Source organism: Salvelinus alpinus, chromosome 1 (genome assembly GCF_045679555.1).
Source record: "Salvelinus alpinus chromosome 1, SLU_Salpinus.1, whole genome shotgun sequence".
Classification (NCBI taxonomy): domain Eukaryota; kingdom Metazoa; phylum Chordata; class Actinopteri; order Salmoniformes; family Salmonidae; genus Salvelinus; species Salvelinus alpinus.
This window is the reverse complement of record NC_092086.1, coordinates 17,845,353-17,989,531: the sequence shown is the minus strand read 5'-3', so window position 1 is coordinate 17,989,531 and position 144,179 is coordinate 17,845,353. Positions and strand designations below refer to the sequence as shown.

The 144,179-nt window shown below is 42.7% G+C and overlaps 9 protein-coding genes across 9 annotated transcripts; 3 read left to right on the top strand and 6 right to left on the bottom strand.

Moving 5' to 3' along the window:
• The first annotated feature begins 2,916 nt into the window (after positions 1-2,916).
• Positions 2,917-7,599, top strand: LOC139570809 (toll-like receptor 13). The gene has a single exon (XM_071393009.1). It carries the CDS (start codon positions 3,278-3,280, stop codon positions 6,164-6,166), a length of 2,889 nt encoding a protein of 962 aa, XP_071249110.1. The 5' UTR covers positions 2,917-3,277; the 3' UTR covers positions 6,167-7,599.
• Positions 7,600-34,305: 26,706 nt separating this feature from the next.
• LOC139570802 (toll-like receptor 13) lies at positions 34,306-35,667 on the bottom strand. Its single transcript, XM_071392996.1, has one exon. It carries the CDS (start codon positions 35,665-35,667, stop codon positions 34,342-34,344), a length of 1,326 nt encoding a protein of 441 aa, XP_071249097.1. The 3' UTR covers positions 34,306-34,341.
• A 7-nt stretch (positions 35,668-35,674) lies between these two features.
• Positions 35,675-37,605, bottom strand: LOC139570794 (toll-like receptor 13). Its single transcript, XM_071392985.1, has one exon. It carries the CDS (start codon positions 37,226-37,228, stop codon positions 35,675-35,677), a length of 1,554 nt encoding a protein of 517 aa, XP_071249086.1. The 5' UTR covers positions 37,229-37,605.
• Positions 37,606-45,353: 7,748 nt separating this feature from the next.
• LOC139570766 (toll-like receptor 13) lies at positions 45,354-92,662 on the top strand. Its single transcript, XM_071392919.1, has 2 exons — positions 45,354-49,957; positions 92,435-92,662. The coding sequence occupies exon 1, from the start codon at positions 45,712-45,714 to the stop codon at positions 48,796-48,798; it is 3,087 nt and encodes a 1,028-aa protein (XP_071249020.1). The 5' UTR covers positions 45,354-45,711; the 3' UTR covers positions 48,799-49,957; positions 92,435-92,662.
• On the bottom strand, positions 65,267-70,227 carry LOC139570775 (toll-like receptor 13). The gene has a single exon (XM_071392930.1). It carries the CDS (start codon positions 69,852-69,854, stop codon positions 66,771-66,773), a length of 3,084 nt encoding a protein of 1,027 aa, XP_071249031.1. The 5' UTR covers positions 69,855-70,227; the 3' UTR covers positions 65,267-66,770.
• LOC139570787 (toll-like receptor 13) lies at positions 76,354-77,716 on the bottom strand. The gene has a single exon (XM_071392957.1). The coding sequence runs from the start codon at positions 77,714-77,716 to the stop codon at positions 76,391-76,393; it is 1,326 nt and encodes a 441-aa protein (XP_071249058.1). The 3' UTR covers positions 76,354-76,390.
• Positions 77,724-79,654, bottom strand: LOC139570781 (toll-like receptor 13). The gene has a single exon (XM_071392945.1). The coding sequence runs from the start codon at positions 79,275-79,277 to the stop codon at positions 77,724-77,726; it is 1,554 nt and encodes a 517-aa protein (XP_071249046.1). The 5' UTR covers positions 79,278-79,654.
• LOC139570789 (toll-like receptor 13) lies at positions 89,886-92,436 on the top strand (the record flags this gene model as incomplete). The annotated part of the gene is made up of 1 exon (XM_071392973.1): positions 89,886-92,436. A coding segment is annotated over one exon (1,059 nt), but the record flags the coding sequence as incomplete, so codon positions are not given.
• An 18,037-nt stretch (positions 92,663-110,699) lies between the features above and the next one.
• Positions 110,700-133,253, bottom strand: hs3st3b1a (heparan sulfate (glucosamine) 3-O-sulfotransferase 3B1a). The gene is made up of 2 exons (XM_071392911.1): positions 132,382-133,253; positions 110,700-114,599 (listed from the first exon to the last, which is right to left on the bottom strand). The coding sequence occupies exons 1-2, from the start codon at positions 132,966-132,968 to the stop codon at positions 113,972-113,974; spliced, it is 1,215 nt and encodes a 404-aa protein (XP_071249012.1). The 5' UTR covers positions 132,969-133,253; the 3' UTR covers positions 110,700-113,971.
• Between the last annotated feature and the right edge of the window lie 10,926 nt (positions 133,254-144,179).

The following is a 144,179-nucleotide window of genomic DNA, read 5'->3' as shown; positions in this document are numbered from 1 at the left end:
GACCACAAATGTGCAAATGTGCATGTGTCAGCATATGGTCTCACAAGGAGTCTGAGGATCTCATCTCGGTACCTAATGGCAGTCAGGCTACCTCTGGCGAGCACATGGAGGGCTGTGCGGCCCCACAAAGAAATGCCACCCCACACCATGACTGACCCATCGCCAAACCGGTCATGCTGGAGGATGTTGCAGGCAGCAGAACGTTCTCCACGGCGTCTCCAGACTCTGTCACGTCTGTCACATGTGCTCATGTGCTCAGTGTGAACCTGCTTTCATCTGTGAAGAGCACAGGGCGCCAATGGCGAATTTGCCAATCTTGGTGTTCTCTGGCAAATGCCAAACGTCCTGCACGGTGTTGGGCTGTAAGCACAACCCCCACCTGTGGACGTCGGGCCCTCATACCACCCTCATGGAGTCTGTTTCTGACCGTTTGAGCAGACACATGCACATTTGTGGCCTGCTGGAGGTCATTTTGCAGGGCTCTGGCAGTGCACCTCCTTGCACAAAGGCGGAGGTAGCGGTCCTGCTGCTGGGTTGTTGCCCTCCTACGGCCTCCTCCACGTCTCCTGATGTACTGGCCTGTCTCCTGGTAGCGCCTCAATGCTCTGGACACTACGCTGACAGACACAGCAAACCTTTTTGCCACAGCTCGCATTGATGTGCCATCCTGGATGAACTGCACTACCTGAGCCACTTGTGTGGGTTGTAGACTCCGTCTCATGCTACCACTAGAGTGAGAGCACCGCCAGCATTCAAAAGTGACCAAAACATCAGCCAGGAAGCATAGGAACTGAGAAGTGGTCTGTGGTCACCACCTGCAGAATCACTCCTTTTTTGGGGGTGTCTTGCTAATTGCCTATAATTTCCACCTTTTGTCTATTCCATTTGCACAACAGCATGTGAAATTTATTGTCAATCAGTGTTGCTTCCTAAGTGGACAGTTTGATTTCACAGAAGTGTGATTGACTTGGAGTTACATTGTGTTGTTTAAGTGTTCCCTTTATTTTTTTGAGCAGTGTACATTTGATTGATTGATTGAAGACAGCCTTCAACACTGCTAGCAGATACTATGAATACCTGGTGATGCCATTCGGTCTGACCAATGCTCCTGCTGTGTTCCAGACCTTGGTTAATGATGTTCTCCGTGACATGTTGAACCGGTTCATGTTCGTCTTTTCCCACTCGGCTCAAGAACACGTTCTCCACGTCCGACAGGTCCTCCAGCATCTCATGAAGAACCAGCTTTTTGTCAAAGCCAAAAAATGTGAATCCCATCGCTCCACCATCTCCTTCCTTGGATACGTTATCGCTGCTGGGACTGTGCAGATGGATCCCGGAAAGGTGAGAGCACCCACCTCTTCCAAGGTCCCGTTCACGTGGTACCCAGCTGCTGACCGGGCGTTCCTGGACATTAAGCACCTCTTCACCAAACCTCCCATATTGATCCAACCGGATCCGTCCCGTCAGCTCGTGGTGGGACGGATCTCGGATGCGAGAGGGGTGGCCGTCCTGTCCCAGCATTCTGCCCTGGGCCTTAAGCTACATCCATGCACATTCCTCTCCCATCGTCTTAACGCCACAGAGGGGAATGATGTGGGGAATCGATAACTGCAGTGAAGATGACATTGGAGGAGTGGAGACACTGGTTAGAGGGGGCGGAACTTCCGTTCATAGTGTGGACGGACCACAAGAACCTGGAATATTTTCGCATCGCCAAGCGTCTCAACTCCAGGCAAGCTCAATGGGCCGGTTCAAATTCACCATCTGCTGGACACACTTTCATGCCGCTATAGCCCCGCATCTACACCCTCGGTCCCAGAGACCATTCTTCCTACCTCAGATGCTGCCCGCTCCACGGTCCTGGAATGGGCTCATTCCTCCAGGCTTGCCTGTCACCCTGGTTCCCTTCGGACCCTGGCCTTTGTGCGACAACGCTTTTGGTGGCCCACCATGGTCCCTGACCTCTCTGCGTTCGTCGTTTCCTTCACTGCCAGTGCTCAGAACAAGACTGATCCCGAGCATGCCTGCAGTTCTGTACCTTTTGGACCCTGCCATGGATTACTGACCTCTGCCTGCCCTTGACCTGTCATTTGCCTGCCCCCTGTTTTTGCAATAAACGTTTGTTATTCTTAACTGTCTGCATCTGGGTCTTATCCTCAGGTCTGATAACTACAGTCCCAGAGTAATAATGTCATTATAGACCCATGGGCTCTGAAGAGGACTACAGCCTCAAAGTAATAATGTCATTATAGAGGCATGGGCTCTGAAGAGGACTACAGCCCCAGAGTAATAATGTCATTATAGAGGCATGGGCTCTGAAGAGGACTACAGCCCCAGAGTAATAATGTCATTATAGAGGCATGTCACAAGGCTCTGAAGAGGACTACAGCCCCAGAGTAATAATGTCATTATAGAGGCATGTCACAGGGCTCTGAAGAGGACTACAGCCCCAGAGTAATAATGTCATTATAGAGGCATGTCACAGGGCTCTGAAGAGGACTACAGCCCCAGAGTAATACAACTAATAATAAAAATAATAATAATAATAAAATAAAATAAGAATTATAATGTCAACAGCACAAATACATTAAAGAGTTTACCCACTTCCTCTTTTGATATTTATATTTACATGTACAAGATAATTTAATAAAGTACAACTAAAATGAAGTACAGTACTCTAATTCATATTTCATTACAATCTGCTGATGTTTTAGTGAGACTCAACGGTCTTCTGAAATCTATCACGTCCAAACAGGTCCTTAATGCGAATAGTATTTTTATTGACAGTAAGTTTATTTTCAGGAACTGAAAGAGAGACATGTAAAAACAGTTCAAAATAGACTTTCACAAGCTGTTTAACATACAGTGTGACTGTGCTGTACAAACAGGATGCTGCTCCTCGGAGGCATTCAGACATCAACTGTGGCGGTCAGAGAACACGTTGCAGCTCTGCATCCATTCCTTCATTGTCTGTGGGACATTTTATTGTTTCTTTACTTTTGGAACCAAACTAACAAAGAAATATTTACTCATGTAACCTTGAAATACAATTCAACTGCAGGGTTAAAGGGAAGAACATTGGAACAACCAAAAGGTATGAGCTGCTGTTAGTTACCAAGGAGGAACCCATCTGACAAACAACAAGAGGAAGAGAGACTCCATACTGTTTACAGCGTTCACAAGGATGTTACTGTATCAAACCAACGTTCTACAGATATCCACCAGAACCAAACTATTCTGACAATTATCTCAGTAGATTTGACTGACGTTGTGAGAGATGAGAGCTATGTTTTCCCACCCTGCCGTCCTGTTCCTGTGGATTCAGAGTGCAAGTGGATGGATGCATCCTAAATGCCAGATTTATGACAGTGGTGAAGACTTGGGAGACCTTACCACCTGGACCTGCAACTACCTACCACGTCATGTAGAAAATTACACTGCTGCCTGTGAAGGTGTCACAGCTATCGAGGAGGATCTACTTGGACTTCCCCCTAATATCAATACCCTCTGCATATCTATGAAACATGGTGAAAATAGATCCATGTCTCTGGGCTTTTTCTCTCAGTTTCAGGATCTGGAGTACCTCTACATTGACGGCTGTTTTACTCAAATCCTTCCATCTGGGAAAATCCACCTCCCAATTCTGCAACATATGTACTTGATAGGTAAATGGGGAACGGGCTCTGGGTGCTGTGATTGTCATATTGGGCCTCATACATTCAGAGATCTAGTCAAGCTGAGTAATTTGACCATATGGGGTTATAGACTATCAGCAATGGCCCCAGATGTTTTCCATGGCATGACTCAGTTACAAAGTCTCATCATTAGTGAACCCTGTTTAGAGGATTTGTCAGAGATACTATGCAGAATTATGAATATTAAGTCACTTGTTAGGTTATTAATAGACGCACCAAACATACGATCGTTAAACAATTCAAACGGCTCCATCTTAAACACCAACGAAAGCATGATACCTGTTTTTAAAAATCTAGCAAGCGTTGAGTTATCATTTGATGAAATTACACATATAGAGGAAGGTGCACTGGCTTGGCTCCAGAACCTCACAAAGTTAACTGGGGATTTCAGCCAGGAAGTCCTACTGCACCTTCCCCTGTCTGGGATTCAGCAAATCCAGGTCTTCAGTTGCTTTGGTATCGATGTCATTGATATTGAAAGTATCTGTAATGTAGTGTTTTTACTTTCAATCAAGACAATATTTGTAAACAATGCCAATGCAAGCAGCATCTCTATGTCCAGTGTTGAACTGTGCGTTGGGCTAGAATATATGTATTTAAGTGTACCTTTGACTTTCCATCCTACTACCCTTTTGGAATGGCATTTTATTTCCAGTCTCAAAAACCTTAAGCAATTAAAAATAGATGGCCTGAAAGATAACAGACTTGATATTTGCTCTTTCCAAAAACAACCAATCACATGGTTAACAGAACTGACTTTAGAGTTGAACAAGCTACAAATGCTTTTTGCAAAACAATTTAGCTGTTTTGTTAAACTGCAGTATTTGGAATTAGCACATAATATAATTTCAAACATTGAAGACTTTGCTTTCCTGGGATTGACAGATCTGGTGTCCTTAGACATTACAAGAAATAACATAACACAGATAAATGCAAACACATTTTTTGGTTTACATAGTTTGACATGGTTAGACCTCAGGAACAATCCACTTATTCACAACATTGAGGCAATGTCTTTCACACACCTCACGTCTCTTAGACAAGTGCTTCTCGGGCAAGTGAACAATCCACTAACAGAACCTGTGATCAAGCTGAATCTAACACTTATATTTGGTGCCATTCTGAGTCAGCTGACTCATCTGTACATTAGTTCAGCTATGAGGCCAATGCAGTTGACTATCGGCAGTAACATCACATCTAAACAGAACCTGAGTCTCCAGCTCAAAGGTCAGACAGTGTCATTTGAGGACTGTGACAGACCTTTCTTTCAGTCTGTAACCGATCTTCATGCTGATGCAGAAGAATTCCTTTGTGGATCTGAATTCATGGGAAAGTTCTTCACGTCTGTGGAGACATTTGACTACATATCTAAGCTTACAGCTAAAAGGGTTGATTTAACATCAATTAATCAGCTGATTCACCTGAGGAAACTGACTCTACGACAGGTGGATCTTTTAACACAGCGTTCTGCCGACATCATTTTTCACAACTTGACCAAACTGGAGGTTCTGGAAATGTACCACTGCAGGATTTATTCTTTGGAGGGGAGTTTAACTAAAGACTTTAAATCTTTGAAAAGATTGTATTTGCATATAGAGAACATTTATAATGTATTCTACAGCTTTACTGAACCTCTCTCTAGTCTTAAGTATTTGACATTTAATAATTTACAGATGTTTTGCAGTTGTGACAATGCTTGGCTCATTACATGGGCAAAGGGGTGCAGGCAGGTTGAAGTGATCATGCTTAGTCCGTATGCTAAAACCGGTATGTATGCTTTGGAGGACTTGATATGCTTGTCGGACAATGGACTAGACACACCTAATTTTGTCAAGTACACAGAAGCCAACTGCACAACAGAGGTGGGCTTTGTGCTCTTTGCTGCGACTGGCCTGGGAGTCCTGTTCTTCATGCTGGTGGTGTTGGTCCATAACCTGGCCGGTCCCTACCTCCTCCCCCTCTACCACATCACCCTTGGCTGGCTGTCGGAGGCCATGCGATCCAACACCAGGGGGCGCTACCACTACGATGCGTTTGTCTCCTATAGCGGGAAGGACGAGTGCTGGGTGGTGGAGGAGCTGCTACCCAACCTGGAGCAGAGGGGTCCTCCTTTCCTGCGCCTCTGTCTGCACAGCAGGGACTTCCAGCTGGGGAAGGACATTGTGGAGAACATCACAGACAGCCTCTACCGGAGCCGACACACCCTCTGCCTAGTCAGCCGCCACTACCTGCGCAGTAACTGGTGCTCCCTGGAGATGAAGCTGGCCACCTCCAGGCTGCAGGTGGAGCAAAGGGACATCCTCCTCCTGGTCTTCCTGGAGAAGATCCCCCCTCGCCAGCTGTCTGCCCACCACAGGCTGGCTCGCCTGGTGAAGACCAGGACCTATCTGGACTGGCCCCAGGACCCTCATCAGCACCAGGAATTCTGGGACAGACTGTGGGCTAAACTGAAACCTCTGTCTGAAGCGTGAGGTCAGAGGTTGATGTACTGTAGGACATTGTGGACTGAAGTGACATCAGAGGTTAATGTAGGACATTGTGCTAATGCAGATGTAATGTTGACACATATGTTGAGGTATGGCATTTGTCATTTAAAGTGCTCCGTGCAAATGTCAACCACTATTTGAGATTTGTTTCGACAATTCTGGTGAAGTTCTTTTAAATATTCTACCTGGAGTGTACTTTTTCTGATTCTTCTGGAATTATCTGAAATGATCCTTTTTCAACTACTTAGAAAAAAATCCAATGCATTTTTTTACTTCCTCAAGTTTGAATAGATTCTGTTTTTATTTTTCAACACCTAATCGCTAACCCATATCTTTGTTTGTAAATGTGTTGCTAAGAGGAACTGAAAAAGGGTGTGATTTAGCTCTGTTTCTGTTTAATTTCAGATAACAACTATTGTTTTGTTTGCAATGTATTGCTGCTGTGAATAACAATACATGAATGACCAATGACCATGAAGCAGTTATTAATGACAATACATGAATGACCACGAAGCAGTTATTCTTATTTCAAAATCTATCAAATAGTTTTGTACAGAAACGTGGTTGCAAGTTGTTTAACTAAATGTGTTGCTAGTTGTTGAACTAAATGTAGATGCTATTGTTTAACTAAATGTAGTTGTCACGACTTCCGACGATGTCGGCTCCTCTCCTTGTTCGGGCGGCGTTCGGTGGTCGACGTCACCGGCTTTCTAGCCATCGCCGCTCCATTCTTCAATTATCCATTGGTTTTGTCTTGTTCCATTCACACCTGGTTTTCATTCCCCAATCACACTACATGTATGTATTCCTCTGTTCCCCCTCATGTCTTTGTGTGAAATTATTTGTGTGTTACGTGTTGTACGCACTAGGCTAAGCGTTTGTTATTTTGCTATACATTTATGTTGTGTGACATTTGTGCGCGGTATACACTTTGCCTTGTTGGCTGGAGGAGGTTAACGACGCAGCTGCGTCCATCTGTATTTCTCTCCTGCCGTAATGACGTGTGCACCTGTTCACAATTCTCTGCTCTCCTGCACCTGACTTCACCACAAGTACGCACACGCCTGACAGTAGTTGCCAATTGATTAACTCAGTGTAGTTTCTAGTTGTTTAACTAAATATGTTGCTAGTTATTTAACTAAATGTGTTGCTAGTTATTTAACTAAATGTGTTGCTAGTTGTTTAACTAAATGTGTTGCTTGAGTGTCGCCTGTATATAGTTCACCACACATGTATTTGATACATTGTTTAACTCATGTGTGGGGGAGGTGTCCCCCTTTCTGGACAATGAAGTCATGTTTGTGAGTTGGAGGGAACCTAGTTTTATTGTGTTATTTCATTATTGTTTATGCTTTTGATAAAGGCATACAGCCGAAATGTTGGAAACTGTCTTGTGTTTCTGTTTTTAAATAAAAAGCGTCCCTGCATTAGAATGACTCATTGTATTGTTATATTCTAGAATGCCTCCATATTCTCTATTCCATATGTTCTTAGATCTGACACATGCAGAACAGATAACTGTCCCCTACTGAGGCCAGCTTTCAGCAGCTTGACCAGGCTAGAAATGCTCTGACTACAGTAGACCACAGAGTAAGCCTGCTATGTCTGGGTAACCTCCATTATCCTGGTGTATGATGGAGACAACAGCCTTCTCAGTACTAGCCAGAGAGAAGCATCATGCCTCCAGCTAATGGTCAGGTCTTCACCGGGGATAACCTTGCCTGAGACCTGAAGAATTTGGCTGCTTGAGGCCTACGCTTTTCAATTTATTGTACCTTTATTTTACCAGGTACGTTGACTGAGAACACATTCTCGTTTACAGCAACGACCTGGGGAATTGTTACCGGGGAGAGGAATGTGCCAATTGGAAGCTTGGTACGATTAGTTGGCCATGATGGGATGCAGGGTGGTATGGTGGTATGGGATGCAGGGTGGTATGGAATGCAGGGTGGTATGGGATGCAGGATGGTATGGGATGCAGGGTGGTATGGGATGCAGGGTGGTATGGTGGTATGGGATGCAGGGTGGTATGGGATGCAGGGTGGTATGGGATGCAGGGTGGTATGGTGGTATGGGATGCAGGGTGGTATGGGATGCAGGGTGGTATGGGATGCAGGGTGGCAGGGTGGTATGGGGGTGGTATGGGATGCAGGGTGGTATGGGATGCAGGATGGTATGGGATGCAGGGTGGTATGGGATGCAGGATGGTATGGGATGAAGAGTGGTTTGGGGTGCAGGATGGTATGGGATGCAAGGGGGGCATGGGTCACGTTGGGTCAAATGTGTCGGGTAGCCTTCCACAAGCTTCCCACAATAAGTTGGGTGAATTTTGGCCCATTCCTCCTGACAGAGCTGGTGTAACTGAGTTGGGTTTGTAGGCCTCCTTGCTCTCATACGCTTTTTCAGTTCTGCCCACAAATTTTCTATACGATTGAGGTCAGGGCTTTGTGATGGCCACTCCAATACCTTGACTTTGTTGTCCTTAAGCCATTTTGCCACAACTTTGGAAGTATGCTTGGGGTCATTGTCTGTTTGGAAGACCCATTTGCGACCAAGCTTTAAGTTCCTGACTGATGTCTTGAGATGTTGCTTCAATATATCCACATAATTTTCCTACCTCATGATGCCATCTATTTTGTGAAGTGCACCAGTCCCTCCTGCAGCAAAGCACTCGCACATCATGATGCTGCCACCCCGGTGCTTCACGGTTGGGATGGTGTTCTTTGGCTTGCAAGCCTCCCCATTTTTCCTCCAAACATAACGATGGTCATTATGGCCAAACAGTTCTATTTTTGTTCCATCAGACCAGAGGACATTTCTCCAAAGTGTACAATCTTTGTCCCCATGTGCAGTTGCAAACTGTAGTCTGGCTTTTTTATTGCAGTTTTGGAGCAGTGGCTTCTTCCTTGCTGAGCGACCTTTCAGGTTATGTCAAAATAGGACTCGTTTTACTGTGGATATAGATACTTTTGTACCTGTTTCCTGCAGCATCTTCACAAGGTCCTTTGCTGTTGTTCTGGGATTGATTTGCACTTTTCGCACCAAAGTATGTTCATCTCTAGGAGACAGAACGCGTCTCCTTCCTGAGCAGTATGACGGCTGCGTGGTCCCATGGTGTTTATACTTGCGTAATATTGTTTGTACAGATGAACGTGGTACCATCAGGCGTTTGGAAATTGCTCGCAAAAAGGAGCCAGATTTGTGGAGGTCTACCATTTTTTTTCTGAGGTCTTGGCTGATTTCTTTTGATTTTTCCATGATGTCAAGCAAAGAGGCACTGAGTTTGAAGGTAAGCCTTGAAATACATATACAGGTACACCTCCAATTGACTCAAATTATGTCAATTAGCCTATCAGAAGCTTCTAAAGCCATGACATAATTTTCGGGAGTTTCCCAAGAGAAATACACAGTCAACGTAGTGTATGTAAACTTCTGACCCACTGGAATTGTGATACAGTGAATTATAAGTGAAATAATCTGTCTGTAAAATTTTCTTTGAGAAATTACTTGTGTCATGCACAAAGTAGATGTCCTAACCGACTTACCAAAACTATAGTTTGCTAACAAGAAAATTGTGGAGTGGTTGAAAACGAGTTTTAATGACTCCGACCTAAGTGTATGTAAACTTCCGACTTCAACTGTAAATGAGGAAGAGGAACCAGACACATTTTTTTTAAATAGTCTACTTAGTTAAACAAAAAGCAACTAGATGTCATTAAACAACTAGCAACGACTTTAGTTAAAACCTGTTGGGGATGAGGGCGCTGTTGTGGCTATTTATGCTAATCGTGTAATTTTTTGAAACGGCTTCCCACAAAGTTCTTGATCGTACAATATGCATATTATTATTATTATTGGATAGAAAACAGTCTATAGTTTCTATAGGAGTTGAAATTTTGTCTCTAAGTGGAACAGAGCCCATTCTACAGCAATTTCCCTGACATGGAGTCAGATTCCAGAAATTTTGGCCACTGGTCTGGAGTCAGTTAAAAGGCCACTGTTATTGCTATGACTATACGGACACTGCTTACGTCTTCCCCTGGATGTCTTTACGTGATGACGATTTGAATCGTGTCGATTGCGCGTTCACAGGCACTATAAATTAAAAAACCCTGAGGCTAATCATTCTTTTGGAGCTGCGTCATGCGCATAGAGGGCACCGACCCGCACCTGTTCCAAGCATTAGTGGAGGGAGTAATATTACTCGGGTCATGTTTCTACTCGTTATGGGAGTTAAAAACATCATAAGGTAGTTAATTTAAAGCGTTTTATAGCAATTTATATCCGTTTAGTGCGATTTTGGGACATTTATTTCTGAAAAGCTGTGAATTGCTGGGCACGCTTCCAGTTCATCCCGAACGCAGTTGGCATTTCCACATGGCAAGAGGACAGCTTTCCACCAAAAGACGATTGGACCCAAGAAAGGATCCTTTGCCCAAGATACCGATGGAAGAACAGCTCAAAGTAGGACATTTTTATTATGATAAATCGTGTTTCTGTCGAAACATTTTAGTGGCTTAGGACGCCATGTTTTTTGACGTAGCTTCGCTTGGCGCAAACTGTATTGAAAAGTAAGGATAAATTAAAAAATGTAATAACGCAATTGTATTAAGAATTAAATTGTCTATCAATCCCTGTCCACCCTATATTTTTTAGTCACGTTTATGAGTATTTATGTATAAGAGTAGATCACTGTCTAAGTGGCGCAAGGACTTTTTCTTTACCAGCTTGTCTACATTTCACATTGTCTAACCATGATTTTGGTGGCTAAATATAAACATTTTCGATCAAACTCTATATGGATTGTGTAATATGATGTTACAGGAGTGTCATCTGAAGAATTCTGAGAAGGTTAGTGAAAAAATTAATATATTTTGGCGATGTTTACTTTTATCGCTCACTTTGGCTAGAATCAATGCTGGGCTGCTATGTGCTATGTGCTATGCTAATATAACGATTTATTGTGTTTTCGCTGTAAGACACTTAGAAAATCTGAAATATTGTCTGTATTCACAGGATCTGTGTCTTTCGATTCGTGTATGCTGTGTATTTTTACGAAATGTTTGATGATTAGTAAGTAGGTAAACACGTTGCTCTAAGTAGTTTTTCTATTCCATTTGTGACGGTGGGTGCAGTTGTAACCTATGCCATCTACCTGAAATATGCACTTTTTTCTAACAAAACCTATCCCATACCATAAATATGTTATCAGACTGTCATCTGATTAGTTTTTTTCTTGGTTAGGGGCTATAAATATCTTAGTTTAGCCGAATTGGTGATAGCTACTGGTGTTGGTGGACAAATAAAAGATGGTGGATTATGCTAATGTGTTTTTAGGTGCTAATGTGTACATCTTTACATATTGTGTCTTCCCTGTAAAACATTTAAAAAATCGGACATGTTGACTGGATTCACAAGATCTGTGTCTTTCATTAGCTGTATTGGACTTTAATGTGTGAAAGTTAAATATTTAAAAAAAATATTTTTTTTGAATTTCGCGGCACTGGTTTTTCAGTGGGGGTGGGGGGGGAGTGCCGCTAGCGCCACTCTCATCCTAGACAGGTTAAACAACTAGCAACTACATTTAGTCAAACAACTAGCAACTACATTTATTTAACTTCTAGTTGCACACAATCCCGGATCCGGGAGCATCCTCATCAGTAAAAAAGCTGACTAGCATAGCCTAGCATAGCGCCACAAGTAAATACTAGCATCTAAATATCATGAAATCACAAGTCCAAGACACCAGATGAAAGATACACATCTTGTGAATCCAGCCATCATTTCTGATTTTTAAAATGTTTTACAGGGAAGACACAATATGTATTTCTATTAGCTAACCACGATAGCAAAAGACACAACTTTTTTTTCCCACCATTTTTTTACTGCATAGGTAGCTATCACAAATTCGACCAAATAAAGATATAAATAGTCACTAACCAAGAAACAACTTCATCAGATGACAGTCTGATAACATATTTATTGTATAGCATATGTTTTGTTCGAAAAATGTGCATATTTCAGGTATAAATCATAGTTTTACATTGCAGCCACCATCACAACTCTCACCAAAGCAACTAGAATAACTACAGAGAGCAACGTGAATTAACTAAATACTCATCATAAAACATTTATGAAAAATACACAGTGTACAGCAAATGAAAGACAAAGATCTTGTGAATCCAGCCAATATTTCAGATTTTGTAAGTGTTTTACAGCGAAAACACAATATAGCATTATATTAGCTTACTACAATAGCCAACCACACAACAGCATTGATTCAAGCCAACAGTAGGGATAACGAATAAACCAGCAAAAGATATACATTTTTTCACTAACCTTCTCAAACTTCTTCAGATGACAGTCCTATAACATCAAATTACACAATACAAATATGGTTTGTTCGAAAATGTGCATATTTAGCGGCACAAATCGTGGTTATACAATATGAATAGTAGCCAAACAACAAACAAAATGTCGGGAGAAATCTTGGGAGAGGCACCTAATCTAATCAATAACTAATCATAAACTTGACAAAAAAATACAGGTTGGACAGCAAATGAAAGATACATTAGTTCTTAATGCAACCGCTGTGTTAGATTTTTAAAATTAACGTTACTACGACATACAGCGTGCGTTAAAGCGAGACCGCACCGAAATTAATGGCGGAATAATAGTTTCACATTTTTCAACAGAACAACGAATTAACATCATAAATAGTTCTTACTATTTGATGAGCTTCCATCAGAATCTTGTGCAAGTTGTCCTTTGTCCAGAATCATCGTTGCTCGGTTGTAGATTGTCGTCTTCAACTTAGGAATTAGCAGCAAACATTAGCTATGTGGCCCAGACGTGTCCAACTCTTCATAACGCAGCACAAAGAAAATTCAGAAAATCGCAATATACTGATATAAACTGATATAACTCGGTTTAAAATAACTACATTATGATGTTTTTAACACCTATATCGAATAAAATCAGAGCCGGATATATCTAAGGCCTATAACGAGAGCTTTTCAGAATGCCATCCTGAGGTCTGCTTTGCGCCATGACGAACGTTGAAAAGAGTGCACCCCCCGTTCCAAGAGCCTTTATACTGCCTCAGATCTACCTAGCAACCCCATTCCAATTCTCACTGCTTACTGACATCTAGAGGAAATCGTATGCAGTGCATGTCGACCCATAGATTACTTGCAAATTAATAAACTGACCCTGGAACAGAGTGCCCGATTTCAGATTTCTCACTTCCTGACAGGAAGTTTGCTGCAACTTGAGTTCTGTTTTACTCACAGATATAATTCAAACGGTTTTAGAAACTAGAGAGTGTTTTCTATCCAATAGTAATAATAATATGCATATTGTACGAGCGAGAATTGAGTACGAGGCAGTTTAATTTGGGAACGAATTTTTACAAAGTGAAAACAGCGCCCCCCTACTGAGAAAAGGTTTTAAACAAAAACAACACATTTAGTTATACAACTAGCAACTAGATTTAGATAAACAACTAGCAACTACATTTAGCTAAACAACTAGCAACTACATTTGTGTACAAAACACTTTGATCAATGTTGAAATAAAAATAACTGCTTCGTGGTCATTCATGTATTGTCATTAATAACTGCTTCATGGTCATTGGTCATTAATGTATTGTCATTAATAACTGCTTCATGGTCATTGGTCATTAATGGATTGTCATTAATAACTGCTTCATGGTCATTGGTCATTAATGTATTGTCATTAATAACTGCTTCATGGTCATTGGTCATTCATGTATTGTCATTAATAACTGCTTCATGGTCATTGGTCATTCATGTATGGTCATTAATAACTGCTTCATGGTCATTGGTCATTAATGTATTATCATTAATAACTGCTTCATGGTCATTGGTCATTAATGGATTGTCATTAATAACTGCTTCATGGTCATTGGTCATTAATGTATTGTCATTAATAACTGCTTCATGGTCATTGGTCATTAATGTATTGTCATTAATAACTGCTTCATGGTCATTGGTCATTCATGTATTGTCATTAATAACTGCTTCGTGTTCATTGGTCATTAATGTATTGTCATTAATAACTGCTTCATGGTCATTGGTTGTTTATGGATTGTCTTTCACAGCAGCATACAGTAGTTTTATTTGAAAAAAAAATGAAATTTGCAAAATCACATTCTATTTCAAATCCTCTTAGCAACACACATACAAGCAAAGATATGTGTTAGTGATTAGGTGTTGAAAAATACAAAAAGGATCTGATAACATTTTGGGAAGTAAAAAAATGTTTAGGCTCATTTTTAAGTCATTTAAATATAATTATTTCTAAGTATTTTAAATAAGATTATTTCTAAGTAATTTCAGATTAATCAGAAAAAATACAATCCAGATAGAGCATTTAAAAGGACTTCATCAGAATTGTCTAAACAAATCTCAAATACTGGTAGACATTTTGTACAACAAGTTCAACACCTCAACATATGTGACAGACCGGCTCGATTAGGTCAGATAAGGATCCTAAAACTGAGAAAAAGCCCAGAGACATGGATCTATTTTCACCATGTTTCATAGATATGCAGAGGGTATTGATATTAGGGGGAAGTCCAAGTAGATCCTCCTCGATGGCTGTGACATCTTCACAGGCAGCAGTGTAATGTTCTGCATGATGAGGTAGGTAGGTGCAGGTCCAGAGGAAAATGTCTCCCAAGTCTTCACCACTGTCATAAATCTGGCATTTAGGATGCATCCATCCACTAGCACTCTGAATCCACAGGAACAGGACGGCAGGGTGGGAAAACATAGCTCTCATCTCTCACAACGTCAGTCAAATCTACTGAGATAATAATCAGAATAGTTTGGTTCTGGTGGATATCTGTAGAACGTTGGTTTGATACAGTAACATCCTTGTGAACGCTGTAAACAGTATGGAGTCTCTCTTCTTCTTCTTGTTTGTCAGATGGGTTCCTCCTTGGTAACTAACAGCAGCTCATACCTTTTGGTTGTTCCAATGTTCTGCCCTTTCACCCTGCAGTTGAATTGTATCTCAAGGTAACAGAAGTAAATATTTCATTGTTAGAGTGGTTCCGAAAGTAAAGAAACAATATAATGTCCCACATTCAATGAAGGAATGATTGCAGAGTTGCAACGTGTTCTCTGACCGCCACAGTTGATGTCTGTGTAGATACGAGGAGCAGCATCCTGTTTGTACAGCACAGTAACACTGTATGTTATTAACCTCTAACGAGCCTCTACCCCGGGTCCGGGAGCACCCCCCACCCCCCCACACACTGATTAGCATAGCTAGCATAGCTTCACAAGTAGATAGTAGCATCTAAATATCATTAAATCACAAGTCCAAGACACCAGATGAAAGATACAGATCTTGTGAATAAAGCCACCATTTCAGATTTTTAAAATGTTTTACAGGGAAGACAAAATATGTAAATCTATTAGCTAAACACGTTAGCAAAATACACCACTATTCTAACTCCATCAGTTTCTTACTCCTTCAGGTGCTATCACCAATTCGGCTCAACTAAGATATTGATAGCCACTAACCAAGAAAAAACCTCTTCAGATGACAGTCTGATAACATATTCATGGTATAGGATAGTTTTTGTTAGAAAAAAGTGCATATTTCAGGTCGAAATCACAGTTTACAATTGCACCGACCATCACAAGACGACTAGAATTACTATAGAGAGCAACGTGTATGACCAATTTACTCTTAATAAAACATTTCATAAGAATAGACAAAGCATAGCAATGGAAAGACCCAGATCTTGTGATTCCAGACAATATTTCAGATTTTCTAAGCGTTTTACAGCGAAAACACAATAAATCGATAAGTTAGCATACCACATGTGAAAACGTTACCAGAGCATCGATTCCAGCCAAAGAGCGCTATAACGTAATCACCGCCAAAATATATTAATTTTTTCACTAACCTTCTCAGAATTCTTCCGATGACACTCCTGTAACATCATTTTACAACATACATATACAGTTTGTTCGAAAAGGTGCATATTTAGCCATACAAAACCGTGGTTATACAATGGAAATAGTCACAACTCAAGCCTCAAAATGAGGAACGTCAGCTTTCAGAGTGATCTAGTTTAATCGAAAGCTAATCATATACTTGACTAAAAAATACAGGGTTGACAGGAATCGAAAGACAAATTAGTTCTTAATGCAACCGCTGATTTACATTTTTAAAATTATCCTTACTTTTCAATACAGGGTTCGCCAAGTGAAGCTATACCAAACAAAATGGCGAAATATGCGTTTAAAATATTTCGACAGAACAACGATTTATCATATTAAATATTGCTTACTTTGAGCTGTTCTTCCATCAGATTCTTGGGCAATGTATCCTTTCTATGTTATAAACGTCTTTTGGTCGATAGATGTCCTCTGTCCTTCGAAATGTCCACCACCAACGACCGACACCCCGAAACGTTTCCAAAGCTAAAAAGTGCACGACAAATAAATTCCTCAGAATCGCACTAAACGGATATAAATTGCTATAAAACGGTTCAAATTAACTACATTATGATGTTTTTAACAACTATAACGACTGAAAACATGACCGGAGAAATATTGCTGGTTAGACAACGATTTGGAATGAGGCAAGTCCGATGTCCTTCACGCTTCAGGCGCGCGACGAGAAAGGGAGGTCCCTATACATTTTGTGGTTTTATAATGGCTGTGATTGTGCAATCGATTCCATTCAAAACGTGATGACGTACAGACACCCAGAGGAAGACGTAGGCAGTGTCGGTTTCTTCATAGCATTCACTGTCGCCTTAAAAACAGACTCCAGATCAGGGGTAAAAATTTCTGAAATCTGACCCCTGTCATGAAAAGTGCTGTAGATATTGTTCTGTACCACTCAGAGACAAAATTCCAACTTCTATAGAAACTAGAAAGTGTTTTCTATCCAATAATAACAATAATATGCATATTGTACGATCAAGAATTTAGCACGAGGCAGTTTAATTTGGAGACCCAAATATGCTAATGCGGAACAGCACCCCCTATAGTTGCAAGAGTTAAACATCTTGTGAAAGTCTATTTTGACCTGTTTTTACATGTCTCTCTTTCAGTTCCTGAAAATAAACTTACTGTCAATAAAAAATACAGTTTACATGAAGGACCTGTTTGGACGTGATAGATTACAGAAGACACATGAGTCTCATTAAAATGTCTGCAGATTGTAATGAAATATCAGTTGGAGTACAGTACTTCATTTCTGTTTTAATTTATTGAATTCTGTAGTACAAATAAATATCCAAAGAGGAAGTGGGTAACTTCTTTAATGAAGTTGTGCTGTTGACACTATTATTATTATTATTATTGTTATTGTTATTATTATGATCATTATTTTTCTGGGGCTGTAGTCCTCTTCATAGCCCTGTGACAAGCCTAAATAATGACATTATTACTCTGGGGCTGTAGTCCTCTTCAAAGCCCTGTGACATGCCTCTATAATGACATTATTACTCTGGGGCTGTAGTCCTCTTCAGAGCCCATGCCTCTATAATGACATTATTACTCTGGGGCTGTAGTCCTCTTCAGAGCACATGCCTCTATAATGACATTATCACTCTGGGGCTGTAGTCCTCTTCAGAGCCCATGCCTCTATAATGACATTATTACTCTGGGTCTGTAGTCCTCTTCATAGCCCTGTGACATGCCTAAATAATGACATTATTACTCTGGGGCTGTAGTCCTCTTCAGAGCCCTGTGACATGCCTCTATAATGACATTATTACTCTCGGGCTGTAGTCCTCTTCATAGCCCTGTGACATGCCTCTATAATGACATTATTACTCTGGGGCTGTAGTCCTCTTCATAGCCCTGTGACATGCCTAAATAATGACATTATTACTCTGGGGCTGTAGTCCTCTTCATAGCCCTGTGACATGCCTCTATAATGACATTATTACTCTGGGGCTGTAGTCCTCTTCATAGCCCTGTGACATGCCTCTATAATGACATTATTACTCTCGGGCTGTAGTCCTCTTCATAGCCCTGTGACATGCCTAAATAATGACATTATTACTCTGGGGCTGTAGTCCTCTTCATAGCCCTGTGACATGCCTCTATAATGACATTATTACTCTGGGGCTGTAGTCCTCTTCATAGCCCTGTGACATGCCTCTATAATGACATTATTACTCTGGGGCTGCATGCTTTGAGATCCCACTCTGGTTACATATCCTACTGTACTCACTAAAAGCAATCTGTTCCCCTCTTAGTTGAGTTAGTTATACATTTAGTTTACAATGAGCAACTAGATTTAGTTAAACAACTAGCAACTACATTTAGTTAAACACCTAGCAACACATGTAGATAAACAACTAGCAACACATTTAGTTAAACAACTAGCAACACATTTAGTTAAACAACTAGCAACACATTTAGTTAAACAACTAGCAACACATTTAGTTAAACACCTAGCAACACATTTAGTTAAACACCTAGCAACACATTTAGTTAAACACCTAGCAACACATTTAGTTAAACAACTAGCAACACATTTTGTTAAACACCTAGCAACACATTTAGATAAACAACTAGCAACACATGTAGATAAACAACTAGCAACTACATGTTGTTAAACAACTAGTAACACATTTAATTAAACAACTAGCAACACATTTTGTTAAACAACAAGCAACACATTTAGATAAACACCTAGCAACACATTGAGTTAAACACCTAGCAACACATGTTGTTAAACAACTAGCAACACATTTAGTTAAACACCTAGCAACACATTTAGTTAAACACCTAGCAACACATGTAGATAAACAACTAGCAACACATTTTGTTAAACAACTAGCAACACATTTAGATAAACACCTAGCAACACATTTAGTTAAACAACTAGCAACATATTTTGTTAAACAACTAGCAACACATGTAGATAAACAACTAGCAACATATTTAGATAAACACCTAGCAACACATTTAGTTAAACAACTAGCAACACATTTAGTTAAACAACTAGCAACACATTTAGATAAAGACCTAGCAACACATGTTGTTAAACAACTAGCAACACATTTAGTTAAACAGCTAGCAACACATTTAGTTAAACAACTAGCAACACATGTAGATAAACAACTAGCAACTACATTTAGTTAAACAACTAGCAACACATTTAGTTAAACACCTAGCAACACATGTTGTTAAACACCTAGCAACACATTTAGATAAAGACCTAGCAACACATGTTGTTAAACAACTACCAACACATTTAGTTAAACAACTAGCAACACATTTAGTTAAACACCTAGCAACACATGTAGATAAACAACTAGCAACTACATTTAGTTAAACAACTAGCAACACATTTAGTTAAACAACTAGCAACACATGTTGTTAAACACCTAGCAACACATTTAGATAAACAACTAGCAACACATTTAGTTAAACACCTAGCAACACATGTAGATAAACAACTAGCAACTACATGTTGTTAAACAACTAGTAACACATTTAGTTAAACAACTAGCAACACATTTAGTTAAACAACTAGCAACACATGTTGTTAAACACCTAGCAACACATTTAGTTAAACAACTAGCAACACATTTTGTTAAACACCTAGCAACACATTTAGATAAACAACTAGCAACACATGTAGATAAACAACTAGCAACTACATGTTGTTAAACAACTAGTAACACATTTAATTAAACAACTAGCAACACATTTTGTTAAACAACAAGCAACACATTTAGATAAACACCTAGCAACACATTGAGTTAAACACCTAGCAACACATGTTGTTAAACAACTAGCAACACATTTAGTTAAACACCTAGCAACACATTTAGTTAAACACCTAGCAACACATGTAGATAAACAACTAGCAACACATTTTGTTAAACAACTAGCAACACATTTAGATAAACACCTAGCAACACATTTAGTTAAACAACTAGCAACATATTTTGTTAAACAACTAGCAACACATGTAGATAAACAACTAGCAACATATTTAGATAAACAACTAGCAACATATTTAGATAAACACCTAGCAACACATTTAGTTAAACAACTAGCAACACATTTAGTTAAACAACTAGCAACACATTTAGTTAAACACCTAGCAACACATGTTGTTAAACAACTAGCAACACATTTAGTTAAACAACTAGCAACACATTTAGTTAAACAACTAGCAACACATGTAGATAAACAACTAGCAACTACATTTAGTTAAACAACTAGCAACACATTTAGTTAAACACCTAGCAACACATGTTGTTAAACACCTAGCAACACATTTAGATAAAGACCTAGCAACACATGTTGTTAAACAACTAGCAACACATTTAGTTAAACAACTAGCAACACATTTAGTTAAACACCTAGCAACACATGTAGATAAACAACTAGCAACTACATTTAGTTAAACAACTAGCAACACATTTAGTTAAACAACTAGCAACACATTTAGTTAAACAACTAGCAACACATGTTGTTAAACACCTAGCAACACATTTAGATAAACAACTAGCAACACATTTAGTTAAACACCTAGCAACACATGTAGATAAACAACTAGCAACTACATGTTGTTAAACAACTAGTAACACATTTAGTTAAACAACTACGTTTCTGAGTCAAAGGTGAACAAGGTGATTAGCTCACTAAAGAACTCTAAAGCCAAAGATGTGTTTGGGCTGGACTCTACCTTTCTTAAAAACTACAAAGAGTCACTCATTGGCCCCATGACTAAGGTCACTGTTGGTCTCGGGGTGTTTCCAAGAGTATGGACGTCGGCCATAATAACGTCCATCTTTAAATCAGGCGACCCTGCTGACGTGAGTAACTACAGGCCCATTAGTATACTACCTGTGGTGTCAAAGGTTGTTGAAAAGTGTGTAGCAGAACAACTGATTGCCCACCTCAACGACAGCCCCTTCACATTACACTCCATGCAGTTTGGCTTCAGAGCGAAACACTCCACAGAAACGGCCCACTGCTTTCTTCTGGAAAATGTGAAGTCCAAGATGGACAAAGGGGAAGTTGTTGGGGCTGTGTTTCTGGACCTAAGAAAGGCTTTTGATACTGTTAACTGTAACGCTCGTCTTTCTCCTCGTCTGAAGAGGAGCATGGATCCAACCAAAACGCAGCGGGGTTTGAATACATACTTGTTTATTTGACAAAGAAAGACGAACACAAAAAAACACTTGATAAACTACAAAACAAATAAACGACGTGAACAGACCTGTACTTGAGAACATAAAACAAGAACGCACGAACAGGAAAGAACACACGAACAAACAAACGAAAACAGTCCCGTGTGGCACAAACACTGACACAGGAACAATCACCCACAAACAAACAGTGAGAACAGCCTACCTTAATATGGTTCTCAATCAGAGGAAACGTAAAACACCTGCCCCTGATTGAGAACCATATCAGGCTAATAACAATGAATCCAACATAGAAACACATAACATAGAATGCCCACCCAGCTCACGTCCTGACCAACTAAACAAAGACAAAACAAACGAAATAAGGTCAGGAACGTGACAGTACCCCCCTCCCCCCCAAGGTGAGGCCTCCGGCCGCAAAACCTGAATCTATAGGGGAGGGTTTGGGTGGGCATCTGTCCACGGTGGCGGCTTTGGCTCTGGACGTGGTCCCCACCCCACCATAGTTAATCCCCACTTCCGTGGCCTCCTCCTAATGGCTACCCACCATATTAACCCCACTGGATTAAGGGGCAGCACCGGACTAAGGGGCAACACCGGACTGAGGGGCAGCACCGGACTGAGGGGCAGCACCGGACTGAGGGGCAGCTCCGGACTGAGGGGCAGCTCCGGACTGAGTGACGGCTCTGGCAGGTCATGGCTGGCTGACGGCACTGGCAGGTCATGGCTGGCTGACGGCACTGGCAGGTCATGGCTGGCTGACGGCACTGGCAGGTCATGGCTGGCTGACGGAACTGGCAGGTCATGGCTGGCTGACGGAACTGGCAGGTCATGGCTGGCTGACGGCACTGGCAGGTCATGGCTGGCGGGCGGCTCTGGCTGCTCCTGTCTGGCGGGCGGCTCTGGCTGCTCCTGTCTGGCGGGCGGCTCTGGCTGCTCCTGTCTGGCGGGCGGCTCTGGCTGCCCCTGTCTGGCGGGCGGCTCTGGCTGCTCCTGTCTGGCGGGCGGCTCTGGCTGCTCCTGTCTGGCGGGCGGCTCTGGCTGCTCCTTTCTGGCGGGCGGCTCTGGCTGCTCCTGTCTGGTGGGTGGCTCTAGCGGCTCCTGACTGGCGGACGGCTCTAGCGGCTCTTGACTGACGGACGGCTCTAGCGGCTCCTGACTGACGGACGGCTCTGAAGGCTCAGGACAGACGGGCGGCTTTGAAGGCTCAGGACAGACGGGCGGCTTTGAAGGCTCAGGACAGACGGGCGGCTTTGAAGGCTCAGGACAGACGGGCAGTTCAGACGGCGCTGGGCAGACGGATAGCGCAGACGGCACCGGGCAGACGGGCAGTGCAGGCGGCTCTGGGCAGACGGGCAGTGCAGGCGGCACTGGGCAGACGGGCAGTGCAGGCGGCACTGGGCAGACGGGCAGTGCAGGCGGAACTGGGCAGACGGCAGACTCTGGCCGGCCGAGGCGCACAGTAGGCCTGGTGCGTGGTGCCGGAACTGGTGGTACCGGGCTAAGGACACGCACCTTAAGGCTAGTGCGGGGAGCAGCAACAGGGCGCACAGGGCTCTGGACAGGCACAGGAAGCTTGGTGCGTGGTGCCGGAATTGGAGGTACTGGGCTGGAGACACGCACCACAGGGAGAGTGCGTGGAGGAGGAACAGGGCTCTGGAGACGCACAGGAAGCCTGGTGCGTGGTGTTGGCACTGGTGGTACTGGGCTGGGGCAGGGAGGTGGCGCCGGATATACCGGACCGTGCAGGCGTACTGGCTCCCTTGAGCACCGAGCCTGCCCAACCTTACCTGGTTGAATGCTCCCCGTAGCCCGACCAGTGTGGGGAGGTGGAATAACCCGCACTGGGCTGTGTTGGCGAACCGGGGACACCATGCGTAAGGCTGGTGCCATGTATGCCGGCCCGAGGAGACGCATTGGAGACCAGACGCGTTGAGCCGGCTTCATGGCACCTGGCTCAATGCTCAATCTAGCCCGGCCAGTGCGGGGAGGTGGAATAACCCGCACCGGGCTAAGCACACGTACAGGAGACACCGTGCGCTTTACCGCATAACACGGTGTCTGCCCGTACTTTCGCTCTCCACGGTAAGCTCGGGGAGTTGGCGCAGGTCTCCTACCTGACTTCGCCACACTCCCTTGTAGCCCCCGCCCCAATAATTTTTTGGGGCTGACTCACAGGCTTCCTACCGCGTCGTTGTGCTGCCTCCATTCGCCGGTATCCCTCCTCACACTGCTCCAGAGAATCCCAGGTGGGCTCCGGCATTCTCCTTGGGTCGATCGCCCACCTGTCGATCTCCTCCCACGTAGTGTAATCCAGACTCTGCTCCTGCTGCCGCTGCCTGTTACCCCGCTGCTTGGTCCTTGGTTGGTGGGTGATTCTGTAACGCTCGTCTTTCTCCTCGTCTGAAGAGGAGCATGGATCGGACCAAAACGCAGCGGGGTTTGAATACATACTTGTTTATTTGACAAAGAAAGACGAACACGAAAAAACACTTGATAAACTAAAAAAAAAAAAACGACGTGAACAGACCTGTACTTGAGAACATAAAACAAGAACGCACAAACAGGAAAGAACGAACGAACGAACGAACGAAAACAGTCCCGTGTGGCACAAACACTGAAACAGGAACAATCACCCACAAACAAACAGTGAGAACAGCCTACCTTAATATGGTTCTCAATCAGAGGAAACGTAAAACACCTGCCCCTGATTGAGAACCATATCAGGCTAATAACAATGAACCAAACATAGAAACACATAACATAGAATGCCCACCCAGCTCACGTCCTGACCAACTAAACAAAGACAAAACAAAGGAAATAAGGTCAGGAACGTGACAGTTAACCATGAGATTCTCATCACAAAACTGTCCAAGTTCAACTTTTCCCCCGATGCCTTGAGATGGATGAAATCATACCGTGAAGGCAGAACTCAATGTGTCAGAGTGAGCAATGAGCTGTCGCCCACTCTTAGCTATGATGTGGGCGTGCCCCATGGGTCAATACTGGGGCCCCTCCTGTTCAGCCTGTACATTAATGATCTGCCTTCTGTCTGTACTGGGTCTGAAGTTCAAATGTATGCAGATGATACAGTGATATATGTGCATGCAAAGAGCAAACAACAAGCTGCACAAGAACTCACTACTGTAATGGTCCAGGTTACAAAGTGGCTCAGTGACTCACTACTGTAATGGTTCAGGTTACAAAGTGGCTCAGTGACTCGTGTTTGCATCTCAATGTGAAAAAAACAGTTTGCATGTTATTCACAAAGAGGGCAACAGATGCTACTGAGCCAGATGTCTATGTGTCAGGGGAGAAGCTCCAGGTGGTATCTGATTTTATTAAGTACCTTGGCATCATACTTGATTCCAACCTCTCTTTTAAAAAGCATGTGAAAAAGGTAATTCAGATAACCAAATTCAACCTAGCTAATTTCCAATTTATACAAAATTGTTTGACTACAGAGGTAGCAAAACTGTACTTCAAATCTATGATACTCCCCACTTAACATACTGCTTGACTAGTTGGGCCCAAGCTTGCTGTACAACATTAAAACCTATTCAGTCTGTCTACAAACAGGCTCTCAGAGTGCTTGATAGGAAGCCCAATAGCCATCACACATCATCCTCAGAAAGCATGAGCTCCTGAGTTGGGGAAATCTTGTGCAATACACCGACGCGTGTCTTGTATTCAAGATCCTAAATGGCCTGGCTCCTCCCCCGCCACTTAGTATTTTTGTTAAACAGAAAACCCAAACCCATGGCAGCAGATCCACAAGGTCCGCCATGAGAGGTGACTGTATAGTTCCCCTAAGGAAAAGCTCCTTTAGTAAATCCGCTTTCTCTGTGAGAGCTTCCCATGTCTGGAATACACTACCATCAGACACACATAACTGCACCACATATCACACTTTCACAAAATGCATGAAGACATGGCTAAAGGTCAATCAGATTTGTGAACATAATCCCTAGCTGTGTATTGCCGCTTTCCATGTTGTCTGTTGTCTGTAGCTTGTGAGGTGTGGAAACACTTTGTTGCTTTTATGAATTTTGTCTTGCTGCTTTTTGTTCTATGTAAACTCAATCAATCAATCAATTTAGTTAAACAACTAACATCACATTTAGTTATACAATGAGCAACTACATTTAGTTAAACAACTAGCAACACATTTAGTTAAACAACTAGCAACTTTATTTAGTTAAACAACTAGCAACACATTTAGTTAAACAACTAGTAACTTTATTTAGTTAAACAACTAAAAATTAAATTTAGATAAACAACTAGCATCTACTTTTAGTTAAACAACTAGCAACACATTTAGTTAAACAACTAGCAACTTTATTTAGATAAACAACTAACAACTACATTTAGTTCAACAACTAGTAACACATTTAGTTAAACCACAAGCGTCTACATTTAGTTAAACAACTGAAAACAACATTTCTGTACAAAGGTCTTTGATCAATATTGAAATAAAAATAACTGCTTTGTGGTCATTCACTTATTGTCATTGATTACTGCTTCATGGTCATTCACATATTGTCATTGATAACTACTTCATGGTCATTGGTCATTCATGTATTGTCGTTCACACCCTTTTTCAGTTACTCTTAGCAAGAAATATACAAGCAAAGATATGTGTTAGTGATTAGGTGATAAAAAAGTACAAAAAGGGTATCATACAATTCGTTGAAGTAAAAAAATGTATTACATTTTCTCTACGTAATTTAAATATGATTATTTTATTAAATTTAAAAAGGGTTATTTTTAAGTAATTTAAATATGATTATTTCTATATAATTTGAATAGGAATACATATACATATAAGTAGTTGAAGATTAATCAGAAAAAGTACAGAGCATTTAAAATGACTTCATCAGAATTGTCTAAACACATCTCAATTTCTGGAAGACATTTTGTACGGAGGACTTTTAACAACAAATTCAATACCTCAACATATGTGTCAACATTACATCTCCATTAGCACAAGGTTCTACATCAACCTCTCATGTCATATTTCAGTCTAGAAGGTTCTACATCAACCTCTGATGTCACATTTCAGTCCACAAGGTTCTACATCAACTTCAATTTAGCTCTATAAGTGACTTTATATTCATTATTCTGCATAGTACCTCTGACAAATCATCTACACAGGGTTTACTAATGATGAATCTTTGTAACTGAGTCATGCCATGGAAAACATCTGGGGCCATTGCTGATAGTCTATAACCCCATATGATTAAATGACTCAGCTTGACTAGAACTCTGAATGTATGAGGCCCAATATGACAATCACAGCACCCAGAGCCCATTCCATCCAAATGTAAATACTGCAGATTTGGAAGGTGACTATTCCCAGTTGGAAGGATTTGATTAAAACAGCCCTTAATGTAGAGGTACTCCAGATCCTGAAACTGAGAGAAAAAGCCCAGAGACATGGATCTATTTTCACCATGTTTCATAGAAATGCAGAGGGTATTGATATTAGGGGGAAGTCCAAGTAGATCCTCCTCGATGGTTGTGACATCTTCACAGGCAGCAGTGTAATGTTCTCCATGACGAGGTAAGTAGTTGCAGGTCCAGGTGGTAATGTCTCCCAAGTCTTCACCACTGTCATAAATCTGGCATTTAGGATGCATCCATCCACTTGCACTCTGAATCCACAGGAACAGGACGGCAGGGTGGGAAAACATAGCTCTCATCTCTCACAACGTCAGTCAAATCTACTGAGATAATTGTCAGAATAGTTTGGTTCTGGTGGATATCTGTAGAACGTTGGTTTGATACAGTACCATCCTTGTGAACGCTGTAAACAGTATGGAGTCTCTCTTCTTCTTGTTGTTTGTCAGATGGGTTCCTCCTTGGTAACTAACAGCAGCTCATACCTTAGGTTGTTCCAATGTTCTGCCCTTTCACCCTGCAGTTGAATTGTATCTCAAGGTAACAAAAGTAAATATTTAATGGTTAGAGTGGATCCGAAAGTAAAGAAACTATAAAATGTCCCACAGTCAATGAAGAATCCAGAGCTGCAACGTGTTCTCTCACCATCACAGTTGATGTCTGTGTAGATACGAGGAGCAGCATCCTGTTTGTACAGCACAGTCACACTGTATGTTAAACAGCTTGTGAAAGTCTATTTTGACCTGTTTTTACATGTCTCTCTTTCAGTTCCTGAAAATAAACTTACTGTCAATAAAAATACTATTCGCATTAAGGACCTGTTTGGACGTGATAGATTTCAGAAGACCGTTGAGTCTCACTAAAACATCAGCAGATTGTAATGAAATATGAATTAGACTACTGTACTTCATTTTAGTTGTACTTTATTAAATTATCTTGTACATGTAAATATAAATATCAAAGAGGAAGTGGGTAAACTCTTTCATGTAGTTATGCTGTTGACATTATTAATTATTATTATTATTACTCTGGGGCTGTAGTCCTCTTCAGAGCCCTGTGACATGCCTCTATAATGACATTATTACTCTGGGGCTGTAGTCCTCTTCAGAGCCCTGTGACATGCCTCTATAATGACATTATTACTCTGGGGCTGTAGTCCTCTTCAGAGCCCTGTGACATGCCTCTATAATGACATTATTACTCTGGGGCTGTAGTCCTCTTCATAGCCCTGTGACATGCCTCTATAATGACATTATTACTCTGGGGCTGTAGTCCTCCTCAGAGCCCTGTGACATGCCTCTATAATGACATTATTACTCTGGGGCTGCATGCTTTGAGATCCCACTCTGGTTATATTTCCTACTGTACTCACTAAAAGCTATCTCTTCCACTCTATAGGAATGTACAGTATGACAGAGCTACACTGTGTGGTTGAAAACACAGCAGAAGACTTGTGATTTCTCTTCCTCCCCCTCACCTCCGTAACCCCACACAACCAGGAACCTCAGACATATCCAGTCTCCTTCCCCCTGGCTTTCCCTGTGACAATGTCATGTTTGTGTACCCCCCTGCTCTCTATGGAGCCCGTAGTCAGCTTGATAATGCCTGGGACCCCTGTGGGATTATAGACTGGTCTGTCTGCTGTCTGTATGGGACCTTCACCTACTCCTACATTGACCTGTTCAGAAGACCTGGGGAGGCCTTGACCTTTGACATAGAGAGATGTTCTGGCACACATTGGGTTTGTACCCTGATCTTCTTCATTTTTTGCCGGCAGAATACCACCCTGTATCCCATACCCCCCCGCATCCCATACCCCCCCGCATCCCATACCCCCCTGCATCCCATACCCCCCCGCATCCCATACCCCCCCGCATCCCATACCCCCCCGCATCCCATACCCCCCTGTATCCCATACCCCCCTGCATCCCATACCCCCCCGCATCCCATACCCCCCCGCATCCCATACCCCCCCCGCATCCCATACCCCCCTGCATCCCATACCCCCCTGCATCCCATACCCCCCCGCATCCCATACCCCCCTGCATCCCATACCCCCCTGCATCCCATACCCCCCTGCATCCCATACCCCCCTGCATCCCATACCCCCCTGCATCCCATACCACCCTGCATCCCATACCCTTCTGCATCCCATACCCCCCACATCCCATACCACCCTGCATCCCATACCACCCTGCATCCCATACCCCCCTGCATCCCATACCCCCCTGCATCCCATACCCCCCTGCATCCCATACCCCCCTGCATCCCATACCACCCTGCATCCCATACCACCCTGCATCCCATACCCTTCTGCATCCCATACCCCCCTGCATCCCATACCACCCTGCATCCCATACCACCCTGCATCCCATACCCCCCTGCATCCCATACCCCCCTGCATCCCATACCCCCCTGCATCCCATACCCCCCTGCCTCCCATACCCCCCTGCATCCCATACCCCCCTGCATCCCATACCACCCTGCATCCCATACCCCCCACATCCCATACCCCCCGCATCCCATACCACCCTGCATCCCATACCCTTCTGCATCCCATACCCCCCACATCCCATACGACCCTGCATCCCATACCACCCTGCATCCCATACCCTTCTGCATCCCATACCCCCCACATCCCATACCCCCCACATCCCATACCCCCCACATCCCATACCCCCTGCATCCCATACCACCCTGCATCCCATACCCTTCTGCATCCCATACCCCCCACATCCCATACCCCCCTGCATCCCATACCACCCTGCATCCCATACCCTTCTGCATCCCATACCCCCCACATCCCATACCCCCCTGCATCCCATACCACCCTGCATCCCATACCACCCTGCATCCCATACCCCCCTGCATCCCATACCACCCTGCATCCCATACCACCCTGCATCCCATACCACCCTGCATCCCATACCCCCCTGCATCCCATACCACCCTGCATCCCATACCCTTCTGCATCCCATACCCCCCACATCCCATACCACCCTGCATCCCATACCACCCTGCATCCCATACCCTTCTGCATACCATACCCCCCACATCCCATACCCCCCTGCATCCCATACCACCCTGCATCCCATACCACCCTGCATCCCATACCCTTCTGCATCCCATACCCCCCACATCCCATACCCCCCTGCATCCCATACCACCCTGCATCCCATACCACCCTGCATCCCATACCCCCCTGCATCCCATACCCTTCTGCATCCCATACCCCCCACATCCCATACCCCCCTGCATCCCATACCACCCTGCATCCCATACCCTTCTGCATACCATACCCCCCACATCCCATACCCCCCTGCATCCCATACCACCCTGCATCCCATACCCTTCTGCATCCCATACCCCCCACATCCCATACCCCCCTGCATCCCATACCACCCTGCATCCCATACCCTTCTGCATCCCATACCCCCCACATCCCATACCCCCCTGCATCCCATACCACCCTGCATCCCATACCCTTCTGCATACCATACCCCCCACATCCAATACCCCCCTGCATCCCATACCACCCTGCATCCCATACCCTTCTGCATACCATACCCCCCACATCCCATACCCCCCTGCATCCCATACCACCCTGCATCCCATACCCTTCTGCATCCCATACCCCCCACATCCCATACCCCCCTGCATCCCATACCACCCTGCATCCCATACCCTTCTGCATACCATACCCCCCACATCCCATACCCCCCTGCATCCCATACCACCCTGCATCCCATACCCTTCTGCATCCCATACCCCCCACATCCCATACCCCCCTGCATCCCATACCCCCCTGCATCCCATACCACCCTGCATACCATCATGGCCACCTAATCATCCACAGCTTCCAATTGGCACATTTCACTTCCCTGTAACTATTCAGCAGGTCGTTGCTGTAAACGAGAATGTGATCTCAGTCAACGTACCTGGTAAAATAAGGGTCAAATAAAATAAAAGCTTAGACCTCAAGCAGCAGAATTCTTCAGGGGTCAGGCAAGGTTACCACCGGGGAAGACCTGACCTGTAGCTGGAGTGACCATGCTTCTTTGTCGATGGTACTGAGAAGGCTGTTGTCTCCATCAGACAGCATGATAATGGAGGTTAAGCAGACATAGCAGGCTTACTCTGTGGTCTACTGTAGTCAGAGCATTTCTAGCCTGGTCAAGCTGCTGAAAGCTGACCTCAGTAGGGGACAGTTATCTGTTCTGCATGTGTCAGATCTAAGAACATATGGAATAGAGAATATGGAGGCATTCTAGAATATAACAATACATTAAGTAATTCTAATTCAGTGATGCTTTTTATTTAAAAACAGAAACACAAGACAGTTTCCAACATTTCGGCTGTATGCCTTTATCAAAAGCATAAAGAATAATGAAATAACACAACAAAACTAGGTTTCCTCCAACTCACAAACATGACTTCATTGTCCAGAAAGGCAGACACCTCCCCACGCCCATGAGTGAAGACATGTATCAAAACAACAAGCAACTACATTTAGATAAAGACCTAGCAACACATTTAGATAAAGACCTAGCAACACATTTAGATAAAGACCGAGCAACACATTTAGATAAACACCTAGCAACACATTTAGATAAAGACCTAGCAACACATTTAGATAAAGAACTAGCAACACATTTAGATAAAGACCTAGCAACTACATTTAGATAAAGACCTAGCAACACATTTAGATAAAGACCTAGCAACTACATTTAGATAAAGACCTAGCAACACATTTAGATAAAGACCTAGCAACACATTTAGATAAAGACCTAGCAACACATTTAGATAAAGAACTAGCAACACATTTAGATAAAGAACTAGCAACACATTTAGATAAAGACCTAGCAACACATTTAGATAAAGACCTAGCAACTACATTTAGATAAAGACCTAGCAACACATTTAGATAAAGACCTAGCAACTACATTTAGATAAAGACCTTGCAACACATTTAGATAAAGACCTAGCAACTACATTTAGATAAAGACCTAGCAACACATTAAGATAAAGACCTAGCAACACATTAAGATAAAGACCTAGCAACACATTTAGATAAAGACCTAGCAACACATTTAGATAAAGACCTAGCAACACATTTAGATAAAGACCTAGCAACACATTTAGATAAAGACCTAGCAACACATTTAGATAAAAACCTAGCAACACATTTAGATAAAGACCTAGCAACACATTTAGATAAAGACCTAGCAACTACATTTAGATAAAGACCAAGCAACACATTTAGATAAAGACCTAGCAACACATTTAGATAAAGACCTAGCAACACATTTAGATAAAGACCTAGCAACACATTTAGATAAAGACCTAGCAACACATTTAGATAAAGACCTAGCAACACATTTAGATAAAGAACTAGCAACACATTTAGATAAAGACCTAGCAACACATTTAGATAAAGTCCTAGCAACACATTTAGATAAATACCTAGCAACACATTTAGATAAAGACCTAGCAACACATTTAGATAAAGACCTAGCAACTACATTTAGATAAAGACCTAGCAACACATTTAGATAAAGACCTAGCAACACATTTAGATAAATACCAAGCAACACATTAAGATAAAGACCTAGCAACACATGTAGATAAAAACCTAGCAACACATTAAGATAAGGACCTAGCAACACATTTAGATAAAGACCTAGCAACTACATTTAGATAAAGACCTAGCAACACATTTAGATAAAGACCTAGCAACACATTTAGATAAAGACCTAGCAATACATTTAGATAAAGACCTAGCAACTACATTTAGATAAAGACCTAGCAACACATTAAGATAAGGACCTAGCAACACATTTAGATAAAGACCTAGCAACACATTTAGATAAAGACCTAGCAACACATTTAGATAAATACCTAGCAACACATTTAGATAAAGAACTAGCAACACATTTAGATAAAGACCTAGCAACACATTTAGATAAAGACCTAGCATGTCACGTTCCTGACCTTATTTTCCCTTATTTTGTATGTATTTAGTATGGTCAGGGCGTGAGTTGGGGTGGGTTGTCTATGTGTGTTTTCTATGTTGGGATTTTGGGTTCGGCCTGGTATGATTCTCAATCAGAGGCAGCTGTCAATCGTTGTCCCTGATTGAGAATCATACTTAGGCAGCTGGGGTTTCACGTTTGGTTTGTGGGTGTTTGTTGCCGTGTTAGTGTTTTTTCACCACACGGTACTGTTTCGGTTTTCTGCACATCGTTTATTGTTTTTGTATTTCAGTGTTCAGTGCGGTTTAATAAATCATCATGAGCACTTACCACTCTGCATATTGGTCCGATCCTTCTCGCCTCTCCTCGTCCGATGAGGAGGACGACTTAGACAATCGTTACATAGCAACACATTTAGATAAAGACCTAGCAACACATTTAGATAAAGACCTAGCAACACATTTAGATAAAGACCTAGCAACACATTTAGATAAAGACCTAGCAACACATTTAGATAAAGACCTAGCAACACATTTAGATAAAGACCTAGCAACACATTTAGATAAAGACCTAGCAACACATTTAGATAAAGACCTAGCAACACATTTAGATAAAGACCTAGCAACACATTTAGATAAAGACCTAGCAACACATTTAGATAAAGACCTAGCAACACATTTAGATAAAGACCTAGCAACACATTTAGATAAAGACCTAGCAAATACATTTAGATAAAAACCTAGCAACACATTAAGATAAAGACCTAGCAACACATTTAGATAAAGACCTAGCAACACATTTAGATAAATACCTAGCAACACATTTAGATAAAGAACTAGCAACACATTTAGATAAAGACCTAGCAACACATTTAGATAAAGACCTAGCAACACATTTAGATAAATACCTAGCAACACATTTAGATAAAGACCTAGCAACACATTTAGATAAAGACCTAGCAACACATTTAGATAAATACCTAGCAACACATTTAGATAAAGACCTAGCAACACATTAAGATAAAGACCTAGCAACACATTTAGATAAAAACCTAGCAACTACATTTAGATAAAAACCTAGCAACTACATTTAGATAAAATCATAGCAACACATTTAGATAAAGACCTAGCAACTACATTTAGATAAAGACCTAGCAACACATTTAGATGAAGACCTAGCAACTACATTTAGATAAAGACCTAGCAACACATTTAGATAAAGACCTCGCAACACATTTAGATAAAGACCTAGCAACACATTTAGATAAAAACCTAGCAACACATTTAGATAAAGACCTAGCAACACATTGAGATAAAGATGTCACGAACGTCGTCAGGGAAATGACCGGACCAAGGTGCAGCATGGTGAGTGTACATTTCTTTTTATTATGAATGTCGCCAACAAAAACAAGAAAAAACTCAAACGAACGTGAAGCTTACTAGGGCTATACAGGTCACTAACAAAGTCAACTACCCACAACTAAGGTGGAAAAACAGGCTGCCTAAGAATGATCCCCAATCAGAGACAACGATAGACAGCTGTCCCTGATTGAGAACCATACCCGGCCAAAACATAGAAACAGAAAACATAGAAATAAAGAAACTAGAATGCCCACCCTAGTCACACCCTTGCCTGACCAAAATAGAGAATAAAAGCTCCGGACTGGAGACCGTCGATGCAGGCTCCGGACCGCGGATCAATACTGGGTGCTTCGTGCCATGGATCCTCATTGCAGGCTCCGGGCCAGGGACCATCACTGGAGGCTTTGTGCCATGAATCATCACTGGAGGCTTCGTGCCATGGATCTTCTCCAGGAAGACCAGGAGGAGGATGTCCCTTTGCTCCACCTGCAGCCTGGAGGTGGCCAGCTTCATCTCCAGGGAGCACCAGTTACTGCGCAGGTAGTGGCGGCTGACTAGGCAGAGGGTGTGTCGGCTCCGGTAGAGGCTGTCTGTGATGTTCTCCACAATGTCCTTCCCTAGCTGGAAGTCCCTGCTGTGCAGACAGAGGCGCAGGAAAGGAGGACCCCTCTGCTCCAGGTTGGGTAGCAGCTCCTCCACCACCCAGCGCTCGTCCTTCCCGCTATAGGAGACAAACACATCGTAGTGGTAGCGCCCCCTGGTGTTGGATCGCATGACCTCCGACTGCCACCCAAGTGTGATGTTAAGGACCAACACCACCAGCATGAAGAACAGGACTCCCAGGCCAGTCACAGCAAAGAGCACAAAGCCCAACTCCTCCGTTGTGCAGTTGGCTTCTGTGTACTTGACAAAATTAGGTGTGTCTAGTCCATTGTCCGACAAGCATGTCAAGTCCTCCAAAGCATACATAACGGGATGTGTATACGGAGTAAGCATGATCACTTCAACCTGCCTGCAGCCCTTTGCCCATGTAATGAGCCAAGCATTGTCACAACTGCAAAACATCTGTAAATTATCAAACGTCAAATACTTAAGACTAGAGAGATGTTCAGTAAAGCTGTAGAATACATTATAAGTGTTTTCTACATGCAAATACAATGTTTTCAAAGATTTAAAGTCTTTAATTAAACTCCCCTCCAAAGAATAAATCCTGCAGTTGTCAAGTTCCAGAACCTCCAGTTTGGTCAAGTTGTGAAAAATGATGTCGGCAGAACGCTGTGTTAAAAGATCCACCTGTCGTAGAGTCAGTTTCCTCAGGTGAATCAGCTGATTCATTGATGTTAAATCAACCCTTTTAGCTGTAAGCTTAGATCTGTAGTCAAATGTTTCCACAGACGTGAAGTACTTTCCCATGAATTCAGATCCACAAAGGAATTCTTCAGCATCAGCATGAAGATGGGTTACAGACTGAAAGAAAGGTCTGTCACAGTCCTCAAATGACACCGTCTGACCTTTGAGCTGGAGACTCAGGTTCTGTTTAGATGTGATGTTACTGCCGATAGTCAACTGCATTGGTCTCATAGCTGAACTAATGTACAGATGAGTCAGCTGACAGAATGGCACCAAATATAAGTGTCAGATTCAGCTTGATCACAGGTTCTGTTAGTGGATTGTTCACTTGCCCGAGAAACACTTGTCTAAGAGACGTGAGGTGTGTGAAAGACATTGCCTCAATGTTGTGAATAAGTGGATTGTTCCTGAGGTCTAACCATGTCAAACTATGTAAACCAAAAAATGTGTTTGCATTTATCTGTGTTATCTTATTTCTTGTAATGTCTAAGGACTCCAGATTTGTCAATCCCAGGAAAGCAAAATCTTCAATGTTTGAAATTAAATTCTCTGTTAAATCCAGAGACTGCAGCGTAACAAGACAGCTAAATTGTTTAGCAAAAAGTGTTTGTATATTGATTAACAAAGTGAGTTTTGTTAACCATGTGATTGGTTGTTTTTGGAAGGAGCAAATCTCAGGGTTTTTATCTCTTAGGAAAACTATGTTCAATTGGTTAAGGTTTTTGAGACTGGAAATGAAATTCCATTTAAAATGGGGCGAAGGATGGACGGATCCAAGTCCATTTAAATACATATATTCTAGCCCAGTGCACAATTCAACACTGGACATGGAGAGGCTACGTATATTGGCATTGGCTAAATATATTTCCTTGATTGAAAGCAAAAACACTACATCACAGATACATTCAAAATCAATGTCATTACTGCCAGAGCAACTGAAGTACTGAATTTGCTGAATCCCAGACAGGGGAAGGCGCAGTAGGACTTCCTGGCTGAAAGCCCCAGTTAACCTTGTCAGGTTCGGGAGCCAAGCCAGTGCACCTTCCTCTATATGTGTTATTTCACCAAATGAGAAGTCCGCACTTGCTAGATTGTTAAAAACAGGTTTCATGCTTTCTTTTGTGTTTAAAATGGAGCAGTTTGATTGGTTTAACGATTGTATCTCTGGTGCTTTGATTTTTAGCTCTATAAGTGACTTTATATTCATTATTCTGCATAGTACCTCTGACCAATCCTCAACACAGGGTTCACTAATGATGAATCTTTGTAACTGAGGGATGCCATGGAAAACATCTGGGGCCATTGCTGTTAACCTGTAACCCCATATGGTCAAATCACATAACTTTACTATGTTTCTGAATGTATGAGGCCCAATATGACAATCACAGCACCCAGAGCCCGTTCCCCATTTATCTATCAAGGACATATGTTGCAGATTTGGAAGGTGACTATTCCCAGATGGAAGGATTTGAGTTAAACATCCCTCAATGTAGAGGTACTCCAGATCCTGAAACTGAGAGAAAAAGCCCAGAGACATGGATCTATTTTCACCATGTTTCATAGATATGCAGAGGGTATTGATATTAGGGGGAAGTCCAAGTAGATCCTCCTCGATGGCTGTGACATCTTCACAGGCAGCAGTGTAATGTTCTACATGACGAGGTAAGTAGTTGCAGGTCCATTTGAGAAAGTCTCCCAAGTCTTCACCACTGTCATAAATCTGGCATTTAGGATGCATCCATCCACTAGCACTCTGAATCCACAGGAACAGGACGGCAGGGTGGGGAAACATAGCTCTCTTCTCTCACAACGTCAGTCAAATCTACTGAGATAATAATCAGAATAGTTTGGTTCTGGTGGATATCTGTAGAACGTTGGTTTGATACAGTAACATCCTTGTGAACGCTGTAAACAGTATGGAGTCTCTCTTCTTCTTGTTGTTTGTCAGATGGGTTCCTCCTTGGTAACTAACAGCAGCTCATACCTTTTGGTTGTTCCAATGTTCTGCCCTTTCACCCTGCAGTTGAGTTGTATCTCAAGGAAACAGAAGTAAATATTTAATGGTTAGAGTGGATCCGAAAGTAAAGAAACTATAAAATGTCCCACAGTCAATGAAGAATGCAGAGTTGCAACGTGTTCTCTGACCGCCACAGTTGATGTCTGAATGCGTCCGAGGAGCAGCATCCTGTTTGTACAGCACAGTCTGTTAAACAGCTTGTGAAAGTCTATTTTGACCTGTTTTTACATCTCTCTCTTTCATTTCCTGAAAATAAAAATACTGTCTATAAAAAAGGACAATTGACACGAAGGACCTGTTTGGACATGATAGATTTCAGAAGACTGATTAGTCTCACTCAAACATCTGCAGATTGTAATGAAAAATGAATTGGATTACAGTACTTCATTATTATTATTGAATTCTCTAGGACATTTACATATCAAAGAGGAAGTGGGTAACTTCTTTAATGAAGTTGTGCTGTTGACATTATTATTATTATTATTATTATTATTACTCTGGGGCTGTAGTCCTCTTCAGAGCCCTGTGACATGCCTCTATAATGACATTATTACTCTGGGGCTGTAGTCCTCTTCAGAGCCCTGTGACATGCCTCTATAATGACATTATTACTCTGGGGCTGTAGTCCTCTTCAGAGCCCTGTGACATGCCTCTATAATGACATTATTACTCTGGGGCTGCATGCTTTGTTCCACTCTGGTTAGATATCCTACTGTACTCCCTAAAAGGTATATGTTCCACTCTTGTTAGATATCCTACTGTACTCCCTAAAAGCTACCTGCTCCACTCTGGTTAGATATCCTACTGTATTCACTAAAAGCTACCTGCTCCACTCTGGTTAGATATCCTACTGCACTCACTAAAAGCTATCTGTTCCACTTTCGTAAGATATTCTACTATACTCACTATCCTACTGTATGTGTAATGAACCATATGTGGTCCCGTGTGGCTCAGTTGGTAGAGCATGGCGCTTGCAACGCCAGGGTTGTGGGTTCATTCCCCACGGGGGGACCAGGATGAATATGTATGAACTTTCCAATTTGTAAGTCGCTCTGGATAAGAGCGTCTGCTAAATGACGTAAATGTAAATATACAGGCAACACATTTAGTTAAACAACTAGCAACTACATTTAGTCCAACAGCTAGCAACTACATTTAGGTAAACAACTAGCAACTACATTTAGTTAAACAACTAGCAACATATTTAGTTAAACAACTAGCAACTACATTTAGTTAAACAACTAGCAGCACATTTAGTTAAACACCTAGCAACTACATTTAGTTAAACAACTAGCAGCACATTTAGTTAAACAACTAGCAACACATTCAGCTAATCAAAAATCACCTAGATTTTGTTCAACAACGAGCAACTACTTTTAGTTAAACAACTAGCAACATATTTAGTAAAACAACTAGCAACTACATTTAGGCAAACAACTAGCAACTACATTTAGTTAAACAACTAGCAACATATTTAGTTAAACAACTAGCAACTACGTTTAGTTAAGCAACTAGCAAATACATTTAGTTAAACAACTAGCAACTACTTTAGTTAAACAACTAGAAGCTACGTTTAGTTAAGCAACTAGCAACGACATTTAATTATAAAACTAGTACCTAGATTTAGTTAAACAATTAGCAACCACATGTAGTTAAAAAACTAGCAACTACATTTAGTTAAACAACTAGCAACTACATTTAGTTAAACAACTAGCAACATATTTAGTAAAACAACTACAACTTAATTTAGTTAACTTCTTATGGCTGCAGGGGCAGTATTGAGTAGCTTGGATGAAAGGTGCCCATTTCAAACGGCCTGCTCCTTAGTCATAGTTCTTAATATTTGCATATTATTTTTAGTATTGGATAGAAAACACGAAGTTTCTAAAACTGTTTGAATTATGTCTGTGAGATTAACAGAACTCATATTGGCAGGCAAAATCCTGAGTTGAAATCAAAACAGGACGTTAGAAATCTGAGCTTGTCTCTATTCACCAGAGTCCCTTATTAAAGTCATCGCCTATTCAATTCCCTGTAATATATGGATCTGTTTGCACTTCATGCGCCTTCCATTAGATGTCAACAGTCAGTAGAACGTGGAATGAAGCTTATGCTGTGTTGTGGGACAGGATGGGAGGGGAATGAGTCAGTGGTCTGGCAGATTGCCAGTTCTTGGTCGTGCGCTTTCGTCATTATATCCTCTTGCGTTCCATTACTTATAGAGACTGAAAAGATTTCTCTGGTTGGAACCTTATTGGATATAAATGATAACAACATCCTGAAGATTGATTCTCTACAAAGTTTGACCAGTTTATTCGACCTGGAATATAACTTTTTGAAGTTTTCGTCCGACGTTTGCCTGCATCTGCGCGAGCGTTTGGAGACGGGTACTACACATTAGCAAAATTAGCTAATTGGACATAAGTAATGGACATTATCGAACAAAACAACGATTTATTGTGGAACTAGGATTCCTGGCATTGCATTCTGATGAAGATAATCAAAGGTAAGGGAATATTTATGATGTAATTTCGTGAAACTTTAGAAACCTGTTAAAGAGCTCAGGTCGATAGTGCACGGTGAGTTATGAGGCAGGTTCTCAGAACGAGAAACAGTCTTGTACATTTGCAATAACTTCAATTCATTTTGACCATTACGAAAATGATGACATTTAGAAAAGTCCCCGAGTCGCAAGACTAGGTGCATTGAAACCGGCTCGGCCCATAGAGACGGACCCCAACGTTTCGGTCCGATAGCTCATTCAAGGACCCCGTAGCAAGGCATGGAAAAAGGTGGATTTTCTGCACCAATTAAGGTCTTGCTCGGGCACCAAATGACCTATCGAGCCGAAACTTGGGATTCGAGGTCGCCTCACATAGGCCTACACACAATGTCAGAACTGGATCCGCAGCTAGAACGTAACTACGTGTTATATGTTTTTATTATGGTTTAAATAGAAGGAGCTGTGAATTTTGGGCTTGCTCTGAAATATGTGATAGTTGGCTTCTAAACGAGTTGGAAAAAGTGGGTGCGGTGTCAGTTTGTATCAGTTTGGTGTCTGAAAATATCTAATTGACTGATGGACACTGACTTGCTAGTTTACTTTTGTACATTTGCAACATGTTTAAACAGTGAATATGATTCAACAGTGAAAAAACATCACCAAATGGACATGATGAAATCAACACAACGAGCGATGGAGAGGAACCACTATCACTGCCCGGCCATCCCGAGTTCATCAGGCCAGTCAATTTTGCATTTCTGCAGTATTTTAGGCTATGTTTCTTTTTTTGGTATACCAAGCACCATTTTCAAAACAGTTTTAAATGCTTTTAGGGGGCATCCAGACTTCCATAACCACTATGGGAGCACTATAGTACGGCCCCAAATCAATGGGGGCTGGCCTGAGTGATTTATGGAGGTTTTCAAAAACTTCTCAGAAATTAGGCTATGTTTTCGTGCACCTGGTATTATTTTCGGATTACCAGGCACAATTTTCAAAACGGTTTTAACTTGTTATGGCTGCAGGGGCAGTATTGAGTAGCTTGGATGAAAGGTGCTGTCACGATCGTCGTAACGTGGAAGAGAGGAGGACCAAGGTGCAGCGTGATATAAATACATTCTTCTATTTATTATAACGTAACGAAGAATACTTAAACAGACTTACAAAACAACAAACGACCGTGAAGCTATACTACGACAAGTGCAGACACAGGCAACTTACGTAATGACATAGACAATAACCCACGAACTACCCAATGAATATGGCTGCCTAAATATGGTTCCCAATCAGAGACAACGATAGACAGCTGTCTCTAATTTAGAACCAATCTAGGCAACCATAGACATATATACACCTAGACTAGACACTGCCCCATAAACATACAAAACCCCTAGACAATACAAAACACATACATCCCCCATGTCACACCCTGACCTAACTAAAATAATAAAGAAAACAAAGATAACTAAGGCCAGGGCGTGACAGGTGCACAGAGGTGCCAAGAGTAAACGGCCTGCTCCTCAGTCATAATTGCTAATATATACATATTATTATTAGTATTGGATAGAAAACACTCTGAAGTTTTTAAAACTGTTTGAATTATGTCTATGAGTATAAACAGAACTCATATGGCAGGCAAAAACCTGAGAAGTTCCACTTCCTGTTTGGAATTTTTCTGAGGGTGGCAGATTTTCAACCAAGCTCTCATTGAAATTACAGCGAGATATGGATGAGTTTTCACTTCCTACGGCTTCCACTAGATGTCAACAGTCAATAGAACCTTGTCTGATGACTCTAATGTGAAGGGGGGCCGAAGGAGACAGGAATTAGTCACCACTGCCACGAGCTGGCCATGCTTTGACCACACGCGTTCATGTGATAGGCAGCTCTGTTCCATGCTCAACTAAAGTCGATGTAATTCTCCGGTTGGAATGTTATTCAAGATGTATGTTAACAACATTCTAAAGATTGATTCAGTACATCGTTTGACATGTTTCTACTGACTGTTATGGAACTTTTGGACATTTCGTCACGTTATAGTGGACGCGCTTTGTGACTTTGGAATTGTTTACCAAACACGCTAACCAAAGTAGCTAATTGGACATAAATAACAGACATTATCGAACAAATCAAGCATTTATTGTGGACCTGGGATTCCTGGGAATGCATTCTGATGAAAATCATCAAAGGTAAGGAAACATTTATCATGTATTTTCTGGTTTCTGTTGACTCCAACATGGCGGCTAATTTGGCTATTGTTCTGAGCGCCGTCTCAGATTATTGCATGGTGTGTTTTTTCCATAAAGTTTTTTTGAAATCTGACACAGGGGGCATCCAGACTTCCATAACCGCTATGGGAGCACTATACTACGGCCCCAAGTCAATGGGGGCTAGCCTGAGTGATTTATGGAGGTTTTCAAAAAAAGTTAAAAAATATTCTGTTTTTTCTTCTCGAAAATATTCTTTGTTTCATGTTTTGGGTTACCAGGCATGATTTTCAATACGGTTGTAAATGCTTTTAGGGGTCATTCACACTTCCATGCATGCTATGGGAGCACTATACTACGGCCCCAAGCCAATGGGAGCCAGCCTGAGTGATTTATGGAGGTTTTAAAAAATGGATATCTGTACATTTGCAATATGATTCAACAGTGAAAAAACATCACCAAATGGACATTATGAAATCAACACAACGAGCGATGGAGAGGAACCACTATCATTGCCCGGCCATCCCGAGTTCATCGGGTCAGTCACTTTTGCATTTCTGCAGTATTTTTGAGCATGTCAAATTCGTGATGGTAAATGCCCATTGAAACATATTGCAAATGAACAGCCGTGCACCTGGCGATTACAATGCCTTTAGTGGGGAGCAAGGGGTCAACGGTTGGGTAGGGAGCACCCCCCACCCGTTCATACAGTTCTTATACATTAGTAATTGACATAAAAATCGAAAGAATTTAGAAAAACGGTCCAGAAAGCACTTTTTTAAAGGAGGCGATAAGTTTTTTCAAATTTCTCATTTTCGAATTTTGACTTTTGACTTCCTATGAAATTATATTGCAAGTGGACAAAACATATTCCTTATGGACAAGTAAACATTTAAAAAATATATATATGATAATAAAATTTGACAAAAGTATGTTCATACAGTTCTTATACATGTGTAATTGACATAAAAATTGAAAGAATTTCAAAAAACGGTCCAGAAAGCACGTTTTTAACCTCTCTGGGATAGCGGGACGGTAGCGTCCCACTTGGCCAATAGCCAGGGAAAATGTAGAGCGCCAAATTCAAAAAAATTATATAAAATCAAACTTTCATTAAATCACACATGTAAGATACCAAATTAAAGCTACACTCGTTGTGTATCCAGCCAACATGTCAGATTTCAAAAAGGCTTTTTGGCGAAAGCATAAGATGCTATTATCTGATGATAGCACAATGTCAACAAAGAGAGAGTAGCATATTTCAACCCTGCAGGTGCAACTCAAAACGCAGATATAAAATATAAAACATGAATTAGCTTTGACGAGATGCTTTTGTTGGCACTCCAATATGTCCCATAAACATCACATATGGTCCTTTTGTTCCATTAATTCCATCCATATATATCCAAATTGTCCATTTATTTGGCGCGGTTGATCCAGAAAAAAACAGCTTCCAATTTGCGCAAAGTCACTACAAAATATCTCAAGAATTACCTCTAAACTTTGCCAAAACATTTCAAAGTACTTTTGTAATACAACTTAAGGTATTTGTAAACGTTAATAATCGATCAAATTGAAGACGGGTCTATCTGTTTTCAATACAGGAGATAAACAAACTAACGCTACTTTCTTTAGTCTTGCGCAACTCTCAAACAGTACACATGACGTTACTCTACTTCCTAATGGCCTTCTTCTTCATTGCACCATTACTCTACTTCCTGATGGCCTTCTTCCTCATTGCACAAATGAATAACCTCAACCTATTTCCTAAGACTGGTGACATCCAGTGGAAGCAGGATTAAAAAACTTTAAAAAAATAAAGAAAATATGGTTAGTCCTCGGGGTTTTGCCTGCTACATAAGTTCTGTTATACTTACATATATGACTCAAACAGTTTTAGAAACTTCAGAGTGTTTTCTATCCAAATCTACTAATAAAATGCATATCTTATATTCTGGGGATGAGTAGAAGGAAGTTGAAATTGGGCACGCTATTTTTACAAAAGTGAAAACTCTGCCCCCTATCCTAGAGAAGTTTAAGGGGGGGATACGTTTTTGATTTCTTTTTCAAATTTTCAAAATTTTACTCTTGGGTCTTGACTTGTGTTTCATTTGCAATATGAAAAATTACGGTAAAGTGCACTCGCCATCTATAGGATTTTTGCAGTGTTACAGTTGGCATTTGCCATATGGCATTTGCAATCAGTTTTGAATGAAACGACGCCAAATCGAGTGGTATTGTACATCGTGTATATGTTTTGTACGGTGCCAATAACTTCCCATTCATTTTTGTCCGTTTCAGGGGTTGTTCCCTTACATTATAGAGGCATGTCACAGGGCTCTGAAGAGGACTACAGCCACAGAATAATAATGTCATTATAGAGGCATGTCACAGGGCTCTGAAGAGGACTACAGCCACAGAGTAATAATGTCATTATAGAGGCATGTCACAGGGCTCTGAAGAGGACTACAGCCCCAGAGTAATAATGTCCTTATAGAGGCATGGCACAGGGCTGTGAAGAGGACTACAGCCCCAGAGTAATAATGTCCTTATAGAGGCATGGCACAGGGCTGTGAAGAGGACTACAGCCCCAGAGTAATAATGTCCTTATAGAGGCATGGCACAGGGCTGTGAAGAGGACAACAGCCCCAGAGCAATAATGTCAATGCAGAGGCAGGGGCTCTGAAGAGGACTCCAGCCCCAGAGTAATAATGTCCTTATAGAGGCATGGGCTCTGAAGAGGACTACAGTCCACAGTATTAAAATCATTATGAAGGCATGTGCTCTGAAGAGGACTACAGCCCCAGAGTAATAATAATATTAAAAATAATAATAATAATAATAATGTCAACAGCACAACTTCATTAAAGAAGTTGCCCACTTCCTCTTTTGATATTTATTTGTACTAGAGAATTAAATAAAGTAAAACAATAATGAGGTACTGTACTCAAATTCATATTTCATTACAATCTGCATATATTTTAGTGAGACTCATGTGTCTTCTGTAATCTCTCACGTCCAAACAGGTCCTTCATGTAAATTGTATTTTTATTGACTGTAAGTTTCTTTTCAGGAACTGAAAGAGAGAGATGTAAAAACAGGTAAAAATAGACTTTCACAAGCTGTTTAACATACAGTGTGACTGTGCAGTACAAACAGGATGCTGCTACTTCGATGCATTCAGACATCAACTGTGGCGGTCAGAGAACACGTTGCAGCTCTGCATCCATTTCTTCATTGTCTGTGGGACATTATATAGTTTCATTACTTTTGGAACCAAACTAACAATGAAATATTTACTCATGTAACCTTGAAATACAATTCAACTGCAGGGTGAAAGGGAAGAACATTGGAACAACCAAAAGGTATGAGCTGCTGTTAGTTACCAAGGAGGAACCCATCTGACAAACAACAAGAGGAAGAGAGACTCCATACTGTTTACAGCGTTCACAAGGATGTTACTGTATCAAACCAACGTTCTACAGATATCCACCAGAACCAAACTATTCTGACAATTATCTCAGTAGATTTGACTGACGTTGTGAGAGATGAGAGCTATGTTTTCCCACCCTGCCGTCCTGTTCCTGTGGATTCAGAGTGCTAGTGGATGGATGCATCCTAAATGCCAGATTTATGACAGTGGTGAAGACTTGGGACACTTTTTCCTCTGGACCTGCACCTACCTACCTCGTCATGTAGAACATTATACTGCTGCCTGTGAAGATGTCACAGCCATCGAGGAGGACCTACTTGGACTTCCCCCTAATATCAATACCCTCTGCATATCTATGAAACATGGTGAAAATAGATCCATGTCTCTGGGCTTTTTCTCTCAGTTTCAGGATCTGGAGTACCTGTACATTGAGGGATGTTTAACTCAAATCCTTCCAACTGGGAATAGTCACCTTCCAAATCTGCAGTATTTACATTTGAATGGATTGGGCTCTGGATGCTGTGATTGTCATATTGGGCCTCAAATATTCAGAGATCTAGTCAAGCTGAGTAATTTGACCATATGTGGTTATAGACTATCAGCAATGGCCCCAGATGTTTTCCATGGCATGACTCAGTTACAAACTCTCATCATTAGGCAACCCCGTGTAGATGATTTGTCAGAGATACTATGCAGAATTATGAATATAAAGTCACTTATAGAGCTAAATATAGAAGCACCAGAGATACAATCGTTAAACCAATCAAACTGCTCTATCTTAAACACCAACGAAGGCATGACACCTGTTTTTAACAGTCTAGCAATCTCTGACTTCTCATTTGGTGAAATAACACATATAGAGGAAGGTGCACTGGCTTGGCTCCAGAACCTGACAAGGTTAACAGGGGTTTTCAGCCAGGAAGTCCTACTGCACCTTCCCCGGTCTGGGATTCAGCAAATCCAGTACTTCAGTTGCTCTGGTAGCAATGAAATAGATATTGAAACTATCTGTAATGTAGTGTTTTTGCTTTCAATCAAGAAAATATATTTATACAATGCCAATACAAGCAGCCTCTCCATGTCCAGTGTTGAACTGTGCATTGGGCTAGAATATATGTATTTACATGGCTTTTTCCATTCTACTCCATATTTGGAATGGCATTTTATTTCCAGTCTCAAAAACCTTAACCAATTAAAAATAGACGGCCTGAAAGATAACAGACTTGATATTTGCTCCTTCCAAAAACAACCAATCACATGGTTAACAAAACTGACTTTAGAGTTGAACAATATACACATGCTTTTTGCAAAACAATTTAGCTGTCTTGTTAACTTGCAGTATTTGGATTTAGCAGATAATTCAATTTCAAACATTGATGACTTTGCTTTCCTGGGGTTGACAAATCTGGAATCCTTAGACATTGGAATAAATAATATTACACAGATAACTACAAACACATGTTTTGGTTTACAACTGAAAAAACTGACTTTAAGGTTGAACAAGCTACACATGCTTTTTGCTAAACAATTTAGCTGTCTTGTTGAGCTGCAGTATCTGAATTTAACACAGAATTTAATTTCAAACATTGAAGACTTTGCTTTCCTGGGATTGACAAATCTGGAGTCCTTAGACATTACAAGAAATAAGATAACACAGATAAATGCAAACACATTTTTTGGTTTAAATAGTTTGACATCGTTAGACCTCAGGAACAATCCACTTATTCACAACATTGAGGCAATGTCTTTCACACACCTCACGTCTCTTAAACAAGTGTTTCTCGGGCAAGTGCACAACCCACTAACAGAACCTGTGATCAAGCTGAATCTGACACTTATATTTGGTGGCATTCTGAGTCAGCTGACTCATCTGTACATTAGTTCAGCTATGAGGCCAATGCAGTTGACTATCGGCAGTAACATCACATCTAAACAGAACCTGAGTCTCCAGCTCAAAGGTCAGACGGTGTCATTTGAGGACTGTGACAGACCTTTTTTTCAGTCTGTAACCGATCTTAATGCTGATGCCGAAGAATTCCTTTGTGGATCTGAATTCATGGGAAAGTACTTCACGTCTGTGGAGACATTTGACTACAGATCTAAGCTTACAGCTAAAAGGGTTGATTTAACATCAATTAATCAGCTGATTCACCTGAGGAGACTGACTCTACGACAGGTGGATCTTTTAACACAGCGTTCTGCCGACATCATTTTTCACAACTTGACCAAACTGGAGGTTCTGGAAATGTACCGCTGCAGGATTTATTCTTTGGAGGGGAGTTTAACTAAAGACTTTAAATCTTTGAAAAGAGTGTATTTGCATATAGAGAACATGTATAATGTATTCTACAGCTTTACTGAACCTCTCTCTAGTCTTAAGCATTTGACATTTAATAATTTACAGATGTTTTGCAGTTGTGACAATGCTTGGCTCATTACATGGGCAAAGGGGTGCAGGCAGGTTGAAGTGATCATGCTTAGTCCGTATGCTAATCCCGGTATGGAGGCTTTGGAGGACTTGATATGCTTGTTGGACAATGGACTAGACACACCTAATTTTGTCAAGTACACAGAAGCCAACTGCACAACAGAGGTGGGCTTTGTGCTCTTTGCTGCGACTGGCCTGGGAGTCCTGTTCTTCATGCTGGTGGTGTTGTTCCATAACCTGGCCGGTCCCTACCTCCTCCCCCTCTACCACATCACCCTTGGCTGGCTGTCGGAGGCCATACGATCCAACACCAGGGGGCGCTACCACTACGATGCGTTTGTCTCCTATAGCGGGAAGGACGAGTGCTGGGTGGTGGAGGAGCTGCTACCCAACCTGGAGCAGAGGGGTCCTCCTTTCCTGCGCCTCTGTCTGCACAGCAGGGACTTCCAGCTGGGGAAGGACATTGTGGAGAACATCACAGACAGCCTCTACCGGAGCCGACACACCCTCTGCCTAGTCAGCCGCCACTACCTGCGCAGTAACTGGTGCTCCCTGGAGATGAAGCTGGCCACCTCCAGGCTGCAGGTGGAGCAAAGGGACATCCTCCTCCTGGTCTTCCTGGAGAAGATCCCCCCTCGCCAGCTGTCTGCCCACCACAGGCTGGCTCGCCTGGTGAAGACCAGGACCTATCTGGACTGGCCCCAGGACCCTCATCAGCACCAGGAATTCTGGGACAGACTGTGGGCTAAACTGAAACCTCTGTCTGAAGCGTGAGGTCAGAGGTTGATGTACTGTAGGACATTGTGGACTGAAGTGACATCAGAGGTTAATGTAGGACATTGTGCTAATGCAGATGTAATGTTGACACATATGTTGAGGTATGGCATTTGTCATTTAAAGTGCTCCGTGCAAATGTCAACCACTATTTGAGATTTGTTTCGACAATTCTGGTGAAGTTCTTTTAAATATTCTACCTGGAGTGTACTTTTTCTGATTCTTCTGGAATTATCTGAAATGATCCTTTTTCAACTACTTAGAAAAAAATCCAATGCATTTTTTTACTTCCTCAAGTTTGAATAGATTCTGTTTTTATTTTTCAACACCTAATCGCTAACCCATATCTTTGTTTGTAAATGTGTTGCTAAGAGGAACTGAAAAAGGGTGTGATTTAGCTCTGTTTCTGTTTAATTTCAGATAACAACTATTGTTTTGTTTGCAATGTATTGCTGCTGTAAATAACAATACATGAATGACCAATGACCATGAAGCAGTTATTAATGACAATACATGAATGACCACGAAGCAGTTATTCTTATTTCAAAATCTATCAAATAGTTTTGTACAGAAACGTGGTTGCAAGTTGTTTAACTAAATGTGTTGCTAGTTGTTGAACTAAATGTAGATGCTATTGTTTAACTAAATGTAGTTGTCACGACTTCCGACGATGTCGGCTCCTCTCCTTGTTCGGGCGGCGTTCGGTGGTCGACGTCACCGGCTTTCTAGCCATCGCCGCTCCATTCTTCAATTATCCATTGGTTTTGTCTTGTTCCATTCACACCTGGTTTTCATTCCCCAATCACACTACATGTATGTATTCCTCTGTTCCCCCTCATGTCTTTGTGTGAAATTATTTGTGTGTTACGTGTTGTACGCACTAGGCTAAGCGTTTGTTATTTTGCTATACATTTATGTTGTGTGACATTTGTGCGCGGTATACACTTTGCCTTGTTGGCTGGAGGAGGTTAACGACGCAGCTGCGTCCATCTGTATTTCTCTCCTGCCGTAATGACGTGTGCACCTGTTCACAATTCTCTGCTCTCCTGCACCTGACTTCACCACAAGTACGCACACGCCTGACAGTAGTTGCCAATTGATTAACTCAGTGTAGTTTCTAGTTGTTTAACTAAATATGTTGCTAGTTATTTAACTAAATGTGTTGCTAGTTATTTAACTAAATGTGTTGCTAGTTGTTTAACTAAATGTGTTGCTTGAGTGTCGCCTGTATATAGTTCACCACACATGTATTTGATACATTGTTTAACTCATGTGTGGGGGAGGTGTCCCCCTTTCTGGACAATGAAGTCATGTTTGTGAGTTGGAGGGAACCTAGTTTTATTGTGTTATTTCATTATTGTTTATGCTTTTGATAAAGGCATACAGCCGAAATGTTGGAAACTGTCTTGTGTTTCTGTTTTTAAATAAAAAGCGTCCCTGCATTAGAATGACTCATTGTATTGTTATATTCTAGAATGCCTCCATATTCTCTATTCCATATGTTCTTAGATCTGACACATGCAGAACAGATAACTGTCCCCTACTGAGGCCAGCTTTCAGCAGCTTGACCAGGCTAGAAATGCTCTGACTACAGTAGACCACAGAGTAAGCCTGCTATGTCTGGGTAACCTCCATTATCCTGGTGTATGATGGAGACAACAGCCTTCTCAGTACTAGCCAGAGAGAAGCATCATGCCTCCAGCTAATGGTCAGGTCTTCACCGGGGATAACCTTGCCTGAGACCTGAAGAATTTGGCTGCTTGAGGCCTACGCTTTTCAATTTATTGTACCTTTATTTTACCAGGTACGTTGACTGAGAACACATTCTCGTTTACAGCAACGACCTGGGGAATTGTTACCGGGGAGAGGAATGTGCCAATTGGAAGCTTGGTACGATTAGTTGGCCATGATGGGATGCAGGGTGGTATGGTGGTATGGGATGCAGGGTGGTATGGGATGCAGGGTGGTATGGGATGCAGGGTGGTATGGGATGCAGGGTGGTATGGGATGCAGGGTGGTATGGTGGTATGGGATGCAGGGTGGTATGGGATGCAGGGTGGTATGGGATGCAGGGTGGTATGGTGGTATGGGATGCAGGGTGGTATGGGATGCAGGGTGGTATGGGATGCCGGGTGGTTTGGGATGCAGGATGGTATGGGATGCCGGGTGGTATGGGATGCAGGATGGTATGGGATGCAGGGTGGTATGGGATGCAGGATGGTATGGGATGAAGAGTGGTTTGGGGTGCAGGATGGTATGGGATGCAAGGGGGGCATGGGTCACGTTGGGTCAAATGTGTCGGGTAGCCTTCCACAAGCTTCCCACAATAAGTTGGGTGAATTTTGGCCCATTCCTCCTGACAGAGCTGGTGTAACTGAGTTGGGTTTGTAGGCCTCCTTGCTCTCATACGCTTTTTCAGTTCTGCCCACAAATTTTCTATACGATTGAGGTCAGGGCTTTGTGATGGCCACTCCAATACCTTGACTTTGTTGTCCTTAAGCCATTTTGCCACAACTTTGGAAGTATGCTTGGGGTCATTGTCTGTTTGGAAGACCCATTTGCGACCAAGCTTTAAGTTCCTGACTGATGTCTTGAGATGTTGCTTCAATATATCCACATAATTTTCCTACCTCATGATGCCATCTATTTTGTGAAGTGCACCAGTCCCTCCTGCAGCAAAGCACTCGCACATCATGATGCTGCCACCCCGGTGCTTCACGGTTGGGATGGTGTTCTTTGGCTTGCAAGCCTCCCCATTTTTCCTCCAAACATAACGATGGTCATTATGGCCAAACAGTTCTATTTTTGTTCCATCAGACCAGAGGACATTTCTCCAAAGTGTACAATCTTTGTCCCCATGTGCAGTTGCAAACTGTAGTCTGGCTTTTTTATTGCAGTTTTGGAGCAGTGGCTTCTTCCTTGCTGAGCGACCTTTCAGGTTATGTCAAAATAGGACTCGTTTTACTGTGGATATAGATACTTTTGTACCTGTTTCCTGCAGCATCTTCACAAGGTCCTTTGCTGTTGTTCTGGGATTGATTTGCACTTTTCGCACCAAAGTATGTTCATCTCTAGGAGACAGAACGCGTCTCCTTCCTGAGCAGTATGACGGCTGCGTGGTCCCATGGTGTTTATACTTGCGTAATATTGTTTGTACAGATGAACGTGGTACCATCAGGCGTTTGGAAATTGCTCGCAAAAAGGAGCCAGATTTGTGGAGGTCTACCATTTTTTTTCTGAGGTCTTGGCTGATTTCTTTTGATTTTTCCATGATGTCAAGCAAAGAGGCACTGAGTTTGAAGGTAAGCCTTGAAATACATATACAGGTACACCTCCAATTGACTCAAATTATGTCAATTAGCCTATCAGAAGCTTCTAAAGCCATGACATAATTTTCGGGAATTTCCCAAGAGAAATACACAGTCAACTTAGTGTATGTAAACTTCTGACCCACTGGAATTGTGATACAGTGAATTATAAGTGAAATAATCTGTCTGTAAAATTTTCTTTGAGAAATTACTTGTGTCATGCACAAAGTAGATGTCCTAACCGACTTACCAAAACTATAGTTTGCTAACAAGAAAATTGTGGAGTGGTTGAAAACGAGTTTTAATGACTCCGACCTAAGTGTATGTAAACTTCCGACTTCAACTGTAAATGAGGAAGAGGAACCAGACACATTTTTTTTAAATAGTCTACTTAGTTAAACAAAAAGCAACTAGATGTCATTAAACAACTAGCAACGACTTTAGTTAAACAACTAGCAACTACATTTAGTCAAACAACTAGCAACTACATTTATTTAACTTCTAGTTGCACACAATCCCGGATCCGGGAGCATCCTCATCAGTAAAAAAGCTGACTAGCATAGCCTAGCATAGCGCCACAAGTAAATACTAGCATCTAAATATCATGAAATCACAAGTCCAAGACACCAGATGAAAGATACACATCTTGTGAATCCAGCCATCATTTCTGATTTTTAAAATGTTTTACAGGGAAGACACAATATGTATTTCTATTAGCTAACCACGATAGCAAAAGACACAACTTTTTTTTCCCACCATTTTTTTACTGCATAGGTAGCTATCACAAATTCGACCAAATAAAGATATAAATAGTCACTAACCAAGAAACAACTTCATCAGATGACAGTCTGATAACATATTTATTGTATAGCATATGTTTTGTTCGAAAAATGTGCATATTTCAGGTATAAATCATAGTTTTACATTGCAGCCACCATCACAACTCTCACCAAAGCAACTAGAATAACTACAGAGAGCAACGTGAATTACCTAAATACTCATCATAAAACATTTATGAAAAATACACAGTGTACAGCAAATGAAAGACAAAGATCTTGTGAATCCAGCCAATATTTCAGATTTTGTAAGTGTTTTACAGCGAAAACACAATATAGCATTATATTAGCTTACTACAATAGCCAACCACACAACAGCATTGATTCAAGCCAACAGTAGGGATAACGAATAAACCAGCAAAAGATATACATTTTTTCACTAACCTTCTCAAACTTCTTCAGATGACAGTCCTATAACATCAAATTACACAATACAAATATGGTTTGTTCGAAAATGTGCATATTTAGCGGCACAAATCGTGGTTATACAATATGAATAGTAGCCAAACAACAAACAAAATGTCGGGAGAAATCTTGGGAGAGGCACCTAATCTAATCAATAACTAATCATAAACTTGACAAAAAAATACAGGTTGGACAGCAAATGAAAGATACATTAGTTCTTAATGCAACCGCTGTGTTAGATTTTTAAAATTAACGTTACTACGACATACAGCGTGCGTTAAAGCGAGACCGCACCGAAATTAATGGCGGAATAATAGTTTCACATTTTTCAACAGAACAACGAATTAACATCATAAATAGTTCTTACTATTTGATGAGCTTCCATCAGAATCTTGTGCAAGTTGTCCTTTGTCCAGAATCATCGTTGCTCGGTTGTAGATTGTCGTCTTCAACTTAGGAATTAGCAGCAAACATTAGCTATGTGGCCCAGACGTGTCCAACTCTTCATAACGCAGCACAAAGAAAATTCAGAAAATCGCAATATACTGATATAAACTGATATAACTCGGTTTAAAATAACTACATTATGATGTTTTTAACACCTATATCGAATAAAATCAGAGCCGGATATATCTAAGGCCTATAACGAGAGCTTTTCAGAATGCCATCCTGAGGTCTGCTTTGCGCCATGACGAACGTTGAAAAGAGTGCACCCCCCGTTCCAAGAGCCTTTATACTGCCTCAGATCTACCTAGCAACCCCATTCCAATTCTCACTGCTTACTGACATCTAGAGGAAATCGTATGCAGTGCATGTCGACCCATAGATTACTTGCAAATTAATAAACTGACCCTGGAACAGAGTGCCCGATTTCAGATTTCTCACTTCCTGACAGGAAGTTTGCTGCAACTTGAGTTCTGTTTTACTCACAGATATAATTCAAACGGTTTTAGAAACTAGAGAGTGTTTTCTATCCAATAGTAATAATAATATGCATATTGTACGAGCGAGAATTGAGTACGAGGCAGTTTAATTTGGGAACGAATTTTTACAAAGTGAAAACAGCGCCCCCCTACTGAGAAAAGGTTTTAAACAAAAACAACACATTTAGTTATACAACTAGCAACTAGATTTAGATAAACAACTAGCAACTACATTTAGCTAAACAACTAGCAACTACATTTGTGTACAAAACACTTTGATCAATGTTGAAATAAAAATAACTGCTTCGTGGTCATTCATGTATTGTCATTAATAACTGCTTCATGGTCATTGGTCATTAATGTATTGTCATTAATAACTGCTTCATGGTCATTGGTCATTAATGGATTGTCATTAATAACTGCTTCATGGTCATTGGTCATTAATGTATTGTCATTAATAACTGCTTCATGGTCATTGGTCATTCATGTATTGTCATTAATAACTGCTTCATGGTCATTGGTCATTCATGTATGGTCATTAATAACTGCTTCATGGTCATTGGTCATTAATGTATTATCATTAATAACTGCTTCATGGTCATTGGTCATTAATGGATTGTCATTAATAACTGCTTCATGGTCATTGGTCATTAATGTATTGTCATTAATAACTGCTTCATGGTCATTGGTCATTAATGTATTGTCATTAATAACTGCTTCATGGTCATTGGTCATTCATGTATTGTCATTAATAACTGCTTCGTGTTCATTGGTCATTAATGTATTGTCATTAATAACTGCTTCATGGTCATTGGTTGTTTATGGATTGTCTTTCACAGCAGCATACAGTAGTTTTATTTGAAAAAAAAATGAAATTTGCAAAATCACATTCTATTTCAAATCCTCTTAGCAACACACATACAAGCAAAGATATGTGTTAGTGATTAGGTGTTGAAAAATACAAAAAGGATCTGATAACATTTTGGGAAGTAAAAAAATGTTTAGGCTCATTTTTAAGTCATTTAAATATAATTATTTCTAAGTATTTTAAATAAGATTATTTCTAAGTAATTTCAGATTAATCAGAAAAAATACAATCCAGATAGAGCATTTAAAAGGACTTCATCAGAATTGTCTAAACAAATCTCAAATACTGGTAGACATTTTGTACAACAAGTTCAACACCTCAACATATGTGACAGACCGGCTCGATTAGGTCAGATAAGGATCCTAAAACTGAGAAAAAGCCCAGAGACATGGATCTATTTTCACCATGTTTCATAGATATGCAGAGGGTATTGATATTAGGGGGAAGTCCAAGTAGATCCTCCTCGATGGCTGTGACATCTTCACAGGCAGCAGTGTAATGTTCTGCATGATGAGGTAGGTAGGTGCAGGTCCAGAGGAAAATGTCTCCCAAGTCTTCACCACTGTCATAAATCTGGCATTTAGGATGCATCCATCCACTAGCACTCTGAATCCACAGGAACAGGACGGCAGGGTGGGAAAACATAGCTCTCATCTCTCACAACGTCAGTCAAATCTACTGAGATAATAATCAGAATAGTTTGGTTCTGGTGGATATCTGTAGAACGTTGGTTTGATACAGTAACATCCTTGTGAACGCTGTAAACAGTATGGAGTCTCTCTTCTTCTTCTTGTTTGTCAGATGGGTTCCTCCTTGGTAACTAACAGCAGCTCATACCTTTTGGTTGTTCCAATGTTCTGCCCTTTCACCCTGCAGTTGAATTGTATCTCAAGGTAACAGAAGTAAATATTTCATTGTTAGAGTGGTTCCGAAAGTAAAGAAACAATATAATGTCCCACATTCAATGAAGGAATGATTGCAGAGTTGCAACGTGTTCTCTGACCGCCACAGTTGATGTCTGTGTAGATACGAGGAGCAGCATCCTGTTTGTACAGCACAGTAACACTGTATGTTATTAACCTCTAACGAGCCTCTACCCCGGGTCCGGGAGCACCCCCCACCCCCCCACACACTGATTAGCATAGCTAGCATAGCTTCACAAGTAGATAGTAGCATCTAAATATCATTAAATCACAAGTCCAAGACACCAGATGAAAGATACAGATCTTGTGAATAAAGCCACCATTTCAGATTTTTAAAATGTTTTACAGGGAAGACAAAATATGTAAATCTATTAGCTAAACACGTTAGCAAAATACACCACTATTCTAACTCCATCAGTTTCTTACTCCTTCAGGTGCTATCACCAATTCGGCTCAACTAAGATATTGATAGCCACTAACCAAGAAAAAACCTCTTCAGATGACAGTCTGATAACATATTCATGGTATAGGATAGTTTTTGTTAGAAAAAAGTGCATATTTCAGGTAGAAATCACAGTTTACAATTGCACCGACCATCACAAGACGACTAGAATTACTATAGAGAGCAACGTGTATGACCAATTTACTCTTAATAAAACATTTCATAAGAATAGACAAAGCATAGCAATGGAAAGACCCAGATCTTGTGATTCCAGACAATATTTCAGATTTTCTAAGCGTTTTACAGCGAAAACACAATAAATCGATAAGTTAGCATACCACATGTGAAAACGTTACCAGAGCATCGATTCCAGCCAAAGAGCGCTATAACGTAATCACCGCCAAAATATATTAATTTTTTCACTAACCTTCTCAGAATTCTTCCGATGACACTCCTGTAACATCATTTTACAACATACATATACAGTTTGTTCGAAAAGGTGCATATTTAGCCATACAAAACCGTGGTTATACAATGGAAATAGTCACAACTCAAGCCTCAAAATGAGGAACGTCAGCTTTCAGAGTGATCTAGTTTAATCGAAAGCTAATCATATACTTGACTAAAAAATACAGGGTTGACAGGAATCGAAAGACAAATTAGTTCTTAATGCAACCGCTGATTTACATTTTTAAAATTATCCTTACTTTTCAATACAGGGTTCGCCAAGTGAAGCTATACCAAACAAAATGGCGAAATATGCGTTTAAAATATTTCGACAGAACAACGATTTATCATATTAAATATTGCTTACTTTGAGCTGTTCTTCCATCAGATTCTTGGGCAATGTATCCTTTCTATGTTATAAACGTCTTTTGGTCGATAGATGTCCTCTGTCCTTCGAAATGTCCACCACCAACGACCGACACCCCGAAACGTTTCCAAAGCTAAAAAGTGCACGACAAATAAATTCCTCAGAATCGCACTAAACGGATATAAATTGCTATAAAACGGTTCAAATTAACTACATTATGATGTTTTTAACAACTATAACGACTGAAAACATGACCGGAGAAATATTGCTGGTTAGACAACGATTTGGAATGAGGCAAGTCCGATGTCCTTCACGCTTCAGGCGCGCGACGAGAAAGGGAGGTCCCTATACATTTTGTGGTTTTATAATGGCTGTGATTGTGCAATCGATTCCATTCAAAACGTGATGATGTACAGACACCCAGAGGAAGACGTAGGCAGTGTCGGTTTCTTCATAGCATTCACTGTCGCCTTAAAAACAGACTCCAGATCAGGGGTAAAAATTTCTGAAATCTGACCCCTGTCATGAAAAGTGCTGTAGATATTGTTCTGTACCACTCAGAGACAAAATTCCAACTTCTATAGAAACTAGAAAGTGTTTTCTATCCAATAATAACAATAATATGCATATTGTACGATCAAGAATTTAGCACGAGGCAGTTTAATTTGGAGACCCAAATATGCTAATGCGGAACAGCACCCCCTATAGTTGCAAGAGTTAAACATCTTGTGAAAGTCTATTTTGACCTGTTTTTACATGTCTCTCTTTCAGTTCCTGAAAATAAACTTACTGTCAATAAAAAATACAGTTTACATGAAGGACCTGTTTGGACGTGATAGATTACAGAAGACACATGAGTCTCATTAAAATGTCTGCAGATTGTAATGAAATATCAGTTGGAGTACAGTACTTCATTTCTGTTTTAATTTATTGAATTCTGTAGTACAAATAAATATCCAAAGAGGAAGTGGGTAACTTCTTTAATGAAGTTGTGCTGTTGACACTATTATTATTATTATTATTGTTATTGTTATTATTATGATCATTATTTTTCTGGGGCTGTAGTCCTCTTCATAGCCCTGTGACAAGCCTAAATAATGACATTATTACTCTGGGGCTGTAGTCCTCTTCAAAGCCCTGTGACATGCCTCTATAATGACATTATTACTCTGGGGCTGTAGTCCTCTTCAGAGCCCATACCTCTATAATGACATTATTACTCTGGGGCTGTAGTCCTCTTCAGAGCACATGCCTCTATAATGACATTATCACTCTGGGGCTGTAGTCCTCTTCAGAGCCCATGCCTCTATAATGACATTATTACTCTGGGTCTGTAGTCCTCTTCATAGCCCTGTGACATGCCTAAATAATGACATTATTACTCTGGGGCTGTAGTCCTCTTCAGAGCCCTGTGACATGCCTCTATAATGACATTATTACTCTCGGGCTGTAGTCCTCTTCATAGCCCTGTGACATGCCTCTATAATGACATTATTACTCTGGGGCTGTAGTCCTCTTCATAGCCCTGTGACATGCCTAAATAATGACATTATTACTCTGGGGCTGTAGTCCTCTTCATAGCCCTGTGACATGCCTCTATAATGACATTATTACTCTGGGGCTGTAGTCCTCTTCATAGCCCTGTGACATGCCTCTATAATGACATTATTACTCTCGGGCTGTAGTCCTCTTCATAGCCCTGTGACATGCCTAAATAATGACATTATTACTCTGGGGCTGTAGTCCTCTTCATAGCCCTGTGACATGCCTCTATAATGACATTATTACTCTGGGGCTGTAGTCCTCTTCATAGCCCTGTGACATGCCTCTATAATGACATTATTACTCTGGGGCTGCATGCTTTGAGATCCCACTCTGGTTACATATCCTACTGTACTCACTAAAACCAATCTGTTCTACTCTGGTTAGATATCCTACTGTACTCACTAAAAGCAATCTGTTCCCCTCTTAGTTGAGTTAGTTATACATTTAGTTTACAATGAGCAACTAGATTTAGTTAAACAACTAGCAACTACATTTAGTTAAACACCTAGCAACACATGTAGATAAACAACTAGCAACACATTTAGTTAAACACCTAGCAACACATTTAGTTAAACACCTAGCAACACATTTAGTTAAACACCTAGCAACACATTTAGTTAAACAACTAGCAACACATTTTGTTAAACACCTAGCAACACATTTAGATAAACAACTAGCAACACATGTAGATAAACAACTAGCAACTACATGTTGTTAAACAACTAGTAACACATTTAATTAAACAACTAGCAACACATTTTGTTAAACAACAAGCAACACATTTAGATAAACACCTAGCAACACATTGAGTTAAACACCTAGCAACACATGTTGTTAAACAACTAGCAACACATTTAGTTAAACACCTAGCAACACATTTAGTTAAACACCTAGCAACACATGTAGATAAACAACTAGCAACACATTTTGTTAAACAACTAGCAACACATTTAGATAAACACCTAGCAACACATTTAGTTAAACAACTAGCAACATATTTTGTTAAACAACTAGCAACACATGTAGATAAACAACTAGCAACATATTTAGATAAACAACTAGCAACATATTTAGATAAACACCTAGCAACACATTTAGTTAAACAACTAGCAACACATTTAGTTAAACAACTAGCAACACATTTAGATAAAGACCTAGCAACACATGTTGTTAAACAACTAGCAACACATTTAGTTAAACAACTAGCAACACATTTAGTTAAACAACTAGCAACACATGTAGATAAACAACTAGCAACTACATTTAGTTAAACAACTAGCAACACATTTAGTTAAACACCTAGCAACACATGTTGTTAAACACCTAGCAACACATTTAGATAAAGACCTAGCAACACATGTTGTTAAACAACTAGCAACACATTTAGTTAAACAACTAGCAACACATTTAGTTAAACACCTAGCAACACATGTAGATAAACAACTAGCAACTACATTTAGTTAAACAACTAGCAACACATTTAGTTAAACAACTAGCAACACATTTAGTTAAACAACTAGCAACACATGTTGTTAAACACCTAGCAACACATTTAGATAAACAACTAGCAACACATTTAGTTAAACACCTAGCAACACATGTAGATAAACAACTAGCAACTACATGTTGTTAAACAACTAGTAACACATTTAGTTAAACAACTACGTTTCTGAGTCAAAGGTGAACAAGGTGATTAGCTCACTAAAGAACTCTAAAGCCAAAGATGTGTTTGGGCTGGACTCTACCTTTCTTAAAAACTACAAAGAGTCACTCATTGGCCCCATGACTAAGGTCACTGTTGGTCTCGGGGTGTTTCCAAGAGTATGGACGTCGGCCATAATAACGGCCATCTTTAAATCAGGCGACCCTGCTGACGTGAGTAACTACAGGCCCATTAGTATACTACCTGTGGTGTCAAAGGTTGTTGAAAAGTGTGTAGCAGAACAACTGATTGCCCACCTCAACGACAGCCCCTTCACATTACACTCCATGCAGTTTGGCTTCAGAGCGAAACACTCCACAGAAACGGCCCACTGCTTTCTTCTGGAAAATGTGAAGTCCAAGATGGACAAAGGGGAAGTTGTTGGGGCTGTGTTTCTGGACCTAAGAAAGGCTTTTGATACTGTTAACTGTAACGCTCGTCTTTCTCCTCGTCTGAAGAGGAGCATGGATCCAACCAAAACGCAGCGGGGTTTGAATACATACTTGTTTATTTGACAAAGAAAGACGAACACGAAAAAACACTTGATAAACTACAAAACAAATAAACGACGTGAACAGACCTGTACTTGTGAACATAAAACAAGAACGCACGAACAGGAAAGAACACACGAACAAACAAACGAAAACAGTCCCGTGTGGCACAAACACTGACACAGGAACAATCACCCACAAACAAACAGTGAGAACAGCCTACCTTAATATGGTTCTCAATCAGAGGAAACGTAAAACACCTGCCCCTGATTGAGAACCATATCAGGCTAATAACAATGAATCCAACATAGAAACACATAACATAGAATGCCCACCCAGCTCACGTCCTGACCAACTAAACAAAGACAAAACAAACGAAATAAGGTCAGGAACGTGACAGTACCCCCCTCCCCCCCAAGGTGAGGCCTCCGGCCGCAAAACCTGAATCTATAGGGGAGGGTTTGGGTGGGCATCTGTCCACGGTGGCGGCTTTGGCTCTGGACGTGGTCCCCACCCCACCATAGTTAATCCCCACTTCCGTGGCCTCCTCCTAATGGCTACCCACCATATTAACCCCACTGGATTAAGGGGCAGCACCGGACTAAGGGGCAACACCGGACTGAGGGGCAGCACCGGACTGAGGGGCAGCACCGGACTGAGGGGCAGCTCCGGACTGAGGGGCAGCTCCGGACTGAGTGACGGCTCTGGCAGGTCATGGCTGGCTGACGGCACTGGCAGGTCATGGCTGGCTGACGGCACTGGCAGGTCATGGCTGGCTGACGGCACTGGCAGGTCATGGCTGGCTGACGGAACTGGCAGGTCATGGCTGGCTGACGGAACTGGCAGGTCATGGCTGGCTGACGGCACTGGCAGGTCATGGCTGGCGGGCGGCTCTGGCTGCTCCTGTCTGGCGGGCGGCTCTGGCTGCTCCTGTCTGGCGGGCGGCTCTGGCTGCCCCTGTCTGGCGGGCGGCTCTGGCTGCCCCTGTCTGGCGGGCGGCTCTGGCTGCTCCTGTCTGGCGGGCGGCTCTGGCTGCTCCTGTCTGGCGGGCGGCTCTGGCTGCTCCTTTCTGGCGGGCGGCTCTGGCTGCTCCTGTCTGGTGGGTGGCTCTAGCGGCTCCTGACTGGCGGACGGCTCTAGCGGCTCTTGACTGACGGACGGCTCTAGCGGCTCCTGACTGACGGACGGCTCTGAAGGCTCAGGACAGACGGGCGGCTTTGAAGGCTCAGGACAGACGGGCGGCTTTGAAGGCTCAGGACAGACGGGCGGCTTTGAAGGCTCAGGACAGACGGGCAGTTCAGACGGCGCTGGGCAGACGGATAGCGCAGACGGCACCGGGCAGACGGGCAGTGCAGGCGGCTCTGGGCAGACGGGCAGTGCAGGCGGCACTGGGCAGACGGGCAGTGCAGGCGGCACTGGGCAGACGGGCAGTGCAGGCGGAACTGGGCAGACGGCAGACTCTGGCCGGCCGAGGCGCACAGTAGGCCTGGTGCGTGGTGCCGGAACTGGTGGTACCGGGCTAAGGACACGCACCTTAAGGCTAGTGCGGGGAGCAGCAACAGGGCGCACAGGGCTCTGGACAGGCACAGGAAGCTTGGTGCGTGGTGCCGGAATTGGAGGTACTGGGCTGGAGACACGCACCACAGGGAGAGTGCGTGGAGGAGGAACAGGGCTCTGGAGACGCACAGGAAGCCTGGTGCGTGGTGTTGGCACTGGTGGTACTGGGCTGGGGCAGGGAGGTGGCGCCGGATATACCGGACCGTGCAGGCGTACTGGCTCCCTTGAGCACCGAGCCTGCCCAACCTTACCTGGTTGAATGCTCCCCGTAGCCCGACCAGTGCGGGGAGGTGGAATAACCCGCACTGGGCTGTGTTGGCGAACCGGGGACACCATGCGTAAGGCTGGTGCCATGTATGCCGGCCCGAGGAGACGCATTGGAGACCAGACGCGTTGAGCCGGCTTCATGGCACCTGGCTCAATGCTCAATCTAGCCCGGCCAGTGCGGGGAGGTGGAATAACCCGCACCGGGCTAAGCACACGTACAGGAGACACCGTGCGCTTTACCGCATAACACGGTGTCTGCCCGTACTTTCGCTCTCCACGGTAAGCTCGGGGAGTTGGCGCAGGTCTCCTACCTGACTTCGCCACACTCCCTTGTAGCCCCCGCCCCAATAATTTTTTGGGGCTGACTCACAGGCTTCCTACCGCGTCGTTGTGCTGCCTCCATTCGCCGGTATCCCTCCTCACACTGCTCCAGAGAATCCCAGGTGGGCTCCGGCATTCTCCTTGGGTCGATCGCCCACCTGTCGATCTCCTCCCACGTAGTGTAATCCAGACTCTGCTCCTGCTGCCGCTGCCTGTTACCCCGCTGCTTGGTCCTTGGTTGGTGGGTGATTCTGTAACGCTCGTCTTTCTCCTCGTCTGAAGAGGAGCATGGATCGGACCAAAACGCAGCGGGGTTTGAATACATACTTGTTTATTTGACAAAGAAAGACGAACACGAAAAAACACTTGATAAACTAAAAAAAAAAAAACGACGTGAACAGACCTGTACTTGAGAACATAAAACAAGAACGCACAAACAGGAAAGAACGAACGAACGAACGAACGAAAACAGTCCCGTGTGGCACAAACACTGACACAGGAACAATCACCCACAAACAAACAGTGAGAACAGCCTACCTTAATATGGTTCTCAATCAGAGGAAACGTAAAACACCTGCCCCTGATTGAGAACCATATCAGGCTAATAACAATGAACCAAACATAGAAACACATAACATAGAATGCCCACCCAGCTCACGTCCTGACCAACTAAACAAAGACAAAACAAAGGAAATAAGGTCAGGAACGTGACAGTTAACCATGAGATTCTCATCACAAAACTGTCCAAGTTCAACTTTTCCCCCGATGCCTTGAGATGGATGAAATCATACCGTGAAGGCAGAACTCAATGTGTCAGAGTGAGCAATGAGCTGTCGCCCACTCTTAGCTATGATGTGGGCGTGCCCCATGGGTCAATACTGGGGCCCCTCCTGTTCAGCCTGTACATTAATGATCTGCCTTCTGTCTGTACTGGGTCTGAAGTTCAAATGTATGCAGATGATACAGTGATATATGTGCATGCAAAGAGCAAACAACAAGCTGCACAAGAACTCACTACTGTAATGGTCCAGGTTACAAAGTGGCTCAGTGACTCACTACTGTAATGGTTCAGGTTACAAAGTGGCTCAGTGACTCGTGTTTGCATCTCAATGTGAAAAAAACAGTTTGCATGTTATTCACAAAGAGGGCAACAGATGCTACTGAGCCAGATGTCTATGTGTCAGGGGAGAAGCTCCAGGTGGTATCTGATTTTATTAAGTACCTTGGCATCATACTTGATTCCAACCTCTCTTTTAAAAAGCATGTGAAAAAGGTAATTCAGATAACCAAATTCAACCTAGCTAATTTCCAATTTATACAAAATTGTTTGACTACAGAGGTAGCAAAACTGTACTTCAAATCTATGATACTCCCCCACTTAACATACTGCTTGACTAGTTGGGCCCAAGCTTGCTGTACAACATTAAAACCTATTCAGTCTGTCTACAAACAGGCTCTCAGAGTGCTTGATAGGAAGCCCAATAGCCATCACACATCATCCTCAGAAAGCATGAGCTCCTGAGTTGGGGAAATCTTGTGCAATACACCGACGCGTGTCTTGTATTCAAGATCCTAAATGGCCTGGCTCCTCCCCCGCCACTTAGTATTTTTGTTAAACAGAAAACCCAAACCCATGGCAGCAGATCCACAAGGTCCGCCATGAGAGGTGACTGTATAGTTCCCCTAAGGAAAAGCTCCTTTAGTAAATCCGCTTTCTCTGTGAGAGCTTCCCATGTCTGGAATACACTACCATCAGACACACATAACTGCACCACATATCACACTTTCACAAAATGCATGAAGACATGGCTAAAGGTCAATCAGATTTGTGAACATAATCCCTAGCTGTGTATTGCCGCTTTCCATGTTGTCTGTTGTCTGTAGCTTGGGAGGTGTGGAAACACTTCGTTGCTTTTATGAATTTTGTCTTGCTGCTTTTTGTTCTATGTAAACTCAATCAATCAATCAATTTAGTTAAACAACTAACATCACATTTAGTTATACAATGAGCAACTACATTTAGTTAAACAACTAGCAACACATTTAGTTAAACAACTAGCAACTTTATTTAGTTAAACAACTAGCAACACATTTAGTTAAACAACTAGTAACTTTATTTAGTTAAACAACTAAAAATTAAATTTAGATAAACAACTAGCATCTACTTTTAGTTAAACAACTAGCAACACATTTAGTTAAACAACTAGCAACTTTATTTAGATAAACAACTAACAACTACATTTAGTTCAACAACTAGTAACACATTTAGTTAAACCACAAGCGTCTACATTTAGTTAAACAACTGAAAACAACATTTCTGTACAAAGGTCTTTGATCAATATTGAAATAAAAATAACTGCTTTGTGGTCATTCACATATTGTCATTGATAACTACTTCATGGTCATTGGTCATTCATGTATTGTCGTTCACACCCTTTTTCAGTTACTCTTAGCAAGAAATATACAAGCAAAGATATGTGTTAGTGATTAGGTGATAAAAAAGTACAAAAAGGGTATCATACAATTCGTTGAAGTAAAAAAATTTATTACATTTTCTCTACGTAATTTAAATATGATTATTTTATTAAATTTAAAAAGGGTTATTTTTAAGTAATTTAAATATGATTATTTCTATATAATTTGAATAGGAATACATATACATATAAGTAGTTGAAGATTAATCAGAAAAAGTACAGAGCATTTAAAATGACTTCATCAGAATTGTCTAAACACATCTCAATTTCTGGAAGACATTTTGTACGGAGGACTTTTAACAACAAATTCAATACCTCAACATATGTGTCAACATTACATCTCCATTAGCACAAGGTTCTACATCAACCTCTCATGTCATATTTCAGTCTAGAAGGTTCTACATCAACCTCTGATGTCACATTTCAGTCCACAAGGTTCTACATCAACTTCTGAGGTCATAAATCAGTCCACATGGTCCTACATCAACCCCTGATCTCAAGCTTCAGTCCATAAGGTTCTACATCAACCTCTGATCTCAAGCTTCAGTCCACATGGTCCTACATCAACCTCTGACGTCACATTTCAGCCCACATGGTCCTACATCAACCCCTGATCTCAAGCTTCAGTCCACATGGTCCTACATCAACCTCTGACGTCACATTTCAGCCCACATGGTCCTACATCAACCCCTGATCTCAAGCTTCAGTCCGCAGGGTCCTACATCAACCTCTGATCTCAAGCTTCAGTCCATAAGGTTCTACATCAACCTCTGATCTCAAACTTCAGTCCATAAGGTCCTACATCAACCTCTGACGTCGCATTTAAGTCCACAGGGTCCTACATCAACCTCTGAAGTCACATTTCAGTCCACATGGTCCTACATCAACCCCTGATCTCAAGCTTCAGTCCACAAGGTCCTATATCAACCTCTGATGTCATAATTCAGTCTACAAGGTCCTACATCAACCTCTGATGTCACATTTCGGTCCACAAGGTCCTACATCATCCTCTGACGTCACATTTCAGTCCACATGGTCCTACATCAACCTCTGATGTCACATTTCGGTCCACAAGGTCCTACATCAACCTCTGATCTCACGCTGCAGACAGTTTAGCCCACAGTCTGTCCCAGAAAGCCTGGTGCTGATGGGGGTCCTGGGGCCAGTCCAGATAGGTCCTGGTCTTCACCAGGCGAGCCAGCCTGTGGTGGGCAGACAGCTGGCGAGGGGGGATCTTCTCCAGGAAGACCAGGAGGAGGATGTCCCTTTGCTCCACCTGCAGCCTGGAGGTGGCCAGCTTCATCTCCAGGGAGCACCAGTTACTGCGCAGGTAGTGGCGGCTGACTAGGCAGAGGGTGTGTCGGCTCCGGTAAAGGCTGTCTGTGATGTTCTCCACAATGCCCTTCCCCAGCTGGAAGTCCCTGCTGTGCAGACAGAGGCGCAGGAAAGGAGGACCCCTCTGCTCCAGGTTGGGTAGCAGCTCCTCCACCACCCAGCGCTCGTCCTTCCCGCTATAGGAGACAAACGCATCGTAGTGGTAGCGCCCCCTGGTGTTGGATCGCATGGCCTCCGACAGCCAGCCAAGGGTGATGTGGTAGAGGGGGAGGAGGTAGGGACCGGCCAGGTTATGGACCAACACCACCAGCATGAAGAACAGGACTCCCAGGCCAGTCGCAGCAAAGAGCACAAAGCCAACCTCTGTAGTGCAGTTGGCTTCTGTGTACCTGACAAAATTAGGTGTGTCTATTCCATTGTCCAACAAGCATATCAAGTCCTCCAAAGCATACATAACGGGATGTGTATACGGAGTAAGCATGATTACCTCAACCTGGCTGTACCCTTTGGCCCATGTAATGAGCCAAGCATTGTCACAACTGCAAAAAATCTGGAACTGAGGAAGTATCAAATACTTAAGACTAGAGAGAGGTTCAGTAAAGCTGTAGAATACATTATAAATGTTCTCTATATGCAAATACAATGTTTTCAAAGATTTAAAGTCTTTAGTTAAACTCCCCTCCAAAGAAAAAATCCTGCAGTGGTACATTTCCAGAACCTCCAGTTTGGTCAAGTTGTGAAAAATGATGTCGGCAGAACGCTGTGTTAAAAGATCCACCTGTCGTAGAGTCAGTCTCCTCAGGTGAATCAGCTGATTAATTGATGTTAAATCAACCCTTTTAGCTGAAAGCTTAGATCTGTAGTCAAATGTCTCCACAGACGTGAAGTACTTTCCCATGAATTCAGATCCACAAAGGAATTCTTCAGCATCAGCATGAAGATCGGTTACAGACTGAAAGAAAGGTCTGTCACAGTCCTCAAATGACACCGTATGGCCTTTGAGCTGGAGACTCAGGTTCTGTTTAGATGTGATGCTACTGCCGATAACCAACTGCATTGGCCTCATAGCTGAACTAATGTACAGATGAGTCAGCTGACTCAGAATGGCACCAAATATAAGTGTCAGATTCAGCTTGATCACAGGTTCTGTTAGTGGGTTGTGCACTTGCCCGAGAAACACTTGTCTTAGAGACGTGAGGTGTGTGAAAGACATTGCTTCAATGTTGTGAATAAGTGGATTGTTCCTGAGGTCTAAACATGTCAAACTATGTAAACCAAAAAATGTGTTTGCATTTATCTGTGTTATCTTATTTCTTGTAATGTCTAAGGACTCCAGATTTGTCAATCCAAGGAAAGCAAAGTCTTCAATGTTCGAAATTAAATTCTGTGTTAAATCCAGATACTGCAGCTCAACAAGACAGCTAAATTGTTTAGCAAAAAGCATGTGTAGTTTGTTCAACCTTAAAGTCAGTTTTGTCAGTTGTATACCAAAAAATGTGTTTGTATTTATCTGTGTAATCTTATTTCTTGAAATGTCTAAGGATTCCAGATTTGTCAACCCCAGGAAAGCAAAGTCGTCAATGTTTGAAATTGAATTATCTGCTAAATCCAAATACTGCAGGTTAACAAAACAGATAAATTGTTTTTCAAAAAGCATTTGTATTTTGTTCAACTCTAAAGTCAGTTTTGTTAACCATGTGATTGGTTGTTTTTGGAAAGAGCAAATATCAAGTCTGTTATCTCTCAGGCCGTCTATTTTTAATTGGTTAAGGTTTTTGAGACTGGAAATAAAATGCCATTCCAAATATGGAGTAGAACGGAAAAAGCCAGGTCCACGTAAATACATATATTCTAGCCCAACGCACAGTTCAACACTGGACATAGAGAGGCTGCTTGTATTGGCATTGTATAAATATATTTTCTTGATTGAAAGCAAAAACACTACATTACAGATACTTTCAATATCTATTTCATTGCTACCAGAGCAACTGAAGTACTGGATTTGCTGAATCCCAGACAGGGGAAGGTGCAGTAGGACTTCCTGGCTGAAAACCCCAGATAACCATGTGAGGTTCTGTAGCCAAGCCAGTGCACCTTCCTCTATATGTGTTACTTCACCAAATGATAATTCAGACAATGCTAGATTGTTAAAAACAGGTTTCATGCTTTCGTTGGTGTTTAAGATAGAGCAGTTTGATTGGTTTAACGATTGTATCTCTGGTGCTTCTATATTTAGCTCTATAAGTGACTTTATATTCATTATTCTGCATAGTACCTCTGACAAATCATCTACACAGGGTTTACTAATGATGAATCTTTGTAACTGAGTCATGCCATGGAAAACATCTGGGGCCATTGCTGATAGTCTATAACCCCATATGATTAAATGACTCAGCTTGACTAGAACTCTGAATGTATGAGGCCCAATATGACAATCACAGCACCCAGAGCCCATTCCATCCAAATGTAAATACTGCAGATTTGGAAGGTGACTATTCCCAGTTGGAAGGATTTGATTAAAACAGCCCTTAATGTAGAGGTACTCCAGATCCTGAAACTGAGAGAAAAAGCCCAGAGACATGGATCTATTTTCACCATGTTTCATAGAAATGCAGAGGGTATTGATATTAGGGGGAAGTCCAAGTAGATCCTCCTCGATGGTTGTGACATCTTCACAGGCAGCAGTGTAATGTTCTCCATGACGAGGTAAGTAGTTGCAGGTCCAGGTGGTAATGTCTCCCAAGTCTTCACCACTGTCATAAATCTGGCATTTAGGATGCATCCATCCACTTGCACTCTGAATCCACAGGAACAGGACGGCAGGGTGGGAAAACATAGCTCTCATCTCTCACAACGTCAGTCAAATCTACTGAGATAATTGTCAGAATAGTTTGGTTCTGGTGGATATCTGTAGAACGTTGGTTTGATACAGTACCATCCTTGTGAACGCTGTAAACAGTATGGAGTCTCTCTTCTTCTTGTTGTTTGTCAGATGGGTTCCTCCTTGGTAACTAACAGCAGCTCATACCTTAGGTTGTTCCAATGTTCTGCCCTTTCACCCTGCAGTTGAATTGTATCTCAAGGTAACAAAAGTAAATATTTAATGGTTAGAGTGGATCCGAAAGTAAAGAAACTATAAAATGTCCCACAGTCAATGAAGAATCCAGAGCTGCAACGTGTTCTCTGACCATCACAGTTGATGTCTGTGTAGATACGAGGAGCAGCATCCTGTTTGTACAGCACAGTCACACTGTATGTTAAACAGCTTGTGAAAGTCTATTTTGACCTGTTTTTACATGTCTCTCTTTCAGTTCCTGAAAATAAACTTACTGTCAATAAAAATACTATTCGCATTAAGGACCTGTTTGGACGTGATAGATTTCAGAAGACCGTTGAGTCTCACTAAAACATCAGCAGATTGTAATGAAATATGAATTAGACTACTGTACTTCATTTTAGTTGTACTTTATTAAATTATCTTGTACATGTAAATATAAATATCAAAGAGGAAGTGGGTAAACTCTTTCATGTAGTTATGCTGTTGACATTATTAATTATTATTATTATTACTCTGGGGCTGTAGTCCTCTTCAGAGCCCTGTGACATGCCTCTATAATGACATTATTACTCTGGGGCTGTAGTCCTCTTCAGAGCCCTGTGACATGCCTCTATAATGACATTATTACTCTGGGGCTGTAGTCCTCTTCAGAGCCCATGCCTCTATAATGACATTTTTACTCTGGGGCTGTAGTCCTCTTCAGAGCCCTGTGACATGCCTCTATAATGACATTATTACTCTGGGGCTGTAGTCCTCTTCAGAGCCCTGTGACATGCCTCTATAATGACATTATTACTCTGGGGCTGTAGTCCTCTTCAGAGCCCTGTGACATGCCTCTATAATGACATTATTACTCTGGGGCTGTAGTCCTCTTCAGAGCCCTGTGACATGCCTCTATAATGACATTATTACTCTGGGGCTGTAGTCCTCTTCATAGCCCTGTGACATGCCTCTATAATGACATTATTACTCTGGGGCTGTAGTCCTCCTCAGAGCCCTGTGACATGCCTCTATAATGACATTATTACTCTGGGGCTGCATGCTTTGAGATCTCACTCTGGTTATATTTCCTACTGTACTCACTAAAAGCTATCTCTTCCACTCTATAGGAATGTACAGTATGACAGAGCTACACTGTGTGGTTGAAAACACAGCAGAAGACTTGTGATTTCTCTTCCTCCCCCTCACCTCCGTAACCCCACACAACCAGGAACCTCAGACATATCCAGTCTCCTTCCCCCTGGCTTTCCCTGTGACAATGTCATGTTTGTGTACCCCCCTGCTCTCTATGGAGCCCGTAGTCAGCTTGATAATGCCTGGGACCCCTGTGGGATTATAGACTGGTCTGTCTGCTGTCTGTATGGGACCTTCACCTACTCCTACATTGACCTGTTCAGAAGACCTGGGGAGGCCTTGACCTTTGACATAGAGAGATGTTCTGGCACACATTGGGTTTGTACCCTGATCTTCTTCATTTTTTGCCGGCAGAATACCACCCTGTATCCCATACCCCCCCGCATCCCATACCCCCCCGCATCCCATACCCCCCCGCATCCCATACCCCCCTGCATCCCATACCCCCCCGCATCCCATACCCCCCCGCATCCCATACCCCCCCGCATCCCATACCCCCCCGCATCCCATACCCCCCTGCATCCCATACCCCCCTGCATCCCATACCCCCCCGCATCCCATACCCCCCCGGATCCCATACCCCCCCCGCATCCCATACCCCCCTGCATCCCATACCCCCCCGCATCCCATACCCCCCTGCATCCCATACCCCCCTGCATCCCATACCCCCCTGCATCCCATACCCCCCTGCATCCCATACCACCCTGCATCCCATACCCTTCGCATCCCATACCCCCCACATCCCATACCACCCTGCATCCCATACCACCCTGCATCCCATACCCCCCTGCATCCCATACCCCCCTGCATCCCATACCCCCCTGCATCCCATACCCCCCTGCATCCCATACCACCCTGCATCCCATACCACCCTGCATCCCATACCCTTCTGCATCCCATACCCCCCTGCATCCCATACCACCCTGCATCCCATACCCCCCTGCATCCCATACCCCCCTGCATCCCATACCCCCCTGCATCCCATACCCCCCTGCATCCCATACCCCCCTGCATCCCATACCACCCTGCATCCCATACCCCCCACATCCCATACCCCCCGCATCCCATACCACCCTGCATCCCATACCCTTCTGCATCCCATACCCCCCACATCCCATACCCCCCTGCATCCCATACCACCCTGCATCCCATACCCTTCTGCATACCATACCCCCCACATCCCATACCCCCCTGCATCCCATACCACCCTGCATCCCATACCCTTCTGCATACCATACCCCCCACATCCCATACCCCCCTGCATCCCATACCACCCTGCATCCCATACCCTTCTGCATCCCATACCCCCCACATCCCATACCCCCCTGCATCCCATACCACCCTGCATCCCATACCCTTCTGCATACCATACCCCCCACATCCCATACCCCCCTGCATCCCATACCACCCTGCATCCCATACCCTTCTGCATCCCATACCCCCCACATCCCATACCCCCCTGCATCCCATACCCCCCTGCATCCCATACCACCCTGCATACCATCATGGCCACCTAATCATCCACAGCTTCCAATTGGCACATTTCACTTCCCTGTAACTATTCAGCAGGTCGTTGCTGTAAACGAGAATGTGATCTCAGTCAACGTACCTGGTAAAATAAGGGTAAAATAAAATAAAAGCTTAGACCTCAAGCAGCAGAATTCTTCAGGGGTCAGGCAAGGTTACCACCGGGGAAGACCTGACCTGTAGCTGGAGGGACCATGCTTCTTTGTCGATGGTACTGAGAAGGCTGTTGTCTCCATCAGACAGCATGATAATGGAGGTTAAGCAGACATAGCAGGCTTACTCTGTGGTCTACTGTAGTCAGAGCATTTCTAGCCTGGTCAAGCTGCTGAAAGCTGACCTCAGTAGGGGACAGTTATCTGTTCTGCATGTGTCAGATCTAAGAACATATGGAATAGAGAATATGGAGGCATTCTAGAATATAACAATACATTAAGTAATTCTAATTCAGTGATGCTTTTTATTTAAAAACAGAAACACAAGACAGTTTCCAACATTTCGGCTGTATGCCTTTATCAAAAGCATAAAGAATAATGAAATAACACAACAAAACTAGGTTTCCTCCAACTCACAAACATGACTTCATTGTCCAGAAAGGCGGACACCTCCCCACGCCCATGAGTGAAGACATGTATCAAAACAACAAGCAACTACATTTAGATAAAGACCTAGCAACACATTTAGATAAAGACCTAGCAACACATTTAGATAAAGACCGAGCAACACATTTAGATAAACACCTAGCAACACATTTAGATAAAGACCTAGCAACACATTTAGATAAAGAACTAGCAACACATTTAGATAAAGACCTAGCAACTACATTTAGATAAAGACCTAGCAACACATTTAGATAAAGACCTAGCAACTACATTTAGATAAAGACCTAGCAACACATTTAGATAAAGACCTAGCAACACATTTAGATAAAGACCTAGCAACACATTTAGATAAAGAACTAGCAACACATTTAGATAAAGAACTAGCAACACATTTAGATAAAGACCTAGCAACACATTTAGATAAAGACCTAGCAACTACATTTAGATAAAGACCTAGCAACACATTTAGATAAAGACCTAGCAACTACATTTAGATAAAGACCTTGCAACACATTTAGATAAAGACCTAGCAACTACATTTAGATAAAGACCTAGCAACACATTTAGATAAAGACCTAGCAACACATTAAGATAAAGACCTAGCAACACATTTAGATAAAGACCTAGCAACACATTTAGATAAAGACCTAGCAACTACATTTAGATAAAGACCTAGCAACACATTTAGATAAAGACCTAGCAACACATTTAGATAAAAACCTAGCAACACATTTAGATAAAGACCTAGCAACACATTTAGATAAAGACCTAGCAACTACATTTAGATAAAGACCAAGCAACACATTTAGATAAAGACCTAGCAACACATTTAGATAAAGACCTAGCAACACATTTAGATAAAGACCTAGCAACACATTTAGATAAAGACCTAGCAACACATTTAGATAAAGACCTAGCAACACATTTAGATAAAGTCCTAGCAACACATTTAGATAAAGACCTAGCAACACATTAAGATAAAGACCTAGCAACTACATTTAGATAAAGACCTAGCAACACATTTAGATAAAGACCAAGCAACACATTTAGATAAAGACCTAGCAACACATTTAGATAAAGACCTAGCAACACATTTAGATAAAGACCTAGCAACTACATTTAGATAAAGACCTAGCAACACATTTAGATAAAGACCTAGCAACACATTTAGATAAATACCAAGCAACACATTAAGATAAAGACCTAGCAACACATGTAGATAGAAACCTAGCAACACATTAAGATAAGGACCTAGCAACACATTTAGATAAAGACCTAGCAACTACATTTAGATAAAGACCTAGCAACACATTTAGATAAAGACCTAGCAACACATTTAGATAAAGACCTAGCAATACATTTAGATAAAGACCTAGCAACTACATTTAGATAAAGACCTAGCAACACATTAAGATAAGGACCTAGCAACACATTTAGATAAAGAACTAGCAACACATTTAGATAAAGACCTAGCAACACATTTAGATAAAGACCTAGCATGTCACGTTCCTGACCTTATTTTCCCTTATTTTGTATGTATTTAGTATGGTCAGGGCGTGAGTTGGGGTGGGTTGTCTATGTGTGTTTTCTATGTTGGGATTTTGGGTTCGGCCTGGTATGATTCTCAATCAGAGGCAGCTGTCAATCGTTGTCCCTGATTGAGAATCATACTTAGGCAGCTGGGGTTTCACGTTTGGTTTGTGGGTGTTTGTTGCCGTGTTAGTGTTTTTTCACCACACGGTACTGTTTCGGTTTTCTGCACATCGTTTATTGTTTTTGTATTTCAGTGTTCAGTGCGGTTTAATAAATCATCATGAGCACTTACCACTCTGCATATTGGTCCGATCCTTCTCGCCTCTCCTCGTCCGATGAGGAGGACGACTTAGACAATCGTTACATAGCAACACATTTAGATAAAGACCTAGCAACACATTTAGATAAAGACCTAGCAACACATTTAGATAAAGACCTAGCAACACATTTAGATAAAGACCTAGCAACACATTTAGATAAAGACCTAGCAACACATTTAGATAAAGACCTAGCAACACATTTAGATAAAGACCTAGCAACACATTTAGATAAAGACCTAGCAACACATTTAGATAAAGACCTAGCAACACATTTAAATAAAGACCTAGCAACACATTTAGATAAAGACCTAGCAAATACATTTAGATAAAAACCTAGCAACACATTAAGATAAAGACCTAGCAACACATTTAGATAAAGACCTAGCAACACATTTAGATAAATACCTAGCAACACATTTAGATAAAGAACTAGCAACACATTTAGATAAAGACCTAGCAACACATTTAGATAAAGACCTAGCAACACATTTAGATAAATACCTAGCAACACATTTAGATAAAGACCTAGCAACACATTTAGATAAAGACCTAGCAACACATTTAGATAAATACCTAGCAACACATTTAGATAAAGACCTAGCAACACATTAAGATAAAGACCTAGCAACACATTTAGATAAAAACCTAGCAACTACATTTAGATAAAAACCTAGCAACTACATTTAGATAAAATCATAGCAACACATTTAGATAAAGACCTAGCAACTACATTTAGATAAAGACCTAGCAACACATTTAGATGAAGACCTAGCAACTACATTTAGATAAAGACCTAGCAACACATTTAGATAAAGACCTCGCAACACATTTAGATAAAGACCTAGCAACACATTTAGATAAAAACCTAGCAACACATTTAGATAAAGACCTAGCAACACATTGAGATAAAGATGTCACGAACGTCGTCAGGGAAATGACCGGACCAAGGTGCAGCATGGTGAGTGTACATTTCTTTTTATTATGAATGTCGCCAACAAAAACAAGAAAAAACTCAAACGAACGTGAAGCTTACTAGGGCTATACAGGTCACTAACAAAGTCAACTACCCACAACTAAGGTGGAAAAACAGGCTGCCTAAGAATGATCCCCAATCAGAGACAACGATAGACAGCTGTCCCTGATTGAGAACCATACCCGGCCAAAACATAGAAACAGAAAACATAGAAATAAAGAAACTAGAATGCCCACCCTAGTCACACCCTTGCCTGACCAAAATAGAGAATAAAAGCTCCGGACTGGAGACCGTCGATGCAGGCTCCGGACCGCGGATCAATACTGGGTGCTTCGTGCCATGGATCCTCATTGCAGGCTCCGGGCCAGGGACCATCACTGGAGGCTTTGTGCCATGAATCATCACTGGAGGCTTCGTGCCATGGATCTTCTCCAGGAAGACCAGGAGGAGGATGTCCCTTTGCTCCACCTGCAGCCTGGAGGTGGCCAGCTTCATCTCCAGGGAGCACCAGTTACTGCGCAGGTAGTGGCGGCTGACTAGGCAGAGGGTGTGTCGGCTCCGGTAGAGGCTGTCTGTGATGTTCTCCACAATGTCCTTCCCTAGCTGGAAGTCCCTGCTGTGCAGACAGAGGCGCAGGAAAGGAGGACCCCTCTGCTCCAGGTTGGGTAGCAGCTCCTCCACCACCCAGCGCTCGTCCTTCCCGCTATAGGAGACAAACACATCGTAGTGGTAGCGCCCCCTGGTGTTGGATCGCATGACCTCCGACTGCCACCCAAGTGTGATGTTAAGGACCAACACCACCAGCATGAAGAACAGGACTCCCAGGCCAGTCACAGCAAAGAGCACAAAGCCCAACTCCTCCGTTGTGCAGTTGGCTTCTGTGTACTTGACAAAATTAGGTGTGTCTAGTCCATTGTCCGACAAGCATGTCAAGTCCTCCAAAGCATACATAACGGGATGTGTATACGGAGTAAGCATGATCACTTCAACCTGCCTGCAGCCCTTTGCCCATGTAATGAGCCAAGCATTGTCACAACTGCAAAACATCTGTAAATTATCAAACGTCAAATACTTAAGACTAGAGAGATGTTCAGTAAAGCTGTAGAATACATTATAAATGTTTTCTACATGCAAATACAATGTTTTCAAAGATTTAAAGTCTTTAATTAAACTCCCCTCCAAAGAATAAATCCTGCAGTTGTCAAGTTCCAGAACCTCCAGTTTGGTCAAGTTGTGAAAAATGATGTCGGCAGAACGCTGTGTTAAAAGATCCACCTGTCGTAGAGTCAGTTTCCTCAGGTGAATCAGCTGATTCATTGATGTTAAATCAACCCTTTTAGCTGTAAGCTTAGATCTGTAGTCAAATGTTTCCACAGACGTGAAGTACTTTCCCATGAATTCAGATCCACAAAGGAATTCTTCAGCATCAGCATGAAGATGGGTTACAGACTGAAAGAAAGGTCTGTCACAGTCCTCAAATGACACCGTATGGCCTTTGAGCTGGAGACTCAGGTTCTGTTTAGATGTGATGTTACTGCCGAGCGTCAACTGCATTGGTCTCATAGCTGAACTAATGTACAGATGAGTCAGCTGACAGAATGGCACCAAATATAAGTGTCAGATTCAGCTTGATCACAGGTTCTGTTAGTGGATTGTTCACTTGCCCGAGAAACACTTGTCTAAGAGACGTGAGGTGTGTGAAAGACATTGCCTCAATGTTGTGAATAAGTGGATTGTTCCTGAGGTGTAACCATGTCAAACTATGTAAACCAAAAAATGTGTTTGCATTTATCTGTGTTATCTTATTACTTGTAATGTCTAAGGATTCCAGATTTGTCAATCCCAGGAAAGCAAAATCTTCAATGTTTGAAATTAAATTCTCTGTTAAATCCAGAGACTGCAGCGTAACAAGACAGCTAAATTGTTTAGCAAAAAGTGTTTGTATATTGATAAACAAAGTGAGTTTTGTTAACCATGTGATTGGTTGTTTTTGGAAGGAGCAAATCTCAGGGTTTTTATCTCTTAGGAAAACTATGTTCAATTGGTTAAGGTTTTTGAGACTGGAAATGAAATTCCATTTAAAATGGGGCGAAGGATGGACGGATCCAAGTCCATTTAAATACATATATTCTAGCCCAGTGCACAATTCAACACTGGACATGGAGAGGCTACGTATATTGGCATTGGCTAAATATATTTCCTTGATTGAAAGCAAAAACACTACATCACAGATACATTCAAAATCAATGTCATTACTACCAGAGCAACTGAAGTACTGAATTTGCTGAATCCCAGACAGGGGAAGGCGCAGTAGGACTTCCTGGCTGAAAGCCCCAGTTAACCTTGTCAGGTTCGGGAGCCAAGCCAGTGCACCTTCCTCTATATGTGTTATTTCACCAAATGAGAAGTCCGCACTTGCTAGATTGTTAAAAACAGGTTTCATGCTTTCTTTTGTGTTTAAAATGGAGCAGTTTGATTGGTTTAACGATTGTATCTCTGGTGCTTTGATTTTTAGCTCTATAAGTGACTTTATATTCATTATTCTGCATAGTACCTCTGACCAATCCTCAACACAGGGTTCACTAATGATGAATCTTTGTAACTGAGGGATGCCATGGAAAACATCTGGGGCCATTGCTGTTAACCTGTAACCCCATATGGTCAAATCACATAACTTAACTATATTTCTGAATGTATGAGGCCCAATATGACAATCACAGCATCCAGAGCCCGTTCCCCATTTACCTATCAAGGACATATGTTGCAGATTTGGAAGATGACTATTCCCAGTTGGAAGGATTTGAGTTAAACATCCCTCAATGTACAGGTACTCCAGATCCTGAAAGTGAGAGAAAAAGCCCAGAGACATGGATCTACTTTCACCATGTTTCATAGATATGCAGAGGGTATTGATATTAGGGGGAAGTCCAAGTAGATCCTCCTCGATGGCTGTGACATCTTCACAGGCAGCAGTGTAATGTTCTACATGACGAGGTAAGTAGTTGCAGGTCCATTTGAGAAAGTCTCCCAAGTCTTCACCACTGTCATAAATCTGGCATTTAGGATGCATCCATCCACTAGCACTCTGAATCCACAGGAACAGGACGGCAGGGTGGGGAAACATAGCTCTCTTCTCTCACAACGTCAGTCAAATCTACTGAGATAATAATCAGAATAGTTTGGTTCTGGTGGATATCTGTAGAACGTTGGTTTGATACAGTAACATCCTTGTGAACGCTGTAAACAGTATGGAGTCTCTCTTCTTCTTGTTGTTTGTCAGATGGGTTCCTCCTTGGTAACTAACAGCAGCTCATACCTTTTGGTTGTTCCAATGTTCTGCCCTTTCACCCTGCAGTTGAGTTGTATCTCAAGGAAACAGAAGTAAATATTTAATGGTTAGAGTGGATCCGAAAGTAAAGAAACTATAAAATGTCCCACAGTCAATGAAGAATGCAGAGTTGCAACGTGTTCTCTGACCGCCACAGTTGATGTCTGAATGCGTCCGAGGAGCAGCATCCTGTTTGTACAGCACAGTCTGTTAAACAGCTTGTGAAAGTCTATTTTGACCTGTTTTTACATCTCTCTCTTTCATTTCCTGAAAATAAAAATACTGTCTATAAAAAAGGACAATTGACACGAAGGACCTGTTTGGACATGATAGATTTCAGAAGACTGATTAGTCTCACTCAAACATCTGCAGATTGTAATGAAAAATGAATTGGATTACAGTACTTCATTATTATTATTGAATTCTCTAGGACATTTACATATCAAAGAGGAAGTGGGTAACTTCTTTAATGAAGTTGTGCTGTTGACATTATTATTATTATTATTATTATTACTCTGGGGCTGTAGTCCTCTTCAGAGCCCTGTGACATGCCTCTATAATGACATTATTACTCTGGGGCTGTAGTCCTCTTCAGAGCCCTGTGACATGCCTCTATAATGACATTATTACTCTGGGGCTGTAGTCCTCTTCAGAGCCCTGTGACATGCCTCTATAATGACATTATTACTCTGGGGCTGCATGCTTTGTTCCACTCTGGTTAGATATCCTACTGTACTCCCTAAAAGGTATATGTTCCACTCTTGTTAGATATCCTACTGTACTCCCTAAAAGCTACCTGCTCCACTCTGGTTAGATATCCTACTGTATTCACTAAAAGCTACCTGCTCCACTCTGGTTAGATATCCTACTGCACTCACTAAAAGCTATCTGTTCCACTTTCGTAAGATATTCTACTATACTCACTATGCTACTGTATGTGTAATGAACCATATGTGGTCCCTTGTGGCTCAGTTGGTAGAGCATGGCGCTTGCAACGCCAGGGTTGTGGGTTCATTCCCCACGGGGGGACCAGGATGAATATGTATGAACTTTCCAATTTGTAAGTCGCTCTGGATAAGAGCGTCTGCTAAATGACGTAAATGTAAATATACAGGCAACACTCAAGCAACACATTTAGTTAAACAACTAGCAACTACATTTAGTCCAACAGCTAGCAACTACATTTAGGTAAACAACTAGCAACTACATTTAGTTAAACAACTAGCAACATATTTAGTTAAACAACTAGCAACTACATTTAGTTAAACAACTAGCAGCACATTTAGTTAAACACCTAGCAACTACATTTAGTTAAACAACTAGCAGCACATTTAGTTAAACAACTAGCAACACATTCAGCTAATCAAAAATCACCTAGATTTTGTTCAACAACGAGCAACTACTTTTAGTTAAACAACTAGCAACATATTTAGTAAAACAACTAGCAACTACATTTAGGCAAACAACTAGCAACTACATTTAGTTAAACAACTAGCAACATATTTAGTTAAACAACTAGCAACTACGTTTAGTTAAGCAACTAGCAAATACATTTAGTTAAACAACTAGCAACTACTTTAGTTAAACAACTAGAAGCTACGTTTAGTTAAGCAACTAGCAACGACATTTAATTATAAAACTAGTACCTAGATTTAGTTAAACAATTAGCAACCACATGTAGTTAAAAAACTAGCAACTACATTTAGTTAAACAACTAGCAACTACATTTAGTTAAACAACTAGCAACATATTTAGTAAAAGAACTACAACTTAATTTAGTTAACTTCTTATGGCTGCAGGGGCAGTATTGAGTAGCTTGGATGAAAGGTGCCCATTTCAAACGGCCTGCTCCTTAGTCATAGTTCCTAATATTTGCATATTATTTTTAGTATTGGATAGAAAACACTAAGTTTCTAAAACTGTTTGAATTATGTCTGTGAGATATTATTGGCAGGCAAAATCCTGAGTTGAAATCAAAACAGGACGTTAGAAATCTGAGCTTGTCTCTATTCACCAGAGTCCCTTATTAAAGTCATCGCCTATTCAATTCCCTGTAATATATGGATCTGTTTGCACTTCATGCGCCTTCCATTAGATGTCAACAGTCAGTAGAACGTGGAATGAAGCTTATGCTGTGTTGTGGGACAGGATGGGAGGGGAATGAGTCAGTGGTCTGGCAGATTGCCAGTTCTTGGTCGTGCGCTTTCGTCATTATATCCTCTTGCGTTCCATTACTTATAGAGACTGAAAAGATTTCTCTGGTTGGAACCTTATTGGATATAAATGATAACAACATCCTGAAGATTGATTCTCTACAAAGTTTGACCAGTTTATTCGACCTGGAATATAACTTTTTGAAGTTTTCGTCCGACGTTTGCCTGCATCTGCGCGAGCGTTTGGAGACGGGTACTACCCATTAGCAAAATTAGCTAATTGGACATAAGTAATGGACATTATCGAACAAAACAACGATTTATTGTGGAACTAGGATTCCTGGCATTGCATTCTGATGAAGATAATCAAAGGTAAGGGATTATTTATGATGTAATTTCGTGAAACTTTAGAAACCTGTTAAAGAGCTCAGGTCGATAGTGCACGGTGAGTTATGAGGCAGGTTCTCAGAACGAGAAACAGTCTTGTACATTTGCAATAACTTCAATTCATTTTGACCATTACGAAAATGATGACATTTAGAAAAGTCCCCGAGTCGCAAGACTAGGTGCATTGAAACCGGCTCGGCCCATAGAGACGGACCCCAACGTTTCGGTCCGATAGCTCATTCAAGGACCCCGTAGCAAGGCATGGAAAAAGGTGGATTTTCTGCACCAATTAAGGTCTTGCTCGGGCACCAAATGACCTATCGAGCCGAAACTTGGGATTCGAGGTCGCCTCACATAGGCCTACACACAATGTCAGAACTGGATCCGCAGCTAGAACGTAACTACGTGTTATATGTTTTTATTATGGTTTAAATAGAAGGCGTTGTGAATTTTGGGCTTGCTCTGAAATATGTGATAGTTGGCTTCTAAACGAGTTGGAAAAAGTGGGTGCGGTGTCAGTTTGTATCAGTTTGGTGTCTGAAAATATCTAATTGACTGATGGACACTGACTTGCTAGTTTACTTTTGTACATTTGCAACATGTTTAAACAGTGAATATGGGACAGGATGGGAGGGGAATGAGTCAGTGGTCTGGCAGATTGCCAGTTCTTGGTCGTGCGCTTTCGTCATTATATCCTCTTGCGTTCCATTACTTATAGAGACTGAAAAGATTTCTCTGGTTGGAACCTTATTGGATATAAATGATAACAACATCCTGAAGATTGATTCTCTACAATCCCGTGTGGCTCAGTTGGTAGAGCATGGCGCTTGCAACGCCAGGGTTGTGGGTTCATTCCCCACGGGGGGACCAGGATGAATATGTATGAACTTTCCAATTTGTAAGTCGCTCTGGATAAGAGCGTCTGCTAAATTACTTAAATGTAATGTAAAATGTAATATGATTCAACAGTGAATAAACATCACCAAATGGACATGATGAAATCAACACAACGAGCGATGGAGAGGAACCACTATCACATCCCGAGTTCATCAGGCCAGTCAATTTTGCATTTCTGCAGTATTTTAGGCTATGTTTCTTTTTTTGGTATACCAAGCACCATTTTCAAAACAGTTTTAAATGCTTTTAGGGGGCATCCAGACTTCCATAACCACTATGGGAGCACTATAGTACGGCCCCAAATCAATGGGGGCTGGCCTGAGTGATTTATGGAGGTTTTCAAAAACTTCTCAGAAATTAGGCTATGTTTTCGTGCACCTGGTATTATTTTCGGATTACCAGGCACAATTTTCAAAACGGTTTTAACTTGTTATGGCTGCAGGGGCAGTATTGAGTAGCTTGGATGAAAGGTGCTGTCACGATCGTCGTAACGTGGAAGAGAGGAGGACCAAGGTGCAGCGTGATATAAATACATTCTTCTATTTATTATAACGTAACGAAGAATACTTAAACAGACTTACAAAACAACAAACGACCGTGAAGCTATACTACGACAAGTGCAGACACAGGCAACTTACGTAATGACATAGACAATAACCCACGAACTACCCAATGAATATGGCTGCCTAAATATGGTTCCCAATCAGAGACAACGATAGACAGCTGTCTCTAATTTAGAACCAATCTAGGCAACCATAGACATATATACACCTAGACTAGACACTGCCCCATAAACATACAAAACCCCTAGACAATACAAAACACATACATCCCCCATGTCACACCCTGACCTAACTAAAATAATAAAGAAAACAAAGATAACTAAGGCCAGGGCGTGACAGGTGCACAGAGGTGCCAAGAGTAAACGGCCTGCTCCTCAGTCATAATTGCTAATATATACATATTATTATTAGTATTGGATAGAAAACACTCTGAAGTTTTTAAAACTGTTTGAATTATGTCTATGAGTATAAACAGAACTCATATGGCAGGCAAAAACCTGAGAAGTTCCACTTCCTGTTTGGAATTTTTCTGAGGGTGGCAGATTTTCAACCAAGCTCTCATTGAAATTACAGCGAGATATGGATGAGTTTTCACTTCCTACGGCTTCCACTAGATGTCAACAGTCAACAGAACTTTGTCTGATGACTCTAATGTGAAGGGGGGCCGAAGGAGACAGGAATTAGTCACCACTGCCACGAGCTGGCCATGCTTTGACCACACGCGTTCATGTGATAGGCAGCTCTGTTCCATGCTCAACTAAAGTCGATGTAATTCTCCGGTTGGAATGTTATTCAAGATGTATGTTAACAACATTCTAAAGATTGATTCAGTACATCGTTTGACATGTTTCTACTGACTGTTATGGAACTTTTGGACATTTCGTCACGTTATAGTGGACGCGCTTTGTGACTTTGGAATTGTTTACCAAACACGCTAACCAAAGTAGCTAATTGGACATAAATAACAGACATTATCGAACAAATCAAGCATTTATTGTGGACCTGGGATTCCTGGGAATGCATTCTGATGAAAATCATCAAAGGTAAGGAAACATTTATCATGTATTTTCTGGTTTCTGTTGACTCCAACATGGCGGCTAATTTGGCTATTGTTCTGAGCGCCGTCTCAGATTATTGCATGGTGTGTTTTTTCCATAAAGTTTTTTTGAAATCTGACACAGGGGGCATCCAGACTTCCATAACCGCTATGGGAGCAATATACTACGGCCCCAAGTCAATGGGGGCTAGCCTGAGTGATTTATGGAGGTTTTCAAAAAAAGTAAAAAAATATTCTGTTTTTTCTTCTCGAAAATATTCTTTGTTTCATGTTTTGGGTTACCAGGCACGATTTTCAATACGGTTGTAAATGCTTTTAGGGGTCATTCACACTTCCATGCATGCTATGGGAGCACTATACTACGGCCCCAAGCCAATGGGAGCCAGCCTGAGTGATTTATGGAGGTTTTAAAAAATGGATGTCTGTACATTTGCAATATGATTCAACAGTGAAAAAACATCACCAAATGGACATTATGAAATCAACACAACGAGCGATGGAGAGGAACCACTATCATTGCCCGGCCATCCCGAGTTCATCGGGTCAGTCACTTTTGCATTTCTGCAGTATTTTTGAGCATGTCAAATTCGTGATGGTAAATGCCCATTGAAACATATTGCAAATGAACAGCCGTGCACCTGGCGATTACAATGCCTTTAGTGGGGAGAAAGGGGTCAACGGTTGGGTAGGGAGCACCCCCCACCCGTTCATACAGTTCTTATACATTAGTAATTGACATAAAAATCGAAAGAATTTCGAAAAACGGTCCAGAAAGCACTTTTTTAAAGGAGGCGATAAGTTTTTTCAAATTTCTCATTTTCGAATTTTGACTTCCTATGAAATCATATTGCAAGTGGACAAAACATATTCCTTATGGACAAGTAAACATTTAAAAAATATATATATGATAATAAAATTTGACAAAAGTATGTTCATACAGTTCTTATACATGTGTAATTGACATAAAAATTTAAAGAATTTCAAAAAAACGGTCCAGAAAGCACGTTTTTAACCTCTCTGGGATAGCGGGACGGTAGCGTCCCACTTGGCCAATAGCCAGGGAAAATGTAGAGCGCCAAATTCAAAAAAATTATATAAAATCAAACTTTCATTAAATCACACATGTAAGATACCAAATTAAAGCTACACTCGTTGTGAATCCAGCCAACATGTCAGATTTCAAAAAGGCTTTTTGGCGAAAGCATAAGATGCTATTATCTGATGATAGCACAATGTCAACAAAGAGAGAGTAGCATATTTCAACCCTGCAGGCGCAACTCAAAACGCAGATATAAAATATAAAACATGAATTGCCTTTGACGAGATTCTTTTGGTGGCACTCCAATATGTCCCATAAACATCACAAATGGTCCTTTTGTTCCATTAATTCCGTCCATATATATCCAAATTGTCCATTTATTTGGCGCGGTTGATCCAGAAAAAAACAGCTTCCAATTTGCGCAAAGTCACTACAAAATATCTAAAAAATTACCTCTAAACTTTGCCAAAACATTTCAAAGTACTTTTGTCATACAACTTAAGGTATTTGTAAACGTTAATAATCGATCAAATTGAAGACGGGTCTATCTGTTTTCAAAACAGGAGATAAACAAACTAACTCTACTTTCTTTAGTCTTGCGCAACTCTCAAACAGTACACATGACATACTTTACTTCCTGATGGCCTTCTGCTTCATTGCACCGTTACTCTACTTCCTGATGGCCTTCTTCTTCATTGCACAAATGAATAACCTCAACCTATTTCCTAAGACTGGTGACATCCATTGGAAGCAGTAGAAACTGAGAACAGAGTGGTTAGAAATCTGGCTTCCCAATGAAATCTCATTGAACAGACAGTGACTTAAAAAAAAAAGAATTATGGTTAGTCCTCTGGGTTTTGCCTGCTACATAAGTTCTGTTATACTTACATATATGACTCAAACAGTTTTAGAAACTTCAGAGTGTTTTCTATCCAAATCTACTAATAATATGCATATCTTATATTCTGGGGATGAGTAGAAGGAAGTTGAGATTGGGCACGCTATTTTTACAAAAGTGAAAACTCTGCCCCCTATCCTAGAGAAGTTTAAGGGGGGGATACGTTTTTGATTTTTAGAATTTTTTTTCAAAATTTTACTCTTGGGTCTTGACTTGTGTTTCATTTGCAATATGAAAAATTACGGTAAAGTGCACTCGCCATCTATAGGATTTTTGCAGTGTTACAGTTGACATTTGCCATATGGCATTTGCAATCAGTTTTGAATGAAACGACGCCGAATTGAGTGGTATTGTACATCGTGTATATGTTTTGTACGGTGCCAATAACTTCCCATTCATTTTTGTCCGTTTCAGGGGTTGTTCCCTTACATTATAGAGGCATGTCACAGGGCTCTGAAGAGGACTACAGTCCACAGTATTAAAATCATTATAAAGGCATGGGCTCTGAAGAGGACTACAGCCCAGAGTAATAATGTCATTATAGAGGCATGTGCTCTGAAGAGGACTACAGCCCAGAGTAATAATGTCATTATAGAGGCATGTGCTCTGAAGAGGACTACAGCCCCAGAGTAATAATAATAATAATATTAAAAATAATAATAATAATAATAATAATAGTGTCAACAGCACAACTTCATTAAAGAAGTTACCCACTTCCTCTTTTGATATTTATTTGTACTAGAGAATTAATTAAAGTAAAACAATAATGAGGTACTGTACTCAAATTCATATTTCATTACAATCTGCTGATATTTTAGTGAGACTCATGTGACTTCTTTAATCTATCACGTCCAAACAGGTCCTTCATGTAAATTGTATTTTTATTGACTGTAAGTTTCTTTTCAGGAACTGAAAGAGAGAGATGTAAAAACAGGTAAAAATAGACTTTCACAAGCTGTTTAACATACAGTGTGACTGTGCTGTACAAACAGGATGCTGCTCCTCGGACGCATTCAGACATCAACTGTGACGGTCAGAGAACACGTTGCAGCTCTGCATCCATTCCTTCATTGTCTGTGGGACATTTTATTGTTTCTTTACTTTTGGAACCAAACTAACAAAGAAATATTTACTCATGTAACCTTGAAATACAATTCAACTGCAGGGTGAAAGGGAAGAACATTGGAACAACCAAAAGGTATGAGCTGCTGTTTGTTACCAAGGAGGACCCATCTGACAAACAACAAGAAGAAGAGAGACTCCATACTGTTTACAGCGTTCACAAGGATGGTACTCTATCAAACCAACGTTCTACAGATATCCACCAGAACCAAACTATTCTGATTATTATCTCAGTAGATTTGACTGACGTTGTGAGAGATGAGAGCTATGTTTTCCCACCCTGCCGTCCTGTTCCTGTGGATTCAGAGTGCTAGTGGATGGATGCATCCTAAATGCCAGATCTATGACAGTGGTGAAGACTTGGGACACTTTTTCCTCTGGACCTGCACCTACCTACCTCATCATGTAGAACATTATACTGCTGCCTGTGAAGGTGTCACAGCCATCGAGGAGGATCTACTTGGACTTCCCCCTAATATCAATACCCTCTGCATATCTATGAAACATGGTGAAAATAGATCCATGTCTCTGGGCTTTTTCTCTCAGTTTCAGGATCTGGAGTACCTGTACATTGAGGGATGTTTAACTCAAATCCTTCCAACTGGGAATAGTCACCTTCCAAATCTGCAGTATTTACATTTGAATAGAATAGGCTCTGGATGCTGTGATTGTCATATTGGGCCTCATACATTCAGAGATCTAGTCAAGCTGAGTAATTTGACCATATGGGGTTATAGTCTATCAGCAATGGCCCCAGATGTTTTCCATGGCATGACTCAGTTACAAACTCTCATCATTAGGGAACCCTGTGTACTTGATTTGTCAGAGGTACTATGCAGAATAATGAATATAAAGTCACTTATAGAGCTAAACATAGACGCACCAAAGATACAATCATTAAACCAATCAAACTGCTTCATCTTAAACACCAACGAAAGTGTGACACCTGTTTTTAACAATCTAGCATTATCTGACTTATCATTTGGTGAAATAACACATATAGAGGAAGGTGCACTGGCTTGGCTCCAGAACCTCACAAGGTTAACAGGGGCTTTCAGCCAGGAAGTTCTACTGCACCTTCCCCTGTCTGGGATTCAGCAAATCCAGTACTTCAGTTACTTTGGTAGCAATGAAATAGATATTGAAAGTATCTGTAATCTAGTGTTTTTGCTTTCAATCAAGAAAATATATTTATACAATGTCAATACAAGCAGCTTCTCTATGTCCAGTGTTGAACTGTGCGTTGGGCTAGAATATATGTATTTACGTGGACCTGGCTTTTTCCGTTCTACTCCATATTTGGAATGGCATTTTATTTCCAGTCTCAAAAACCTTAACCAATTAAAAATGGACGGCCTGAACGATAACAGACTTGATATTTGCTCCTTCCAAAAACAACCAATCACATGGTTAACAAAACTGACTTTAGAGTTGAACAATATACACATGCTTTTTGCAAAACAATTTAGCTGTCTTGTTAACTTGCAGTATTTGGATTTAGCAGATAATTCAATTTCAAACATTGATGACTTTGCTTTCCTGGGGTTGACAAATCTGGAATCCTTAGACATTGGAATAAATAATATTACACAGATAACTACAAACACATGTTTTGGTTTACAACTGAAAAAACTGACTTTAAGGTTGAACAAGCTACACATGCTTTTTGCTAAACAATTTAGCTGTCTTGTTGAGCTGCAGTATCTGGATTTAACACAGAATTTAATTTCAAACATTGAAGACTTTGCTTTCCTGGGGTTGACAAATCTGGAGTCCTTAGACATTACAATAAATAAGATAACACAGATAAATGCAAACACATTTTTTGGTTTACATAGTTTGACATCGTTAGACCTCAGGAACAATCCACTTATTCACAACATTGAGGCAATGTCTTTCACACACCTCACGTCTCTTAGACAAGTGTTTCTCGGGCAAGTGAAAAATCCACTAACAGAACCTGTGATTAAGCTGAATCTGACACTTATATTTGGTGGCATTCTGAGTCAGCTGACTCATCTGTACATTAGTTCAGCTATGAGGCCAATGCAGTTGACTATCGGCAGTAACATCACATCTAAACAGAACCTGAGTCTCCAGCTCAAAGGTCAGACGGTGTCATTTGAGGACTGTGACAGACCTTTCTTTCAGTCTGTAACCCATCTTCATGCTGATGCCGAAGAATTCCTTTGTGGATCTGAATTCATGGGAAAGTACTTCACGTCTGTGGAAACATTTGACTACAGATCTAAGCTTACAGCTAAAAGGGTTGATTTAACATCAATTAATCAGCTGATTCACCTGAGGAAACTCTACGACAGGTGGATCTTTTAACACAGCGTTCTGCCGACATCATTTTTCACAACTTGACCAAACTGGAGGTTCTGGAACTTGACAACTGCAGGATTTATTCTTTGGAGGGGAGTTTAACTAAAGACTTTAAATCTTTGAAAAGAGGATATTTGCATATAGAGAACGTTTATAATGTATTCTACAGCTTTACTGAACCTCTCTCTAGTCTTAAGCATTTGACATTTAATAATTTACAGATGTTTTGCAGTTGTGACAATGCTTGGCTCATTACATGGGCAAAGGGGTGCAGGCAGGTTGACGTGATCATGCTTAGTCCGTATGCTAAAACCGGTATGTATGCTTTGGAGGACTTGATATGCTTGTCGGACAATGGACTAGACACACCTAATTTTGTCAAGTACACAGAAGCCAACTGCACAACAGAGGTGGGCTTTGTGCTCTTTGCTGCGACTGGCCTGGGAGTCCTGTTCTTCATGCTGGTGGTGTTGGTCCATAACCTGGCCGGTCCCTACCTCCTCCCCCTCTACCACATCACCCTTGGCTGGCTGTCGGAGGCCATGCGATCCAACACCACGGGGCGCTACCACTACGATGCGTTTGTCTCCTATAGCGGGAAGGACGAGCGCTGGGTGGTGGAGGAGCTGCTACCCAACCTGGAGCAGAGAGGTCCTCCTTTCCTGCGCCTCTGTCTGCACAGCAGGGACTTCCAGCTGGGGAAGGACATTGTGGAGAACATTACAGACAGCCTCTACCGGAGCCGACGCACCGTCTGCCTAGTCAGCCGCCACTACCTGCGCAGTAACTGGTGCTCCCTGGAGATGAAGCTGGCCACCTCCAGGCTGCAGGTGGAGCAAAGGGACATCCTCCTCCTGGTCTTCCTGGAGAAGATCCCCCCTCGTCGGCTGTCTGCCCACCACAGGCTGGCTCGCCTGGTGAAGACCAGGACCTATCTGGACTGGCCCCAAGACCCCAATCAGCACCAGGCTTTCTGGGACAGACTGTGGGCTAAACTGAAACCTCCGACTGAAGCATGAGATCAGAGGTTGATGTTGAACCTTGTGGACTGAAGCATGACATCAGCGGTTGATATTGAACCTTGTGGACTGAAATGTGACATCATAAGATGATGTAGAACCTTGTGGACTGACATGTGACACCAGAGGTTGATGTAGAACCTTGTGGACTGAAGCATGACATCAGAGGTTGATGTAGGACCTTGTGGACTGACATGTGACATCAGAGGTTGATGTAGGACCTTGTGGACTGAAATGTGACATCAGAGGTTGATGTAGGACCGTGTGTTATTGCAGATGTAATGTTGAGACATGCTGAGGTGTTGAATTTGTTGTTAAAAGTCCTCTGTACAAAATGTCTACCACTGTTTGAGATTTGTTTTGTCAATTCCTTTTAAATGCTCTGTCTGGAGTGTACTTTTTGTGATTGATCTGAAATTACTTATAATAATCTTATTTAAATTGCTCATAAAAAAGCAAAAACATTTTTTAAATTCCCAACATTTTATCAGATCCTATTTGTATATTTGAACACCTAATTGCTAACACATATCTTTGTTTGTATATTTGTTGCTAAGAGGAACTGAAAAAGGGTGTGATTTAGCGAATTTCGGTTGTATTTCAGACAACAACTACTGTGTACTGCTGTGAATGACAATACATAAATGACCAATGACCATGAAGCAGTTATTAATGACTATACATGAATGACCACGATGCAGTTATTTTATTTGAACATCGATCGAAGAGTTTTCTACAGAAATGTAGTTGCTATTTGTTTACCAAAATGTAGTTGCTAATTGTTTAGCTAAATGTAGTCGCTAGTTGTTTAACCAAATTTAGTTGCAAATGTTTTAACTATTAGCTATTACCTATTTGTTTACCAAAATGTAGTTGTTAATTGTTTGACTAAATGTAGTTGCTAGTTTTTTAATTAAATGTGTTGTTAGTTGTTTAACTAAAATGTAGTTGCTAGTTGTTTAACTAAATCATGTTGGTATTTGTTTAAATAAATGTGTTGCTAGTTGTTCAACTAATTGTAGTTGCTAGTTGTTTAACTAAAGGTAGTTGCTAGTTGTTTAACTTTTTGTAGATGCTAGTTGTTTAACTAAAGGTAGTTGCTAGTTGTTTAACTAAAATGTAGTTGCTAGTTGTTTAACTAAATCATGTTGGTATTTGTTTAACTAAATGTGTTGCTAGTTGTTCAACTAATTGTAGTTGCTAGTTGTTTAACTAAAGGTAGTTGCTAGTTGTTTAACTTTTTGTAGATGCTAGTTGTTTAACTATATGTAGTTGCTAGTTGTTGAACAACATGCTGTTGCTAGTTGTATAACTAAATCTAGTTGCTAGTTGTTTAACTAAATGTGTTGCTAGTTGTTTAATTAAATGTAGTTGCTATTTCTTTAACCAATTGTCATTTCTAGTTGTTTACCTAAATGTAGTTGCTAGGTTTTGAACTAAATGTGTTGCTAGTTGTTTCACTAAATGTGTTGCTAGTTGTATACCTAAAGGTGTTGCTTGAGTGTAGCCTGCATATGGTTCATGACACATATATTTGATACATTTCTTCACTCATGGGCGTGGGGAGGTGTACCCCTTTCTGGACAATGAAGTAATTTCTGTGCAATATTTGAGGTAAAATTTTTCATTATTGTTTATACTTTTGATATAGTCATTCATCCGAAATGTTGGAAACTGTCTTGTGTTTCTGTTTTTAAATAAAAAGCGTCCCTGCATTAGAATTACTCATTTTATTGTTATATTCTAGAATGCCTCCATATTCTCTATTCTATATGTTCTTAGATCTGACACAGAACAGATAACTGTCCCTAACTGAGGCCAGCTTTCAACAGCTTGACCAGGCTATCAATGCTCTGACTACAGTAGACCACAGAGTAAGCCTATGTCTGTCTAACCTCCATTATCATGTTGTCTGATCAGTTCTATCCACAGATAAGCATCATCCCTCCAGCTAAAGGTTAGGTCTTCACCAGTGGTAACCTTGCTTGAGACCTGAAGAATTATCCTACTAGAGTCCTAGGCTTGAGTTCTGTTTTATTTCATCTTTATTTTACCAGTTAAGTTGACAGAGAACACATCATTATTTACAGCAACGACCTGGGAAATAGTTACAGGGGAGAGGAGGGATGAGCCAAAGCTGGGGAGAGTTAGATGGTCATGACGGTATGAGGTCCAGATATGAAATGTAGCCAGGACACCGGGGTTAACACCTCTACTCTTATGATAAGTGCCATGGGATCTTTAGTGACCACAGAGACTCAAGACACCAATTTAACATCCCATCCAGAAGTTGCCACCGTATACAGGGCAATGTCCCCAATCACAGCCCTGGGGTTTTGTGGTATTTTATTTAGACCAGAGGAAATGGTGCCTCCTACTGGCCCTCCAACACCATTTCCAGCAGCATCTGATCTCCCATCCAGGGACCGACTGGGACCGACTGGGACCATCCCTGCTGAGCTTCAAAAACAAGCCGGCAGTGGGATGCAGGGCGGTATTCTACTGGCAGCAAATGAAGGAGTGGACTAACAAGAGAAGGAGTGGACTAACAAGAGAAGGAGTGGACTAACAAGAGAAGGAGTGGACTAACAAGAGAAGGAGTGGACTAACAAGAGAAGGAGCTAACAACAACAGTGGGTGACAGAGCATCTCTATAGGTCAAAGGTCAAGGACTCCCCAGTTCTTCTGAACAGGTCAATGTAGGAGTAGGTGAAGGTCCCATACAGACAGCAGACAGACCAGTCTATAATCCCACAGGGGTCCCAGGCATTATCAAGCTGACTACGGACTCCATAGAGAGCAGGGGGGTACACAAACATGACATTGTCACAGGGAAAGCCAGGGGGGAGGAGACTGGAGATGTCTGAGCTTCCTGGTTGGGTGGGGTTACAGAGATGAGGGGGCGGAAGTTAAATCACAAGACTTCTGCTGTGTTTTCAGCCACACAATGTATCTCTGTCATACTGTACATTCCTATAGAGTGGAACAGATTGGTTTTAGTGAGTACAGTAGGATTTCTAACCAGAGTAGAACAGATTGGTTTTAGTGAATACAGTAGGATATCTAACCAGAGTAGAACAGATTGGTTTTAGTTAGTACAGTAGGATATCTAACTAGAGTGGAACAGATTGGTTTTAGTGAGTACAGTAGGACATCTAACCAGAGTGGAACAGATTGGTTTTAGTGAGTACAGTAGGACATCTAACCAGAGTGGAACAGATTGCTTTTAGTGAATACAGTAGGATATCTAACCAGAGTATAACAGATTGGTTTTAGTGAATACAGTAGGATATCTAACCAGAGTGGAACAGATTGGTTTTAGTGAGTACAGTAGGATATCTAACCAGAGTAGAACAGTTTGCTTTTAGTGAATACAGTAGGATATCTAACCAGAGTGGAACAGATTGGTTTTAGTGAGTACAGTAGGATATCTAACCAGAGTAGAACAGATTGGTTTTAGTGAATACAGTAGGATATCTAACCAGAGTGGAACAGATTGGTTTTAGTGAGTACAGTAGGATATCTAACCAGAGTAGAACAGATTGCTTTTAGTGAATACAGTAGGATATCTAACCAGAGTGGAACAGATTGGTTTTAGTGAATACAGTAGGATATCTAACCAGAGTAGAACAGATTGGTTTTAGTGAATACAGTAGGATATCTAACCAGAGTGGAACAGATTGGTTTTAGTGAGTACAGTAGGATATCTAACCAGAGTAGAACAGATTGGTTTTAGTGAATACAGTAGGATATCTAACCAGAGTAGAACAGATTGGTTTTAGTGAGTACAGTAGGATATCTAACCAGAGTAGAACAGATTGGTTTTAGTGAATACAGTAGGATATCTAACCAGAGTAGAACAGATTGGTTTTAGTGAGTACAGTAGGATATCTAACCAGAGTAGAACAGATTGGTTTTAGTGAATACAGTAGGATATCTAACCAGAGTAGAACAGATTGGTTTTAGTGAGTACAGTAGGATATCTAACCAGAGTGGAACAGATTGGTTTTAGTGAATACAGTAGGATATCTAACCAGAGTAGAACAGATTGGTTTTAGTGAGTACAGTAGGATATCTAACCAGAGTAGAACAGATTGGTTTTAGTGAGTACAGTAGGATATCTAACTAGAGTAGAACAGATTGGTTTTAGTGAATACAGTAGGATATCTAACCAGAGTGGAACAGATTGGTTTTAGTGAATACAGTAGAATATCTAACCAGAGTAGAACAGATTGGTTTTAGTGAGTACAGTAGGATATCTAACCAGAGTAGAACAGATTGGTTTTAGTGAATACAGTAGGATATCTAACCAGAGTGGAACAGATTGGTTTTAGTGAATACAGTAGGATATCTAACCAGAGTAGAACAGATTGGTTTTAGTGAATACAGTAGGATATCTAACCAGAGTGGAACAGATTGGTTTTAGTGAGTACAGTAGGATATCTAACCAGAGTAGAACAGATTGCTTTTAGTGAATACAGTAGGATATCTAACCAGAGTGGAACAGATTGGTTTTAGTGAATACAGTAGGATATCTAACCAGAGTGGGTATTCAATGCATGAAGCCCCACAGTAGAAATGTCATTATAGAGGCTCTGAAGAGGACTACAGCCCCAGAGTAATAATGTCATTACAGATGCATGTCACAGGACTCTGAAGAGGACTACATATCAAGATAATGGTGACATACTGTAAGACAACAGAGGTACAGCAAACAGTCATGGTAGTTGTGGGACTGAGAACACAGAATAATATTAGTAATGGAACTGCCTTGACTGGTGGACACACACTCTGTCTCCTCCGTTTTCACATGCGGTGTGTGTGTGTTAATTTGTTTTATTTTATTTCTTAACTAGGCAAGTCAGTCTTATTTACAATGGACTCCCAATCACGACCGGATGTGATACAGCCTGGATGTTTTCGTGTGTGTGTGAGTGTGCAGTATTTTCAATGCTCAGATGATTTCAAAGAACATCCTCTATTTACAGCTTTCCTGTAGCTTTCCTGTAATGCTCTATTTATGTTGAAATTAATAAAAATCTGTTGAAATAATGTGTGTTCCGTATGTGGGAAGCTGATTTTAATCAGCGATGGGGATGGCAACACATTGGAAAGAAGAAGAAGAAATCGGAAAACTTTCCAACTTAAGGACCATGTTGAGTACCATATGTGAAGTCCACTAAGCTCATTTGGCAAAGCCCACAGCCCCCAGCTCTCAGCCCCCAGACCTCAACCCTCAGCCTCCAACCCTCAGCCCTCAGCCCTTATCCCTCAGCCCCCAGCCCTCAAACCTTAGCCCTCAGACCTCAGCCCTCATCCCCCAGTCCTCAACCCTCAGCCCTTAGCCCTCAGACCTCAGCCCTCAGCCCCCAGCCCTCAGCCCCCAGCCCTCAACCCTCAGCCCTTAGCCCTCAGCCCCCAGCCCTCAGCCCTCAACCCTCAACCCTCAGCCCTTAGCCCTCAGCCCCCAGCCCTCAGCCCTCAGCCCCCAGCCCTCAGCCCTCAGCCCCCAGCCCTCAGCCCTCAACCCTCAACCCTCAGCCCTCAGCCCTCAGCCCCCAGCCCTCAACCCTCAGCCCTTAGCCCTCAGCCCTCAGCCCCCAGCCCCCAGCCCCCAGCCCTTAGCCCTCAGCCCCCAGCCCCCAGCCCTCAGCCCCCAGCCCTCAATCCTCAGCTCTCAGCCCTCCCTCAGCCCTTAGCCCTCAGCCCTCAGCCCCCAGCCCCCAGCCCTTAGCCCTCAGCCCCCAGCCCCCAGCCCTCAGCCCTCAGCCCCCAGCCCTCAGCCCTCAACCCTCAACCCTCAACCCTCAGCCCTCAGCCCTCAGCCATCAGCCCCCATCCCCCAATCCTCAGCTCTCAGCCCTCCCTCAGCCCTTAGCCCAACCCTGGCATGACTTCCATTAAACAGGAAGGAATCCCAAAGTACATTATTCACTTTGAGATTCCTTCCTGTTTAAGGAGTGCAGCCATACAGCTGTAATAACTGAGATTCCTTCCTGTTTAAGGAGTGCAGCCATACAGCTGTAATAACTGAGATTCCTTCCTGTTTAAGGAGTGCAGCCATACAGCTGTAATAACTGAGATTCCTTCCTGTTTAAGGAGCGCAGCCATACAGCTGTAATAACTGAGATTCCTTCCTGTTTAAGGAGTGCAGCCATACAGCTGTAATAACTAAGATTCCTTCCTGTTTAAGGAGTGTAGCCATACAGCTGTAATAACTGAGATTCCTTCCTGTTTAAGGAGTGCAGCCATACAGCTGTAATAACTGAGATTCCTTTCTGTTTAAGGAGTGCAGCCATACAGCTGTAATAACTGAGATTCCTTCCTGTTTAAGGAGTGTAGCCATACAACTGTAATAACTGAGATTCCTTCCTGTTTAAGGAGTGCAGCCATACAGCTGTAATAACTGAGATTCCTTCCTGTTTAAGGAGTGCAGCCATACAGCTGTAATAACTGAGATTCCATCCTGTTTAAGGAGTGCAGCCATACAGCTGTAAAAACTGAGATTCCTTCCTGTTATAAGGAGTGCAGCCATACAGCTGTAATAACTGAGATTCCTTCCTGTTTTAGGAGTGCAGCCATACAGCTGTAATAACTGAGATTCCTTCCTGTTTAAGGAGTGCAGCCATACAGCTGTAATAACTGAGATTCCTTCCTGTTTAAGGAGTGCAGCCATACAGCGGTAATAACTGAGATTCCTTCCTGTTTAAGGAGTGCAGCCATACAGCTGTAATAACTGAGATTCCTACCTGTTTAAGGAGTGCAGCCATACAGCTGTAATAACTGAGATTCCTTCCTGTTTAAGGAGTGCAGCCATACAGCTGTAATAACTGAGATTCCTTCCTGTTTAAGGAGTGCAGCCATACAGCTGTAATAACTGAGATTCCTTCCTGTCTAAGGAGTGCAGCCATACAGCTGTAATAACTGAGATTCCTTCCTGTTTAAGGAGTGCAGCCATACAGCTGTAATAACTGAGATTCCTTCCTGTTTAAGGAGTGCAGCCATACAGCTGTAATAACTGAGATTCCTTCCTGTTTAAGGAGTGCAGCCATACAGCTGTAATAACTGAGATTCCTTCCTGTTTAAGGAGTGCAGCCATACAGCTGTAATAACTGAGATTCCTTCCTGTTTAAGGAGTGCAGCCATACAGCTGTAATAACTGAGATTCCTTCCTGTTTAAGGAGTGCAGCCATACAGCTGTAATAACTGAGATTCCTTCCTGTTTAAGGAGTGCAGCCATACAGCTGTAATAACTGAGATTCCTTCCTGTTTAAGGAGTGCAGCCATACAGCTGTAATAACTGAGATTCCTTCCTGTTTAAGGAAGTGTAGCCATACAGCTGTAATAACTGAGATTCCTTCCTGTTTAAGGAGTGCAGCCATACAGCTGTAATAACTGAGATTCCTTCCTGTTTAAGGAGTGTAGCCATACAGCTGTAATAACTGAGATTCCTTCCTGTTTAAGGAGTGTAGCCATACAGCTGTAATAACTGAGATTCCTTCCTGTTTAAGGAGTGCAGCCATACAGCTGTAATAACTGAGATTCCTTCCTGTTTAAGTAGTGCAGCCATACAGCTGTAATAACTGAGATTCCTTCCTGTTTAAGTAGTGCAGCCATACAGCTGTAATAACTGAGATTCCTTCCTGTTTAAGGAGTGTAGCCATACAGCTGTAATAACTGAGATTCCTTCCTGTTTAAGGAGTGCAGCCATACAGCTGTAATAACTGAGATTCCTTCCTGTTTAAGGAGTGCAGCCATACAGCTGTAATAACTGAGATTCCTTCCTGTTTAAGGAGTGTAGCCATACCGCTGTAATAACTGGCTTTAGGAAGAGTTGAATAGGAGGGCTGTGAGCTAATACATGTTGTTAATTCAACGAGAACAACTTGTTGGGAACACTTTCTATTAGATGACACTTTTTCCCTCACATTAGTGGCTGTCACATGCCTTTTCTGGCAGGCTGAAGAACTGTCTGCACATCCAGGATCTACAAGGATAAAATGCTCAAACTTGACCAATGGAAAGCTGAGGTGGAGGGACTTGGTTCAACCATCCACCATGACAAAAACAATGAAAATATGGTGGGTGTTGTGTTCTCCCTGTTAGGCTAATTCACCTGCCAATCACGTATCATTCCTCCAGTGTATAACCCAGGGACTGTACATTTAAATGTTAAAACCCCCTCGGGAAGTGAAAATTCCAATCCCAAACCCTACTGGTCCTAGACAATGGGCCTGCTGGTCCTAGACAATGGGCCTGCTGGTCCTAGACATCATCCCAATCCCAAAGTGTGCTGGTCCTAGACAATGGCAATGGTCGTGCTGGTATTAACAGGGATTAGGGCATGGCTATTCTCATTGGTTCAGCCATCAATCTTCAGTCACGTGATTCATTTAAAACCCAGAAGATTGTACATTTAAATGTTAAAACCCATGTGCCTTGTCTTCCGAGGGAGTTACAGTAACATCCCATTCCGTGCTAGTCCTAGACCATCGGCATCCCAAATGGCACCCTATTCCCTACATAGTGCACTATGGCACTACGGGCCTTTTCAAACTATACAGGGAATAGGTTGCCATTTAATGCCAATGGGCCTGATGAATGAACAAGGATTAGGATTGGGATTAGCCTTGTCAGCACATATGTGACTGACACCCCCAGCACACAACCCCCACTCAGATAAACACGGCATGGCCTTTCCTTCCAGATTAGGATTAGGCCATTTAAACAATGGCAAGGACAAAAGAGGTGGAAGACAAAAGCCCACAGCACTGGGAGACAATGTTGTATTACTGTAACACTTGAAACTGTGGATTCCTTCACCAGAGGGGGATGAAATTCTCTGTGTGAGAGAGTGAGTGATCATATCAGCCTCTCCTTGAAGAAATGCGTGTTTTTCATTTTAGAAAATGAGGGGGGGGGGGGTATAAACATTAAAAGTGGGTCATTCACCTGAGTTATTATTTTTTCTATTATCTTTCCATTTACTTAAGATTCACCAGCTGATGAGTGAACGAGGTCTGGAAAGATAACAGTCCTTTACTCTGTCTGGCTGATCAGTAAGATGAGGAGGTTTGGAAAGATAACAGTCCTTTACTCTGTCTGGCTGATGAATAAGATGAGGAGGTCTGGAAAGAGAACAGTCCTTTACTCTGTCTGGCTGATCAGTAAGATGAGGGGGTCTGGAAAGAGAACAGTCCTTTACTCTGTCTGGCTGATCAGTAAGATGAGGGGGTCTGGAAAGAGAACAGTCCTTTACTCTGTCTGGCTGATCCGTAAGATGAGGAGGTCTGGAAAGAGAACAGTCCTTTACTCTGTCTGGCTGATGAATAAGATGAGGAGGTCTGGAAAGATAACAGTCCTTTACTCTGTCTGGCTGATCAGTAAGATGAGGGGGTCTGGAAAGATAACAGTCCTTTACTCTGTCTGGCTGATCAGTAAGATGAGGGGGTCTGGAAAGATAACAGTCCTTTACTCTGTCTGGCTGATGAATAAGATGAGGAGGTCTGGAAAGATAACAGTCCTTTACTCTGTCTGGCTGATCAGTAAGATGAGGAGGTCTGGAAAGAGAACAGTCCTTTACTCTGTCTGGCTGATCAGTAAGATGAGGAGGTCTGGAAAGATAACAGTCCTTTACTCTGTCTGGCTGATCAGTAAGATGAGGAGGTCTGGAAAGAGAACAGTCCTTTACTCTGTCTGGCTGATCAGTAAGATGAGGAGGTCTGGAAAGATAACAGTCCTTTACTCTGTCTGGCTGATCAGTAAGATGAGGAGGTCTGGAAAGAGAACAGTCCTTTACTCTGTCTGGCTGATCAGTAAGATGAGGGGGTCTGGAAAGATAACAGTCCTTTACTCTGTCTGGCTGATGAATAAGATGAGGAGGTCTGGAAAGAGAACAGTCCTTTACTCTGTCTGGCTGATCAGTAAGATGAGGAGGTCTGGAAAGAGAACAGTCCTTTACTCTGTCTGGCTGATCAGTAAGATGAGGAGGTTTGGAAAGATAACAGTCCTTTACTCTGTCTGGCTGATCAGTAAGATGAGGGGGTCTGGAAAGAGACCAGTCCTTTACTCTGTCTGGCTGATCAGTAAGATGAGGGGGTCTGGAAAGAGAACAGTCCTTTACTCTGTCTGGCTGATCAGTAAGATGAGGGGGTCTGGAAAGAGAACAGTCCTTTACACTGTCTGGCTGATCAGTAAGATGAGGGGGTCTGGAAAGAGAACAGTCCTTTACTCTGTCTGGCTGATCAGTAAGATGAGGAGGTCTGGAAAGAGAACAGTCCTTTATAGTACATTCTGAATGTGATAGTTTGAGAGGGTTTTCTACACGTTCATGTCAGAAGAAAACCAGTGTTCCCTGGGCCAAGGACTCAAAACCTCCAGACTGAACCATGTAATCCTGCTCTCAGCTATTATGTTCACGCTTAAGATTGTGTAGGAGAAGTGCACATTGAAGGTCATCAGCAAGCCTTACCTAACCTGTTGAATTGATATAGTTACAGAGCAATAGAGTAGTTCTCTAAGGGACAACGAGCGTTTATTAAACAGTTGTCAATACTTAATTCTGTTCAAGTTCTGCAGAAAACGATTACATCAAACATCTTCACCAACCCTTAACCTTACCTAACCTATTGAATCAATTGAATCAATATCTACAGATGTAGGATCTTAATTTGAGCCAGTTTGCTACAGCATGAAAATAATCATGGATTATAATGAATGGACATTTTGGTAGGGGGTGATACATTTTACGTTAGGTTAAATCAAGTCTGACACTTTAAAGTGAAAATTGCAAACTTTAGAAGCCACTTTAAACCTTGAATACACTACAAGTTTTCAGAAACAAAAAAGTTATCAAATTAGGATCCTACATCTGTGTAACGCTGCACAGTGACTCTTATTAAAGGGATGAAAACCGCAATAGAGCAGTCCTCAAAAGGTCAACAATGACAAGTACTTGAATGTGTCCATGAGCTTCTACCAAAGCACTCAAGTGTTCCCATTGCAGAATACTGTACATTGACCCAGCGAGCAAAAACAGGTTGCGATGACGTTATTCTGAGGTATTTGGTGACATCATGGTCATGTTGTATAATGGTTGTATGAGGATGTTTGTTTTTTTGTCACGTTGACAATGTCCAAGGATGTTCCACTCAAAATACAAACTCTGAACCATAGCAGAGGTCCCCAGTATATTGGTCTGTCTCTGCCTGTTATTAGTCAGCCACACACTACAAACCTTGTCAAGTCCTAAAGCACTGACAGACTACATGACAGACTACATGACAGACTACATGACAGACTACATGACAGACTACATGACAGACTACATGACAGACTACATGACAGACTACTTGACAAACTCCTGAAGACCACTGATCTCTCATCTCATTTCCTCTGTCTTCTTTACTACTTACTTACTCTAAATCTGCTTCTTACCTGGTCCTTACCGTGCCATGACCCCAACACTACCTTACCTGGTCCTTACCGTGCCATGACCCCAACACTACCTTACCTGGTCCTTACCGTGTCATGACACCAACACTACCTTACCTGGTCCTTACCGTGCTAAGACACCAACACTACCTTACCTGGTCCTTACCGTGTCATGACACCAACACTACCGTACCTGGTCCTTACCGTGCTAAGACACCAACACTACCTTACCTGGTCCTTACCTGGTCCTCATGACACCAACACTACCTTACCTGGTCCTTACCGTGCCATGACACCAACACTACCTTACCTGGTCCTTACCGTGTCATGACACCAACACTACCGTACCTGGTCCTTACCGTGCTAAGACACCAACACTACCTTACCTGGTCCTTACCTGATCCTTACCGTGCCAAGACACCAACACTACCTTACCTGCTTCTTACCTGGTCCTTACCGTGTCATGACACCAACACTACCTTACCTGGTCCTTACCATGTCATGACACCAACACTACCTTACCTGGTCCTCATGACACCAACACTACCTTACCTGGTCCTTACCGTGTCATGACACCAACACTACCTTACCTGGTCCTTACCGTGCCATGACACCAACACTACCTTACCTGGTCCTTACCGTGTCATGACACCAACACTACCTTACCTGGTCCTCATGACACCAACACTACCTTACCTGGTCCTTACCGTGTCATGACATCAACACTACCTTACCTGGTCCTCATGACACCAACACTACCTTACCTGGTCCTTACCGTGCCATGACACCAACACTACCTTACCTGGTCCTTACCGTGTCATGACACCAACACTACCTTACCTGGTCCTTACCGTGTCATGACATCTACACTACCTTACCTGGTCCTCATGACACCAACACTACCTTACCTGGTCCTCATGACACCAACACTACCTTACCTGGTCCTCATGACACCAACACTACCTTACCTGGTCCTTACCGTGTCATGACACCAACACTACCTTACCTGGTCCTTACCGTGTCATGACACCAACACTACCTTACCTGGACCTTACCGTGTCATGACACCAACACTACCTTACCTGGTCCTCATGACACCAACACTACCTTACCTGGTCCTTACCGTGTCATGACACCAACACTACCTTACCTGTTCCTTACCGTGTCATGACACCAACACTACCTTACCTGGTCCTTACCGTGTCATGACACCAACAATACCGTACCTGTTCCTCATGACACCAACACTACCTTACCTGGTCCTCATGACACCAACACTACCTTACCTGGTCCTCATGACACCAACACTACCTTACCTGGTCCTCATGACACCAACAATACCTTACCTGGTCCTCATGACACCAACACTACCTTACCTGGTCCTTACCGTGTCATGACACCAACACTACCTTACCTGGTCCTTACCGTGTCATGACACCAACACTACCTTACCTGGTCCTTACCGTGTCATGACACCAACACTACCTTACCTGGTCCTCATGACACCAACACTACCTTACCTGGTCCTCATGACACCAACACTACCTTACCTGGTCCTTACCGTGCTAGAACACCTGCTCTGCTCTCATCTCTAACCAGATGGCCTCTGCCCTATAGGCCTGTAATCTCTACATCTTAAGCCAATTTAGCTAAGTCAACTCTAATAAGGCCAAGTGTATTAAGGGATCTTGAGCATTCGTTAAGTTACTAACTCCATTATACACTACCACTGGATTGGCCAACTTCCTTTGGCTCAGAGCCCATGTGACTTCAACAGAGAAGGGATGGAGAACCTACCCAAGTTGTCTGGAGGCAAGGAGTGTCATCAACCAAGATTCAAACCCTGGTCTCCTGCAGGCCATACAACCTGGGATTGAAGGCTTTAACATGGATTTAAACCACAGGTTTTCTGTGTGCCTTAGGACTGTGTTTGTCCTCTGAGCTAAAGCCAAGGCAATAGCTCGGGAAGCTAACACCAGTCTTCAGATCTCAGCCTTCCATTTTAACAACAGAGAGTTGTTTTTTAAAGTTTTAAAGTATTACAGTATCCCATAACGTCAACAGCATGTTCTGTTCTACTGGATTGTTCTGTTTGTCTGCTCCTGCTCCGAAGATACATCAGTACTCCCTGGAAGGAAGTCACGCCAAGTGGTTGTCTTTCCTACTGCCAATCTGCCAGGTGTCTGTTCTGTAGAGTGTGTGTCAATGTGTGTGTGTGTGTGTTTGTGTGTGTGTATGTGTGTGTGTGTGTGTGTGTGTGTGTGTGTGTGTGTGTGTGTGTGTGTGTGTGTGTGTGTGTGTGTGTGTGTGTGTGTGTGTGTGTGTGTGTGTGTGTGTGTGTGTGTGTGTGTGTGTGTGTGTGTGTGTGTGGTGTGTGTGTGTGTGTGTGTGTGTGTGTGTGTGTGTGTGTGTGTGTGTGTGTGTTGCCAGATTCTGTGGTTTCGATCCAACCCTTCAAACAACAGCCTGAAGGGATGTGTGTTAACAACAGTCTCTCAGCTGGGAGTACAGCAATTATACACACAGATAACCCCTCCAATCAGCCACTCTCACACACACACACGCACACGCACACGCACACACACACACACACACACACACACACACACACACACACACACACACACACACACACACACACACACACACACACACACACACACACTGCACTTTCAGAATTGCAGAGGGGGGCAGCCTCATAAAGGAGCTGGCTGCTAGCCTAGTAACTGAGGTACCTGACAGACTTGCTGTTATTCCCTTGCTGCACAGGTGTGTGCAGCACACCACCAAACACACACACACACACACACACACACACACACACACACACACAGGGTTGTGTGAGAGGAACTGAACTGGCGTTTACCTCAACTAACATTCTCATTCAGTTCCTACAGGCCTCCAAAGCCCGCCTCTGGGTTCAGAGACAATGATATAGTATACATACTGTACTCATACATACAGGTACTATATACATACTGTACTCATACATACAGGTACTATATATATACTGTCCAAATCCATACAGGTACTATATACATACTGTACTCATACATACAGGTACTATATACATACTGTCCAAATCCATACAGGTACTATATACATACTGTACTCATACATACAGGTACTATATACATACTGTCCAAATCCATACAGGTACTATATACATACTGTACTCATACATACAGGTACTATATACATACTGTCCAAATCCATACAGGTACACTATATATATAATATATATTCATCCATACAGGTACTATATATATACTGTACTCATCCATACATACACTATATACAGTGGGGCGAACAAGTATTTGATACACTGCCGATTTTGCAGGTTTTCCTACTTACAAAGCATGTAGAGGTCTGTAATTTTTATCATAGGTACACTTCAACTGTGAGAGACGGAATCTAAAACAAAAATCCAGAAAATCACATTGTATGATTTTTAAGTAAATAATTAGCATTTTATTGCATGACATAAGTATTTGATCACCTACCAACCAGTAAGAATTCCGGCTCTCACAGACCTGTTAGTTTTTCTTTAAGAAGCCCTCCTGTTCTCCACTCATTACCTGTATTAAATGCACCTGTTTGAACTCGTTACCTGTATAAAAGACACCTGTCCACACACTCAATCAAACAGACCAACCTCTCCACAATGGCCAAGACCAGAGAGCTGTGTAAGGACATCAGGGATACAATTGTAGACCTGCACAAGGCTGGGATGGGCTACAGGACAATAGGCAAGCAGCTTGGTGAGAAGGCAACAACTGTTGGCGCAATTATTAGAAAATGGAAGAAGTTCAAGATGACTGTCAATCACCCTCGGTCTGGGGCTCCATGCAAGTGCTCACCTCGTGGGGCATCAATGATCATGAGGAAGGTGAGCCCAGAACTACATGGCAGAACCTGGTCAATGACCTGAAGAGAGCTGGGACCACAGTCTCAAAGAAAACCATTAGTAACACACTACGCCGTCAAGGATTAAAATCCTGCAGCGCATGCAAGGTCCCCCTGCTCAAGCCAGCGCATGTCCAGGCCCGTCTGAAGTTTGATGACCATCTGGATGACCCAGAGAAGGAATGTGAGAAGGTCATGTGGTCTGATGAGACAAAAATAGAGCTTTTTGGTCTAAACTCCACTCGCCGTGTTTGGAGGAAGAAGAAGGATGAGTACAACCCCAAGAACACCATCCCAACTGTGAAGCATGGAGGTGGAAACATCATTCTTTGGGGATGCTTTTCTGCAAAGGGGACAGGACGACTGCACCGTATTGAGGGGAGGATGGATGGGGCCATGTATCGCGAGATCTTGGCCAACAACCTCCTTCCCTCAGTAAGAGCATTGAAGATGGGTCGTGGCTGGGTCTTCCAGCATGACAACGACCCGAAACACACAGCCGGGGCAACTAAGGAGTGGCTTCGTAAGAAGCATCTCAAGGTCCTGGAGTGGCCTAGCCAGTCTCCAGACCTGAACCCAATAGAAAATCTTTGGAGGGAGCTGAAAGTCCGTATTGCCCAGCGACAGCCCCGAAACCTGAAGGATCTGGAGAAGGTCTGTATGGAGTAGTGGGCCAAAATCCCTGCTGCAGTGTGTGCAAACCTGGTCAAGAACTACAGGAAACTAGATCCAAGATGGCGTAGCAGTCGGACGTGTGTTTGTCTTGTCTTGTCCCGTGTAAATAGTCCTCGTATTTTTCGTATACATTTCGTATATATTTTAATTTCACTTTCCATCTAGGAACTGAATATACATTCCTACATTCCGCCTCACCCAATGTGGTACGGACCTGCTATTTTTTATACTTTAGAACCGTAACCCCAATCAGAAGCTAGCCAGATAACTAGCTACTAGCTAGTAGTCAGTTAGCCACTGCTGCGGTCTTCACCCTTAACTCGGACACAGCCAGCTTCAGCTCGGGCCAATACCTGCCAGTCTGCAAGCGCGATATCAACCCAGAGCATATAGGACTGCTTTTTCTCTACCACATCACCGGATTCCTGACGCAAGCTCTGGACAATTACACCGTATCATCACAGCTAGCTAGCTGCAACCGAGTGGCTACTACTGGCTAACACCTCTGTCCCGAAGCAAGCACCAGTTAGCCTTGAGCTAGCCTCGAGCTAGGCCCATCTGCCGGCTAGCCGAAGAGGTCTACCAGCGAATTCTTGGGCTACAATACCTCTTTTGCCAATTGGACTGGACCTTTTTTGCCGACACAGAGCCCTGCCAATCCATCACAACTGGTCTAAATCAGCTACAAGCTAATTTAGCCGTTTATTTGCCGCTGCTAGTAGCTTTTACCTTCTGCACAGACACCAGCCCTGTTATTAGCCTGGATATTACTCACCAATTTACCAGCATCGGACTGTCTCTCGACAACAACGCCGGATTCCTGCCGTAATCCCTGAGCCACTACTTCTGATCCTCACAGCTAGCTCGCAGCTAGCGCAGCTAGCGCCACTGCCACGAAGCTAGCACCAGTTAGCAAACACAATTCTACAATTCACAACCTCTCTTTCGCCATCCGGCTTGGATTCTCTGTCGACACGACCACGTCTGAGCAGACCCCCTCCGTCTGAGCAGACCACCCCCCGGGCTACTAACTTTAAACGCCGCGTGCTAGCTTAGTGGAGGCCTCCCTGCTCCATCTACGGCTGCCCCCTGGACACTATGATCACTTGGCTACATAGCTGATGCATGCTTGACTGTCCATTAATTCACGGTACTCCATTCTGTTTATTTGTGTTTTATCTGTCGGCTCTGTGCTTTAACTCAGGATCTGTGTGTAGTTAATCCGACCCTCTCTGCCTAGTCGTCGCCATTTTTACCTGTTGTTGCTGTGTTAGACTAGCACCCTGTTATTGCTGCTGTTATCTTACCTGTTGTTTTAGCTAGCTCTCCCAATCAAGACCTGCAATCACTTTATGCCTTATTGTATGTCTCTCTCAAATATCAATATGCCTTGCATACTGTTGTTCAGGCTAGTTATCATTATCATTGTTTTGGTTTGCAATGGACCCTGTAGTTCCACTCTCCGTACCTCTGACACCTCCTTTGTCCCACCCCCCACACATGCGGTGACCTCACCCATTGAGACCAGCATGTCCAGAGATACAATCTCTCTTATCATCACCCAGTGCCTGGGCTTGCCTCCGCTGTACCCGCGCCCCACCATACCCCTGTCTGCACATTATGCCCAGAATCTATTCTACCACGCCCATAAATCTGCTCCTTTTATTCTTTGTCCCCAACGCTCTAGGCGACCAGTTTTGATAGCCTTTAGCCGCACCCTCATCCTACTACTCCTCTGTTCCTCGGGTGATGTGGAGGTAAACCCAGGCCCTGCATGTCCCCAGTCACCCTCATTTGTTGACTTCTGTGATCGAAAAAGCCTTGGCCTCATGCATGTCAACATCAGAAGCCTCCTCCCTAAGTTTGCCTTACTCACCGCTTTAGCACACTCTGCCAACCCTGATGTCCTTGCCGTGTCCGAATCCTGGCTTAGGAAGGCCACCAAAAATTCTGGGATTTCCGTACCCAACTATAACACTTTCCGTCAAGATAGAACTGCCAAAGGGGGAGGAGTTGCAATCTACTGCAGAGATAGCCTGCAAAGTTCTGTCATACTTTCCAGGTCTATGCCCAAACAGTTCGAACTTCTAATTTTAAAAATTAATCTCTCCAGAAATAAGTCTCTCACTGTTGCCGCCTGCTACCGACCCCCCTCAGCTCCCAGCTGTGCCCTGGACACCATCTGTGAATTGATCGCTCCCCATCTAGCTTCAGAGTTTGTTCTGTTAGGTGACCTAAACTGGGATATGCTTAACACCCCGGCAGTCCTACAATCCAAGCTTGATGCCCTCAATCTCACACAAATCATCAAGGAACCCACCAGGTACAACCCTAAATCCGTAAACATGGGCACCCTAATAGACATTATCCTGACCAACCTGCCCTCCAAATACACCTCTGCTGTCTTCAATCAAGATCTCAGCGATCACTGCCTCATTGCCTGTATCCGCCACGGGTCCGCAGTCAAACGACCACCCCTCATCACTGTCAAACGCTCCCTAAAACACTTCTGCAAGCAGGCCTTTCTAATCGACCTGGCCCGGGTACCCTGGAAGGATATTGACCTCATCCCGTCAGTTGAGGATGCCTGGTCATTCTTTAAAAGTTACTTCCTCACCATATTAGACAAGCATGCTCCGTTCAAAAAATGCAGAACCAAGAACAGATATAGCCCTTGGTTCACTCCAGACCTGACTGCCCTCGACCAGCACAAAAACATCCTGTGGCGAACTGCAATAGCATCGAAGCTGTCCTCATACTGTCCTCATCCATAAAGGTATTATATATATACTGTACTCATCCATACAGGTACTAGTACATGTTCAATTCCTTCCAACACAAACCCATTCACAGGGAATTCTAAAAAATTACTGAGCGAAAAACTGAACAATCGTGTTGACCTGACGTTACTTCTTTACAGTGTCAGGTGTTATCAAATATCAGGCTCTCCTTCTTTACAGTGTCAGGTGTTATCAGATATCAGACTCTCCTTCTTTACAGTGTCAGGTGTTATCAAATATCAGGCTCTCCTTCTTTACAGTGTCAGGTGTTATCAGATATCAGACTCTCCTTCTTTACAGTGGCAGGTGTTATCAAATATCAGGCTCTCCTTCTTTACAGTGTCAGGTGTTATCAAATATCAGGCTCTCCTTCTTTACAGTGTCAGGTGTTATCAGATATCAGACTCTCCTTCTTTACAGTAGCAGGTGTTATTAAATATCAGACTCTCCTTCTTTACAGTGGCAGGTGTTATCAAATATCAGGCTCTCCTTCTTTACAGTGTCAGGTGTTATCAGATATCAGGCTCTTCTTCTTTACAGTGTCAGGTGTTATTAAATATCAGACTCTCCTTCTTTACAGTGTCAGGTGTTATCAAATATCAGGCTCTTCTTCTTTACAGTGTCAGGTGTTATCAAATATCAGGCTCTCGGAGGAATGGCAGTGTTTTGATCATCTGTCTCTTCTCCTGCTTAGAGAGGGACCTGACAAATGGTGCTGTGACCATGGCGACAAGCATGGTAGTGTTCCATTGAGTCGCTAACGCTAACACTAATGCTAACTGCGCTCATTAACCTGTCTGGCTAATGAGGTTCAGGAAGCGTCAGACAACACCTCTGGTGCCACTGTGCTCAGTGCTAGGCCTCCAATGACATGGTCACTGAAGACAATGAGGAGAAATGACAGGGGCTTTATAAGCTGGTCATAAGCTGGTTATAAGACTGCATAGTGTGTTTATAATGTAGTTATAACACATGGCAAAGGTGAAGTGTAGTTTTATGACAATGTGACAATCAGAAGATCATTTGGTTTTGGTAAAATAGATATATTCCTTACTTCAAAGAAATAACAACAATAACACTATTTTACTCACAATGGCCTCATTTACGTCTTTGTAACATGGAAACTATACAGCAAAAATAGTTGGATTTGTTCATGTATGTACACAGAGTTTAATCAATACATTATCATCATATTTGATGGGTAGAAACATTGTCATTGGGTAGAAACATTGTCATTGGGTAGAAACATTGTCATTGGGTAGAAACATTGTCATTGGGTAGAAACATTGTCATTGGGTAGAAACATTGTCGTTGGGTAGAAACATTGTCATTGGGTAGAAACATTGTCATTGGGTAGAAACATTGTCATTGGGTAGAAACATTGTCATTGGGTAGAAACATTGTCATTGGGTAGAAACATTGTCATTGGCGTATCTCTCTGTACAGGGATGAATAAGAGTCACCCATACACAGACTTAGGAGAAAGGAATTGTGAGCCCTGAATAGCAAGACGTTGGTCACGATTCAATTCAAGACTCGTTACAGCGCTGCACACTATCACAGAGGTAATGTGCCCGCTTTCACAGAGGTAATGTTCCCGCTTTCACAGAGGTAATGTTCCCGCTTTCACAGAGGTAATGTTCCCGCTTTCACAGAGGTGACACTCAAGGTAAACACTGCACATGTCGGCTCAGCTGGAAATGACTTGTAAATGTCAAGAGCACTGCAACGTGCGATCGGATTGAATCGCAGCCTTTTGAATTTCCATTTCAACAACAATAACACAACAATGCACCGTTCCCAATGAATGCTGTCTGATCCAACAGCAGTCCTGTTAACTTTACCTAACAGGACTACAGAGGGCTGTGATGATAACATCTGATCCAACAGCAGTCCTGTTAACTTTACCTAACAGGACTACAGAGGGCTGTGATGATTACATTATACTGTATCATGGTCAGCTCATCATCCCTGAATAGAGTCATCATATCATTACACAAGCAAACCTCACTGCTCGCAAATAATGGATTACAAACATGAAAAGGTGATGGCATCTCATCAAAAAGACTGCACATTTAAAGATTGGAGTTTAGGTCGGTCAACTGGCTTCAACAAGCAGAGGAACTAGGAGGGGTGCTAACGACTATGACAGTAACGTAAAGATTGGAGTTTAGCTCGGCCAACTGGCTTCAACAAGCAGAGGAACTAGGAGGGGTGCTAACGACTATGACAGTAACGTAAAGATTGGAGTTTAGGTCGGCCAAATGGCTTCAACAAGCAGAGGAACTAGGAGGGGTGCTAACGACTATGACAGTAACGTAAAGATTGGAGTTTAGGTCGGCCAACTGGCTTCAACAAGCAGAGGAACTAGGAGGGGTGCTAACGACTATGACAGTAACGTAAAGATTGGAGTTTAGCTCGGTCAACTGGCTTCAACAAGCAGAGGAACTAGGAGGGGTGCTAACGACTATGACAGTAACGTAAAGATTGGAGTTTAGCTCGGTCAACTGGCTTCAACAAGCAGAGGAACTAGGAGGGGTGCTAACGACCATCACAGTAATGTAAAGATTGGAGTTTAGGTCGGTCAACTGGCTTCAACAAGCAGAGGAAATAGGAGGGGTGCTAATGACTATCACAGTAACGTAAAGATTGGAGTTTAGCTCGGTCAACTGGCTTCAACAAGCAGAGGAACTAGGAGGGGTGCTAACGACTATCACAGTAATGTAAAGCTTCCTAAATAACATGCCCCTTTCAGAAGAGCCTTGAATCTGCAACATAAACTCCAGATCAGTACGTTAATGTGTAGCGGTCACAAGATCCCAACATTCGTTGACTCCAATGAACCTTTTGACGGATCCTTGTTTTATAGCAGGAGAGTCCAGAGACAGCACTGTGACATCACTCAGCTGTAATGTGACATCACTCAGCTGTAATGTGACATCACTCACGTGTAATTGATGTGATGATGAGTTATTACTGTATTGATATAGCTGTCATAGTGACACTGGGAGGGCATCCCAAATGGTTCCCTGTTCCCTAAATGCCCCATGGGTCCTGGTCATAAGTAGTGAACGATTAAGTGAGCAGGGAGCCATTTGGGACGCAGACTGACTGGATCAGCTGGGGTTCTATATATTGATCTGGTGGATGAAGTGGGCCCACGGGCCTCTGGAGGTCAGGCTGATCTTAAGGAGGTAAATGATGGGGTGATTTGGACTCCTTGAGTGGTTTTCTAGCACCTTTTAAAAACAAAGAGGCTACAGAGATGCCTCCGTGTTCAATGACCCAACACTAATTCTCTGGTCGTTGTAATATTTGTATGTCCTCATTTTACCAACCTTTGTGATTGAACCATGTTTGCTGAGATGGTGTGGTATTCGTACAGCCATGTTAAAAACCAACGTGGTAAAGGTAGGGAGAATGAGCTAAAGCAGCATTATAAAGTCATTGCATGTTTATGAAGGGAAACAATAGCTCTAGCCCTGCTGGTCGAATGCTGCTACCCGGAAACAGAATTGTGCTGTTATATATTCATTTCCACAATTCCTGCACATGTATTTTTCTGAGGTAATTTCAAGATTACAAAATGCCCTTCAAATGAAGATTTTAAAAACAGGAATGTAAAGATGCGTGATGATCATCAACAAACATGGATAGGCAGCTCAGTGAGTTCATAATATCCTAGAAATAAATTATCATAAAATAGACTTCTGTACTTTTTACACACGCTGCCTGCCTTATATACACAGTATAACAATATCTCCAAAATGTTACAATTACAACCTAAAACCCCTCAAAGAAAAATACAACATCTCTGTCTGAAAGGGCACCATAATACCTCAATAGTGCACTACATTTGAGCAGAATAGTGTACAACAACCTCAATAATGCACTACTATTGACCAGGGTAGTGCACTACATAGGGAATAGGGTGCCATTTTGTACTATATTATAGTATACTACTATTGACCAGGGTAGTGCACTACATAGAGAATAGGGTGCCATTTTGTCCAATATTATAGTGTACTACTATTGACCAGGGTAGTGCACTACATAGGGAATAGGGTGCCATTTTGTCCTATATTATAGTGTACTACTATTGACCAGGGTAGTGCCCTACATAGGGAATAGGGTGCCATTTTGTCCTATATTATAGTGTACTACTATTGACCAGGGTAGTGCGCTACATAGGGAATAGGGTGCCATTTCGGATTAATTTAATGTCTCTGTCGCTCAGCTCCATGAACCCCATCCAAAGTCATGTCCCGTCATCTGATAAAACCTCCTGTTGAAAGGTTGATAAAACTCCCTCAGCCTCTGTACCACCTCAGAGTCAATATTAGGATGAGTCCTTCCTTTGGTCTTCCCCAGACAGTGAGGCTTACTATTCCCCTCCGGCCTCTTCAGACAGGGGAAGCCCTTGGCTGGGTTGAAGTGAAAGTGTTTGTGACCGACCACCCTCCGGAGGCCCAGGAAGTCCTGTACGCGTGTCATCTCCCCGGCCGGGTCGGAGATCAACCTCTCCCCGCTGATGAAGAGGAGCTGGTCCTTGGGGAAGTACTGCAGCCAGCGTTCTAGGTGCTTGGCATACATCCCGATCTGGACGGCACTCCAGGACGTATCGATGAGACCCGTAGTCCTGTTCTTGAAGGCGAGGCTCTCGAAGGAGGGGATGTCAGGCTTCTTGGAGCGGGTCTGAGTGTAGTCTGAGATGGCCCTGGTGACGGGATCTCGGACCACCACAATCAGCCTGGTGTCTGGGGACATGGTGTGGATACGGGCGGGGACGTCTTTAGTGACGTAGTAGCTGGGGGTCTTCTCCATGGTGATCTGACCCTCCTGGGTCTCAGGCATACGGTCTCTAAGGAGAGGAGAGATGGAGAGGTTTGTTATTATACACACAGGATAAAGACAGGACTGTGAAGCACTCCATGAAATGGAGAGATGGAGAGATGGAGAGGAGAGATGGAGAGATGGAGAGATGGAGATGTGGAGAGATGGAGAGGTGGAGAGAAGAGAGGTGGAGAGGTGGAGAGATGGAGTGGAGACGTGGAGAGGTTAGTATTGGGCTAAGGCATATATAGAACTGTGTGGTTCAGGAGTTACATTCTGGGACCATGCAGCAGCCAGGCTATAGTTCAGGAGTTACATTCTGGGATCATGCAGCAGCCAGGCTATAGTTCAGGAGTTACATTCTGGGACCATGCAGCAGCCAGGCTATAGTTCAGGAGTTACATTCTGGGATCATGCAGCAGCCAGGCTATAGTTCAGGAGTTACATTCTGGGACCATGCAGCAGCCAGGCTATAGTTTAGGAGTTACATTCTGGGATCATGCAGCAGCCAGGCTATAGTTCAGGAGTTACATTCTGGGATCATGCAGCAGCCAGGCTATAGTTCAGGAGTTACATTCTGGGACCATGCAGCAGCCAGGCTATAGTTCAGGAGTTACATTCTGGGATCATGCAGCAGCCAGGCTATAGTTCAGGAGTTACATTCTGGGACCATGCAGCAGCCAGGCTATAGTTCAGGAGTTACATTCTGGGACCATGCAGCAGCCAGGCTATAGTTCAGGAGTTACATTCTGGGATCATGCAGCAGCCAGGCTATAGTTCAGGAGTTACATTCTGGGACCATGCAGCAGCCAGGCTATAGTTCAGGAGTTACATTCTGGGACCATGCAGCAGCCAGGCTATAGTTCAGGAGTTACATTCTGGGACCATGCAGCAGCCAGGCTATAGTTCAGGAGTTACATTCTGGGACCATGCAGCAGCCAGGCTATAGTTCAGGAGTTACATTCTGGGACCATGCAGCAGCCAGGCTATAGTTCAGGAGTTACATTCTGGGACCATGCAGCAGCCAGGCTATAGTTCAGGAGTTACATTCTGGGACCATGCAGCAGCCAGGCTATAGTTCAGGAGTTACATTCTGGGACCATGCAGCAGCCAGGCTATAGTTCAGGAGTTACATTCTGGGACCATGCAGCAGCCAGGCTATAGTTCAGGAGTTACATTCTGGGACCATGCAGCAGCCAGGCTATAGTTCAGGAGTTACATTCTGGGACCATGCAGCAGCCAGGCTATAGTTCAGGAGTTACATTCTGGGACCATGCAGCAGCCAGGCTATAGTTCAGGAGTTACATTCTGGGACCATGCAGCAGCCAGGCTATAGTTCAGGAATTACATTCTGGGACCATGCAGCAGCCAGGCTATAGTTCAGGAGTTACATTCTGGGACCATGCAGCAGCCAGGCTATAGTTTAGGAGTTACAGCCTGGGACCATGCAGCAGCCAGGCTATAGTTCAGGAGTTACAGCCTGGGACCATGCAGCAGCCAGGCTATAGTTCAGGAGTTACAGCCTGGGACCATGCAGCAGCCAGGCTATTATTTCAGGAGTTACAGCCTGGGACCATGCAGCAGCCAGGCTATTATTTCAGGAGTTACAGCCTGGGACCATGCAACAGCCAGGCTATTATTTCAGGAGTATTCAGACTGTGCATTCAGGTCAGATTACTCATGGAAACATAAAGGATCATGGGTTGTGGAATAGGAATGATGATCTAGGATCAGGTCCCCCCTGTCCATGTAATCTAAAAGGACCAGTATTCAGTCATAGAGCTGGTCTAGGATCAGGTCCCCCCTGTCCATGTAATCTAAAAGGACCAGTATTCAGAATCATAGAGCTGGTCTAGGATCAGGTCCCCCTGTCCATGTAATCTAAAAGGACCAGTATTCAGTCATAGAGCTGGTCTAGGATCAGGTCCCCCTGTCCATGTAATCTAAAAGGGACACTATTCAGTCATAGAGCTGGTCTAGGATCAGATCCCCCCTGTCCATGTAATCTAAAAGGACCAGTATTCAGTCATAGAGCTGGTCTAGGATCAGATCCCCCCTGTCCATGTAATCTTATTCATTATGATATAAAGGTCAAAGATAAAGGTCAAAACTGTTAGAGGTCGGTCGGTCGGTCGGTCGGTCGGTCGGTCTGTCTGTCTGTCTGTCTGTCTGTCTGTCTGTCTGTCTGTCTGTCTGTCTGTCTGTCTGTCTGTCTGTCTGTCTGTCTGTCTGTCTGTCTGTCTGTCTGTCTGTCTGTCTGTCTGTCTGTCTGTCTGTCTGTCTGTCTGTCTGTCTGTCTGTCTGTCTGTCTGTCTGTCTGTCTGTCTGTCTGTCTGTCTGTCTGTCTGTCTGTCTGTCTGTCTGTCTGTCTGTCTGTCTGTCTGTCTGTCTGTCTGTCTGTCTGTCTGTCTGTCTGTCTGTCTGTCTGTCCAGTCCCATGATGCCCCCTCTTACTGAGCTGACCTGACTCTTTAAGATAATACATTAGCCAGTTAACTGCAGTCCCAGACCAGGGTAATGACCAGGGCTCTGGGTAATGGCTAAAGTGGGCCACCAGAGATTTCGACTAAGCCTAAACACATAGGCATTAGGGGTAGTAGTCCTTGTAGTGCATTAGAAGGATAGGAAAGGAGGGAGGGAGATAGGGGTAGTAGACTAGTGCTTAGTGAGAGAGAGGTAGTAGACTAGTGCTTAGTGACTTAGAAGGGTAAGGGAGGAGGGAGGGTTGGAGGGAGGGTAGGAGGGAGGGGAGGAGGGAGGGTAGTGGCGAAAAGAGGAAGACAGTTAGATAACACTACATTAGTAGAGTCACTAACATTAGGAGATGGTTGGTAGTACATATCTAACACTACTTTAGTACAGTCACTAACATTAGGAGATGGTTGGTAGTACATATCTAACACTACTTTAGTACAGCCACTAACATTAGGAGATGGTTGGTTGATAGTATATGTCTCGTAAGTAGATTATTACTATTTTTTTAAACAATGAATAACACAGTTATAAATACTACTAATCTACTACTTTGTAACAAAAAAAGGTATTTGCTGATCTCCTTCTGAATATGTGTAACCAGCTACTGCAGAAACAGGCATGGTAAAGCCTTAGCTGAGCACTGCGGACTGGAGCCTTGGGGTGTGTCCGTGACCTATGGGGAACGCTCCATTTGGAAAGACCTCATTACTCCAATACAAACACACAGGGGGTTGCTCTTTCCTTCTGTCGCAATCACATAAACCAACAAAACCTCTTCCCCATTAGTCTCTCGATACATCTCTCTCCACTACACTCATACGTTCCATCTCCCTCTCTCCCTATTACTGTGTGAGGTGTGAACAAAACACCAACCACTACAGCTAGCTATCAGCATCACTGCAACACTTCTGCAATTATCTGTCGTATCTCTTGGATACACAAGCGGAGTGCATTTTGTCAAGGCCCTGAGGGAGTCACAGAGAAACTTACTACCAATCAAAATGCACACTTACTCCCAGAGCAAAACAAACCTGGATGGAAGATGAATTAATAATGCATTAGATATATATGAGAGAGAGAGAGAGAGAGAGAGAGAGAGAGAGAGAGAGAGAGAGAGAGAGAGAGAGAGAGAGAGAGAGAGAGACTGAGACTGAGACTGAGACTGAGACTGAGACTGAGAGATATGAGGGTTTTCTATACAAATTGATTGAAGCGGTGTTGGGGGAAGACATTATCAAATCCATGTACACACAACAAGTGTTGTTAAAACTGGCAAAAAAACACACACATTTCTTTGCACATGGCTGTGGGGTGAGACAGGTATGCAGCTCAACCTACTAATCTGAAATCAAATGTCTACTGTTTGCTGATGATCCGGTGCTTCTGTCCCCAACCAAGGAGAGCCTACAGCAGCACCTAGATCTTCTGCACAGATTCTGCCAGACCTGGGCCCTGACAGTAAATCTCAGTAAGTCAAAACTAATGGTGTTCCAAAAAAGGTCCAGTCGCCAGGACCACAAATACAAATTCCATCTAGACACCGTTGCCCTAGAGCACACAAAAAACTATACATACCTCGGCCTAAATATCAGCGCCACAGGTAACTTCCACAAAGCTGTGAACGATCTGAGAGACAAGGCAAGAAGGACCTTCTATGCCATCAAAAATAACATAAAATTAGACATACCAATTAGGATCTGGTTAAAAACACTTGAATCAGTTATAGAACCCATTGCCCTTTATGGTTGTGAGGTCTGGGGTCCGCTCACCAACCAAGAATTCACAAAATGTGACAAACACCAAATTGAGACTCTGCATGTAGAATTCTGCAAAAAAATGTCTGCAATGTAGAATGTAAAACACCAAATAATGCATGCAGAGCAGAATTAGACCAATATCTGCTAATTATCAACATTCAAAAAAGAGCAATTAAATTCTACAACCACCTAAAAGGAAGTCATTCCCAAAACTTCCATAACAAAGCCATCACCTATAGAGAGATGAACCTGGAGAAGAGTCCCCTAAGCAAGCTGTTCCTGGGGCTCTGTTCACAAACACACCCCACAGAGCCCCAGGACAACAGCACAATTAGACCCAGTGAGCATAGACTTGCTATTGAGAGAGGCTCCCGTAGGCAGACCTGGCTCTCAAGAGAAGGCAGGCTATGTGCACACTGCCCACAAGGTGGAAACTGAGCTGCACTTCCTAACCTCCTGACAAATGTATGACCATATTAGAGACACATATTTCCCTCAGATTACACAGACACCCAAATAAATCAAAAAAGCCCTTTGAATTTAATTTAATTGAGAGGGAGAGAAGAGAGAGTAAGAGAGAGAGGAGAGAAAGAGAGATAATGAGAACGAGAGAGAGAAACAATAGAGATGAGAGAGGAGAGAGAAAGAAAGAGAGAGAGAGAGAAAGAGAGACAAAGAGAAAGCGAGAGAGAAGAACAGAGAGACAGAGAGGGAACAGCGTCACAAGCTAGATGAGTGAAGAAGAGTGCCCTTGGGGTGTAACAAGCTTTCACAATTGTTTCTGTGGTAATAAACTAGATTGCCTGGAGGAACCAATAGGTTGCAAAGCATCTTCCTCTATCAGCCAATAGAGATTTAACATACCCTTCCTGTCCTCCTCCTCCTCCTGCTCTTCCTCCTCCTCCTCTTCCTCCTCCTGAACCACTAGATATCTCTTAGCTCCAGCCCCTAATCACTGTGTGTCTGTGTGAGCTGTGAAACAGCTGTGTTGTGTCTGCTGGTCTGTCAGGTGACTTCATTAACCAATCTCCTCTTAGACAGAGGCTGTTTGAAGCTGCTGGTCTGTCAGGTGACTTCATTAACCAATCTCCTTCTAGACAGAGGCTGTTTGAAGCTGCTGGTCTGTCAGGTGACTTCATTAACCAATCTCCTCCTAGACAGAGGCTGTTTGAAGCTGCTGGTCTGTCAGGTGACTTCATTAACCAATCTCCTCCTAGACAGAGGCTGTTTGAAGCTGCTGGTCTGTCAGGTGACTTCATTAACCAATCTCCTTCTAGACAGAGGCTGTTTGAAGCTGCTGGTCTGTCAGGTGACTTCATTAACCAATCTCCTTCTAGACAGGGGCTGTTTGAAGCTGCTGGTCTGTCAGGTGACTTCATTAACCAATCTCCTTCTAGACAGAGGCTGTTTGAAGCTGCTGGTCTGTCAGGTGACTTCATTAACCAATCTCCTTCTAGACAGAGGCTGTTTGAAGCTGCTGGTCTGTCAGGTGACTTCATTAACCAATCTCCTTCTAGACAGAGGCTGTTTGAAGCTGCTGGTCTGTCAGGTGACTTCATTGACCAATCTCCTCCTAGACAGGGGCTGTTTGAAGCTGCTGGTCTGTCAGGTGACTTCATTAACCAATCTCCTTCTAGACAGAGGCTGTTTGAAGCTGCTGGTCTGTCAGGTGACTTCATTAACCAATCTCCTTCTAGACAGAGGCTGTTTGAAGCTGCTGGTCTGTCAGGTGACTTCATTAACCAATCTCCTTCTAGACAGAGGCTGTTTGAAGCTCCTGGTCTGTCAGGTGACTTCATTAACCAATCTCCTTCTAGACAGAGGCTGTTTGAAGCTGCTGGTCTGTCAGGTGACTTCATTAACCAATCTCCTTCTAGACAGAGGCTGTTTGAAGCTGCTGGTCTGTCAGGTGACTTCATTAACCAATCTCCTTCTAGACAGGGGCTGTTTGAAGCTGCTGGTCTGTCAGGTGACTTCATTAACCAATCTCCTTCTAGACAGAGGCTGTTTGAAGCTGCTGGTCTGTCAGGTGACTTCATTAACCAACCTCCTTCTAGACAGAGGCTGTTTGAAGCTGCTGGTCTGTCAGGTGACTTCATTAACCAATCTCCTTCTAGACAGAGGCTGTTTGAAGCTGCTGGTCTGTCAGGTGACTTCATTAACCAATCTCCTCCTAGACAGGGGCTGTTTGAAGCTGCTGGTCTGTCAGGTGACTTCATTAACCAATCTCCTTCTAGACAGAGGCTGTTTGAAGCTGCTGGTCTGTCAGGTGACTTCATTAACCAATCTCCTTCTAGACAGAGGCTGTTTGAAGCTGCTGGTCTGTCAGGTGACTTCATTAACCAATCTCCTTCTAGACAGAGGCTGTTTGAAGCTCCTGGTCTGTCAGGTGACTTCATTAACCAATCTCCTTCTAGACAGAGGCTGTTTGAAGCTGCTGGTCTGTCAGGTGACTTCATTAACCAATCTCCTTCTAGACAGAGGCTGTTTGAAGCTGCTGGTCTGTCAGGTGACTTCATTAACCAATCTCCTCCTAGACAGGGGCTGTTTGAAGCTGCTGGTCTGTCAGGTGACTTCATTAACCAATCTCCTTCTAGACAGAGGCTGTTTGAAGCTGCTGGTCTGTCAGGTGACTTCATTAACCAATCTCCTTCTAGACAGAGGCTGTTTGAAGCTGCTGGTCTGTCAGGTGACTTCATTAACCAATCTCCTTCTAGACAGAGGCTGTTTGAAGCTCCTGGTCTGTCAGGTGACTTCATTAACCAATCTCCTTCTAGACAGAGGCTGTTTGAAGCTGCTGGTCTGTCAGGTGACTTCATTAACCAATCTCCTTCTAGACAGAGGCTGTTTGAAGCTGCTGGTCTGTCAGGTGACTTCATTAACCAATCTCCTTCTAGACAGAGGCTGTTTGAAGCTGCTGGTCTGTCAGGTGACTTCATTAACCAATCTCCTCCTAGACAGGGGCTGTTTGAAGCTGCTGGTCTGTCAGGTGACTTCATTAACCAATCTCCTTCTAGACAGAGGCTGTTTGAAGCTGCTGGTCTGTCAGGTGACTTCATTAACCAATCTCCTTCTAGACAGAGGCTGTTTGAAGCTGCTGGTCTGTCAGGTGACTTCATTAACCAATCTCCTTCTAGACAGAGGCTGTTTGAAGCTCCTGGTCTGTCAGGTGACTTCATTAACCAATCTCCTTCTAGACAGAGGCTGTTTGAAGCTGCTGGTCAGTGTTGATATCTGTTGCTATCAGGGAACAAGTTCAAAGGTAGGAATTTACATCCCTGACTGACTGGCTGTATGGAGCTTGTTGTGCTTGGCTGTTGCTGTCGGATGACTTGGGGGAGGAGTGTGGTGTATGGTCATGTACTTTTATCTCTACATTTATATCCAAATAAAACGTAACTTACATACCTGGTCCATTTTAATCTGAATGAGGTGAGCACAGGCTTTCAATAACTTAATAACAACCATCGTGATTAGAATTTGAACAGACAGAATGCCCTTTCATGCGAACTTGGAAGTCTCATGCGAACTTGGAAGTCTAATGATCACCACGGTGATGTCTAGTGTCTGGTCTACTACTATCTACCAGCTCAGAGGGGGAGATTCACCAGGACTATAGGGTCTACTACTGTCTACCAGCTCAGAGGGGAGGATTCACCAGGACTATAGAGTCTACTACTATCTACCACCTCAGAGGGGAGGATTCACCAAGACTATAGGGTCTACTACTATCTACCAACTCAGAGGGGAGGATTCACCAGGACTATAGGGTCTACTACTATCTAACGGCTCAGAGGGGAGGATTCACCAGGACTACAGGGTCTACTACTATCTACCACCTCAGAGGGAGGATTCACCAGGACTATAGGGTCTACTAGTATCTACCACCTCAGAGGGGAGGATTCACCAGGACTATAGGGTCTACTACTATCTACCACCTCAGAGGAGAGGATTCACCAGGACTATAGGGTCTACTACTATCTAACGGCTCAGAGGGGAGGATTCACCAGGACTATAGGGTCTACTACTATCTAACGGCTCAGACGGGAGGATTCACCAGGACTACAGGGTCTACTACTATCTACCAGCTCAGAGGGGAGGATTCACCAGGACTACAGGGTCTACTACTATCTACCACCTCAGAGGGGAGGATGCACCAGGACTATAGGGTCTACTACTATCTAACGGCTCAGAGGGGAGGATTCACCAGGACTACAGGGTCTACTACTATCTACCACCTCAGAGGAGAGGATTCACCAGGACTATAGGGTCTACTACTATCTAACGGCTCAGACGGGAGGATTCACCAGGACTACAGGGTCTACTACTATCTACCAGCTCAGAGGGGAGGATTCACCAGGACTATAGGGTCTACTAGTATCTAGCACCTCAGAGGGGAGGATTCACCAGGACTATAGGGTCTACTACTATCTAATGGCTCAGAGAGGGGGATTCACCAGGACTATAGGGTCTACTACTATCTAACGGCTCAGAGGGAGGATTCACCAGGACAATAGAGTCTACTACTATCTACCACCTCAGAGGGGAGGATTCACCAGGACTATAGGGTCTACTACTATCTACCACCTCAGAGGGGAGGATTCACCAGGACTATAGGGTCTACTACTATCTAACGGCTCAGACGGGAGGATTCACCAGGACTATAGGGTCTACTACTATCTATCACCTCTGAGGTAGTATAGGTTCTACTACTGTGGGAACCACTCCTCTCCTCAGACCACCAAACACAGGATAAGAGGTGATGGTATGCAGACACTCAGAATAATCTGGCAACATTTCTGTTAGACAAGTTCCAGACATGAATCAAAGAGAACAGCTTCTTAGAAGGAACGATGAGGCCGTTCTTTGGCCGTAGATACCGGTGGAACTTTCTCTTATCAACCGTGTAAAAGACGTCCTCATCACTCTCTCTCTCTCTCTCTGTGTGCACTCAGTGCCTTCTTCACTGTGCTCTTATGTCCAATATCTCTACAGCATTCCTGTCAACACAGATAATGCAAAGGAAGGTTTTCCCATGCTCTCCTCCCCTCCTTTTCTATCCACTCCTCGACTCTTCTCATACCAGCAATATGCAGCAGCAGGAATCAAGGCCACCTGATTAACGGTTGGAAGAAGGCCCAGGTCTAGAGAGAAGATGAGAGGAGAAGGGCGGAGAGGAGGCGTAATGTGTGTGCACTCCTCTGGTTTTACATTTTAGTCATTTAACAGACGCTCTCATCCAGAGCGACTTACAGGAGCAATTAGGGTTAAGTTGCTCATGGGCACATCAACAGATGTTTTACCTAGTTGGCTGGGGATTCGAACCAGCAACCTTTCGGTTAGCTACTTGCCACCCATAGATCTGTCACTTTCAGCCTTGCGCTTCCACTTAGCAGTTTTATCACTCTCTGCCTTCCTGCTGTTAACAGCACAACAGAACCAACACCTCTGTTAGGGTGGCAAGGATGGATAAATGACAGTTATACATTTTGATCCTTTAGCAGACTGTCTTATCCAGAGCGACTTACAGTCAGCAGAATAAATGTTCAGCAAAATGTGACAAAATATTCTGGGAAAAAAAACTTCTTCCTGCCCCAAACGATTTGTTTCCTGCTAGGTGATGTGTTTGATCAATTACTTTGGTAATCCAACTCATGGCTCTATCCTAGCTGCTGCAGGGATGTACAGGTCTACAGTCTGAGAGGATCTGATCAGTGATCACATCAGAGATGTACAGGTCTACAGTCTGACAGGATCTGATCAGTAATAAGAGGATAGAGAAGGAGAGTACTAAACAACAACTCCAGGAGGATAGAGAACTAAACAACAACTCCAGGAGGACAGAGAAGGAGAGACCTAAACAACAACTCCAGGAGGACAGAGAAGGAGAGACCTAAACAACAACTCCAGGAGGACAGAGAAGGAGAGACCTAAACAACAACTCCAGGAGGACAGAGAAGGAGAGACCTAAACAACAACTCCAGGAGGACAGAGAAGGAGAGACCTAAACAACAACTCCAGGAGGACAGAGAAGGAGAGACCTAAACAACAACTCCAGAAGGACAGAGAAGGAGAGACCTAAACAACAACTCCAGGAGGACAGAGAAGGAGAGACCTAAACAACAACCCCAGGAGGACAGAGAAGGAGAGAACTAAGCAACAACTCCAGGAGGACAGAGAAGGAGAGACCTAAACAACAACTCCAGGAGGACAGAGAAGGAGAGAACTAAGCAACAACTCCAGGAGGACAGAGAAGGAGAGACCTAAACAACAACTCCAGGAGGTTAGAGAAGGAGATAACTAAGCAACAACTCCAGGAGGACAGAGAAGGAGAGACCTAAACAACAACTCCAGGAGGTTAGAGAAGGAGATAACTAAGCAACAACTCCAGGAGGTTAGAGAAGGAGATAACTAAGCAACAACTCCAGGAGGACAGATAAGGAGAGAACTAAACAACTCCAGGAGGACAGAGAAGGAGAGAACTAAACAACAACTCCAGGAGGACAGAGAAGGAGAGACCTAAACAACAACTCCAGGAGGACAGAGAAGGAGAGACCTAAACAACAACTCCAGGAGGACAGAGAAGGAGAGAACTAAACAACAACTCCAGGAGGACAGAGAAGGAGAGACCTAAACAACAACTCCAGGAGGACAGAGAAGGAGAGAACTAAACAACAACTCCAGGAGGACAGAGAAGGAGAGACCTAAACAACAACTCCAGGAGGACAGAGAAGGAGAGACCTAAACAACAACTCCAGGAGGACAGAGAAGGAGAGACCTAAACAACAACTCCAGGAGGACAGAGAAGGAGAGACCTAAACAACAACTCCAGGAGGACAGAGAAGGAGAGAACTAAACAACAACTCCAGGAGGACAGAGAAGGAGAGAACTAAACAACAGCTCCAGGAGAACAGAGAAGGAGAGAACTAAACAACAACTCCAGGAGGACAGAGAAGGAGAGAACTAAACAACAACTCCAGGAGGACAGAGAAGGAGAGAACTAAACAACAACTCCAGGAGGACAGAGAAGGAGAGAACTAAGCAACAACTCCAGGAGGACAGAGAAGGAGAGAACTAAACAACAACTCCAGGAGGTTAGAGAAGGAGAGAACTAAGCAACAACTCCAGGAGGACAGAGAAGGAGAGAACTAAGCAACAACTCCAGGAGGACAGAGAAGGAGAGAACTAAACAACAACTCCAGGAGGTTAGAGAAGGAGAGAACTAAGCAACAACTCCAGGAGGACAGAGAAGGAGAGACCTAAACAACAACTCCAGGAGGACAGAGAAGGAGAGACCTAAACAACAACTCCAGGAGGACAGAGAAGGAGAGACCTAAACAAAAACTCCAGGAGGACAGAGAAGGGGAGACCTAAACAACAACTCCAGGAGGACAGAGAAGGGGAGACCTAAACAACAACTCCAGGAGGACAGAGAAGGAGAGACCTAAACAACAACTCCAGGAGGACAGAGAAGGAGAGACCTAAACAACACCTCCAGGAGGACAGATAAGGAGAGACCTAAACAACAACTCCAGGAGGACAGATAAGGAGAGACCTAAACAACAACTCCAGGAGGACAGAGAAGGAGAGACTTAAACAACAGCTCCAGGAGAACAGAGAAGGAGAGACCTAAACAACTGAACTGAACCACAATGTGTCCATGTTCTTCTAAGTGTCTGACAAAGTGCTGTAGTCTGATGACCTCCAATAAAAACCCGGGTTTTACCACCTGAAACGACAGTTTCCATCCCTGGTTGATAATAGTTTGATGAGAGATTAACTTTAGTTTTCCAGCTATTGAACTCCGAGAAGTAAAAGTAGGTCTTAACCAAAACCGTTCACACAGCTGAGTCAGCTGAAAGTCAACTATTTTGGGAATGTTCAGAAACAAATGTCAGCATATTTCAATACCTACTGTAGCCCTATACACCCCCCGTTGGGCCCTTTCCTCCTTCTCAACAGATGTTCTGTTCTTTTCCTGCATATCAATATGCTGATGCATTGAATTGAGCTGGGAAGAATCTACACGGATGGCTTTTCTACTTCTTAAACCATTTTATTCCCCTGTGTCCATAAAAACTACTAAGGGTTTGTAGTCAGCAAAAAGAAAACCAAGTGGACTTGTATGAACTACCTGAAGGGAAATGCAACTTCTCCCTCTGAAAGACCTCAGGAGGAGAGTCAACTTTCAGAACAGAATAGAGAACACTGAGGCTGAGTGTTAACAATCTGTCCATCCTGCTGGCCTCAGAGTTCCAGAACCCAGAGTTCCATTTGCAGGCAACGTTCCGAAGGATTCAAGCTGTGTTCGTTGAAAAAGCACTTTCCCGCTCCTGAGGGACATTTGCATACAAGGTAAAGTGAAGAGAAACCCTGTTTCACTCTAATGGCCCTGTTCTATTATCACCAGAGTTAATATAAACCCCAGGGGTTCCTCTGCTGCTCTTTCAGACAGCTGTACACCCCCACCGCCGCTGCAGATTCTAAAGACTCACTTTCAAGTTACTGCCCTCTCTCTGGCTGCGTCTCCAACGGCACTCTATTTCCTAGAAAAGGCACTACTTTTGACCAGGGCCTACAAAGCTCTGGTCAAACGTAGTGCAATTTATAGGGGATAGGGTGATATTTGGGACTCAACCCCATCTTTCTCTATATATACCTTTCCCAAACCCAGCTCCGACCCAGCTCCTACCCAGCTCCCACCAAGCTCCCACCCAGCTCCCACCCAGCTCCCACCCAGTTCCCACCCAGTTCCCACCCAGCTTCTTCATGTCACATTTCAACAGAATGGGTTCATTTTCCAGGAATTCTTCATGTCACATTTCAACAGAATGGGTTCATTTTCCAGGAATTCTTCATGTCACATTTCAACAGAATGGGTTCATTTTCCAGGAATTCTTCATGTCACATTTCAACAGAATGGGTTGTTTTCTAGGAATTCTTCATGTCATATTTCAACAGAATGGGTTCATTTCCCAGGAATTCTTCATGTCACATTTCAACAGAATGGGTTGTTTCCAGGAACACTTCACGCCTTTTGATTCCAGCAGCATGTGGTGCCCAGATGTCTTCCTCTCTAAATTCATAGTATCAAGAAGAGAATAAGTCAAGAAGTCTAACTGGGAAATAAAACAGTGACTTACAGAGAAAGGAGGAGGAATGGAAAAAACATTCCCACGGCCTTTGGGAGTTCCCTCCTCCCGCCCTCCCTCCTCCCGCGCTCCCTCCTCCCTCCTCCCGTGCTCCCTCCCTCCTGTATGAGTGAGCGTGCAGCCTACAATTTGTCTGGCAGCTCCTGTCTTTCTGCCTCTTGCTGTAAGCATGTCTATATTCTGTGAAAGCGTGGCCAACTGGCTATATCTGTGGCCGGAGTCCCCGCTGCGCCAGGCCTTGGCCATAGAAATAGAAGGACTAGATGAGAATCCCCTTTCAAGGCGACCATATTGTGTGTTGTAGTTATTCTATGTGTATGGCCTCTCCTCTCTGTGTGGCTCTAGACTGCAGGGTGGGGGGCTTCTACACCACCGCTGGACCAACAGTGTGGAGATGTGGGCAGCAGAGATCAATGCCTCCACGGGGGACGGGCCTGGACCAGGCCACCCAGCAGAGCTGCTCCTCAGCCCCCTCTCCACGGGGGACGGGCCTGGACCAGGCCACCCAGCCTCTCCCCTGCACCTCCTCTCCCCAGGCAACTGACTGATAATTAGACAGTGGTGGAGGCTTTACGAGAGCTAGTCAAGCCTCACCATACCCTCTCCCTGTCCATCCCCTCCTAAGGATACAGTTAGGACCAACACTGAAATAACTAACCTCATGGTAAGAGGACTATCCTCCATGGTGAAAGAGTTGGACCAGCTCAAGTAACCTGAATAACTGGCACCCTTTCTGATCATCTAGAATGTTTTAACAGTAAGTTTACTGGTTGGTATGTGGATGACCATGTGACCTCAGCCCTCCCTCCCTCCACTGTGACTTCACTAAAAGACAGAGTAGAGGGAGATGACTCTGTTGATCCAGGGTGGTGACGGTCACTAGTGATGGTCATTAGTACAGAAGTGTGGGGTTTAGTGTGGGGTTTCCCCCCTTCCCTCCCTCCCCTCCCTCCCCAGTCCCTGAACAGAAGCATCATTAAGGGGTGTCTGTAGTGTTCCTTGGCTGTCTGAGGTCACGGTGCTCTGGTCTGACAGGGGTCTGAATGGTCTGGCTGGGCTTTACTCAAGCTGAGGAGTTTTAATGAACCTAACAACCACTCCAGGCAATCAGCTACAGGGTTCTTTCATTACATCCCACAGATACAACTGCACTGTGTTTCCCCACTGTGGATACTTACTGTAGGCCTACACAGTCATCAACCTGCAGCTCTAATGTGTTTAGAAATACCAGTTCTGAGCCAGAGGATGAGCTGTTACATGTTCACCTTCAACTAACATAAGTTGTCAGTTGTCATTCAGACGTTATTGTCTTCCATCTCATTGTCTCTGCCAACAGCCTCCAGCTTCTATGGTCAACACAGATCATGTTACATCGGTTTGCCGTTCTGATTGAGCGCTGACTGATCGAGTAATGAAATACGATGCTAATAGACTCCATAAACCACCAGAGGAAGTAACTGTCCGCTCCTTGCTGAATGTGATCTCTTTTTTTCTAAAGACCCCCCCCCCCCCTCCCCACCCGCCCCGTCACAGTGCCTTAGTCAACCTCAACACAAATGTCCTAAAACTGTCCGGAAATTCTTGGAGCAGCTTAACCCAGAAGTCCTTTGAACGTTGCTCCCCTGACTTCCTCCATTGTAGGGTTACGAAGAGAGCTTGATGAAGACAGCGTTGAACTAGTAGCATTAAGGAGCCGTTGACATTGACTGCTAATCTCCATGGCTCAAGTCCATTTAGATGGCTCCTCAAAGAAACCCACAAAGGTACACGTTTCAATGTTGATAAAGTGTCTCATCTGCTGTTTTTCAGGCTTCAATCAAAACCGCAGAATTCCTGAAATGATTTAACTCTACATATCACTCTGATACTTGACAGAGGTCAAGGGTTGAATCAGGAACAGGTTGTAGTTGTTTAGAACAGAGAGAGGCCTGTTGTGATGCTGTGGGTTACAACAGGTCTAGCTAACACTGGGAACTCACTGAGATGCACTGACATACTGATCATTACAACCACACATTGTTGAACACTGGGCTAACTGTTCACTGTTCCTATAGTTTTGAAATTTGAAATTAACTCATTGTCTGTGTCCCAAGTGGCACCCTATACCCTACATAGTGTGATATGAGCTCTATGAGCTCCGGTCAGAAGTAGTGCGCTAAATAGGAAATAGGGTGTCAATTGGGAACCAAGCACGGTTAAAGCTGTGTTGTCGTAAAGGGAATTACAGACTAAGAATCAATACCTGGAACTGGGAGGACTCAATTGAATTACGATGCTTCTGGCTGCTAGGGGATGATGTCATGATTTAGTCTGTTGACTCCTGGCAGTAAACCATGTGCTGTTTGGGTCTAAACTCCAGAAGAAAAACTGAATAGAAGCTCTAGAAGGAACTGTCAAACTGAATGGAAGCTGTAGAATGTTTGTCTGATCTCTAGAAGGAACTGTCAAACTGAATGGAAGCTGTAGAATGTTTGTCTGACCTCTAGAAGGAACTGTCACACTGAATGGAAGCTGTAGAATGTTTGTCTGATCTCTAGAAGGAACTGTCAAACTGAATGGAAGCTGTAGAATGTTTGTCTGATCTCCAGAAGGAACTGTCAAACTGAATGGAAGCTGTAGAATGTTTGTCTGACCTCTAGAAGGAACTGTCAAACTGAATGGAAGCTGTAGAATGTTTGTCTGACCTCTAGAAGGAACTGTCAAACTGAATGGAAGCTGTAGAATGTTTGTCTGATCTCCAGAAGGAACTGTCAAACTGAATGGAAGCTCTATAATGTTTGTCTGACCTCTAGAAGGAACTGTCAAACTGAATGGAAGCTGTAGAATGTTTGTCTGACCTCTAGAAGGAACTGTCAAACTGAATGGAAGCTGTAGAATGTTTGTCTGATCTCCAGAAGGAACTGTCAAACTGAATGGAAGCTGTAGAATGTTTATCTGATCTCTAGAATGAACTGTCAAACTGAATGGAAGCTCTATAATGTTTGTCTGACCTCTAGAAGGAACTGTCAAACTGAATGGAAGCTCTATAATGTTTGTCTGACCTCTAGAAGGAACTGTCAAACTGAATGGAAGCTGTAGAATGTTTGTCTGACCTCTAGAAGGAACTGTCAAACTGAATGGAAGCTCTATAATGTTTGTCTGACCTCTAGAAGGAACTGTCAAACTGAATGGAAGCTGTAGAATGTTTGTCTGACCTCTAGAAGGAACTGTCAAACTGAATGGAAGCTCTATAATGTTTGTCTGACCTCTAGAATGAACTGTCAAACTGAATGGAAGCTGTAGAATGTTGTCTGACCTCTAGAAGGAACTGTCAAACAAGTCGGTTTCTATGTGTCATTTAAGGTGCGTAATTGAATATGGGCCCTTTTATTAGGCCAATATAGGCCCAGATGGCAGCCTATTCACACCTCTTTTGACCAGAGCCTACGGGTGCCATTTGGGACTCTGCCTATGACTCAGGACTATACTTTATATGGACTCTTTTATTACACCAAGGTGGTATTTAGATTTTATTGAGTTGGGAGTCAGCTGTTAGAGTGATACATTCCTCAGTTCACACTTATCCCACTGTGAGGAGAGGCTTCTAGCTTCATTATAACTTTATTACAGCTTTATTGGCCCAATGAAAATGTGTTTTATTTTCACCTGAACAGCATATACATTCATAAACACATTCCATTGGATACCCATAGTGTCTGCACATTCATGTACAGTTTTTCAGAACTACTGTGGGCCTATATTCACCAACCACACGAGCCACAATGAATGGTCACTACTTTAATTAACTTAACTTGGCTACAGGCACTGATTACTTTAACTAATTGTTACCATTGTGTGGAGTAGGCCTATTTCTATTCTATATGTGTGTGTGTGTGTGTGTGTGTGTGTGTGTGTGTGTGTGTGTGTGTGTGTGTGTGTGTGTGTGTGTGTGTGTGTGTGTGTGTGTGTGTGTGTGTGTGTGTGTGTGTGTGTGTGTTTAAATCCATGCTAATCAATCTGGTTATTTTTTCCACTCAGCACAATGGCCATATGTCCATCTAATCTTAGTGTTGCATGTTATCTTAGAGGCGTGTTTAAAGACACTGTGTGGATTAGTCCTCCAATAGGTATGTGAAGAGATGTAGAGGCCAGAGAACATACTATTCTAAAGGGAGATATTCTTCCCCGGCAGCCTGCAGGTTTTGTTTGATGTTCTTTGTGAGTCTCTCAAAATAACGGTGTTTGTCAGAAACCCATTCATCGACAAGCCTGTGACATATTTATGTGTTATAGACGGAATAGTAGCCTACACATGGAGATGGATGCAAAATAAATTAAATTAAATAGATGGGCTCAATTAAATGGCAAATTATGAATTATTTTAGTAGTATATGCATAATTCGTTTCTATTCTAATCAGTTAACGTTATTAAGTGTATGAAATGTACCTGTACCACTCCAGTCCCTTGTCATAGTTCCGATCAAAGAAGTGCGGCTCGGCCCCAACAGCTCTGATGTCGGGATGCGCCCGGAGGAACTCCAGCAGCGCCCGTGTGCCTCCCTTCTTCACCCCGATGATAATCGCCTGGGGCAACTTCTTACTCTCCACCGGCCCTGAGTCGTTGAAGAGACTTGACACGACATTATTATCCAACGTCCTCTGCTCGCTTCGAATCTCATCCCAGTCCTCCCCTCCCCTGCTGTCCAAATCATTCTCATTATTTAACAAGTCCCTGGATGATGCGCCGAATAACGGATCTAAAGAATCTAGCGGATCTTCTTGGTGTTCGGATTCCAAGTCCCCTTCGTTTTGGAGTCGGGTTTGAGTTCTGTTAGGGTCAACTTTTTCGAGATGTTGTGAATGTTTACTGCTGGCTGTACTGACCATCAGACTTGGCATGGTTGAACAGTATCCGACGCAGCAATATAGCATATACACCCACAGGGACAACATGATGCAGAAAACAAATAGTTTATTCTTCACGGGGGATGACGAGACAACATGCAGGTTCTGATATATTGGGCTATATTCCATAGGACAGTCGGGCGAGACGAGTCATAATCCAAAAACGCATATTGGCTAAAGTTATTCGCTCCTCTTCCACTGCAAAAATCCTGCTGAAATGGACATAATTCCACAACTTGCCTAGACGTTGTTTATAACGGACTTCTTATTATTTAGTGATGAATGCATCTCTTTTCCAGCTCCATTCATGCGGAATTACAAACGAAACGAAAAGATACTCGGGTCAGGTGTGTCCGCGCCCTGTGCGTAAAAAGAAATTCGGTTGTTTCCCATCACTTGGCCAACAGGCGTGTGAGCGAGAGGGAGCGCACTACGGCGAATAGATGAGTAGGCTACATCCCATTCATCCCGTTTAGGCTTGGGGCGTATGATTGACAGTAGAGCCGACCAATCCTAGAAGACTATAGTGAGAGATAATTATCTGTTGCTTTATTTCCAATGAGGAGTTATAGGCCAATAAACCCTTCACACATCATGGCTACGTGCATCATAGTCACCTTATAATGTAGGCTGATTATAACTGTGTTATAAGTGTTTAATGTTAAAAACTTAAAAATATGATAGACTTTTTTTAACATAAAATCATTTAAAAATCTACATTTCAATTGTTATTTCTTTACTTTACTTTAACAGACAGGAATTGTTGAAGGAAATTAACTTATGTCACTGAAGTATGCCTATTGACGAAGTAGCCGAATCCTCTATCCAACACGCTGAAATGCAAAAGCAAATATTATGATAAAGTTTTAAACATCCTTTTATACACCCCAAACATATGGATAACATGGCAGCGTCAACACAACATCTGTTTACTGCCATTGGAATTAGCATCAGAATATCTACCGCTAGAACAAGTGCTTTTCTGCCTGACCAGACAAGACAATAGTCTTATGCGGAGAGATCAGCACGACGCGGGCAGATGTCCTGAATCTCCTGCGGTTCCAGGGTGAATGGCTAGTTTGTAAAGTTGCATTCTTTCACTGCGTAACAGCGGCAGGGTGTCACGGGTTGTAGCTACTCGACTTAAGGCGGTTTCTGTACCCTCCTGCCAGCCGGTAGTCAAGATGCGCGTGTAATGTACAGTTTAACAAGTATAGGCTACAAGTGGTGTGTGTGCAAGTGAGTCTGTCTGTTTGTGTGTGTGTGTGTGTGTGTGTGTGTGTGTGTGTGTGTGTGTGTGTGTGTGTGTGTGTGTGTGTGTGTGTGTGTGTGTGTGTGTGTGTAGTGTGTGTGTGTGTGTGTGTGCTTGCGTCCATGCGTGTGTCTGTGTGTGTGTGGTGTGTGTGTGTGTACCTCTTCTTGTGTGTGTGCTTGCATCCATGTGTGTGTGTGTGTGTGTGTGTGTGTGTGTGCTTGCGTGTGTGTGCGCGCGTGTGTGTGTGTGTGTACCTCTTCTTGTGTGTGTGTGTACCCCTTCTTGTGTGTGTGTGTATGTGTGTGTGTGTGTGTGTGTATGTGTGTGTGTGTATGTGTGTGTGTCTGTGTGGGCCAGGGAAGGTCAGGGGGCAGCAATTGTGTTCAGATGGATTATGAGGATTACTGAAGAGCTTGTGCCATGCCAGTCAGTCTCACCAGAACCACCACACTGACACTGTAATCCCCTTATCTCATCACACACACTCACACACAAGGCTAGATATGGGGAGGGCTTGTGTGTGCGTGTGCGTGTGCATGTGTGTGTGTGTGTGTATGTGCGTGTGCGTGTGTGTGTGTGTTCTTGTGTGTGTGTTTTTGTGTGTGTGTGTGTGTGTGTGTGTGTGTGTGTGTGTGTGTGTGTGTGTGTGTGTGTGTGTGTGTGTGTGTGTGTGTGTGTGTGTGTGTGTGTGTGTGTGTGCGCTCTGTGTTTATCTGAATCCATACACCCAGGCATGTTCCAACAGGAAAACCATTTTCTTCAGAAAGTCGGAAACAGTTTTCTCAGCAGGCCTACTGGAGATGACTTTGACTGTTATAAAGCAGGAGTCAGACAGTTAAATGGTGTACGTTTGATAATGGCCCACAATTACTGGGTTAAGGAGTTGTAGTCCTTTACATCTTCAATCAGATTACAGTAAATGGACACATTAAAGGAGTCCTGGTCCTTCACATCTTCAATCAGATTACAGTAAGTGGACACATTAAAGGAGTCCTGGTCCTTCACATCTTCCATCAGATTACAGTAAATGGACACATTAAAGGAGTCCTGGTCCTTTACATTTTCAGATTACAGTAAGTGGACACGTTAAAGGAGTCCTGGTCCTTCACATCTTCAATCAGATTACAGTAAGTGGACACATTAAAGGAGTCCTGGTCCTTCACATCTTCAGATTACAGTAAGTGGACACATTAAAGGCGTCCTGGTCCTTCACATCTTCCATCAGATTACAGTAAGGGAACACATTAAAGGAGTCCTGGTCCTTCACATCTTCCATCAGATTACAGTAAGGGAACACATTAAAGGAGTCCTGGTCCTTCACATCTTCCATCAGATTACAGTAAGGGAACACATTAAAAGAGTCCTGGTTCTTCACATCTTCCATCAGATTACAGTAAGGGGACACATTAAAGGAGTCCTGGTCCTTCACATCTTCCATCAGATTACAGTAAGTGGACACATTAAAGGAGTCCCGGTCCTTTACATATTCCATCAGATTACAGTAAGTGGACAGATTAAAGGAGTCCCGGTCCTTTACATCTTCCATCAGATTACAGTAAGTGGACACATAAAAGGAGTCCTGGTCCTTTACATCTTCCATCAGATTACAGTAAGTGGACACATTAAAGGAGTCCTGGTCCTTCACATCTTCCATCAGATTACAGTAACTGGACACATTAAAGGAGTCCTGGAGTCCTACTTCCTCTCTTCTCTCACGTGGTCATATCAGTCACCATCACACACACAAGAACAACTCATCAACTGATAAACTATAAGTGCATGAATGATCATCTCAAGACCTCATCAGTATGAACAGAGAAGTGGAACATTTGTTTTTGAGGGAATTGTATGAGGTTACATTATTGCATTGTTACAGTTTTTCCCAATTGTTTACACACTAAATCTGGCCCATGAGGCACAATGACACAAACCTGTAACTTCTTTAGCAGAACTATACAGCCAATCTGCAATACTACTGGCATGTTGTGCTTTACACTCAGATTGCAATTCTATAACAAACATTTGGCAAAACCTTCACAACTAAAACATTGTGTGTAAATGAAAAGCAACACTGTTCAACATTACGTAAATGTTCACTTTACAGTCAGACCTTTGGAATGGATAAAGGTGAGCGCTCCTGTGTTTTGACAACAATGGAAGCGAACTTGTCAGAGAGAGGTAGAGGTAGAAGGAGAGGTGGAGGTGGGGGTGGGGTACCGGTGGAGGTAGAGGTGGAGGTGCGGGTACTGGTAGAGGTGGAGGTGGAGGTGGAGGTAGAGGTGGGGGTGGGGTACAGGTGGAGGTGGGGGTACTGGTAGAGGTGGAGGTGGAGGTAGAGGTGGGGGTGGGGTACTGGTGGAGGTAGAGGTGGAGGTGGGGGTACTGGTAGAGGTGGAGGAAGACCAAGAACAAGGAGAGAAATCTCTGATGAAATTCGGGCGACTGTGGTGGACCATGTGGTGAACCGTGGTTTGACTTTGAGAGAGTCTGGGCAGAGAGTGCAGCCCAATCTGAGCCGCTTCACCGTAGCATCCATCATCCAGACGTTCCACAATGAGAAGAGGTTTGTACTGCAGACATTGGACCTCTACTACTTTTACTACTTGACAGTAGAACAACATAAAGCACAGTAAAGACGGTAGATTCCAATACATACTGGAAGGGGAAACAAAGTACATGTTTCATCTATTACTGTATGTATGAAATTGGGAGCTATACTACTTCGTAACATGTTTATCTTGTATACTGTATTACTGTGGTGTTTACTGTACTGGATGCTATTTTGTGTTTGTAGAACTGAACGACGACAACCACGTGTGTCACGCTCGTTGATGGAAGTAGACCGAGGCGCAGCATAGAGTTCCACGTGTTTTATTCTGATGAAACTCAAACAGAGATAACAAAGAGCAACGAAACGTGAAGCTATGTAGTGCTCGCAGGCACCTCGACATAGACAAGATCCCACAAAGCACAAAGGGGAAATGACTGCCTAAATATGATCCCCAATCAGAGACAACGATAAACAGCTGTCTCTGATTGGGAACCATACCAGGCCAACATAAATCACTAATCACCTAGATGACCCACCCTAGTCACTATCACGCCCCAACCCACATAGAGAATAAACAGCTCTCTGTGGCCAGGGCGTGACAACGTGGTGGTAGAACACGTCAACAGGAGGCTGCCATTGTGCAAATGGTAGATTCAAATAATACCATAAGACTGTGGGAAATCAATTTAGCGAAGACGAGGAGGAGGGGAAGGAACATCATTGGTCAATGCGCCATCATTGAGGTACCCGGCCAGCGCGGGGGAAATGTCACCATATGTGCAGCTGTGAGCCACAATGGAGTCCTCCACCGCCATGCCACCCTTGGACCGTTCAACACTGCCCATCTCCTTAATTTCCTTACAAGACAACCTTACAAGACAATCTTTTTCAGCCAGAACAGAGAGGGCCAGGTGATCCTGAGCAGGAAATGTAGGTTCTAATTTGGGACAACGGGAGTTTCCATCGCGCTGCTCAGGTCCACAACTGGTTCCATGACCATCCCAGGTTTACAATTCTCTATCTCCCACCATATTCCCCATTTCTCAACCTATTGAGGATTTGTTTTCAGCATGGCGGTGGAAGGTGTATGATCACAAACCCCATGAACGTATGGTCCTTCTCCAGACAATGGAGGAGGCCTGTGTTGACATTCCAGCAGAGTCCTGTCAGGGGTGAATGTGTCATGCCAGAAGACATTCCCCTGCTGTCTGGCCAAGGAAAATACTGTGATGTTGATGAAAATCTGTGGCCCGGACCAAAACGACAGACATGACTGATTTTGTTTTCTCAATGGAGGATTTATTTCTTGACTTATGATTTATATTTGACAGTTTCTTCATAGGACTATTTTTCTTCCTTTGCATATGCAAAATATATTTACTGTATGTTTTCATTTTTACTGTATGTGTGCTTACAGTATGCTGCTTGACATGTACTGAGTCATGTTGAAATACAAAACAGAAATTTTTACATTTGTGTTCCTTTCTTGTTTGAGTACACAAACAATATCCAGTATAACAACAAAAGTCTTCACACTGAAATAGGTTCTAATAGTAGTGTTTTGAATACGTCACATCAGTGGGATCTGGGTTGTCACTAAGTTAGAACCATTTTATGTGTGCGTCTCATTAGTAAGCAGTGAGTACTGTACATGATTTTGATTACTGTGTTTCATTTTGCAAGATGTCTGTGGTGTTTGGAGAAATTGGCTAACAGTTTGGTGTTTTGTGTTTGGAGTTTTGAGTACCTGAGATGTAGTTTCAGAAAATGTGTGTTAAAAGTTGGTAAAAACTGTTAAGGGGGAAAGCATACAACCACAAAGTGTTGTTGGTCTTCCTCTAAATATAGCGATGCTGCGACTGACTAACCATCTGGGCTTATCACCTCATCCTGGAAACACATTACTGTGGCAGAGTGCAGATTTCAGCACCTCACAGGATTCTGACAGGCTTTCCCACAGTGTTCAAATGACAGAGGTTTACCACAGGGTTACAGATGTATTAATAACAGAGCTTTACCACAGGGTTACAGATGTATTAATGACAGAGGGTTACCACGTGGTTACAGATGTATTAATGACAGAGGTTTACCACAGGGTTACAGATGTATTAATGACATGGGTTTACCACAGGGTTACAGATGTATTAATGACAAAGGTTTACCACAGGGTTACAGATGTATTAATGACAGAGGGTTACCACAGGGTTACAGATGTATTAATGACATGGGTTTACCACAGGGTTACAGATGTATTAATGACAAAGGTTTACCACAGGGTTACAGATGTATTAATGACAGAGGTTTACAGATGTATTAATGACAAAGGTTTACCACAGGGTTACAGATGTATTAATGACAAAGGTTTACCACAGGGTTACAGATGTATTAATGGCAGAGGGTTACAGATGTATTAATGACAAAGGTTTACCACAGGGTTACAGATGTATTAATGACATGGGTTTACCACAGGGTTACAGATGTATTAATGACAGAGGGTTACCACAGGGTTACAGATGTATTAATGACAGAGGTTAACCACAGGGTTACAGATGTATTAATGACAGAGGTTTCCCACAGGGTTACAGATGTATTAATGACAGAGGTTAACCACAGGGTTACAGATGTATTAATGACAGAGGGTTACCACAGGGTTACAGATGTATTAATGACAGAGGTTTACCACAGGGTTACAGATGTATTAATGACAGAGGGTTACCACAGGGTTACAGATGTATTAATGACAGAGGTTTACCACAGGGTTACAGATGTATTAATGACAGAGGGTTACCACAGGGTTACAGATGTATTAATGACAGAGGTTTACCACAGGGTTACAGATGTATTAATGGCAGAGGGTTACCACAGGGTTATAGATGTATTAATGACAGAGGTTTACCACAGGGTTACAGATGTATTAATGACAGAGGGTTACCACATGGTTACAGATGTATTAATGACAGAGGGTTACCACGGGGTTACAGATGTATTAATGACAGAGGGTTACCACAGGGTTACAGATGTATTAATGACAGAGGGTTACCACAGGGTTACAGATGTATTAATGACAGAGGGTTACCACAGGGTTACAGATGTATTAATGACAGAGGTTTACCACAGGGTTACAGCTGTATTAATGACAGAGGGTTACCACAGGGTTACAGATGTATTAATGACAGAGGGTTACCACAGGGTTACAGATGTATTAATGACAGAGGGTTACCACAGGGTTACAGATGTATTAATGACAGAGGGTTACCACAGGGTTACAGATGTATTAATGACAGATGTTTACCACAGGGTTACAGATGTATTAATGACAGAGGGTTACCACGTGGTTAAAGATGTATTAATGACAGAGGTTTACCACAGGGTTACAGATGTATTAATGACATGGGTTTACCACAGGGTTACAGATGTATTAATGACAAAGGTTTACCACAGGGTTACAGATGTATTAATGACAGAGGTTTACAGATGTATTAATGACAAAGGTTTACCACAGGGTTACAGATGTATTAATGACAAAGGTTTACCACAGGGTTACAGATGTATTAATGGCAGAGGGTTACAGATGTATTAATGACAAAGGTTTACCACAGGGTTACAGATGTATTAATGACATGGGTTTACCACAGGGTTACAGATGTATTAATGACAGAGGGTTACCACAGGGTTACAGATGTATTAATGACAGAGGTTAACCACAGGGTTACAGATGTATTAATGACAGAGGTTTCCCACAGGGTTACAGATGTATTAATGACAGAGGTTAACCACAGGGTTACAGATGTATTAATGACAGAGGGTTACCACAGGGTTACAGATGTATTAATGACAGAGGTTTACCACAGGGTTACAGATGTATTAATGACAGAGGTTTACCACAGGGTTACAGATGTATTAATGACAGAGGGTTACCACAGGGTTACAGATGTATTAATGACAGAGGTTTACCACAGGGTTACAGATGTATTAATGGCAGAGGGTTACCACAGGGTTATAGATGTATTAATGACAGAGGTTTACCACAGGGTTACAGATGTATTAATGACAGGGGGTTACCACATGGTTACAGATGTATTAATGACAGAGGGTTACCACGGGGTTACAGATGTATTAATGACAGAGGGTTACCACAGGGTTACAGATGTATTAATGACAGAGGGTTACCACAGGGTTACAGATGTATTAATGACAGAGGGTTACCACAGGGTTACAGATGTATTAATGACAGAGGTTTACCACAGGGTTACAGCTGTATTAATGACAGAGGGTTACCACAGGGTTACAGATGTATTAATGACAGAGGGTTACCACAGGGTTACAGATGTATTAATGACAGAGGGTTACCACAGGGTTACAGATGTATTAATGACAGATGTTTACCACAGGGTTACAGATGTATTAATGACAGAGTTTTACCACAGGGTTACAGATGTATTAATGACAGAGGGTTACCACAGGGTTACAGATGTATTAATGACAGAGGTTTACCACAGGGTTACAGCTGTATTAATGACAGAGGGTTACCACAGGGTTACAGATGTATTAATGACAGAGGGTTACCACAGGGTTACAGATGTATTAATGACAGAGGTTTACCACAGGGTTACAGATGTATTAATGACAGAGGGTTACCACAGGGTTACAGATGTATTAATGACAGAGGTTTACCACAGGGTTACAGATGTGTTAATGACAGAGGTTTACCACAGGGTTACAGATGTATTAATGACAGACGGTTACCACAGGGTTACAGATGTGTTAATGACAGAGGTTTACCACAGGGTTACAGATGTATTAATGACAGAGGGTTACCACAGGGTTACAGATGTATTAATGACAGGGTAAACAAGGTAATTCCTATTGAGGTGCTTCATTCAGGCATTCTCTATTAACATCATACCTTTTCTCATTAAAAATACACAGACACACACACACGCAAGCGCGCACGCACGCACGCACGCACGCACGCACGCACGCACGCACGCACGCACGCACGCACGCACGCACGCACGCACGCACGCACGCACGCACGCACACACACACACACACACACACACACACACACACACACACACACACACACACACACACACACACACACACACACACACACACACACACACACACACAGACAAGAAGACAGACACACACACACAAAACACACACGCACACACACAAGAAGACACACACACGCACACACATACACAAACACACACAAAAACACACACACAGACACACACACACTGAGGACATAGGAGATCTCAGACGATGAGACAGTTCAAGAGGACTGGTTAATGACCTCATCTTTCACATCCAAAACACTTCCTACAAACCAAAACAACTCAATGAGAAATACACACGACACACCATCAGGACGTAGACACGCTAAGACTTGCAGTGATGACCGACACACACACACATAAATACATACTCACAGACACGCACTAGAAACAAAGTGTATAAACGCTAAGCCCTCACAGTGATGACAGGGCTATAAGACACGCCAAAACAACAGATCAAGACACTGCTCGGCATGCTTTAAGTCCTCCTAAGTCTCTCTCTCTCTCCTACTCTCTACCTCTCTCTAGCTTTCTATCTCTCTCTCTACTTATCTCTCTCCCTCTCTCTCTCCCTCTCTCTCTCTCCCTCTCTCTAGCTTTATATCTCTCTCTCTACTTATCTCTCTCCCTCTCTCTCTCTACGTATCTCTCCCTCTCTCTCTCTACGTATCTCTCCCTCTCTATCTCTACGTATCTCTCCCTCTCAATTCAATTCAATTCAATTCAATTCAAGGGGCTTTATTGGCATGGGAAACATGTGTTAACATTGCCAAAGCAAGTGAGGTAGATATTATACAAAAGTGAAATAAACAATACAAATTAACAGTAAACATTACACATACAGAAGTTTCAAAACGATAAAGACATTAGAAATGTTATATTATATATATACAGTGTTGTAACAATGTACAAATGTTTAAAGCACACAAGTTAAAATAAATAAGCATAAATATGGGTTGTATTTACAATGGTATTTGTTCTTCACTGGTTGCCCTTTTCTTGAGGCAACAGATCACAAAACTTGCTGCTGTGATGACACACTGTGTTATTTCATCCAGTAGATTTTTTTTTTTTATTTAACTAGGCGAGTCAGTTAAAACTTCTTAGGGATCGGCGTCCCGTTAATGGGACAGTTGTAAATCATGCAGCGCCTTATGTCACCATCGCAGATTTTAGAGAAACAACAAATGTCGGTACATAGAAGTGTCTTATATCGGCTGAAAGCTTAAATTCTTGTTAATATAACTGCACTGTCTAATTTACAGTAGCTATTACTGCGAAAAAATGCCATGCTATTGTTTGAGGAGAGCTCATAACAACTAAACACTTTTTTCACCGCGATAGGTTTGATAAATAAGGTGAAATGTGTACTTACATTCTGAAATCTTGCTCTGATTTATCATCCAAAGGGTCCCAGAGATAACATGAAGTGTCGTTTTGTTAGATAAAATAATTTTTCATATCCTAAAAAGGTCCATATAGCATGATCGATTTTGTATTTCCACTCGTTCAATTTGCAAAGAAAGGAATCTGTGAAAATCTAACCCTAAACGTTGTTTCAACCAGTCAAATCACGTTCGTTGTCACGTTCCTGACCTGTTTTCTGTTGTTTTTGTATGTGTTTAGTTGGTCAGGGCGTGAGTTGGGGTGGGCATTCTATGTTATGTGTTTCTATGTTGGTTAATGGGTTGCCTGATATGGTTCTCAATTAGAGGCAGGTGTTTTACGTTTCCTCTGATTGAGAACCATATTAAGGTAGGTTGTTTCACATTGTTTGTGGTGGGTGGTTGTCTCCTGTGTCTGTGTTTGTCGCGCCACACGGGACTGTTTCGGTTTGTTTTGTAGTCTGTACCTGTTCGTGCGTTCTTCGTGTATATGTAAGTTCTTATGTTCAGGTCAGTCTACGTCGTTTGTTGTTTTGTAGTTTGTTAAAGTGTTGTCGTGTTCTTTCGTCTTTACTTTAATAAATTCATTATGTCTACATTTCACGCTGCGCTTTGGTCCAATCCCTACTCCTCCTCTTCATCCGAGGAGGAGGAATTAGACAGCCGTTACATTCGTATGTATTCCTCAGAGATCCTAGAACGTAACCAGACTTCACTATATCATTAGGGGTGTAGTATATCCTATAGGACACCAAATTTGGTCAGAGAGCGACCCCTTCATGGCACGCCGATGACGCGGCCTGTCTTTATTTGATCGACTGCATCTTTGTCAAATAAGCACCAATCGGGGTCAAACAAAGCTAGCTAGATAGCCAATGAGCAGGGCTTTACAACTGAGACACTCCACAGACTCTCCTAAAACTGAGGCTGCGCACCAAATGGCACTATTGGTCAAAAGTTGTGCACTACTACCCATAAGAGCTCTGGTCAAAAGTAGTGCACTATATAGGGAATAGCGTGCTGTTTGTGTTTGTGTAACTAACAATACCTCTATAGTACTACTGACTAACTAACCATACCTTT

Excerpts from the sequence above, each read along its gene's own strand:
- LOC139570809 (XM_071393009.1), top strand. The coding sequence starts at position 3,278 with ATGAGAGCTATGTTTTCCCACCCTGCCGTCCTGTTCCTGTGGATTCAG.
- LOC139570802 (XM_071392996.1), bottom strand. The coding sequence starts at position 35,667 with ATGAGACCAATGCAGTTGACTATCGGCAGTAACATCACATCTAAACAG.
- LOC139570794 (XM_071392985.1), bottom strand. The coding sequence starts at position 37,228 with ATGTTTCCCCACCCTGCCGTCCTGTTCCTGTGGATTCAGAGTGCTAGT.
- LOC139570766 (XM_071392919.1), top strand. The coding sequence starts at position 45,712 with ATGAGAGCTATGTTTTCCCACCCTGCCGTCCTGTTCCTGTGGATTCAG.
- LOC139570775 (XM_071392930.1), bottom strand. The coding sequence starts at position 69,854 with ATGAGAGCTATGTTTTCCCACCCTGCCGTCCTGTTCCTGTGGATTCAG.
- LOC139570787 (XM_071392957.1), bottom strand. The coding sequence starts at position 77,716 with ATGAGACCAATGCAGTTGACGCTCGGCAGTAACATCACATCTAAACAG.
- LOC139570781 (XM_071392945.1), bottom strand. The coding sequence starts at position 79,277 with ATGTTTCCCCACCCTGCCGTCCTGTTCCTGTGGATTCAGAGTGCTAGT.
- hs3st3b1a (XM_071392911.1), bottom strand. The coding sequence starts at position 132,968 with ATGGAATATAGCCCAATATATCAGAACCTGCATGTTGTCTCGTCATCC. Across the intron at positions 114,600-132,381 it reads AAGGGACTGGAGTGGTACAG|AGACCGTATGCCTGAGACCC; the intron begins GTACATTTCATA and ends TCCTCTCCTTAG.